Below are 125,889 nucleotides of genomic sequence, written 5' to 3'. Positions count from 1 at the left end.
CAGCTAACCCATATTGAATTTCATTCATTCATAAATGTGGACACTAATTATTGTTAATATTCCAATTCTCTAGGCCGTCCAATCCCAAACCTGAAGCCCCCTGTCCCCAGCAGGAAAGACCAGGAAAAGGTGTTTGCTTAAGGTACAACTTCCTATTGAGGAAATGTAAGACAACTCAATGTCATATTTAGATTTAGAGTTACTGACACGAATAGAAGCATATACAAGCAAATGTATTTTATAAAGCCCCTTATTCATCAGCAGTTGTCACAAAGTGCTTATACAGATACCCAGCCTAAAACCCCAAAGAGCAAGCAATGTAGACGTAGAAGCACAGTGGGTAGGAAAATTATGATTTAGACGATTTAGTCTAATTTTGTCAATTCAGATCTGAATATTTTATATCCTTTTTGACTGTACAATGATAGTAATTTTTCTCAAGCTAATCACTGAATGGTCTACTACAAGGATATGGTCAGGTTGACACTTCTAAGTAATAATAACACAACACACACCCACATCAGATTGCAAGGGCAAGTAAAATGAGCAGTTGAGAAAATGAAGTCTGCTGCGTGGGTTGCCAGATACAAACTTACTTCATTTGTTGTATTGTATTTATTATGGATCCCCATTAGCTGCTGCCAAGACAGCAGTTACTCTTCTTCGGGTCCAGCAAAATTAAGGCAGTTATACAACTTTAAAACATTACAACACATTAAGTGTGTGCCCTCAGGCCACTTCTCTACTACCACATATCTACAACACAAAATCCTTGTGTGGCCGTGTGTACAGTGCGCATGTTATCATTTGTATGCATGTGTCTCTTATGTTCCATAAGGTGTATTTTTATCTGTTTTTTTTACATCTAATTTTACTGCTTGCATGAGTAACTTGATGTGGAATAGAGTTCCTTATAGTCATGGCTCTATGTACTACTGTGCACCTCCCATAGTCTGTTCTGTTTAGGTAGTGTGTAGTAAAGGCTTTGTCATTTAAATTACACTGCTCAAAAAAATAAAGGGAACACTTAAACAACACAATGTAACTCCAAGTCAATCACACTTCTGTGAAATCAAACTGTCCACTTAGGAAGCAACACTGATTGACATCAAATTTCACATGCTGTTGTGCAAATGGAATAGACAAAAGGTGGAAATTATAGGCAATTAGCAAGACAACCCCAATAAAGGAGTGGTTCTGCAGGTGGTGACCACAGACCACTTCTCAGTTCCTATGCTTCCTGGCTGATGTTTTGGTCACTGAATGCTGGCGGTGCTTTAAGGACCGCTACCTCCGCCTTTGTGCAAGGAGAAGCACTGCCAGAGCCCTGCAAAATGACCTCCAGCAGGCCACAAATGTGCATGTGTCAGCATATGGTCTCACAAGGGGTCTGAGGATCTCATCTCTGTACCTAATGGCAGTCAGGCTACCTCTGGTGAGCACATGGAGGGCTGTGCGGCCCCACAAAGAAATGCCACCCCACACCATGACTGACCCACCGCCAAACCGGTCATGCTGGAGGATGTTGCAGGCAGCAGAACGTTCTCCACGGCGTCTCCAGACTCTGTCACGTCTGTCACATGTGCTCATGTGCTCAGTGTGAACCTGCTTTCATCTGTGAAGAGCACAGGGCGCCAGTGGCGAATTTGCCAATCTTGGTGTTCTCTGGCAAATGCCAAACGTCCTGCACGGTGTTGGGCTGTAAGCACAACCCCCACCTGTGGATGTCGGGCCCTCATACCACCCTCATGGAGTCTGTTTCTGACCGTTTGAGCAGACACATGCACATTTGTGGCCTGCTGGAGGTCATTATGCAGGGCTCTGGCAGTGCTCCTCCTTGCACAAAGGCGGAGGTAGCGGTCCTGCTGCTGGGTTGTTGCCCTCCTACGGCCTCCTCCACGTCTCCTGATGTACTGGCCTGTCTCCTGGTAGCGCCTCCATGCTCTGGACACTACGCTGACAGACACAGCAAACCTTCTTGCCACAGCTCGCATTGATGTGCCATCCTGGATGAGCTGCACTACCTGAGCCACTTGTGTGGGTTATAGACTCCGTCTCATGCTACCACTAGAGTGAAAGCACCGCCAGCATTCAAAAGTGACCAAAACATCAGCCAGGAAGCATAGGAACTGAGAAGTGGTCTGTGGTCACCACCTGCAGAACCACTCCTTTATTGGGGGTGTCTTGCTAATTGCCTATAATTTCCACCTTTTGTTTATTCCATTTGCACAACAGCATGTGAAATTTATTGTCAATCAGTGATTTCACAGAAGTGTGATTGACTTGGAGTTACATTGTGTTGTTTAAGTGTTCCCTTTATTTTTTTGAGCAGTGTATATTGTGCCCATTTTTCAGATCTGTCAACCTGCTTGATGGTTGACAGGTAACCGTCTTTCCACCAAGCTGTTCTAGGCCTGGAGTGGCACGCTGGAACTTCCAGAGGCTTGTAGACCTGAAGCAGTGTTATGTGGTCCAGGTAATTATCAAACACACGTATGCACACTCACTCAATCACTCACTTTGTTTTGTTGTATAATTATTTTAACTTAAGAAAATTGTTCCTTTGTCTTTTAGATCTTACACTCCTATTAGCTCAACTATAGTCTTCACAGCTGCAGTCGTCTGCCCCTGCATCTGCTACACCGGCCACGACATGTAATTATCACATGCATGTATACACACATGCACACCCTCCCTCACTTGGGGCTCTATTCAATCACGTCAGCTTTAGCCGACATCCACATAGCGGTTGTTTTGGAGGTGTCTTAGGTGGAACTGTATTTCTATATAACCTACACTTTCTTGTTCTGAACTTGTAGTGAGAGTAGGACGGGTGTAGTCTTGTGACAATGATCAATGTTACAATGATCAATGTTACACCTGACACCACCAAAACATCAGCTATGCGGGTGTCAGCTATCGCCGGTTAACGCTTGATCTGATTAAATTTAGGCATTACACTCATTCAGTCTATTTAGTTGTATGATTATTGTCAGTTAAGAAAATTGTGCCTCTCTCTCTCTTAGATCTGCCACCCCCAGCAGTTCAGCTGCAGTCACAGCAGTCATCTGCTGTGGTATTTAATTTACCGGCTGCACCAGTTCTTACTACACTGACCGTGAAGGGAGAAACTTTTGAGGATACCCAGATGGATACAGGTAATTCAGAATTATATTGCATATGCTCACCACACCAAAAGATGTACACACAGACATGTTGAGCTGTATACTTACTGTTACTTAGTGCATCTATCGTTCAGATCTGCCAATCATTCCAGCCTTAACCAGAAGACACTGGGCCTATCAAGACTGACAAAGCAGAGATGGGTGGCTGACAAGGAAAAATAAAACATGCACTCACACACATCCACAATGTAAATAAGTTGTAAAGACTTGTTTGTTTAATGATTGCACCATTTTATTTTAGGATTGGAGATATCTACTCCTTCATATCCATTCTCAATATCTACATAATTATTCTAAATATCTATGAAATCAAAGTGTGATTGATAATATTTTAAAAGACTATGGCTTATTGTGTACAGTTTGAGGAAATTCTGTGTGCTTTATTCTGAGTTGAAAAAACATGTCTCCCTCACACACACACATTAAACCCAATGTAAATAAATTGTAATAACTTGTTTATTTTATGTATGCTCCATTTTATTTGAGGTAAATATATACGATAAAGTATATTCACAGTTAAAGCAGTCTTTGGTTTATTGGATATTTCTCTGAATACAATTTGTGACCAGAAGGAAGTTGGCAGAACTGCAACCCTTGGACTGTGTGTAGGTTTTGTGATCTGGAGCTGAAAAATAGAGAGATGGGGAGAGATAGGGAGGGAGGGGTGGAAGAGTGCAGTTTAAAGGTTTATCATTAATAAATGACAATTCTTTAATGAATACATATTTTAAAAAATTACAGTTGAAGTCAGAAGTTTACCTTAGCCAAATACATTTAAACTCAGTTCAAATTCCCTGTCTTAGGTCACAAGGGATAACCACTTTATTTTAAGAATGTGAAACGTCAGAATAATAGTAGAGAGAATTATTTATTTCAGCTTTTATTTATTTAATCACAATCCCAGTGGGTCAGAAGTTTACATACACTCAAGTAGAATTTGGTAGCATTGCCTTTAAATTATTTAACTTGGGTCAAACATTTCAGGTAGCCTTCCACAAGCTTCCCACAATAAGTTGGGTGAATTTTGGCCCATTCCTCCTGACAGAGCTGGAGTAACTGAGTCAGTTTTGTAGGCCTCCTTGCTCACACACGCTTTTTCAGTTCTGCCCACACATTTTCTATAGGATTGAGGTCAGGGCTTTGTGATGACCACTCCAATACCTTGACATTGTTGTCCTTAAGCCATTAAGCCAACTTTGGAAGAATGCTTGGGGTCATTGTCCATTTGGAAGACCCAATTCCGACCAAGCTTTAACTTCCTGACTGATGTCTTGAGATGTTGCTTAAATATATCCACATCATTTTGCTACCTCATGGTGCATGAAGTGCACCAGTCCCTCCTGCAGCAAAGCACCCCCACAACATGATGCTGTCACCCCCGTGCTTCACGGATGGGATGGTGTTCTTCGGCTTGCAAGCTTCCCCCTTTTTCCTCCAAACATATTGATGGTCATTATGGCCAAACAGTTCTATTTTTGTTTCATCAGACCAGAGGACATTTCACCAAAAAGTACGATCTCTGTCCCCATGTGCAGTTGCAAACCGTAGTCTGTCTTTTTTTTGTGGCGGTTTTGGAGCAGTGGTTTCTTCCTTGCTGAGCGGCCTTTAAGGTTATGTCGATATAAGACTCGTTTTACTGTGGATATAGATACTTTTGTACCCGTTTCTTCCAGCATCTCCACACGGTCCTTTGCTCTTGTTCTGGGATTGATTTGCACTTTTCGCACCAAAGTACATTCATCTCCAGGAGACAGAACGTGTCTCCTACCTGAGCGGTATGACGGCTGCGTGGTCCCATGGTGTTTATACTTGCGGACTATTGTTTGTACAGATGAACGTGGTACTTTCTGTCGTTTGGAAATTGCTCCCAAGGTTGAACCAGGCTTGTGGAGGTCTACATTTTTTTTCTGAGGTCTTGGCTGATTTCTTTTGAATTTCTCATGTCAAGCAAAGAGGTACTGAGTTTGAAGGTAGGTCTTGAAATACATCCACAGGTACACTGACTCAAATTATGTCAATTAGCCTATCAGAAGCTTCTAAAGCCATGCCATAATTTTCTGGATTGTGACTTGTGTCACAAAGTAAATGTCCTAACCGACTTGCCAAAACTATAGTTTGACTCCAACCTAAGTGTATGTAAATTTCCGACTTCAACTGTACATAAGAGTGACTAATAGTTACTGTATTGTGATTGTTTAGTGTTTTATTTACTTAAACAACAAAAAAAACATGGAAGAGACAAGCACAAATGACTGTCGCTGCAAGAACAGACGCCAATTTACATGCTAACCTTTCCCTCCCTGCGGCGACATCGCCGGTTTACTAACCGCCGGTCCTGGCAACCCATCATTATGCACACCTGCACCTCATCATTAGGCTACTCTGCAAATGCACTTCCTCATTGTGCTGATGTGCTGTTTGTTGTGACTTGGCTACATGCCAAACGTTTAGTTTTTTACTTATAATAACTGTTTAATCAAAACTTGGCATTTAACACATTTACCAATATCTTAGTTTTTTGAACAAGGCAGTTAACCCACTGTTCCACGCGGGGGCCAGTCATGATTAGGCGTAACGGAAATTTTGGTGACCTTATTTGACCTTTTCTGCTGCTTTTGAGACACGGTTCGATCCCTCCTTGGTGCACTACTTGATTAACTTCTTTGGTATAGGCGGCAGCATTTTCACTTTTGGATGAATTTCGTGCCCATAGGGAACTGCCTCCTACTCTGTCCCACATGCTAATATATGCATATTATTATTACTATTGGATAGAAAACACTCTGAAGTTTCTAAAACTGTTTGAATGATGTCTGTGAGTATAACAGAACTCATATGGCAGGCAAAAACCTGAGAAAAAATCCAAACAGGAAGTGAAAAATCTGAGAGTGGTCGTTGTTAAAGTCATTGCCTATTCAATTCCCTGTAATATATGGATCTGTTTGCACTTCATACGCCTTCCACTAGATGTCAATAGTCAGTAGAACGTGGAATGAAGCTTATGCCGTGTTGTGGGACCGGATGGGAGGGGAATGAGTCAGTGGTCTGGCAGATTGCCAGTTCTTGGTCGTGCGCTTTCCTCATTATATCGTCTTGCGTTCCATTACTTATAGAGACTGAAAATAATTCTCCGGTTGGAACCTCATTGGATATAAATGATAACAACATCCTGAAGATTGATTCTCTACTTACTTTGACCAGTTTATTCGACCTGGAATATAACTTTTTGAAGTTTTCATCCAACGTTTGCCTGCATCTGCGCAAGAGTTTGGACACGTGCACTACACATGCTAGTAAAATTAGCTAATTAGGCATAAGTAATGGACATTATCGAACAAAACAACAATTTATTGTGGAACTAGGATTCCTGGCACTGCATTCTGATGAAGATGATCAAAGGTAAGGGAATATTTATGATGTAATTTCGTATTTCTGTTGACTCCAACATGGCGGAGAAATGTTGTTACTATCCGAGTGCCGTCTCAGATTATTGCATGGTGTGCTTTTTACGTAAAGTTTTTTTTTAAATCTGACACAGCGGTTGCATTAGGAACAAGTGTATCTTTAATTATATGTAAAACATGTATCTTTCATCAAAGTTTATGATGAGTATTTCTGTTATTTGACGTGGCTCTGTAATTACTCCGGATATTTTGGAGGCATTTCTGAACATGGCGCCAATGTAAACCGAGATTTGTGGATATAAATATGCACATTATCGAACAAAGCATAAATGTATTGTGTAACATGATGGCATATGAGTGTCATCTGATGAAGATGTTCAAAGGTTAGTGATTAATTTTATCTCTATTTCTGGTTTTTGTTAGTACTATCTTTTGCTGGGAAAATGGCTGTGTTTTTCTGTGGCTATGTACTGAGCTAACATAATTGTTTGGTGTGCTTTCCCCGTAAATCCTTTTTGAAATCAGACATGTTGGCTGGATTCACAACATGTGTAGCTTTAATTTGGTGTCTTTCATGTGTGATTTCATGAAAGATAGATTTTTATAGTAATATATTTGAATTTGGCGCGCTACATTTTTCCTGGATTTTGGCCAAGTGGGACGCTACCATCCCACCTATCCTAGAGAGGTTAAAGTGTTTTAAAAGTTGCAATCTACTTCAAAACCACCAAGGTTTTAGTGGTATTAAATTGGATAATTAATAGAGGCAAATAGCAGTTAGTTTTAAATCATTTTTTGGGGTGAAACGCACCAAACAAGCTGTTGACCTAACCCTCAATGGATACAGCGAGCCGCAACCGCGAATATCATACGCAATAGATGTCCTGTTTAATCTCCGACCCTTTGCTGCAAGTCTACAGTACACTGCATACCATACAATCAGTGTTCCCAAGGAAAGGCTTCTAAACGTGGAAGCGTGGCAGTAGAGGAGGAATTCGGAATCGGATTAAAAGACAGCCCTTCAGAACATCTATTATGCATGGAAATGTACAAAGCATAAGGAATAAGACTGATGAGCTACGGGCTTGTACCCTATACCTCTCAGAGAACCGACAATCCTGTTTGATCACTCAGACCTGGTTACGGAACAGGATCCCGACTCCGTTGTGGACTGCATGGCAGAATAGTTCAAATGGACCGAATCTCTAGTAAGAGAAATGGTGGTGGAGTTTGTGCATTCGTCAATGAGAAATGTTGCAATCATTCCCATATTACAACTGAGCATAAGGTCTGTAATAAAGACATTGCTTAACCTACAGCCATACAACCTGCCACGGGAAATATATCAGTTTTGATTATTTATTGTTTGCATAGCCCCCTCTGCTGACACCCAAATAGCTGCCGACATGATTCATGACCTTGTATCACAGCCTGAAACAGTCACCTGAAGCAGTAAAGCTGATCCTGGGAGACTAACATGTGCAATCTGAACACTTACCATCATATCACCAATATGTCCTACCCGAAATTAAGCCTCTCTCGACATCTATTATGTTAACATCCCAGGTGCATATTTTTCCAAGGCACTACCCAATCTTGGGGGTTCGGCTCAAAACATGGTTCAGCTCCTCCAAGTCTACAAAGCGTGTCTGCAGTGAGAGAAGGCTAAATAAGTGGAGATTAAAAGCTGGACTCCTGAAGTCCTCCAGGACTGTTTTGAGTCCACTGACTGGGAGGCCCTGATAGACAGCGCCAATGACCTGGAAGAGCCAGCGGATACTGTCTCTGAGTACATCCGTTTCTGTGAGGATCTCGTTATTCCCAAAAAGAAAGTTAATATCTTTCCCAATAATAACCCGTGGGTAACTCGGGAATTAAAAGAGCTCCTCGTCCAGAACAAAGGGTGTTTAAATCAGGTGGCAATAAAGAGGAAAGTTAAAATATTCAGAGGCAACTTAAAAGCAAAAGGAGTGCAAGGCAGCATACAAAGACAAATTAGAGAACCTTTAGAAGGACAAGGACAGTAGGAAAGCCTGGAAAGGGCTACAAACCATCACAGGCTACAAACCAAAGAGACATTATATGACTGTCAAAAATGACCTTGCTTTGCAAATTATTTGAACAGTTTCCATTGTAGGTTTGACATGTGTGATTTTATATCGCAGCAGAAATTGGTCTTGGACAGTATACCAGCTGTTGATATACACATTTCTGTGAATGACTGTCATGTTTATTATGAGGCGAAATCCTCCCAGATTGCAGTTCCTAGGGCTTCCACTAGATGTCAACAGTCTTTAGAAAGAGTTTCAAGCTTGTTTTTGGAAAAATTTGTTAGAATTTGTAGTTTTTCTAAGTGACTCCCATTTTGGCTGTAGTGTTTTCATGCGCGTGGATGAGAGTGCGTTCTTTGTTGTTTATCTCCGGTAAAGATAATAACGATTCTCCGTCTTAAATTTTATCATTTATTTACATATTAGGGTAACTGAGGTTTGATTATAAATGTTTTTTGACTTGTTTGGAGAAGTTTATTGGTAACGTTTGGGATTAATTTTTGTTTGCATTTTGAAAGAGGGAAACCGGTGGATTATTGAATGAAGCGCGCCAGCTAAACTGAGTTTTTGGGGACATAATGAAGGACTTAATCGAACAAAAGGACCATTTGTGATGTAGCTGGGACCTTTTGGAGTGCCAACAGAAGATGATCTTCAAAGGTAAGGCATTTATTATATCGCTTTTTTGGACTTTCGTGGCGCACCTACCTGGTTGAATGTTTTTTCATACTTTTGTATGCGGGGCGCTGTCCTCAGATAATCACATGGTGTGCTTTTGCCGTAAAGCCTTTTTGAAATCTGACACAGCGGCTGGATTAACAAGAAGTTAAGCTTTATTTTGATGTATGACACTTATTTCCATGAATGTTAAATATTTATATTTCTGTAATTTGAATTTTGTGCTCCGCAATTTCACCGGATGTTGTCAAGGTGGGTCGCTAGCGGAACACCTGCGCCAGTAAGGGTAAGAAAACAAAAGAGATGGAAATCGATTTCAAATTGAACAAAACTCCACTACCCCCTACGAAGATCAATGGGGAATCAGTCGATAGTGACCACATATCAGTACCTGGGAATCGAAATAGACAAACTGAAATTCAATGACTGTGCCTTTGCAATGGTAAAGTAGTTGCAATAGATACATGCTTTTAACGCAAACTGAACCATTTTAATGTTGACTGCTATATCTTACAAATGTTCTATAAAATCTGTCCTGCAGAGTGTGCTGTCCTTTGGTCTGATATGCGAGTTGAAAGGATTTGAAAGGATTTTACAGGACAGCACATTTTACAGGACAGCACTCATCCCCTTCACTCAAAATTCAGTCACAGGAGCAGCCGGACAAGGGGAAAGAGACTTCTTCAAAATAAAATTTAAACAGATAAGGGGACTCTTTGATTCCAACAGCCATTAGGCTGTTTAGTCTGTTTGTCCCGAGTATACAGCATATTGCACTTTCACTTTAAATGTGTAGCTATAGCACTTTGAATTAATTATTTTGTGTAGTTTGTGTTTTCATGAACTCTCTTTTTAAGCACATGACCAAATTAATTTCCCCCTGGTGGTAAAATAAAGTTTATCTGACTCTCTCTGAATCTCGGAGTAGACGTGACAATAGCCCCCAAATGACGCGACACTCCAGCTTCAGGATGACGACGGCCAGGAGGACAGCCCCAAGGTGGCCGCCTCTCTTCGCGTTCTTAGGAAACTATGCAGTATTTTGTTTTTTTATGTATTATTTCTTACACTGTTACCCCAGGAAATCTTAAGTCTTATTACATACAGCCGGGAGGAACTATTGGATATAAGAGCAACATCAACTTACCAACATTATGACCAGGAATACGACTTTCCCGAAGCAGATCCTCTGTTTGGTACCACCCAGGACAATGGATCGGATCCCAGCAGGCGACCCAAAACAACGGCGCCGCTGAAGGGGCAGACGGAGCGGTCTTCTGGTCAGGCGGCGTAGACAGGCACATCGCTCACCTCTCCCGAGTATACGACTTGCCAATGTCCAGTCTCTTGACAAGGTAGATGAAATCCGAGCAAGGGTTGCCTTCCAGAGAGACAGAGATGGCAACATTCTCTGCTTCACGGAAACATGGCTCACTCGGGATATGTTATCAGAGTCGGTATAGCCACCTGGTTTCTTCACGCATCGCACCGACAGAAACAAACATCTCTCTGGTAAAAATAAGGGCGGGGGTGTATGCCTTATGATTAACGAGTCGTGGTATGACCATAACAACATACAGGAACTCAAGTCCTTTTGTTCACCTGACCTAGAATTCCTTACAATCAAATGCCGACCGCATTATCTACCAAGATAATTCTGTTTGATTATAATCACAGTAGTGTATAGCAGACACCGACGGCCCTGAAAGAACTTCATTGGACTCTATGTAAACTGGAAACCACATATCCCGAGGCTGCATTTATTGTAGCTGGGGATTTTAACAAGGCTAATCTAAAAACAAGGCTCCCTAAATTTTATCAGCATATCGAATGAGCAACCCGGAATGGCAAAATCCTGGATCATTGCTACTCTAACTTCCGCGATGCATACAAAGCCCTCCCTCGCCCTCCTTTTGGCAAATCTGACCACGATTCCATATTGTTGCTCCCAGCCTATAGACAGAAACTAAAAAAGGAAACGCCCATGCTCAGGTCTGTTCAACGCTGGTCCGATCAATCTGATTCCACACTTCAAGATTGCTTCGATAGTATCGAACAACAACATTGATGTTACACTAATTCGGTAAGCCAGTTTATTAGCAAGTACATCGGTGATGTTGTACCCACGGCGACTATTAAAACCTTCCCCAACCAGAAAACGTGTATTGATGGCAGCATTCGCGCAAAACTGAAAGCACTAACCACTGCTTTTAATCAGGGCAAGGCGACCGGATACATGACTGAATTCACACAGTGTAGCTATTCCCTCCGCAAGGCAATCAAACAAGCTAAGCGTCAGTATAGAGACAAAGTAGAGTCGCAATTCAATGGCTCAGACACGAGAGGTATGTGGCAGGGTCTACAGTCAATCACGGACTACAAAAAGAAAACCAGCCCCATCGCGGACCCCGATGTCTTGCTTCCAGACAAACTAAACAACTTCTTTGCTCGCTTTGAGGACAATACAGTGCCACCGAAACTGCCCGCTACCAAAACCTGCCAAAACCTCCTTCACCGCAGCCAACGTGAGAAAAACATTTAAACGTGTTAACCCTCGCAAGGCTGCCGGTCCAGGGGCATCCCTAGCCACGTCCTCAGAGCAAGCGCAGACCAGCTGGCTGGTGAGTTTACGGACATATTCAATCAATCCCTATCCCAGTCTGCTGTTCCAACATGCTTCAAGAAGGCCACCACTAATCCTGTTTCCAAGAAAGCTAAGGTAACTGAGCTAAACGACTATCGCCCCGTAGCACTCACTTCCGTCATTATGCAGTGCTTTGAGAGACTAGTCAAGGATCATATCACCTCCACCCTACCTGGCACCCTAGGCCCACTCCAATTTGCTTACCGCCCCAAAAGGTCCACAGACGACGCAATCACACTGCCCTAACCCATCTGTCCAAGAGGAATAACTATGCAAGAATGCTGTTCATTGACTACAGCTCAGTATTTAACACCATATTACCCTCCAAACTCGTCATTAAGCTTGAGACCCTGGGTCTCGACCCCGCCCTGTGCAACTGGGTCCTGGACTTTGACGGGACGCCCCCAGGTGGTGAGGGTAGGAAACATCTCCTACCCCGCGATTCCTCAACACTGGGGCCCCACAAGGGTGCGTTCTTAGCGCTCTCCTGTACTCCCTGTTCACCCATGACTGTGTGGCCATGCACGCCTCCAACTCAATCATCAAGTTTGCATACGACACTACAGTGGTAGGGTTGATTACCAACAATGACGAGACGGCCTACAGGGAGGAGGTGAGGGCCCTCGGAGTGTGGTGTCAGGAAAATAATCTCACACTCAACATCAACAAAACAAAGGAGATGATCGTGGACTTCAGGAAACAGCAGAGGGAGCACCCCCCTATCCACATCAACGGGACAGTAGGGGAGAAGGTGTTAAATTAAGTTACTCGGCGTACACATCACGGACAAACTGAAAGGGTCCACCCACACAGACAGCGTGGTCAAGGCGAAACAGCGCCTCTTCAACCTCAGGAGGCTGAAGAAATTTGGCTTATCACCAAAAGCACTCAAACTTTTACAGACGCACAATCGAGAGCATCCTGTCGGGCTGTATCACCGCCTGTTACTGCAACTGCTCTGCCCACAACCGTAAGGCTCTCCAGAGGGTAGTCAAGTCTGCACAACGCATCACCGGGGGCAAACTACCTGCCCTCCAGGACACCTACCCCACCCGATGTCACAGGAAGGCCAAAAAGATAATCAAGGACAACAACCACACGAGCCACTGCCTGCTCACCACACTATCATCCAGAAGGCGAGGTCAGTACAGGTGCATCAAAGCTGGGACCGAGAGACTGAAAAAAAGATTCTATCTCAAGGCCATCAGACTGTTAAACAGCCATCACTAAACATTGAGTGGCTGCTGCCAACATACTGACTCAAATCTCTAGCCACTTAATAATTAAAAATTGGATGTAATAAATGTATCACTAGTCACTTTAAACAATGCCACTTTATATAATGTTTACATACCCTACATTACTCATCTCATATGTATATACTGTACTCTATACCATCTACTGCATCTTGCCTATGTTTTTCGGTCATCCATATGTTTATATGTACATATTCTTATTCATTCCTTTACACTTGTGTGTATAAGGTAGTTGTGAAATTGTTAGATTTCTTGTTAGATATTACTGCATGGTCGGAACTAGAAGCACAAGCATTTCGCTACACTCGCATTAACATCTGCTAACCAAATTTTATTGGTCACATACACATGATTTGACTTAATTTTATTTGAAATCTCGAATGATGTTGGGATCTAGAATGTCGACCATACCCCTCGCAGTCCACCAGGTAGTGGAGCCGACCCCCACGATGTCTGGAGTCCAGAGGGTTCTGACTGCATAGACGGGACCTCCCCCGATGTCCAGGGAAGGTGGAGGGGTGTCGTGGGGGACGGCATCAGCCAGGGGACCAGGAACCACCGGCCTGAGGAGGGAAACGTGAAAAGAGGGTGAGATCCGGTAGTTAGTGGGGCGCTGTAATCGGTACGTTACCTCATTTACCCTCCGGATCAATGAATGGCCCCACAAACCGGTGGCTCAGCTCCAGAACCACTCGTTCACCACAGGGGCTTCAGTCTGGCTCGGGGTCCACAGGGCCAGGGCTGGCTGGTAGCCCAGGATACACTGGAAGGGAGACAACCTGGTGATTGAGTGATGGAGTTCTGGGCATACTCCTCCCAGGGAAGAAACCGGGCCTACTTCCTCTGCCGGTCCTGACAGTGACTCCTTAGGAACCTCCACAGCTCCTTGTTGATCCTCTCCACCTGCCCGTTGGACTGAGGCCGGTAGCCAGATGTGAGGGACCAAGGTCAGAGACAATGTCCTACGGAAGGCCATAGTGCTGGAAGATGTACTCCAATAAACCAAGGCTATGGAGGAGTACATCCAGGAGGCTCTCCAACAGGAGCCCCAGCTGTCTGACGGCGTTGCTCAGCCGCGGGGAGGCGTGTTGCTCCTACCTCAATAAGTTCAGGCTCTGACTCAGATCGGTCAACGAAGGAGGGAGAGTTGCGATGGGTGTGCCAACGCTCCTAAAGGAGGATATGCAGACGGATGGCCATCGTGATGACTGCGTCCAATGAGAGGGTGTCGTCTTGGCATGCCAACTCCATCTAGACCTCTTAGCGCAATCCTCTTCTGAATAAGGTGCGGCGTTCCGACTCATTCTAGCCGCCAGATGCTGCCACTGTACGGAAGGTGAGGGCGTACTCCCCAGCGGTCTGGTCCTCCTGCTGTAGTTGGAGTAGGTGCTCACCCCCAATGGTTCAATAATTGAAATTACCATTATTCCCATGTCCCAGTGGCGATTTTAGCATGTAAATCTTGGTGGGGCAAGCCACTACACAACACTAACCAATACATTAATTGCACTATAACAGCGACAAGTGTTGCCCACAAACTGTTAGGGCCTACATAAAGCTGTCCCAACAGCAGATCTCTCTTTCCAGCACAATGGAGTGAATCCTTACCACCACTACACCTGGCTATCAGCAGAGCCTTGTCTGGCAGAAAAACAATTAATTCAGCCTCGTTTACTACCTTTTAAAAAAAACATAGCTGATATGGCTGACCATATCACCCTGCCATATTACAGAATTTATGCAGCAGCATATAAGACATTTTTGAACTCACCTTGTTTTGCGCGGCGGTCCTTCATTGGCAAATTTTGTCATCAAAGAAAAAGTTTACAATTCTGACTTCACAATTACAATGCTTGCGGATAGCCACGGTCACCTTCCAAACAACTCAAAGTTGAATTTGTGATTTTCAACTTGTGTAATGTTTATGTCCAATGAGCACCAATACGTTTTATCATTTATCTTCATTATTTCTCTTCATATGACAAGGATTAAAAAGGATTTGCCAGTACAATGTCTACTTGATTTATGATAACTGCGAGCTAAGATTTTGAAAGTAAGATGTTGACATGATCAGTCCAATCAAAGCTACTGTAGATAACATTTTATCGGTGGCCTATGACCTTGAGCCATCTTGGAAGGGCACATCTAATGTAATTCTATGGCAGCACCCTAAGGGCTCACATTCTTGATGTCTACCCTTACTGAAGATGGGTGGCGTAGTGTCCCCATGAGTGACAGAACACTGAGCCAATCATGATATTCTAAATTAACATAATCTAATAAAGGAATATAGAAACTGGCTCCAACATGTTGAAATGTTGCCTTCTGCTTAACTTTTTGGATAATGTATCAAAAGAAACAATGCAGAACTCTTATAAAAGGTTATATCTGGTCAAATTCCCAATCTGGCCCTCAACCATCACGGTCACCTAATAATCCCCAGTTTACAATTGGCTCATTCATCCCCCTCCTCTCCCCTGTAACTATTCCCCAGGTCGTTGCTGCAAATGAGAACGTGTTCTCAGTCAACTTACCTGGTAAAATAACGGTAAAATAAAAATAAAAAATATATATATATATCACTGCGCTATGAACAAACATAGCTGACCTATATGCAAGGTTCTCTAACGATTGCATAAATCCCTTTCATATGAAGGAATAATCATTTAGTATTGTGTGTTAATAATGTACTACTATTACGCATGCGTGTATGTTTCAGTCAGCCTCAGAGATGCACAACTCTGAAATGTTATCATTTCAGTTTTTAATTTCAACCGTTAGAAAGAGATTGCAATGGAGATTTATTTTATTTGAAGTAGAACTTTAACATACCCTGTCAGTGATTTACCATGCTTTTCCAGTGCAATTGTTCTGTTTGTTGCATGGTATTTTTCATGTTTCACATTCACCCTATGTGCCTGAAACAAAACCAAATAACCAATCAAGTACCTTTTGAGAATTCCACCTTCCATTTCACCACAGAGTTCTTAAAATATTTGCCTGAACTTGTATTCAATAGCTCAGGATGTAACAAAGTATGACAACTACTATGTCTGAGCAACAATGAAGCCGTAACAGTGTATAATTTCAATGTCTTTGTATTGCCGTCGGTCTGTTAAAAAGCATTCCCATGGCATTGATCTATCTATCGAGATTTGATTTGTAATAAATCAGTTTTTATGTCCTTCACTTATTGTCGTTGTGTTATTTATAGGGAATGAGAGGAATATCGGATGATCGGTTTTCTAAATAGTCAAAAGGACATTCATTATTGTGGTTTGCTATAACTGTACACAATATGGCCAGTAGGTGTTGCTATAACTACAACTTTGAAGAAACCTGCAGCTAGTTCTCTCCACCTCTCTCTCGCTCGTTCTCTTTACCCCCTCTCTCTTTACTCTCTCCCTCGCTTTCCCTTTGTTGATCTCCATCTCCCTCCCTGTCTAATCAGGTGGAGGGTCAGAGAGTGTGTGAGTGTGTTTCATTAGTGTGTGCCTCTATTTGGCTCCTGGGAGTGTGTGTAAGTGGTAGTCATGGATTTTGCGCTTTACCTCTCCACTCTCACCCACTGCTCAGGTAAGACATTTGATGTTGGTGTGGTTGTGTATTTCTGAAATAAATCAGGACTTGAATAGCAAAAAGACTAAAGAATTCTGTTACGAAGTATGGTGTTGAAGTTTGATATCTTGGTTACTCCTATATGGTAATAGTACTGTATGTCAATATCCCACACATCTGTACATCTAACTGTAGCTGATACTATCTAAATAAATATTTATGATCCTCATAATCTGGGAAAGCTGTGGTCTGCTAGTCGGTTTGTCTGCCTGCATGCTTGTCTGTCTGCTTGCTTGCCTATCTATCTAACGAGGATGGTGGCAAGAGTCTCGGGTGTGACCGGAAGAAAGAAGAGTTTTGGCTGTTCTTTCTTACAGGAGAGCATTATTAAAGCCACAATACTCCCTCAGTCATTACTGCACTCTGTGTGTATCCAAAATGGCACCCTATTCACTATAGGCCCATAGGGCTCTGGTCAAATGTAGTGCACTAATTAGGGAATAGAGTGCCATTTGGGACATAGTACAGTTAATAACTGTAATGACCAAGTCTAACGGTCCCATGATTATTCCTAGTGTTTGTGTAACCTCTGATTTGTCCTCAGTTTGTGTGTGTACACTTGTCTTTCTTCAACCTATTCATGCAGAGCATTGATTCTCATTCATGCTGTAATATCAATCATTACTTTGTGACTGGTTAAAATGTCCAAAGTAGCCATTTTTAGCTCAACATCAAATCATATCTCCATCAAAACTCCACTCCACCAAGCAGTCTTTTCAAACACCTCTTACATTAAAAGGGCATTATCATATCATTATATATAAAATGTTTTTGACTGCACTGGGCCTTCAACCTGATCCATCTCGGACATCCGGTTTTATTGTCCCTGAATAATATCATGAAGCTCCTATCCTATCAAATCACAATGTGAGGCACTTCTCACAGAATATTCAATCATATAGAGCTTGCAGATAGAACAGTCTATGACTTGGGTGGCTGGAGTCTGACACTTTTTTTAGTCCTTCCTCTGACACCGCCTAGTATATAGGTCCTGGATGGCTGGAAGCCATTTTGGTGTGCCCCTGTCTAGACGTAAATAAAAAAATATCTTTTTAAATGGTGTTGTCTGGTTTGCTTAATATAAGGAATTTGAAATTATTTATACGGTTGATACTTAAGTATAATTTATCAATTACATTTGATACTTAAGTATATTTAAAACGAAATACTTTGACTTACTCAAGTAGTATTTTACTGTGTGACTTTCACTTTTACTTTAGTCATTTTCTATTAAGGTATCTTCACTTTTACTCAAGTATAACAATTGGGTACTTTTCCCACCACTTTTCCCACCTCAGTGCTGCTGCACTGAGGGAGCTCACAGACAAAGATAGGTCCAATTCCAAAGCAACCTCTAGACACTTCTCAATTACCTGAAAGCATTAGACAGGGCGTACGCAATATGTTTATCTTCTGGGAAATATGTATCTTCTGGGCAATACTCTCGACTAGAGCAAACAATATATGGCGGCGTTCCAGCCAGGTCTTTTTTTTCTTCTTCCAATAACGACTGACTGAATGATGACAGTGGTTCTCCGACTGAGTGGAAGGTTAGCCCTCTATGTCAACACGCTATATGTATCTTCCATGAAGAGCCAGTGACAACATTTTGTAAATATGCAACATTTAATTAATCATCAACACATTAAGACAAAATGGTATGAACTGTCTGAAATGTATAGTTGTACAAATCACTACAATCGAGGATAATATATCTAAATGCACTAAAGCTTTGAACTCCCTTTTTTCTAAATCTTTCTAAAGTGGTAACCATGGCATCTACCGGTATTTCAAAGGCACTTTAGATGGCCTGCGCAACAAGGCAGTCCTACAGAATGGACCCATTGTTTTCTAAATTAGACACTGTTCTAGAAGGCAAACAATGGTTCTTAACCACTGGGGGACCGATCCTAATTTCTACTTTAATCAAATTATAACTTAGTCATACATGCATGGATGTGATGTCATCGGGAGACAAAGTGAAAATGAAATTTAGGATACACCCCAGAGATCCATTTGACTAATGTTGCTTGTAAAAGTTGATGCTGGGGTCAAAAATTAAAAGTAAGCGGTGAGGAGGAGAGGTCACTGGACCTGTTTCTTCAGCCAGGTCCTCATGTGCTCCACCTGTGCTGCCACGCTACTCTTGGCCGTGCCACCGGGGGCACTGTACTGCTCCACACTGCTACTGTAGTCCCACACTGCAGACACATCACTGGAAAACAGAGGGCTGGAAAGAAGAGCAAGGGGAGGGTGAAGTGGAAAAGATAAGGAGTGGGGGGGTCCAAAAGAGTGTTACTATGAAGAAGTGTGTGCATGCGTGCTTGCGCTTACCTGGCAGTCCGCAGATCCTCCACAGTGAGTTGGTTCAGGGGAATGCTCTTGGATTCAGCCAGAAACACAGCTTTACCTGAGATACCATGAGCATCTCTGAACGGCACCTGGCGAGAGAGAGCGAGAGAATTTAATACCACAATTGTGACACAGAAACAGTTTAACTTCAAACCATACAATCATTGTGATGAACACAATCCCTGGTTTGAGTGGATACTTAGTACTCACCCCCTTTCTAACGAGGTAGTAGGCCAGGTCAGTAGCCAGCATGTCAGGACTGAGGGCAGCTTCCATCACACTGGGATTGATCTGATACAGGAAACAGGTCAGAGAAATTGGTTGTAAAATGACTTAGAGGGAAGGATGTTGTAGGGCACTAAGGTGTAAGGGTTTAGGATATAGTAAGTAGGGCACAAGGGTGTAAAGGTGTACAGTGTTGGGCACTAGGGTGTAGCATCTAAGGTGAATGGGGTCAGGTGTTGCATCTATCTCACCTTTAGAGTGGACATGACACCTGTGGTGACCTGCAGCACAGCGTGTACCGTGTCATAGCAGTCAAACATGGCCTCCTTATCCTCCTAGATAGTGTCAGAGAGCGAGATAATTATCTCACACACACACACACACACACACACACACACACGTGTGACTGTACCTGCAGATCTTTGTTGTATGTGCTTGGCAGGCCCTTCAGGGTCATCAGAAAGCCTGCACACTGAAACACACAGGACAGGGCACAGGTTTACACTAGTGATGCACCAATATGACATTTTTGTCTGACACCGATATCCAATATTTTCCTTGCCAAAAAAACAAACAATACCGATAACCAATATTTAAATTGTGGCCTTTTAACTATTTAACTGTGCTAGAATGCTTAACACACACACGGACGCAGCGGTCTGCATCTCACTGCACGAGGTATCACTACAGTCCCTGGTACAAATCCAGGCTGTATCACATCCGGTCGTGATTGGGAGTCCCATAGGGCGGCGCACAATTGGCCCAGTGTCGTCTGGGTTTGGCCGGGGTAGGCCGTCATTGTAAATAAGAATTTGTTCTTAACTGACTTGCCTAGTTAAATAAAAGGTTACACACACTGACCAAAAAGTTATTTTGTTGGCATATACTTATGTCCCCATCACCAGTAAAACAATCAATCAAAACCTATTTCTTTCACTTATTTGCTGTGCTGTTTTGTTGTTCATTTGTTCAGTCGTTTCATTCTCAACCAGGATTTCTATGGAACGCTGTTCGGGTCTTTGCATGTCAAAAAAGATACAAATAACACTATTTGACGTGTCAAATAACACTGACCAATCAGGACCTGAATATGACTGCACGCCACATAATAATTAAAGGCGTTCATACGTTTTTTACATAGTTATTACACATTGATTACACTATCACTCGTATTTCATATGTCACAACGATTCATCGATACGTATGCTACGATGCTGGTAAAGTTGTCTCGCGCACCTACAGTGCTGGTCATTAAAAAAAAAGCTAGCTAGCTCATGGACGCAAACAATGTTCTTCCCCAAAAACATAGCAAAATCTGTTTCAGTAGCTATAATTAGCTAGCTAACTATATAGCTAGGTGTCATCTAAAATAACTAATTTATAACAGTTCTTATTTGATTAATGGTGGTCGGACCCATCTATGTGAAGCTAGACAATAAGGATTAGCCACAATAGTGGACTTTGCGGTTAGCCTTCAAAATAAAAGTATGTAATTGACAGTGACGCAAATGAACACAAATAGTAGCACTATGCCATAATTGAATAGATCATGCTAAATGAGGTTGGAATGTTATATAAAAAATATTTTTTTAAATAAACAAAAGACAATTTGTTAATTTTACAATTCTGTTGAAATCACACTGGATGTATTATACTTTAGAATTGCATTGGGGGCATACTTATTTCACTGGATTGTGGATCAATGACATGGGGTAACAGTCTACTCTGACTGATACCTGACTAACCCGGTCAGGTCGAGCCTCACTAGCCAGATGAAGCTAGCTGGCTGCTTATAACGTTAGCTTTGGGCAACAGGGTTAAGTATCTGGCTAGCTATTTATTTTCATGAAAGATATTCAATTTCAATAGGCGAACAACAAGTAGCTACCTAGTTAATACTTACTCACAAGGATTCCTAAATCATTGCTAAGAATAATGAAAATGACTGCAGTTCCTACTGGTCATTGTTTTCAGGCTGGTTGTATTGGTGCTAGCGACGTACCTAGCCAAAGCTAGCTAGCTATCCCAGAAGTTGCGGTCTAACAAATAATGCTTTATTACCAACGCGGTATTGTAAACACATCGTTCGTGGCCAATGTTTGCAGGCTTTTTTGTACAGCTTTGGCAGTGCTATTGATAGTAGTGGTGGCGCTTGTCTTGCACGTGGAAATTCAGAACACACAACATTCTATAACAGAAATGTGTTATTTGACGTTTCAAATACTGTTAATGTCAAATAGTGTTATCTTTTTTGACACGCAAAGACCCAAAAGGCATTCCATAGTATGTCGTGAAGCTAATAGCAGTAACGCTATTACTGTGTAATTCCGTTAGGGCAACATCTTAACAATAGCGCACTTGGTAACGTTAGTGTGTACCGGTGCTCGACCAGTCGCGAAAGCCAACATCACCCACGACAGAGAATGGCTGATTGGAATTCATTGCCCTTGACAATATCTTGGCGTTAATGGATTTCACCTTTGAGATGTCTCGCTGAAATGTTCTTACTCTTTCAAATGACTGCTCGATCCACACAGCAGACATTGTGGGCTAAGGTTAGGAATGCTGTGTTGAGGGTGCAGCGCAAAATTTTAAGTGGCGTCAGGACGTCATGTACCTACGTTATATAGGTATGCACGTCAGCTTTGACATCGGTATTTCACATTGGCGTAAACTAGACAGACATCGGGCCAATACCGATGTTGGCATTTTTAGCTAATATCGTCTGATTCTGATATGTTCACCGATATAGCGGGTATCCCTAGTTTACACACACTGATATAATACCATTAATATAATAAAGGATGCTTGCTTATTATAACATAACTAATGGTGTTCTAATGTGTTTCAGTTGGGGTCTTACTCTGCCAAAGACACGGCCAGCTTTACTCCTGATCAACTCCAGACTGTCAGCATTCTTCTTCTGAGGCATCAGACTGCTGCCTGTGCTACACACACAGAGAGAAAGATTGTTAGAATATAACAAAGGAAAAAAGGTGAACATTGTTTTGAGTTCAGTCATCATACACACACCTGTATGCGTCAGAGAGTGTGAGGAAGGAGAACTCCTTAGTGCTGTAGAGCATCAGGTCCTCTGCCATCTTACTGAGGTGCGTCAGACACAGAGATGCCCAGAACAAGAACTCAGCTGAGAGAGGGAGGGGAGGGTGGAGCCAGCGAGCTCGCAAACGAGAGAGACAAAGCATGAGCAGGGCAATGCAGTGACAGTCGGTTAATGCCAATATTTCTCAACTTCACATCTACATGTCTTCTCCGAATAGAAATAAAGCTAGTGTGGTTACCATACCAATAAAGTCCCTCTGGCCTGTGGCGTCCATGCTGTTGATGCTGATGTCCTCAAAAGCCAGCTCTACAGGGGCAAAGACAGAAGACACAATCAATCTAAAACACTGGCTGCGGTCCAAACACTTAAGACACAGCCTCGTCCACTTACCCTCGCCTTATGCCCTTGGGGGGATCCCCATCTTGGAGGGTTGTCCAAATGATTAGCCAAGCAAGGGAAGTTTGCAACGTAAGTCCCTCAGCCCTCGTTTTTAAGTCGGCTTTGCGAGTGTACAATTAGGTTCACTCCGGGCCTGAAACGCCCCATAATTCAATTCACGACGATTGTACAGCCGCTAAGAAAAGTCCGCGAAAACTTAAAAACAACATCAATGGAGAAGTCAACATACAAGTGTAAGTAAAAATGAATGCAAGTTAGTTAGAAATGTTGTCACTACGTAAAAAGTAAATGTGTTTTTGTTATTATATTTTGGAAATTGTAGAAATAAAATATTTTCCTTCTTCAAAAGTTCCAGCTCGGCAGGCTAACGTTAGTTAGCTAATTCATTTGCTAGCTATCATACAGTAGGCGTATATTAATAATGATATATTTAATATACGTAGACATGCACTCATAATTGACTGTAGCGCATATAAAGCACCCACAAGTTACCAGTGGCTGAAAACACAATCATCGCGGGATGAACGAGTGATGAATTTCCGCCCAAGGGTGGTCCATTTAAAACTCATTCCTTCCTCCCTCGCCCCTTGCCCTGCAAGTGTATACTCGTCAGACATCATGATACGTCATCAGAAGTGTCCAATTAATTTGAGGGCTGAGGGGATAGGGTGTGTCTTTTAAGTGTTTGGACCGCAGACACTGTCTTGGAACATGTGTATAATGAATTAACATATTGCCTTATAAGCACTTGTTATAACCATTCATAAGAGTTCACGGCTCCTTATATATGTTTGTAGGTTATGTATGTTTAAAGGAGCTGATTATCTATGCAGGTTGACTCACCTTGACGCAGCATTTCCCTGTCGATGTTGAATGGAGTTCCAGCTATTGCTCCACTGGGTAACAAGAGTAGACAAAGTATAACTATAACTCACAGATGACGTGTGTGTGTGTGTGCGCGCACACGCTCGTGTGTGTGTACCTTCCCAGGGGGAGCACGTTGACTCGTCTACTGATCTCCTGAAGCCGTTCCACGTCTCTGCTCAGGGCCACCGCATGACTGGGTAACAATCATAGAAATATGTTTAGACTAACAACATCCCCCGACCACCTCGATTCTGCCTTTTATTTGCAACATTTGAAAGCGTGTTTTTTTACATTGGATAAAAGTAGAGAAAATGGTATATCATATACTGCAGTTGAAGAACAATGGGAAAGTAATTCTGCTTTGAAAGTTGACATACTTGTAAATCCACTTTTGAGAAAATGGCACTTGAATGTTTTGGCACACCTACTGGAGAGCTCTCCTTTGTCTACACCTATTAACCATCGTTTACACCCTTCTAAGCCTTAGCCCCACCTATATCTTTAACAATTCACATGTGAGGCCATGTGCTAAACAGGGTGAGTAAGGTAGTAAACAACCCAAGATGTCCAGACTAAGTGGTGAATGTAGTAAAAATAGAATTGATCTAGTCCTTGGCATATATCCTAATCTGAATTTGGTGCAGGTCATGTTGTTCTTCACATTACCACCTCTGGTAAACAAACAATATATAAAATAAAATCAAAGTTAGTCACATGCACAGGATACAGAAGGTGTAAAAGGTACAGTGAAATGGTTACTTGCATATTCGCATAGTAGCAATAACAAAACTAAAAGGGTCCAGATACAGTGAGGGAAAAACGTATTTGATCCCCTGCTGATTTTGTATGTTTGCCCACTGACAAAGAAATGATCAGTCTATAATTTTAATGGTATGTTTATTTGAACTGTGAGAGACAGAATAACAAAGAAATCCAGAAAAACACATGTCAAACATTTTATAAATTGATTTGCATTTTAATGAGGGAAATAAGTATTTGACCCCCCTGCAAAACATGACTTAGTACTTGGTGGCAAAACCCTTGTTGGCAGTCAGAGGTCAGACGTTTCTTGTAGTTGGCCACCAGGTTTGCACACATCTCCGGAGGGATTTTGTCCCACTCCTCTTTGCAGATCTTCTCCAAGTCATTAAGGTTTCGAGGCTGACGTTTGGCAACTCGTACCTTCAGCTCCCTCCACAAATTTTCCATTGGATTAAGGTCTGGAGACTGGCTAGGGCACATCAGGACCTTAATGTGCTTCTTCTTGAGCAACTCCTTTGTTGCCTTGGCCGTGTGTTTTGGGTCATTGTCATGCTGGAATACCCATCCACGACCCATTTTCAATGCCCTGGCTGAGGGAAGGAGGTTCTCACCCAAGATTTGACGGTACATGGCCCCGTCCATCGTCCCTTTGATGCAGTGAAGTTGTCCTGTCCCCTTAGCAGAAAAATACCCCCAAAGCATAATGTTTCCACCTCCATGTTTGACGGTGGGTATGGTGTTCTTGGGGTCATAGGCAGCATTCCTCCTCCACCAAACATGTCGAGTTGAGTTGATGCCAAAGAGCTACATTTTAGTCTCATCTGACCACAACACTTTCACCCAGTTGTCCTCTGAATCATTCAGATGTTCATTGGAAAACTTCAGACGGGCATGTATATGTGCTTTCTTGAGCAGGGGGACCTTGCGGGCGCTGCAGGATTTCAGTCCTTCACGGCGTAGTGTGTTACCAATTGTTTTCTTGGTGACTATGGTCCCAGCTGCTTTGAGATCATTGACAAGATCCTCCAGTGTAGTTCTGGGCTGATTCCTCACCGTTCTCATGATCATTGCAACTCCACGAGGTGAGATCTTGCATGGAGCCCCAGGCCGAGGGAGATTGACTTTTTTTGTGTTTCTTCCATTTGCGAATAATCGCACCAACTGTTGTCACCTTCTCACCAAGCTGCTTGGCGATGGTCTTGTAGCCCATTCCAGCCTTGTGTAGGTCTACAATCTTGTCCCTGACATCCTTGGAGAGCTCTTTGGTCTTGGCCATGGTGGAGAGTTTGGAATCTGATTGATTGCTTCTGTGGACAGGTGTCTTTTATACAGGTAACAAGCTGAGATTAGGAGCACTCCCTTTAAGAGTGTGCTCCTAATCTCAGCTCGTTACCTGTATAAAAGACACCTGGGAGCTATCCAGCAGGGGATCAAATACTTTTTTCCCCTTTTGTCTAGCTATGTACACATGTTCATGAAATACAATAGATGGCAATAATCACCCCCAGACACACCTGGCTAACTTGATGGGTCATGTAATCATCTCGTGTTGTGGAGTCTTTTGTTTAGACATGTTTAGCTAGCTAGTTAAACAATTAGCCATAATCCCAACCCTTACCACTAGCAATACAAAAGGGATTGTCATGGCAAGCCACCATGCATGAAATGCGCTAGTATGAATATGCAGGTAGCTAAAGCTAATCAACTAGGTTCAACGTTAGGATAGCTAGCTTATATTAGGCCATAATATAACTAGCAAAGCAAATGGATTTCTCAGATATAAATAATATTACTACACAGATCCTACACGTAACGTTAGCTAGAGAGCCAGCAAGGTAACGTTCGCTAGCTGTACGCTTTAACTTGCAATTAAACGGACCAAAAACAATGTGAAATGTATAATATCTGAAAATGTAGCTAGACTCAGTAATATACATGGGTCGAACGCTTCACAGCAGACTGAAACCCGTTTAAGTAAGACGTCCTGTACCGTTTCCATTTTGTTTGTACAGCTTGTTTGGCCAGCAATATGTCAAGTCACTCCGGTTCACACTCACAGTGCGCGGAAAGTAGTCCATCACAACTTTTTCCTACTGATCTATAGTGCCTGCTAAATTCAAGGCAGCAATGTTGTTGAGAGCAGTAGCGACACTTTACACATACAGCTCATGTTATAGAGAGAAGCATGCTACATGTCAGATCAATCCGAACTCATCTCTCGGCATGTCCAGCCCATCCATTACCTCAGCCAATCATGGCTAGTGGGAAGGTTCCGGTCTTTTTACATGGCTAAACCAACTAGGCTCATAATTCAACAATTTTATTTGTAACTACAGACGGTATACACATTTGTTATTAAGGCAAATGGAAGTTCACATGTTCTAAAAGGCATTTCTGCCCAAATACCTTTCCTTTGAAGTAGTGACGTGCGACTAACGCCCAGCTTCCTGAAATGGGGTAACATACAGTGCCTTCGGAAAGTCTTCAGACCCCTTGACTTTTTCCACATTTTGTTACGTTACAGCCTTATTCTAAAATTGATGAAATGTAAAAAAAATCCTGAGCAATCTACACACAATGCCTCATAATGACAAAGCAAAATTTTAGAAATGTTTGCAAATGTAAAACAGAAATACCTTATTAACATAAGTATTAAGACCCTTTGCTATGAGACTCGAAATTGAGCTCAGGTTTATCCTGTCTCCATTGATCATCCTTGAGATGTTTCTACAACTTGATGGGAGTGCACATGTGGTAAATTCAATTGATTGGACATGATTTGGAAAGTCACACACACCTGTCTATATAAAGAGCAAAAACAGAGCCATGAGGTCGAAGGAATTGTGTTGAGGCACAGATCTGGGGAAGGGTCCCCAAAAAATTAGGATGTATTGAAAGTCCCCGAGAACACAGTGGCCTCTATCATTCTTAAATAGAAGACGTTTGGAAACACCAAAACTCTTCCTAAAGCTGTCCGCCCGACCAAACTGAGCAATTGGGGGAGAAGGGCCTTGGTCAGGGAGGTGACCAAGAACCTGATGGTTCCTCTGACAGAGCTCTAGAGTTCCTCTGTGGAGAAACTTCCAGAAGTACAACTATCTCTGAAGCACTCCACCAAATCAGGCCTTTATGGTAGTGACCAGACAGAAGCCACTCCTCAGTAAAAAGCACATGACAGCCCGCTTGGAGTTTGAAAATAGATTCTCTGGTCTGATGAAACCAAGATTGAACCCTTTGGCCTGAACGCCAAGCATCACGTCTGGAGGAAACCTGGCACCATCCCTACGGTGAAGCATGGTGGTGGCAGCATAATGCTGTGTGGATGTTCTTCAGCGGCAGGGACTGGGAGACGAGTCAGAATTGAGGCAAAGATGAACGGAGCAAAGTACAGAGATCTCAGACTAGGGTGAAGGTTCACCTTCCAACAGGTCATGGAGACTCATATCTCCCTCCCTAGCTTTAAGCACGAGCTGTCAGAGAAGCTCACAGATCACTGCACATAGTGGATGGGCTATTTACAGATTGGCTATGTCATCACCATATTGTTATTTATTTTGCTCCTTTGCACCCCAGTACCGCTACTTGCACACTCATCTTCTGCACATCTATCACCCCAATGTTTAATTTGCCATACTGTAATAATTTCGCCACCATGGCCTATTTATTGCCTCACCCCCCTTATCCTACCTCATTTGCACACACTGTATAAAGACTTGCTCTATTGTATTATTGACTGTATGTTTGTTTATTCCATGTGTAACTCTGTTGTTGTTTGTGTCGCACTGTTTTGGTTTATCTTGGCCAGGTCGCAGTTGTAAATGGGAACTTGTTCTCAACTAGCCTACCTGGTTAAATAAAGGTAAAATAAAAATAAATAAAAAACATCAACGCTAAGTACACAGACAAGACAATGCAGGAGTGGCTTCAGGACAAGTCTCTGAATGTCCGTGAGTGGCCCAGCCAGAGCCCGGACTTAAACCTGATCGAACATCTCTGGAGACACCTGAAAATAGCTGTGCAGCAATGCTCCCAATCCAACCTGACAGAGCTTGAGAGGATCTGTAGAGAAGAATGGGAGAAACTCCCCAAATACAGGTGTGCCAAGCTTGTAGCGTCATACCCAATAAGACTTGAGGCTGTAATTGCAGTAGCTTATGTGTCGGGGGGCTAGGGTCAGTCTGTTATATCTATAGTACTTCTCCTGTCTTATCCGGTGCCCTGTGTGAATTTAAGTATGCTCTCTCTAATTCTCTCTTTCTCTCTCTCGGAGGACCTGAGCCCTAGGACCATGCCTCAAGACTACCTGGCATGATGACTCCTTGCTGTCCCCAGTCCACCTGGCCGTGCCGCTGCTCTAGTTTCAACTGTTCTGCCTGCGGCTATGGAACCCTGACCTGTTCACTAGACGTGCTACCGGTCCCAGACCTGCTGTTTTCAACTCTCTAGAGACAGCAGGAGTGGTAGAGATACTCTGAATGATCGGCTATGAAAAGCCAAATGACATTTACTCCTGAGGTGCTGACCTGTTGCACCCTCGACATCCACTGTGATTATTATTATTTGACCATGCTGGTCATTTTTGAACATCTTGGCCATGTTCTGTTATAATCTCCACCCGGCACAGCCAGAAGAGGACTGGCCACCCCTCATAGCCTGGTTCCTCTAGGTTTCTTCCTAGGTTTTGGCCTTTCTAGGGAGTTTTTCCTAGCCACCGTGCTTCTACACCTGCATTGCTTGCTTCTACACCTGCATTGCTTGCTTCTACACCTGCATTGCTTGCTTCTACACCTGCATTGCTTGCTTCTACACCTGCATTGCTTGCTGTTTGGGGTTTTAGGCTGGGTTTCTGTACAGCACTTTGAGATATCAGCTGATGTAAGAAGGTCTATATAAATACATTTGCTGCCAAAGGTGCTTCAACAAAGTACTGAGTAAAGGGTCTGAATACCCATGTAAAATGTAATATTTCATTTTTTTTTTTTTTATATAAATAAGCAAAAAATTACAAAAAACAGTTTTTCACTTCATTATGTGTGTAGATTGATGAGGGGAATGTTTTTTTTTTTAGAATAAGGCTGTAACCTAACAAAATGTGGAAAAAGTCAAGGGCTCTGAATACTTTCCGAAGGCACTGTATGCTCTGTAGACTGAAACAACATTCACTTTATATTCCATCAATATTTGATTCCTCAATCCTGTTTTTAACTGTGACTCAGTAACAAGCAGAGGATTTAGGAACATTGTAAAGATATGCAGTGGTGCTTAACAGAAGGAGAGGCTATAGTACCTCAGAATCCAGTGGCTCCATCTGATTGGCTGAGCTCTCTGCATGTGTGTGTACCCAGGAAACAGGACGTCAATCTCTCTGCAGATCAAAAGACAATAGGTAAACATGATAGTGTGTGTGTGTGTGTGTGCGTGCATACATACAGGTAACTGCCAAAAATAAAGCAAACACCAACATTTTGTCTTAATAGGGCGTTGGTCCACCAAGAACCGGCAGAACAGCTTCAATGATCCTTGGCATAGATTCTACAAGTGTCTGCAACTCTATTTGTTGTATTTGACGCCATTCTTCCACAAGGAATTCCAATATTTGGTGTATTGCTGATGGTTGTGGAAAACGCCCCGCTCCAGAATCTCCCATAAGTGTTCAATTGGGTTGAGATCTGGTGACTGAAACGACCATGGCATATCGTGAAACATCAGTGAACAGGTTATCACTGAAGCTCCTGCCAAACATCCCCCAACAATCACCCCTCTTTCAAAATCACTGACATCACTTCTAGCCACGGTAGCCAAAATAGCGGGCAACTGGGTTTGCCTAGCATTTTTATACATGGCCCTAAATGTTAATAGTGTTGGTTGACGGTAATGTGTGTGACAAGTCAGTCAAAACAGCGTCCATATTGCTCTAGCCGGCAGCCTTGTGGGGATTCAGTATCCAACCCAGCTAACTGGGCAGCAAAGTAGCAAAGCTAGGCCCTCAGCCCCCTGACATGGGGGACCCACCGTTCCCTGACCCGGGGCGCCTGCCGTCTCCAGTTCTGGGAGGCCGCCTTCCTCCTGCACTGAAATACCCTCCGGCCCTCAGGAAATCACCGGACATCGTCTCTGGGGCCCAGCTGACCCCTTCCGTCAGATCCCTGAAGAGCCTCGCCCAGGGTCCCCACCTGCTCCATCATGAGAGCCATCGCCTCCAGCAGTGGTGCCAGATTCACCAACCCGAGCAGCAGCCAGTGAGCTGCCAAAGACAGTTGTGGCCGGCGTGCCACATACTTCCTTCAACTGTGGTCAGCCTCCGGCACCATACTCAGCTCCCAAGGATGGGCCCCAGCGACCTGGCACCAGCTGAGCTAGAGGACCCTCCGCCACCCCTGAGGCATTCCACACTGTCTCCGCACCCCCTAAGCCCTGCCTGACAGGACTAGGCACGCTAGCACTAAGCTCCCCCTTGAGACCTGTGGACCCCATTAGAGACTGTGCTTTGTCCTGTCAGGCAGGACAGGCAGGGCTTAGGAAGTGCAGAGACAGTCCTTGGCCACCCAATGGAATGCCACAAGGCCTTTTTGTGGATGTTAATATTTTCTCTTTCGAAATATTGGGGCAGCTGTACAAAAGGCCAACCTGCTCCCCTCCTCTCTACCCAACTTTCCCTCACAGTCCCATTAGGGTGATATCTCACCATCTCAGCTATCCATCACAGCCCTTTGGCTTCAGTCATTCAGCTTGCCAAAATTCACATCTGGACCCCTCCCACCCCAGGTCTGAGCATTTTTAGTCATCGAAAGAAGAAGACGCACATTTTGTATGGTGACTAAGTTGACTGTGTTTACTAGGAAGATTGTGCGTGTATCTATGAAAAACCACAAGTTGATTCCTAAATAACTGAAGAGTGTGTGTTAATACTGTGTGTTAGTGATGAAGATACATTAAAGTTCTGGACTAAGAAGCATCAGTATTGTTCTTGCACGGACAGCCTGTAGCAAGTCAGAATCTCAATGAATCAGCATTAAGTACATAGCGAGTGAGGGCTCAGAAGACAACCGCTCAGACAAGACCCAGCTAGCCGTTTTTTCACTAAGCATGATGGGATGTTAATTCCACACCTGTGTGGAAGCACCTGCTTTCAATATACTGTGTATCCCTCATTTACTGAAGTGTTTCCTTTATTTTGTCAGTTACCTGTACATAAAACTTACACTGCTGCTCTCTCCACCATGGTTGTGATGAGTTGGAGAGCGTTTCCCTTAAGAATGGAGATAGCATCCCTCAGCCACAACCTCATGTCTGTTACCACCTGATCAACCAATAGAAACACAGAACCATGTCTGAGACCCAATCATCAACCAATAAAACACAGCAGGATTGAACAATCTCAAAACTCCACTAGTTACTTCTCTTTCAAAAAACAGGCAAAGAACGTGTATTCACAGCAGATCATCATACCTACCTGGTCATTTCTGCTCCTACCAGTGTGTAACTTCCCAGCTGCCTCACCTATCAGCTCCTGATAAAACACACACACAGAGAAATATAATACATATATATACAGTGCTTTCGAAAAGTACTCAGACCCCTTCCTTTTTCCACGTTACGTTATTCCCTCAATCTACACATAATACCCTATAATGACAAAGTGAAAACCGCTTTTTAGAAATGTCTGCAAATGTATTAAAAATAGAACACAGAAAAACCTTACAGTATTCAGACCCTTTGCTATGAGACTCAATTTTGCGCTGGTGCGTCCTGTTTCCATTGATAATCCTTGAGATGATTCTATAACTTGGGAGTCTAGCCGTGGTAAATTAAATTGATATGACATGATTTGGAAAGGCACACAGCTGTCTGTATAAGGTCTCACAGTTGACAGTGCATGTCAGAACTATACTAAACCACAAAGTCGAAGGAATTGTTCGTAGAGCTCCGAGACAGGATTGTGTTGAGGCACAGATCTGGGGAAGGGTACCAACAAATTTGGAAGCATTGAAGGTCCCCAAGAACACAGTGGCCTCCAACATTCTTAAATGGAAGATGTTTGGAAACACCAAAACTCTTCCTAAAGCTGGCCGCCCGACCAAACTGAGCAATCGGGGGAGAAGGGCCTTGGTCAGGGAGGTGACCAAGAACCTGATGGTTCCTCTGACAGAGCTCTAGAGTTCCTCTGTGGAAATGGGAGAAACTTCCAGAAGGTCAACTATCTCTGCAGCACTCCACCAAATCAGGCCTTTATGGTAGTGACCAGACAGAAGCCACTCCTCAGTAAAAAGCACATGACAGCCCACTTGGAGTTTGAAAATAGATTCTCTGGTCTGATGAAACCAAAATTGAACAATGGCCTCAATGCCAAGATGCACATCTGGAGGAAATCAGGCACCATCCATTTTTCAGCGGCAGGGACAGGGAGACTAGTCAGAATCAAGGAAAGATGAACAGAGCAAAGTACAGATAGATCCTTGATGAAAACCTGCTCCAGAATGATCAGGACCCAACACTGGGGCAAAGGTTCACCTTCCAACAGGACATCAACCATAAGCACACAGCGAAGGCAACGCAGGAGTGGCTTCGGGACAAATCTCTGAATGTCCTTAAGTGGCCCAGCCAGAGCCCGGGCTTGAACCCGATCGAACATCTCTGGAGAGACCTGAAAATAGCTGTGCAGCTACGCTCCCCATCCAACTTGACAGAGCTTGAGAGGATCTGCAGAGAGGAATGGGAGAAACTCCCCAAGTACAGGTGTGCCAAACTTGTAGCATCATACCCAAGAAGACTCGAGGCTGTAATCGCTGCCAAAGGTGCTTCAAGAAAGTACTAAGTAAAGGGTCTGAATACTTATGTAAATGGGATATTTATGCATTTGCAAACATTTATAAAAACCTGTTTTTGCTTTGTCATTATGCGGTATTGTGTGTAGATTGATGAGGGAAAAAAACAATTTAATACATTTTAGAATAAGGCTGTAATGCAACAAAATGTGGGAAAAGTCAAAGGATCTGAATATTTTCCGAATGCACGTTAATTCTGACAATCACAGATCCGGAATTGAATATTGTTACAATCTTCAGCCAGCACTCAGAGTTGATGATTCAAGGTTAGCCCCCCCCACACACTTCACCTTTAGTCTGCGCTCATTGGCTGTGTGGATGTCCTCATCTCCAGGCTTGACCTCAAAAACACCTTTGGCCCATTCATCATGGATCTGAAACACACGCACGCACATCCGTACGTGAAGTTTGGTTCATCTTTTGACCCAGCGTGTGAGCTGGGTTTGAGTTACCTATGGACCCTTGGGGGTACACAAATTGTGGGCAATATACTTTTAAACTCATTGGGGTACCAATTTTACAATATTGAACACTTATGCAAGTGTCTAACAAGTAGCAACCAAGGCAACCCTGTTGTTCGATTATAATGAGTGAATGACTTCAACAAAACGGTTGTTTGGCATCTAAACTGTCACATGACTATTAAGCCATTGAAGAGGCGCAGTACTGGATGGCTGCCGCTTTGCAAGCTCTGACCCAACTTTGCTATTTTGTTGTTTATTTTTACGAAATATATCCGCTATTATTTCTTACAACAGACAAGAACTCGAACATCAGATCGGCAGTTTAGTTACCCCAATTCATTCTTCTACTCTGACTCATCTGCCCTGGGCTCTCGCTATAAATCCAAACCAATTTTCGGCCTACCCAAGATGAAATACCGGCGTTACAGAGGCAAGAGAGGGGGGAACCTTGTGAGATTAAGGTGATTCTACTGGCTAATGTAGTCACTTGACAAAAAGATGGATGACCAAATCGCAGATTTACTACCAACAGGACTCTTGGAACTGCATTATTCTTTGCTTTTCAGAAACATGGCCCACAGACAAGACACCCCCCATGGCTATCCAAATCGATGGATCCTCCATTCACTGGGCGGACAGGAAAGTGGAGTCGGGGAAATCGAGGGGGGGGGGTGGTTTGCCTCTATATAAAATGGTGTGCTAATTCCAGCGCAGTGGAATTCTACCTCCCGAGGGGTTTTCAGCTGTTATCATGACTGCTGTTATACATTCCACCTCACACAGAGCTATCGTAGACAACCCCGATGCTACTGCCGAAGACAGGAATACATACATGAAGTCCCGCTATGACCTCTGCAGAGTCATCAAACGAGCAAAAGGACACTATAGGAATAAGGTACACATGCTCCGATGCAACGTCACATTACGGATTACAAAGGAAGACCCAACCGTGATCTGCCCAAAGATGGCCCTCTATCAAACGAACTTAATGCATTTTATTCCTGCTTTGACAACAACATTGAGCTGGGTATGAGGGCCGTTACCAACCCAGAGGATTGGGTGATCTCGCCCTGCGAGGTCGACGCGAGAAGGGTCTTTAATCAGTTCAACACCCGCAAGGCCACGGGCACCGGCGGTATTCCAGGGCGCATTCTCAGAGCATGCGCAGAAAAGCTGGCAGGCATATTCATGGTAATTTTCAACCTCTCCTTGTCCCCCACGTTTTAAGATGACCACAAATCTTTCCTGTTCCTAAGAACTCTAAGGTTTAATGCTACAATGATTATCGCCCTATAGGCGGCCTGACTTCTGTAATCATGAAGTGCTTTGAAAGGCTGAATATGGCACACATGTCCACCATCCCAGCCACCTTAGACTTTCTCCAATTTGCATACCACCCCAACAGATCCATAGACGACGCAAACTCAATTACTCTCCACACTGCCCTCACCCACCTAGATAAGAGGAATACCTTTGTGAGAATGCTGTTCATTAACTACAGCGCTGCTTTCAACACCATTGTCCCTTCTAAGCTCGTCTCCAAACTTAGGACTCTGGAGCGGTGTTTGAATACTCATACTAGCCGCACTAAGCGTAATATTTGTGACGTAAATTGAGTATGTAGTAAGCTTATTGGTCATAGTATGGCTTTAGTTAGTATGCCAAAAGTTCCCGTATACAAGTAGTGGACACTATTTCCGTGCTTTTAGGGGCCATAATGAAATTCTTCTGAAAAATGGGCTCGGCCACACAATGTTTTCCGATTCGAAGGAAATGGCGGAAAAAATGCAGCCAAAGTCCGACGAGAGCGGAGACAAATTCATTACTTTAAATATGACAAATGTTTAGGAAATGTTGAGCTATGTAACAAAGTAATGACTTTGCAAATAAGTTACGTTACATGTTGTTGGCTGACAATTTGTTAGCTACGCTATCCTTACGAACCGCATAGCATTACAGCAAACTTGCGAGGCAATATATTAACTATAATCTAATGAATTACCCAAGGTTTATTGACTTGATTATTCATGTCATTCTAAGCTAAGTAGTATAGTCGTTGTGCGTTCTCAATGGACATTGTTAATTCTGGCTATCTACTCCGATTTCAGAGCACTCTCGTCTGAGTGTGCCAGAGCGCAGCATAACTGATGAATTTACGAACGCTCAACATCCATTGAATATATGGCCGGTGTCAGTAAAAGTCAGCAAAAAAAAGCGGAATTAAATTGTTGCCAGCAGCACAGTTTGTCACCGACGCTCTGGATAACATGAAAACAGCCTAACCAGCTCTGCTAGGGCGAGTAAAATGGTCCAAGTGAGGTGTTCTCTCATTTATGTATAGAAATAGCTAGCAAGCTAGTCAACATTAGCCAGTTAGCTTGGGTGCTTGACTGCCGTTGTGAGGAAATAGCGCTCTGATCAACCCTACTCCTCGGCCAGAGCGTCCAGTGACGCGCTTCGAGAGCGAAACACTGAATTTTCAAACGGACAATGTGACAATGCTCTGGACTTCCGAATGCCCAGAACGCACTCCAGATTGAATTTACGAACACACCCGAAATCGTAAAATGTAACAAAATAGTATTTTGTTATGCTAGTAAGAGGTTGCATAGCAACATCATTAAATTCCAGTAGACATGCGAAGCGCTAGTACACTCAACTGAAAGGATACCGTTCGTTTAAAAAGTATACTAAAATTAACTAATAGTATGTAGTATTTACTCATTAATAATGTAGTATACAGTAAGTTAGGTTAGTATGGGTATTCGAACACAGCTAGGGTCTGAACACCTCCCTCTGCAACTGGATCCTGGACTTCCTGACGGGCCAACCTCAGGTGGTGAGGGTAGGCAACGTCACCTCCGCCACACTGACCCTTAGGGGCCCCACAGGGGTGTGTGCTTAGTCCCCTTCTGCACTCCCTGTTCACCCACGACTATGTGGCAACGCACGACTCAAACAGCATTAATAAGTTTGCTGACGACAACGGTGGTAGGCCTGATGACCGGCGACAATGAGTCAGCATACAGGGAGGAGGTCAGTGACCTGGCAGTGTGGTGCCAGAGCAACAACCTCTCCCTCAACGTCAGCAAGACCAAGGCGCTGATCGTGGACTACAGGAAACAGAAGGGCGATCACAACCCCATCCACATTGACAGGCGGCAGTGGAGAAGTTAGACAGTTTCAAGTTCCTCAGTGTCCAAATCACTAAAGACTTAAAATGGTTTTTAAAAAACACGCACTATCGTGAAGAAGGCATAGGCCCACCAATCCTAAAAAGGTTCTACAGCTGTACCATTGAGAGCATATTGACTGGCTGCATCACTGACAATAGCACCGCCCTTGATCGCATTGGCGATAGAGGGTTGTGCGGACAGCCCAGTACATCACCGAGGACGAGCTCCCTGCCATCCAGGACCTCTATATCAGGCGGTGTGAAAAGAAGCCCCGGAAAATTGTGAGACTCCAACCACCCAAGCCACAGACTATTTTCTCTGCTGCCGCACAGCAAGAGGAACCGGTGCATCAAGTCTGACAACAGGCTCTTGAACAGCTTCTATCCCCAAACAATATGACTGATAAATAGCTAAGCAAAATAGCTACACGGACTATCTGAGTTAACCTTGTATCTTTATTGACCTTTTATTTGAAAATTTGCGCTATGAACACTCACAGGGCCCTACAAACTCACACACACTGTCACACTCACTCCATTTTCTCACTCACACATATTTTTTTATTTAACTAGGCAAGTCAGTTAATAACAAATTCTTATTTAAAATGATGACCTAGGAACAGTGGGTTAATTGCCTTGTTCAGGGGAAGAACGACAGATTTTTACCTTGTCAGCTCAGGGATTCAATCTAGCAACCTTTCTGTTACTAGTCCAAAGCTCTAACCACTAGGCTACCTGCCACCCCAATATGCACATACATTTTTACTGACTCTACACACACACACACTCACATACACGCTGCTGCTACTCTGTCTTATATCCTGTATAGGATATATAGCCTTGTCACCTTACCCCTATACATATCTACCTCCATCACTCCAGTATCCCTGCACATGTAAATATGGTATTGGAACAGACTTTTTAAATATTTCCTTTATATAGTATGCTTACTTCAAACATCAGAGTGAGGCAAGCGGTACTTACTTTATTGACTATTTACTATTCTATTGTTGTTTTTTTCAATGAATACATTGTTATTGATTATTGTATTGTTGGTTTTTGCGTTTGCAAGAAAGGCATTTCACTGTACTTATGCATGTGACATTAAAACGTGACGTGCACGTGTGAATGCAGAGAGGAATTCTGCACTAAGGCAGATTCAGCTGTCACCTATTAACTCCAAAAAACCAACATGGTGGGCTATGACACATTCACTCCCATTTTTTGTTGAGTTCGATAGTGTGATCAAAATTCAACAGTCCCCATAACCCAAAAAATAAGGCCATTCAATTGTAAAATGCAGTGGGTTAATGTGTGGATGCATTTTAAACTTTAGGGGATAATGTTGATTTGATGCAGCCAGTACAGTCTAGTAGTCTTCCACATTGTCTGCCTTCTTGACTTTGTGCAGTTGCCTGTGCCCAATAATGTTTGTACCATGTCTTGTGCTTCTACCATGTTGTGTTGCTGCCATGCGGTGTTGGTACCATGTTGTGTTGTCATGTGTTGCTGCCATGCTGTCTTAGGTCTCTCTTCATGTAATGCTGTGGTGTCTCTCGTCATGTCTCTCGTCATGTGTGTTTTGTCCTATACTTTTTTTAAACGAAGCCCCCCTCCTTTTGCCTTTTGGTAGGCCGTCATTGTGTTAACTGACTTGCCTAGTTAAAAAACATTTTTTTGAAATATACTGGTGCGTGTGTATTCACCTGGTCCATCCCATGTAGGATCTTGTCCTGCTCCTCTGCAGTGACCAGCTTTGCCTTCTCCAGGGCTTTGGCATACGCCTTGCTGCCACGGATGTCTGCGTCCCACATCCGCTTGTCGTAGGCGATGGATGCGTTGAATTTTTCCATGATCGGGTCGGTGTCACCCACGAATCGACCTCCCCATAGTTTAGTCCCCTGATCAAGACAGACAGGCAGACATGGGCAGGCAGACAGACAAACCAAAAAAGCCAGGACAGACAGAAAAACAGATATACAAATACACCGACAGCATAGGCAGTGTCATTTGTCTCCAAATTTACACAAAGCCGCTAACTAGCAAACAACATTGAAACCTGTCAGCTCTGCTTTTCGTTGAAGAAGAACCACTAGATCCAACAAGCTAGCATTAATTTAACCAAGAGAAGACCCATGTTGTCCAAGCTTCTGGACAGCTGATTTGACTGCACAGCGCAATGAAAACAATCCCTGGACATACACAAAGCCAAACGTGGACGAGTTTAGCTACATCAACAGTTTTAATAAAGAGACACATCGAAAAGTTGTCTTACATCTGCACTCGCCATTCTCTTCTCTCAAAGATACAGTAGCTGGCTGACTGTTCACTACCTAGCATCAGCAAAACGTCGACGACAGGAACAAGTGGTGTGATAAGAGTCAAAACGACCAGCAACATACAAGCACAGCTGGAGTCAGTCACAAATACTAGTATTTTGCCAGCAGCACAAACAATTACGTCACTTTCGTATGGTAATGTTGAAACCTTCAAAATAAAAGCCCGCATTTCACAACATTGCAATGTGGATAACTCATTCGAATGATATTGAATTTTAATCAATGGCCATTTTTAATGTGCAAGAAAATACATTAAGTAATCTGTGAAAACAAATAAAAACTGTGTTTTTAAAAACTTTTTTTCAGACCAATAATGAAGAAAAAAATACTATGTTGTAATTGCTATGTTGAGAATATTGGGCTATAGAGAGAAAACGTTTCTACCTGTCTCAGCTAAAGTGGGGTGGAAAACACTCATTAGGGTCCTTGCTAACCAAATATGTGTAGTTTTGAAGGGGGACTGTGTCGCACATACCCAGCAGCAGTTCGTTCTCCACCCCCTCCACAGTGAAAAGCCAGCAGTAGGCCGTGCAACACAGTCCCCCTCACCATATTTGGTTAGTAGAGACCCTACTGAGTATGTCCCACTACACTTTAGCTGAGACAGGTAGACAAGCTTTCTCTCTACAAGCCAATATGAATCCAATGTACAGTCTATTAGAGGTTTATTGCATTGGGGGCTATAGAGGGGAGGGAGAATAAAGTGCTGCTAGATATGTACAAGTTTATTTCAAGTTTATTTGATTTTATTTGATTTTATTTTGCAACACAGTCCACCTCAAAAAACAAACCATATTTGGTTAGTAGAAACCCTACTGGATTAAAGAGTCACCAGTACTCTGTATTAAACCTGTGGCCCAGCACAAGATACCAATTTAAGTTTTGCAGATTCCACTGAGTAATTCCAATAACATACACTGAGTGTACAAAACATTAAGAACACCTGCTCTTTCAATGACATAGACTGACCAGATGAATCCATGTGAAAGCTATTATCCCTTACTGATGCCACTTGTTAAATTCACCTCAATCAAATCAAATTGTATTTGTCACATGCGCCGAATATAACAGGTTATATATATAACACCTTACCGTGAAATGCTTACTTACAAGCCCTTAACCAACAATGCAGTTCAACAGAAGAAAATGACATAACAATAATGAAGCTATATACAGGGAGTACCGGTACAGAGTCAATGTGTGGGGGTACAGGTTAGTGGAGGTAATTTGTAAAGTGACTATGCATATATAATAAACAGTGAGTAGCAGCAGTGTAAAAACAAAGGGGGTGGGGGGGTCAATGTAGATAGTCCGGGTGGCCATTTGATTAATTGTTCAGCAGTCTTATGGCTTGGGGTTAGAAGCTGTTAAGGAGCCTTTCGGTCCTAGACTTGGCGCTATGACGGGTATGACGGGTGACTGGAGTCTTTTAACATTTTTTGGGCCTTCCTGCAGTGTTTAGGTTCTGGATGTCAGGAAGCATGGCCCCAGTGATGTACTGGGCCATACGCAGTACCCTCTGTAGCACCTTGCGGTCAGATGCCGGGCAGTTGCCATACCAGGCGGTGATGCAACCGGTCAGGATGTTCTCGATGGTGCAGCTGTAGAACTTTTTGAGAATCTGGGGATCCATGCCAAATCTTTTCAGTCTCCTGGGGGGGGTGTAGGTTTTGTCATGGCCTCTTCACAACTGTCTTGGTGTGCTTGGACCATGATAGTTAGTTGTTTAGTTTATAACTAAAAGCACACATAAAACTTGAAAAAGCCATACATACACATGAATAAAATCATCGAGGATAACACACAATGAAGTCTGGGACGTATTTCCATTGTGGTCCTCTTGAGACAAAATAGCTAGACAAGATCGAACACAGTATGGCAGTGAAATAATAAAACAAAAACAGAGAAGAAGAACATCTATCTCATCACTCCAGTTACATCATAGGGGTTATTCATATGGGCACAGAAGACATCAAACATATTTTTACTTTATTTTTAAAGCTGCCCAGAGAGGACATTGTTTTTATGGGCAGAGGCAACTCATTCCATTCTGAGGCTCCAGTATACAAGAAAGTACCTTTCCCAGCATTACTTATAAGCACACATCAGCAACACCTGATCTGGTGCTGTGATTGTGTGCATCCCTAACACGAGGAAAGTAATCACTTAGATATCTGGGCGCAGGACCATAAATACTCCTGTAAACCAAACCTAGTCTAATCTGGGACACCCTAGCCTCAACATGCAGCCAGTTTAGTTCCTGATGCTGACTACTAAAACCTCTGTTAGCTACCTGGGATGAATGGAGATAGGGGGTGAGGTGCTGACTAGGGAACTTGAAACTCTCGACCCTCTCCACTTCAGTCCCATCGATGTTAATGGGGGCCTGTTCGTGGGGGGGCTGTAGTGGAGCAGGTTGAAAGCCACCATTTTATTACGTTTGCAATCGCAACAAATAATCTGCTCAGACCCCAACCAAGGAGCATCAAAAGTCGTTCTATAAATTCTCAGACAACACAAAGATTCCTTGATGCCCTTCCAGACTCCTTCTGCCTACCCAAGGACGTCAGAGGACAAAAATCAGTTAACCACCTAACTGAGGAACTCAATTTAACCTTGTGCAATACCCTAGATGCAGTTGCACCCCTATAAACGAAAAACATTTGTCATAAGAAACTAGCTCCCTGGTATACAGAAAATACCCGAGCTCTGAAGCAAGCTTCCAGAAAATTGGAACGGAAATGGCACCACACCCAACTGGAAGTCTTCCGACTAGCTTGGAAAGACAGTACCGTGCAATATCGAAGAGCCCTCACTGCTGCTCGATCATCCTATTTTTACAACTTAATTGAGGAAAATAAGAACAATCCCAAATGTATTTTTGATACTGTCGCAAAGCTAACTAAAAAGCAGCATTCCCCAAGTGAGGATGGCTTTCACTTCAGCAGTAATAAATTCATGAACTTCTTTGAGGAAAAGATCATGATCATTAGAAAGCAAATTACGGACTCCTCTTTAAATCTGCGTATTCCTCCAAAGCTCAGCTGTCCTGAGTCTGCACAACAATGCCAGGACCTAGGATCAAGAGAGACACTTAAGTGTTTTAGTACTATATCTCTTGACACAATGATGAAAATAATCATGGCCTCTAAACCTTCAAGCTGCATACTGGACTCTATTCCAACTAAACTACTTAAAGAGCTGCTTCATGTGCTTGGCCCTCCTATGTTGAACATAATAAACGGCTCTCTATCCACCGGATGTGTACCAAACTCACTAAAAGTGGCAGTAATAAAGCCTCTCTTGAAAAAGCCAAACCTTGACCCAGAAAATATAAAAAACTATCGGCCTATATTGAATCTTCCATTCCTCTCAAAAATTTTAGGAAAAGCTGTTGCGCAGCAACTCACTGCCTTCCTGAAGACAAACAATGTATACGAAATGCTTCAGTCTGGTTTTAGACCCCATCATACCACTGAGACTGCACTTGTGAAGGTGGTAAATGACCTTTTAATGGCGTCAGACCGAGGCTCTGCATCTGTCCTCGTGCTACTAGACCTTAGTGCTGCCTTTGATACCATCGATCACCACATTATTTTGGAGAGATTGGAAACCCAAATTGGTCTACACGGACAAGTTCTGGCCTGGTTTAGATCTTATCTGTCGGAAAGATATCAGTTTGTCTCTGTGAATGGTTTGTCCTCTGACAAATCAACTGTACATTTCGGTGTTCCTCAAGGTTCTGTTTTAGGACCACTATTGTTTTCACTATATATTTTACCTCTTGGGGATGTCATTCGAAAACATAATGTTAACTTTCACTGCTATGCGAATGACACACAGCTGTACATTTCAATGAAACATGGTGAAGCCCCAAAATTGCCCTCGCTAGAAGCCTGTGTTTCAGACATAAGGAAGTGGATGGCTGAAAACGTTCTACTTTTAAACTCGGACAAAACAGAGATGCTTGTTCTAGGTCCCAAGAAACAAAGAGATCTTCTGTTGAATCTGACAATTAATCTTGATGGTTGTAAAGTCGTCTCAAATAAAACTGTGAAGGACCTCGGCGTTACTCTGGACCCTGATTTCTCTTTTGACGAACATATCAAGACTGTTTCAAGGACAGCTTTTTTCCATCTATGTAACAATGCAAAAATCAGACATTTTCTGTCCAAAACTGTGGCAGAAAAATGAATCCATGCTTTTGTTACTTCTAGGATAGACTACTGCAATGCTCTACTTTCCGGCTACCCGAATAAAGCACTAAACAAACTTCAGTTAGTGCTAAATACGGCTGCTAGAATCCTGACTAGAACCCACAAATTTGATCATATTACTCCAGTGCTAGCCTCCCTACACTGGCTTCCTGTTAAGGCAAGGGCTGATTTCAAGGTTTTACTGTTAACCTACAAAGCGTTACATGGGCTTGCTCCTACCTATCTTTCCGAGTTGGTCCTGCCGTACATACCTACACGTACGCTACGGTCACAAGACGCAGGCCTCCTAATTGTCCCTAGAATTTCTAAGCAAACAGCTGGAGGCAGGGCCTTCTCCTATAGATCTCCATTTTTATGGAATGGTCTGCCTACCCATGTGGGAGACGCAGACTCGGTCTCAACCTTTAAGTCTTTACTGAAGACTTATCTCTTCAGTGGGTCATATGAGTGAGTGTAGTCTGGCCCAGGAGTGTGAAGGTGAACGGAAAGGCTCTGGAGCAACGAACCGCCCTTGCTGTCTCTGCCTGGCCGGTTCCCCTCTCTCCACTGGGATTCTCTGCCTCTAACCCTATTACAGGGGCTGAGTCACTGGCTTACTGGTGCTCTTTCATGCCGTCCCTAGGAGGGGTGCGTCACTTGAGTGGGTTGAGTCACTGACGTGATCTTCCTGTCTGGGTTGGCACCCCCCCTTGGTTTGTGCCGTGGCGGAGATCTTTGTGGGCTATACTCGGCCTTGTCTCAGGATGGTAAGTTGGTGGTTGAAGATATCCCTCTAGTGGTGTGGGGGCTGTGCTTTGGCAAAGTGGGTGGGGTTATATCCTTCCTGTTTGTCCCTGTCCGGGGGTATCATCGGATGGGGCAACAGTGTCTCCTGACCCCTCCTGTCTCAGCCTCCAGTATTTATGCTGCAGTAGTTTATGTGTCGGGGGGCTAGGGTCAGTTTGTTATATCTGGAGTACTTCTCCTGTCTTATCCGGTGTCCTGTGTAAATTTAAGTATGCTCTCTCTAATTCTCTCTCTCTCTTTCTTTCTCTCTCTCGGAGGACCTGAGCCTTAGGACCATGCGTCAGGACTACCTGGCATGATGACTCCTTGCTGTCCTCAGTCCACCTGGCCGTACTGCTGCTCCAGTTTCAACTGTTCTGCCTGCGGCTATGGAACCCTGACCTGTTCACCGGACGTGCTACCTGTCCCAGACCTGCTGTTTTCAACTCTCTAGAGACCGCAGGAGCGGTAGATATACTCTTAATGATCAGCTATGAAAAACCAACTGACATTTACTCCTGAGGTGCTGACTTGCTGCACCCTCGACAACTACTGTTATTATTATTATTTGACCATGCTGGTCATTTATGAACATTTGAACATCTTGGCCATGTTCTGTTATAATCTCCACCCGGCACAGCCAGAAGAGGACTGGCCACCCCTCATAGCCTGGTTCCTCTATAAGTTTCTTCCTAGGTTTTGGCCTTTCTAGGGAGTTTTTCCTAGCCACCGTGCTTCTACACCTGCATTGCTTGCTGTTTGGGGTTTTAGGCTGGGTTTCTGTACAGCACTTTGAGATATCAGCTGATGTACGAAGGGCTATATAAATACATTTGCTTTGATTTGATTCTTGGCGTCCACATCACCAACAAACTAACATGGTCCAAGCACACCAAGACAGTTGTGAAGAGGGCACGACAAAACCTTCTCCCCCTCAGGAGACTGAAAATATTTGGCATGGGTCCTCAGATCCTAAAAAGGTTCTACAGCTGCACCATCGAGAGTATCCTGACTGGTTGTATCACTGCCTGGTATGGCAACTACTCAGCCTACGCTCGCGAGGCACTACAGAGGGTAGTGCATATGGGCCAGGACATCACTGTGGCCAAGCTTCCTGCCATCCAGGACCTCTATACCAGGCGGTGTCAGAGGAAGGCCCTAAAAATGTTCAAAGACTCCAGCCACCCTAGTCATAGACTGTTCTCTCTGCTACCGCACGGCAAGCGGTTCCGGAGCGCCAAGTCTAGGTCCAAGAGGCTTCTAACCAGCTTCTACCCCCAAGTCATAAGACTCCTGAACATCTAATCAAATGGCTACCCAGACTATTTGCATTATCCCCCCCCCCCCCTTTTACGCTGCTGCTACTCTCTGTTATTATCTATGCATAGTCACTTTAATAACTCTACCTACATGTACATATTAACTCAATTACCTTGACTAACCCGGTGCCCCCGCACATTGACTCTGTACCGGTACTCCCTGTATATAGGCTCGCTATTGTTATTTTCCTGCTGCTCTTTAATTATTTGTTACTTTTATTTCTTATTTTTTGTAGGTATTTTTCTTAAAACTGCATGGTTGGTTAAGGGCTTGTAAGTAGGCATTTCACTATACGGTGAATGTTGTATTCGGCGTATTCGGCGTATTCGGCGTTTTGATTAGATTTTTCCTATAGTCCATAATCTGCTCCTTTGTCTTGCTCACATTTAGGGAGAGGTTGTTGTCCTGGCACCACACTGCCAGGTCTCTGACCTCCTCCCCATACTGCCCTACCAAGCGAAAAGGCAGTAATTGCTCATAGCGTGGAACTGAGAAAAATGGCTTTTATTTACCTTAGTTTCACAGTAACTTTATGCAGTTACTGCTAACATGACCTCCATTTTCTCCAAAACACAATAGAATAGAGGCAGGATACTTGTCCACATGATTAAGCATGTATTTAATGTAGCAAAAATGACATTAACTCATTTTCGACCAAATGAGCAGTTACTGCCTTTTGATTGGTAGGGCAGCATAGGCTGTCTTGTCGTTGTCGGTGATCAGGAAGACACATCACTGCTGTGTCTTCAGAAAACGTAATAATGGTGTTGGAGTCGTGCTTGGCCACATAGTCGTGGGTGAACATGGAGTACAGGAGGGGACTAAGCATGCACCTCTGAGGGGCCCCAGTGTTGAGGATCAGCATGGCAGATGTGTTGTTTCCTACCCTTACCACCTGGGGGCAGCCCGTCAGGAAGTCCAGGATTCAGTTGCAGATCGAGGTGTTTAGTCCCATGGTCCTTAGCTTAGTGATGACCTTTGTGGGCACTATGGTTTTGAATACTGAGCTGTAGTCAATGAACAGCATTCTCACATAGGTGTTCCTTTTGTACAGGTGGGAAAGGGCAGTGCGATTGAGATTGCGTAATCTGTGGATCTGTTGGGGCAGTATCGAATTGAAGTAGGTCTGGGGTTTCCGGCATGATGGTGTTGATGCGAGCCATGACCAGCCTTTCAAAGTACTTCATGGCTACCGACGAAATGCTTTGAAGTGCAATCAGTGTAAATGAAGGGGAGGAGACAGGTTAAATACGGATTTGTAAACCTTGAGACAATTGAGTCATGGATTGTGTATGTGTGCCATTCATAGAATGAATGGGGAAGACAAAATATTTAAGTGCCTTTGAACGGGGTATGGTAGTAGGTGCCAGGCACACTGGTTTGTGTCAAAAACTACAAGGCTTCTGGGTTTTTCTGGGTTTTTCACTGCAGTTTCCCGTGTGTATCAAAAATGGTCCAACACCCAAAGGACATCCTGCCAACTTGACAGAACTGTGGGGGACTCGTGCAACTAGGAAGGTGTTCTTAATGTTTTGTGCACTCAGTGTACATTTCTATTTTATTAAAAGTGTATTGTTTTAAATATAGCCTGCACAATAACTCTCAGCGTTATAGTATTTGTGTAAAATGTGTGTAAACTTTTAATAATAAGAAGAATATGTCAAATTATCCATACATTTTTTCTGAGGTGGGTTCAATGCTGTGAAAAACAGTTATATTGCACTAGAGTCCTAAAACAAATATATTCCCCAAATTTAGCAATATATTCCCAAAGTGAAAACTAAAATCCGAGATCGTGCTGCCAGCATAATATCCTGCTGCTAGTAGAACGGTACTGTCACGAGTTATATAAACGTCTGTGGGCTAGGAACTCATTTTATCAACCAACATGTTTCCAAGCGGATTAATTTGGCAAGGGACCAAGCTAGAGTTGCCGGCAAAATGGAAGTGTAAGCATTTTCTGACAATTTATTTCATCGACATAGATTTATGTTAAAATGGTCTAACTGTTGTGCGTAGTTGTTTTCTTGTGAAATATCGAGCTAGCTTTTCCTGTACAGACTCAGCAGTGCACGCAACACACGGTGATTATAAAACAAAGATGATACCTAGGCCTACATCGTATTGCCTTGTGCCTGATCATGATTATGGAATCATGTATTTTTTTTTAGCTAAATAACCAGAGTAGGTACTATTAGCTAGCTATGTCTTATAAAGTTGTTTTCTTTCTGGCACAAACATGTTGTCCTCCGATTACCAGTATGCAGGTTGGCGTTCATTATCATGAGTCTGAGCGATTTCCCCTTAAGCCTTAGATAGGCCAGCAGCAAAGTTCAAATACGCTTCTTGGTCATAATTTAAAGTTGGGGTTAGGCATTCGGCTAAGCAGTGTGGTTAAGGTTAGGTTTGAAATCAGATTTTATGACTTTGTGGCTGTGCCAGTTAGTGACCAGTCTCCAGTTCTGCATCCAGAACATTTTTCATGATGAAAAACGCTAACCTGCTGGTTCAAGACTATTTGAAAAATACATTTAGACTTTAGTAAATCTCACAAATCAACAAAGATTACCACTATAAATCTGTAGTTTTGGTGGGTCACAGGGGGTCTTCCACATTTCCACTTGTTGAGTGAGTCAAGTATGTAGTACAATCTCATGGCATTACAACGTAAGATGTTAGTCCTTTTCCATTGTCTGTCTCATGTTTATCTTTCAGGAAGGATGCCAATGCTGCTATGCTCAGCAACTATGAGGTAATTTATATTATTTGGTTGCGGCCCATTGTATTTTACATTTTTTTGTGTCATTTTGATATGTCATATGTCACTATTTGCATCCCGTCCCTCCCTCCCTCCATATTTCTTTCTGTCTCACGCACTCCCTCCCCCCCACCGTACTTCTGTCTCACTCATCCCCCTGTCACTGTATTTGCATCCCATCTCTCCCTCTGGTAATCTCTCTTCCTTCCTTTCTCACTCACTCCCCCTCCATCTCCCTCTCAATCTTTCTCTCTCCTAGGTGTACCAGCTCCTGACAGATCTGAAGGAACAGAGAAAGGACAGTGGGAAGAACAAACACAGCGCTGGACAACAGAACCTCAACACCATCATGTACGAGGTTAGTAACACACACCGCAGAACCTCAACATTTTTATATATGAGGTTAGTACCACGATGGGTACACACTCACAAACACACTGTAGCCAGAGACCAGCAGAACTTAATGTACAGGGTTTGCAGCAGACGCACACATGTTGTCTCTCTTTCCAGACGCTGAAGTACCTGTCCAAGACTCCGTGCAGCAGGCAGAACCCAGAGACGGTCAAGAACTTCCTTACCACCATGGTGCCTCACAAACTCACCAAGTGAGTGGCAAAACACACACACTACCCACTCCTCCTGCCCCTGTGTAATCTCTGTCAAACACAAATGTAACTCTTACATGCCATTGAACATGACATGTCATTTGGAAACATATGACACACACACTGACAGTGATGTGTGTGTTTGTCCATAGGGCTGAGAAGCTGCAGCTACTGAACCACAGACCAGAGACTGCTGTAGAGATCCAACTGGTGAGACCACGCTTATCCTTCACTCTTTATTCTCTTACTCTCCTACCTTTCTCTTGCTCATCTCCTTCTATCCTACACTAGTGTTTGTTGTGGGTGAGATTAACTGTGTGTGTGTGTGTGTGTAGATGGTAGAGGAGAGTGAGGAGCGGTTGTCAGAGGAGCAGATTGAGGAGCTCATTCAGAAGGTCACAGACGTGCTCCCAGGCGACCCAGAACAAGAAGGCTCCGCCCCCGGCAATGAAGCAGAGATGGAAGAGGGCATTGACCAATAGCCATGAGTCCTGATGGAGCTTGTCTGTGACTGAGGGAGGGAGCCTGAGCTGAACAGGAGTTAAAACGGTATAGAGAACACTGGAAATCCACTTTCATGCTAATTTGGGTGGACTGGACATGGAAGTATGCAGAATGGAATACAGTCAGATATTACCATTGACAGTAACAAGACTGTTCCCATTCTTCTGTGCATTACTAACCTACCTGTCTGCTTGGTTCAACTTCAGCTCTTACTCCTTCTGTGTTTACAGCACTGTTTCTTAACTAGTGTGTTCTGGAATTCACTTGCACTTACAGAATATATTTTCCAGTTAGTGTTCTCCTGTGCTACATGCTTTCATATAGTTAGCAGATTACAACGGGCTAATGTGAAGCTCCATTAACCATTACAGGTTAGGTACTGTTTGCGGCGTATCACAGAATTTCCGATCAACCTTAACTTGGCGACACTTACTCAATTTCCGACATGGAAAACAACCAATGTCTTCCTAAAAACGTCAATGTCTAGTTGCATGGGCTTTGTTTGAATTTAGAAAATGCTCCGTTATTAAATAAATAGTTTGCTCCAAGAAGTAATCCAAAAATGTGTACGCCGCCATCTTGTCTATTTCAAGTCTTCTCACTCATTGATCGAGACAGGTGAGTGTCATCATGACATGCAGCACTTTGTGGTGGACACCTACCACCTCTTGATCAATGAGAGAAAATTTAAAATGGTCAAGATGGCGACGTACACCTTGTTGGATTACTTCATGGAACAGAACTTTTATTTAATTGAATAACCAATTTTCTAAATTAAATTATGAACTGATGGTTCGAGGCCTGAATGCTGATTGGTTGAAAGCCGTTGTATGAGACCATATACCATGGGTATGACAACGTTACATTTTTACTGTTCTAATTACGTTGGTAACCAGTTTATCATAGCAATAAGACACCTCAGGGGTTTATGGTATATGGGCTGTATCCAGGCACTCCGCCTTGCGCATAAGAACAGTCCTTAGCTGTGGTATATTGGCCATACACCACACCCCCTCATGCCTTATTGCTTAAACGAACCCCTGCAACTAGACATGGACGTTTATAAGACATTGATTGTCTTCCAAGTTGGGAATTTTAGACGTATCGACAGTCTGGGTAAGGTTGGTTGAAAATTCTCTGCTACACCAAACAGTACCTATCAGCCAGCTGGAACAGAGTAATAGTCTGACGAGGCAATATTTGTAATAACTAGCTTTCATAGTACAGTGAATGGAACATAGCTAGACAGAAGCACAAGCTTGGTGTGTTCAGAGAGAACAGTCAGGGAACACAGTTTTGACAGCACCCACCCTGTCCTCTACAGAGCACTGTTGCTTTCAGGTGCCATACAATGGGGTAGAAGGTAGACTTGTTTTGTATTTTGTTTGACATACAAGTATATTTACCCAATGTATGGTTTTCTTTGTAAATCCATATGCCTAATAAAATCAAAGGCATACCAGTGTGCGTTTTCCTTTGTGGATGAATGTTGGCGCGTTCGAGTGGTTCGCCTTTCAAAGTGTGTTGCATTATGGGGATAAATATTGTCTGACTTGCCGACTGCGTGAACAGACATGTCGGCTGCGTGAACTTTACAAGAACCATGTGATCAAAGCTCATGAAGACTCGACTGCAATCAACTTGCAGATGAAGACTCGACTGCAATCAAATTTTCTGCAACTTGCAGATGATGTTGTGGGAGGCACTATTTGTTGTAGGAGGCACTATTTGTCAATCAATCAATTTTGTTTTACCCACGCGAACGGGAACAAATATGTGACAAACAGGAAGCAACTTTGCCACGATTCAGATGTATATTGTGATGTACAAATTAATGTGATTTGAGGCTCTCTCCCCAATTGATAGTAAAATGAATACACTTAAGTGCTGTTATTGTAAAGTCTAGGAGCAACAATGGCTCAGCCGTGAAGTGGTAGGCCACACAAGCTCACAAAACGGGACTGTTGAAGCGCGTAGTGTGTTTAAAAAAACAAAAACCAACAGCTGACCTCGGTTGTATCCAAACTGCCTCTGGATGCAAAGTCAGCACAATAACTGTTTGTCGGGAGCTTCATGAAATGGGTTTCCATGGCCGAGCGTAAGATCGCCATGCCAAGTGTTGGTTAGAGTTGTCTAAAGCTCGCCGCCATTGAACTCTGGAGCAGTGGAAACACATTCTCTGGAGTGATGAATCACGCTTCATCATACGGCAGTCCGACGGACTTATCTGGGTTTGGCGGATGCCAGGAGATCGCAACCTGCCCCAATGCGTAGTGCCAACTAAAGTTTGGTGGAGGAAGAGTAATGGTCTGGGGGTGTTTTTCATGGTTTGGGCTAGGCCCATTAGATCCAGTGAAGGGAAATCTTAACGCTACAATATACAATGACATTATAGACAATTCTGTGCTTGCAACTTTGTGGCAACAGTTTGGGGAAGGCCCTTTTCTTTTTCAGCATGATGATGCCCCACGCACAAAGGGAGGTCCATACAGAAAAGTTTTATCGATCGGTGTGAAAGAAATTGACTGGACTGCACAGAGCCCTGACTTCAACCCCATCGAACACCTTCGGGATGAATTGGAACGCCAACTGCGAGGCAGGCCTAATCGCACAACATCAGAGCCCGACCTTATTACTGCTCTTGTGGCTGAATGGAAGCAAGTCCCCGCTGCAATGTTCCAACATCTAGTGGAAAGCCTTCCCAGAAGAGTGGAGGCAGTTATAGCTGCAAAGGGTGGACCAACTCCATATTAATGCCCATGATTTTGGAATGAGATGTTTGTCGTGCAGGTGTCCACAATTTTGGTCATGTAGTGTATGTAAAAACTGTATTTTTTTGGTCGCTTGGGCCCAGATCCTGACTCTGACAATTGTCCAGTCACATTTATTTACAGTATTATGCAGCGAAGTAACAGGGTCCTGAATCCTCCTGTGGTTGCATTAAAAAAATCTAAAATATATATACACTACCATTCCAAAGATCGTGGTCACTTAGAAAAGTCTTTGTTTTTGAAAGAAAAACACATTTTTTCCATTTAAAATAACATCAAATTGATCAGAAATACAGTGTAGACATTGTTAATGTTGTAAATTTCTTGTAGCTGGAAACGCCAGATTTTTCATGGAATATCTACAGAGGCCCATTATCCGCAACCATTACTCCTGTGTTCCAATGGCACTAGAAAACCCTTTTGCAATTGTTAGCACAGCTGAAAACAGTTGTGCTGATTTTAAAGAAGAAATAAAACTGGCCTTTAGAGTAGTTGAGTGTCTGGAGCATCAGCATTTGTGAGTTTGATTACAGGCTCAAAATGGCCAGAGCCTGTAATCCAACAATTAGCCTTTTTAAGAGTGTTCTGCCATTGCCAGCCATTGCCAGTCTGGGACCTGTTGGATCGGAGGGTGAGGGCTAGGGCCATTCCCCCCAGAAATGTCTGGGAACTTGCAGGTGCCTTGGTGGAAGAGTGGGGTATCATCTCACAGCAAGAACTGGCAAATCTGGTGCAGTCCATGAGGAGGAGATGCACTGCAGTAATTAATGTAGCTGGTGGCCACACCAGATACTGACTGTTACTTTTAAATTTTAACCCCCCCTTTGTTCAGGGACACATTATTCCATTTATGTTAGTCGCATGTCTGTGGAACTTGTTCAGTTTGTCTGTTGTTGAATCTTATGTTCATACAAATATTTACACATGTTAAGTTTGCTGAAAATAAGTTTAGTTATATTGACTACGTCCGTCCTAGCTCGCTCATTAATGTCTTAGTCGAAATTATGGCTTGCCTCTTATCCACTTGTCGTCCCATTATGCCATAGTTTGTACGTCTTAATTGTCAGTAGAAACTACATTTGTTTAAGCAAGTCAGCCATATCAGCTATATGTTTTTTAAAAGGGAGTAAATTCAGCGTCATTAACTGTTTGGCTGCCAGACAAGGCTCCTCTGATAGCCAGGTGTAGCAGTGGTAAGGATTCACTCCATGGTGTTGAAAAGAAAGCTCTGCTTTTGGGACAGCTGTATGTAGGCCCTAACAGTTTGTCACCGTTATAGTGCAAGTCATGTATTGTGTTGTCTAGTGCCTTTGCTGGCATGCAGTGGTGGAAAAAGGACCCAATTGTTATACTTGAGTAAAAGTAAAGATACCTTTTAATAGAAAATGACAAGTAAAAGTGAGTCACCCACTAAATACTAGTTGAGTAAAACTCAAAGTATTTGGCTTTAAATATACTTAAGTATGAAAAGTAAAAGTATAAATTGTTTCTTATTACTTTATATTAAGCCAACCAGATGGCACAATTCTCTTGTTTTTATTTATGGATAGCCAGGTGCACAAATCAAACATGTCTGTTTAGTGAGTCTGCCAGATCAGAGGCAGTAGGGATGACCAGGGATGTTATCTTGATACGTGTGTGAAATGGATAATTTCCCTGTGCTGCTAGGCATTGAAAATGTAACGAGTACTTTTGGGTGTCAGGGAGAATGTGAAGTAAAAAGTACATTTTCTTTGGGAATGTAGTAAAGTAAAAGTTGTCAAAAATATAAAAAGTAAAGTACAGATACTCAAACTACTTAAGTAGTACTTCAAAGTATTTTTACTTAAGTACTTTACACCACTGCTGGCATGCATCTAAAAAACAAAATTGGGATGTTTTGCCCCACCAAGATTTACATGCTAAAATCGCCACTGGCTCAAACACACAATGATGTTTTAAAAGGGGTTAGAAGCCCTAAATCAGGCCAGCATGACAGTGGGACTCAATGGGGTTAAAGGCAGTGTAGCACTTTTTCAATGCCAGAAACGCATATAAAAGTAACTTAGAGCACCCCAAAAAAACATTCCCAAATTACAAAATGAAATGAATTGTATGTTCTAAAAGCTGGGTTTGATATTTTCTCCAAATCAGCTCTAACTTCGGAAAACGGCCTCAGTCAGCGTCGTGTAATGAATGAAAAACGTTGTAAAAAGTGGGATACATTTTTAAGACAGGGGCGGGTGTCTACTCAATCTGCGGGCACATTTCATCCCTAAGAACATCCACGGCTATCAACAATGGAAGGAGTGCTTCAGCAAGAAGTTGATTCTCAAAGTGAATGCTGTCAAACAACAATCAGCAGAGACAGAGCGTTATATCAGGGCTTCAGTGAGCATGGATGTCAACCGTGAAGGCATCCGCATGCTTCCCAGCCGAAACAGTTCGGAAGAGTTGGTGCATATATTAGGACAACATTTTGTGATGTTTTTGTTAGTTTTGGACTTCGGTAAGGGTTGTTCGCGCACACAAAAATATTGAGGCAAACTGAAGTCTGTAGCGGAAGTCGGTGATTGGTCAACAGTAGGGCTTCGTCAGTCAAGTCTTGTCATTCAACGAGAGATGACTCGTTGTGTAATGTGATATTGTACCACCTAGCCCAAATGTCCGTTTGTATATTCGTTATATATACTTGTGTTCCCCATGTGCTTTTTGTATTGATTTGTTGGTGATAATTTCCGGTCACAACTTGCAGACATGTTTACGTGCTGCTGTGCGTTTTGTTGCTAACCTTACTTTGCTACCTGACAAAAACGGTTTTTACTTTTTAATTACCATTTATATTTTTGGTTTTTCCCTCGCTCGACTTTTTTTCATTCCCTTTTTCACTCCGGACGCTTTATCTGGACGTGGTTCGTCAGGACCTCCACCAGCCGAAGCTAAGTAGTAACATTAACATGGTGCCTTCTAATTGCAGTCGCTGTACTCATAATACACAGGAGAACGATCGCCTTACGGCGAGGATAGCTGTGTTACAGGCCCAGCTTCAGACGCAATCGTTAGGCAAGGGTCATTTCAGTGTAGGAAAGGATGAAACAGCGTCTGTACCACCAGTAAGTACATATAGTAGTATAAACCCCCTCGCACAGTCCCCGCAGCTGGACAACTTTATCATGGCTTCTGGAGGGAAATGCTGTAGGAATGCTCAACCGGTGTCGCTCATTCAGCCGACAGAAACTTTCAACCGGTTCTCCCCATTAAGCAGCGAGTCAGAGGCCGAGCCTTCTCCTGTCTCTACTAGAGGTCGACCGATTAATCGGAATGGGTGATTAATTAGGGCCGATTTCAAGTTTTCATAACAATCAGAAATCGGTAATTTTGGACGTATATTTAGCAGATGTTTACACCTTTATTTAACTAGGCAAGTCAGTTAAGAACACATACTTATTTTCAATGACGGCCTAAGAACGGTGGGTTAACTGCATTGTTCAAGGGCAGAACGACAGATTTTTACCTTGTCAGCTTGGTGATTCAATCTTGCAACCTTACGGTTAACTAGTCCAACGGTCTAACCACCTGCCTCACGAGGAGCCCGCCTGTTACGTGAATGCAGTAAGAAGCCAAGGTAAGTTGCTAGCTACCATTAAACTTATCTTATAAAAAACAATCAATCAATCATAATCACTAGTTATGGTTGATGATATTACACATGGTTGATGATATTACTAGTTTATCTAACGTGTCCTGCGTTGCATATAATCAATGAAGTGCGCATCCGCGAAAAAGGACTGTCGTTGCTCCAACGTGTACCTAACCATAAACATCAATGCCTTTCTTAAAATCAATACACAGAAGTATATATTTTTAAACCTGCATATTTAGCTAAAAGAAATCCAGGTTAGCAGGCAATATTAGCAGGTGAAATTGTGTCACTTGCGTTCATTGCACGCAGAGTCATGGTATATGCAACAGTTTGGGCCGCCTCGCTCAATGCGAACTAATTTGCCAGAATTTTGCGTAATTATGACATAACATTGAAGGTTGTGCAATGTAACAGGAATATTTAGACTGATGGATGCCACCCGTTAGATGAAAGAATAAATGTTTTGGTTTCGTGATGATGGTTTCCGGATTTGACCATGTTAATGACCTAAGGCTCGTATTTCTGTGTGTTATTATGTTATAATTAAGTCTATGATTTGATAGAGCAGTCTGACTGAGCGATGGTGGGCACCAGCAGGCTCGTAAGCATTCATCCAAACAACACTTTCGTGCGTTTTGCCAGCAGCTCTGCTGTTTATGAATTCAAGCCTATCAACTCCCGAGATTAGGCTGGTGTAACCGATGTGAAATGGCTAGCTAGTTAGCAGGGTGCGCGCTAATAACGTTTCAAACGTCATTCGCTCTGAGACTTGGAGTAGTTGTTCCCCTTGCTCTGCATGGTTAACACTGCTTCGAGAGTGGCTGTTGTCGATGTGTTCCTGGTTCGAGCCCAGGTAGGAGCGAGGAGAGGGACGGAAGCTATACTGTTACACTGGCAATACTAAAGTGCCTATAAGAACATCCAATAGTCAAAGGTATATGAAATACAAATGGTATAGAGAGAAATAGTCCTATAATTCCTATAATAACTACAACCTAAAACGTCTTACCTTCTTACCAGCTTTCATATGTTCTCATGTTCTGAGCAAGGAACTTAAACGTTAGCTTTCTTACATGGCACATATTGCACTTTTACTTTCTTCTCCAACACTTTGTTTTTGCATTATTTAAACCAAATTGAACATGTTTCATTATTTATTTGAGGCGAAATTGATTTTATTGTTGTATTATATTAAGTTAAAATAAGTGTTCATTCAGTATTGTTGTAATTGTCATTATTACAAATACATTTAAAAAATCGGCCGATTAATCGGTATCGGCTTTTTTGTCCTCCAATAATCGGTATCGGCATTGAAAAATCATAATCGGTCGACCTCTAGTCTCTACTCCGCTCAGAAAAATGTAAAACCCTAGTCATTGGCGACTCCATTACCCATAGTATTAGACTTAAAACGAATCATCCAGCGATCATACACTGTTTACCAGGGGGCAGGGCTACCGACGTTAAGGCTAATCTGAAGACTGAGGTAAAGACAGTTTTAAGTTGGATATTCGCGCTTTCAAACCTCAATAGCTTTCAAACCACTTGAGCCACAGACTCCAAATAAGTGTCATGATGTTGGAAAAATTGCGCACAATATTGCACAGGTATTATTTTCACGATTTGGACATTAATTCGCTTTCAAAAGCTAATAAACATGCGGAAATGTGAGCAGCATTTTGTATTCCAAGTTGAATTAGTTAGGGAGCGTAAACAAACTACAAACTTTTTACATTCAAGTTCCAATAGCTCCTTGGTCATGTGACCTACTGACCTCAAACAAGGTTCAGAATGTCTACTGACTACCCTTCTAAGTTGCACACCCTTTAGTTTGTCAATTTTCATCTCACATGGTTTTACATGATTTTTTCTAAATGTAGAATTTCAATAGCTCCTTGGTCATGACTATACCTTCATATCGCACACTCTGATGTTTGCCTACTTTTATCTCATGCTATTAGACATAAATCTGTAAGCTTTGCAAGACTTCATTTTACTTGGGTGTTAAATTATTTTATTTTTAAGTCAAATGTTCCATCCTCGCAATACCTATCTTTCACATGGACACTGAAAAGATCAGCAAATGGCTGTATGTGGAATGGATGAAGGACAGGAGAGGTATTCAAACAGAGGTGCTTAAAGGAAGGCGCACAGGTAGGCCTCATGAAAAACAGTGTTTCATATGCTCTTTTTAATCACAGTAATAGGCAGTGATTTGTCAGTCACAGTGAGCTTGATAATGTGAAAGAATCCTTTTCATAGCATCACTTTCATATACTGTACATTAAGACAAATCCTTCTACTTTGAGTATTAGAACGCAGTTTACATAACCTGATAATGACTTGATATTTGAGTGCATTCACAACAAGCCACATGCAGACAACTTACAAAATGCAATATTGCATTTGAGGGTTCCTTTTTCTGATGAAAATAGTTATTTGATGCATGGCCTACTATTTCTAACTGGGAAAATAAATTCCTACGTCTTTTGTGAGTAAAATCCTTTTTCCAAAATTGATTTAGGTACATTTTTGTGAAGAGGTATGAGGGTTGTGATATGGGTCATTTAATAGTAAAATCATTTAAGGGATCAATACATTTCTATATTGCTTCCCCAGTATCTGCATGAACCATCAGGCCAAGTGTTTTTGGTTGACAATGCTGGACAGAAAGAGAAGGAGGAATCGGAACACGCTGCATTCAAATTCAGGTCTTAGTTATTCCATTGTACTGGATCTAAAACATATTAGCATTTTACATACATTCATAAGTGTAATACTTTTTTATGACATACTGTGAAAAACTCTTGGCTGCTGGCTCTGTCACTTTCAGACATGCGCAGAGCAGACTTGAACCACAGGGGTTCTCTGTAAAGAGAGAGTAATCCAAAAGGCACAGACACACCCCTTGACTTTCAATTGGCACCGTTGACCTGTATGTATTCTCTCCTGATTGGCTCTGTGGTGCACAGTCTGGCCATCTAACTAAAGTGCCAGAGGTATGAGGAGAGACATCCTCCTTTGTATTTATGGTGACAAATATTTCCTAACACTTTGGATCTTATTCTTGGACAGTTAGAAGACACAATGCATCAATGCAAAAACATTTTTATTACTAATTACTGTCCATGAGTAACCTCAACCTTGTGGGTCTATGGGTGTTTGGGCCAATAAAGTGCCAACTCAATTCTACCACTGACTAGTCTCTCATGCCCCTATGAACGGGGACACAGGGCAATAGTTTTTAATCTAAACCAGCCCCTTTTTACTGGAGTACACTAACCCCTAATTGGGGCTCTTTTCTTGACACATAGTAGCAGTTTACCAGATAAGAAGTCAAGAAGATCAAAAAGTAGATTGTTGTAACATCCTGTGCTGGCCCCATTGTCATATCCATTCTGGATTCTGAGTGGTAAAATCATAGCTGAAAAATGCTTCTATGTATGTGTATACATTTTCCGCCAAGACAGAACTGCCAAAGGGGGTGGAGTTGCAATCTACTGCAGAGACAGCCTGCAGAGTTCTGTCACGCTATCCAGGTCTGTGCCCAAACAGTTTGAGCTTCTACTTTTAAAAATCCACCTTTCCAGAAATAAGTCTCTCACTGTTACCGGTTGTTACAGACCCCCCTCAGCCCCCAGCTGCGCCCTGGACACCATGTGTGAATTAATTGCCCCCCATTTATCTTCAGAGTTTGTACTGTTAGGTGAACTAAACTGGGATATGCTTAACACCCCGGCCGTCCTACAATCTAAGATAGATGCCCTCAATCTCACCCAAATTATCATGGAACCTACCAGGTACAACCCCAAATCCGTAAACTCAGGCACCCTCATAGATATCATCCTGACCAACCTGTCCTCTAAATACACCTCTGCTGTCTTCAACCAGGATCTCAGCGATCACTGCCTCATTGCCTGCATCCGTAATGGGTCCGCGGTCAAACGACCACCCCTCATCACAGTCAAACGCTCCCTAAAACACTTCAGCGAGCAGGCCTTTCTAATCGACCTGGCCCGGGTATCCTGGAAAGATATTGACCTCATTCCGTCAGTAGAGGATGCCTGGTTATTCTTTAAAAGTGCTTTCCTCAACATCTTAAATAAGCATGCCCCAATCAAAAAATGTAGAACCAGGAACAGATATAGCCCTTGGTTCACTCCAGACCTGACTGCCCTTGACCAGCACAAAAACATTCTGTGGCGTACTGCATTAGCATCGAATAGCCCCTGCGATATGCAACTTTTCAGGGAAGTTAGGAACCAATATACACAGGCAGTTAGGAAAGCAAAGGCCAGCTTTTTCAAACAGAAATTTGCATCCTCTAGCACAAACTCCAAAAAGTTCTGGGAAACTAAAGTCCATGGAGAATAAGAGAAGCTGCCCACTGCACTGAGGCTAGGAAACACTGTCACCACCGATAAATCTATGATTATCGAGAATTTCAATAAGTGTATTTCTATGGCTGGCCATGCTTTCCACCTGGATACCCCTACTCCGGTCAACAGCTCTGAACCCCCCACAGCAACTCGCCCAAGCCTCCCCCATTTCTCCTTCACCCAAATCCAGATAGCTGATGTTCTGAAAGAGCTGCAAAATCTGGACCCCTACAAATCAGCTGGGCTAGACAATCTGGACCCTCTCTTTCAAAAATTATCCGCCGCAATTGTTGCAACCCTTATTACTAGCCTGTTCAACCTCTCTTTCGTATCGTCTGAGATCCCCAAAGATTGGAAAGCTGCCTCGGTCATCCCCCTCTTCAAAGGGGGAGACATTCTAGACCCAAACTGTTACAGACCTATATCTATCCTACCCTGCCTTTCTAAGGTCTTCGAAAGCCAAGTCAACAAACAGATCACCGACCATTTCTAATCCCACCGTACCTTCTCCGCTATACAATCTGGTTTCTGAGCTGGTCATGGGTGCACCTCAGCCACACTCAAGGTCCAAAATGATATCATAATCGTCATCGACAAAAGACAGTACTGTGCAGCCATATCCATCGACCTGGCCAAGGCTTTCGACTCTGTCAATAACCGCAATTCTCGGGCCGACTCTTTTCTCTGTATACATCAATGTCGCTCTTGCGGCTGGTGATTCTATGATCCACATCTACGCAGACTACACCATTCTGTATACTTCTGGCCCTTCTTCGGACACTGTGTTTAACTAACCTCCAGACGAGCTTCAATGCCATACAACTCTCCTTCCATGACCTCCAACTGCTCTTAAATGCAAGTAAAACTAAATGCATGCTCTTCAACCGATCGCTGCCCCCATCTGCCCACCCGCCTAGCATCACTACTCTGGACGGTTCTGACTTAGAATATGTGGACAACTACAAATACCTAGGTGTCTGGTTAGACTGTAAACTCTCCTTCCAGACTCACATTAAGCATCTCCAATCCAAAATTAAATCTAGAATCGGCTTCCTATTTCGCAACAAAGCATCCTTCACTCATGCTGCCAAACATACCCTCGTAAAACTGACTATCCTACCGATCCTTGACTTTGGCGATGTCATTTATAAAATAGCCTCCAACTCTCTGCTCAGCAAATTGGATGTAGTCTATCACAGTGCCATCCGTTTCATCACCAAAGCCCCATATACTACCCACCACTGCGACCTGTTTGCTCTCGTTGGCTGGCCCTCGATTCATATTCGTCGCCAAACCCACTGGATCCAGGTCATCTATAAGTCCTTGCTAGGTAAAGCCCTACCTTATCTCAGCTCACTGGTCACCATAGCAGCACCCACCCATTGCACACGCTCCAGCAGGTATATTTCACTGGTCACCACCAAAGCCAATTCCTCCTTTGGCCGCCTTTCCTTCCAGTTCTCTGCTGCCAATGACTGGAACGAATTGCAAAAATCACTGAAGCTGGAGACTCATATCTCACTATCTTTAAGCATCAGCTATCAGAGCAGCTTACAGATCATTATCATATTTTTATTTATTTATATATATATTTTGTTTGCCTTCACCTCCCTTATCTCACCTCACTTGCTCACATTGTATATAGACTTATTTTTCACTGTATTATTGACTGTATGTTTGTTTTACTCCATGTGTAACTATGTGTTGTTGTATGTGTCGAACTGCTTTGCTTTATCTTGGCCAGGTCGCAATTGTAAATGAGAACGTGTTCTCAACTTGCCTACCTGGTTAAATAAAGGGGAAATAAATAAAAATCATTGCACCTGTACGTAGCCCATCTGTAAATAGCCCATTCAACTACCTCATCCCCATATTGTTATTTTTTTATTTAATTTTTTTAAATAGCTCCTTTGCACCACAATATCTCTACTTGCACATTCATCTTCTGCGCATCTCACTCCAGTGTGTATTTGCAAAATTGTAATTATTTCGACACTACGGCCTATTTATTGCCTTACCTCTCTAATCTTACTTCATTTACACACACTGTACATAGACTTTTGTATTGTGTTATTGACTGTACGTTTGTTTATTTCATGTGTGACTGTGTTGTTGTTTGTGTCACACTGCTTGGCTTTATCTTGGCCAGGTCGCAGTTGTAAATGAGAACTTGTTCTCAACTGGCTTACCTGGTTGAATAAAGGTGAAATAAAAAATAAATAAAATACTGTATGTGGGAATGTCTTATGTCCGTCCTACATGTAGTGTTGGTACATGGAATATTCCTCAACTGCATATATCATAAATTGCTATTGCAAATAGAAGTATTATGTTCAACAACTGACATTTTCAGATATTATTTTGACAACCACACTTTGGTGCTTACAATTCATTCTCTATTGTCATAGATTTGTAGGGCACTGTCACCTGTGATCTTTGTGATAGGACTTTCTTTAAGCACGTACTGATGAAACTGTCCCTTAATATTTTTTTCTTAAAGTCTACACTCTGATAGGGTTGGATCCTATATGCTACTTTTATTATTGTCCTGTAAATGGTTCAGTGCCTATAATTTAGGCTGTGTAGACTGGGGCATAAAGGAAATTACCTCTGCTAATAAATTACTACTAGATTATAGTGATAAAGAAAACAGTATACACATTTGGCTTGTGTATTCATTTGCCTATAACTAATCATAATTCCATTTATTTTTACATAAAAAAGAGAATACTTCAAAATGAGAAGATCCTGCCATGGAAAAGACGACTGGGCGGACATAAAGTGTAAAGGAGGGGAAATAACTCACCACATGCAGCAGGACACCTTCAGCTGTGGGGTCTTTGTAATGCAGGTTTGATAGTTATATTTTCAATAATGAATGGTTAGCTGTTATGTGACAATTAGGTAAAAAACAATTTTATTTTTTGGTGTAGATGGCCAAGGAAGTTGCACAGAACTTCCCCAACATCCCCTCAAAAAAATTGATATAGAACCTTCAAAAATACATGGAGCAACTGTGAAAATAAATGGCTGAGGATATACTAAAAATGTCTGGTATGTAATTACGTTTAATTCAAAGTAAATGTAAATTCTTTATTTTTATGTAGTTGTGTGGGACAGCCAAATGTTCAGTTCATGCCTATGATTTCAGAGTTCAACAAAGCCAACAACTGCTTCATGTGTGCCACTGATAAAGAACCTGGATGTGGCCCAAAGACTGACTGGGTTAGTAACTTTATTTAATATGTTTATAATCTTTTGACAACAGTGACGGCATGTAAGACAATTTATGATATAACAATGGATGGCTAATTCGTCATACTGCATTGATATTTGATTGTATTTATAACGTGTTACGCTTTGTTTTGTTTTGATTGAATGTTTTGCATGCCAACGGTGGTTCCATGTGCTGTAACTAGGAATGAAGACAAGAGTTCAACAGAGTAGAGAACACAAACTGGAGGTGCTGTCTTTGTTGTTGAAAATGTATGCTATACCAGATCCACACTGAAGAGGCTCTGAAATGTTCAAACACCAGGAATAAAGAGAAAGTTAACACTGTGAAATGCTTCATACTTATTTGAGGTTAAGTGTCTGACGTTGGAAAAGATTAAAGGTCTACAATTTCTGTTTAATTTGTCAATATTACATTTTTATTCATGGATTTACTGGCCACCATTACTGTGGTTACATGTTCAGTATATGTTTTGACCAGCAAACCCACTGCAGCCTACCTCACTAGCTCACTCTCCAGCCCTTCTTTGGACAATTAATAGCATGACTCTCGTACTTTGCCCTTTTCCTTTATGGTTGATATTAACGATGAAAGGAGATGCTATCTGTCTCTCTCCTATTGTGTACTGCTGTTAAAGACTGGAAAAATAAAATAAAAACGGAAAATAAGTACTTAGAACTACCAATTATTGTAGATAAATATTAAAGAAAAGGGTAAACACAACACTGGACTGAACCCCCTAATTGTCAAACTAATATTAATGTACAACAATATAGAAAATACAGAACTAGAGGTAATGCAATATGGGTGTATATCCACTGCATGCTTCTTAGGTGTGTAATTGACATGACCAAGGAGCTATTGCAAATTTGAAACTATGAAAAATTTACATTACACCGTGTGATTTTACAGTACACAAACAAGAGTGCAATATAGAAGGGTAGTCAGTGGACATTAGGTCACATGACAAAGGATCTATTGAAAATCTAAATTTTGAAAAATGTATGTAAAACCATGTGAGATGAAAATAGACAAACTAAAGGGTGTGCAATGTGTGTCTATGTCATCGGGTTAGCTACAACCAGTTTTGAACGTGTAAGGAGTAATGGTTAAAGAGCTATTGAAATTTGAAAAAATTGATTTGTCACTATGTTGACGGTCCCTAACTGCTGTTGGTGGACGTAAGGAAAACTACAGGCGAATATCCATTGAATATCCAACCTGAAACTGTCTTTACCTCGGTAATCTGAAGATGGTGCTGGCTAAAGCTAAAACTGGAGAGTGTAGAGAGTATAGGGATATTGTTATCCACGTTGGCACCAACGATGTTAGGATGAAACAGTCAGAGGTCACCAAGCGCAACATAGCTTCAGCATGTAAATCATTGTCTCTGGCCCCTTCCCAGTTAGTGGGAGTGATGAGCTCTACAGCAGAGTCTCACAACTCAATCGCTGGTTGAAAACTTTTTTCTGCCCCTCCCAAAAGATAGAATTTGTAGATAATTGGCCCTCTTTCTGGGACTCGCACACAAACAGGACCAAGCCTGGCCTGTTGAGGAGTGACGGACTCCATCCTTGCTGGAGGGGTGCTCTCATCTTATCTACGAACATAGACAGGGCTCTAACTCCCCTAGCTTCACAATGAGATAGGGTGCAGGCCAGGCAGCAGGTTGTTATCCAGCCTGCCAGGTTAGTGGAGTCTGCCACTAGCACAGTCAGTGTAGTCAGCTCAGATATCCCCATTGAGACCGTGTCTGTGCCTCGAACTAGGTTGGGCAAAACTAAACATGGCGGTGTTCGCCTTAGCAATCTCACTGGAATAAAGACGACCTCCATTCCTGCCATTATTGAAAGAGATCGTGATACCTCACATCTCAAAATAGGGCTACTTAATGTTAGATCCCTCACGTCAAAGGCAGTTATAGTAAATTAACTAATCACTGATCATAATCTTGATGTGATTGGCCTGACTGAAACCTGGCTTAAGCTTGATGAATTTACTGTGTTAAATGAGGCCTCACCTCCTGGTTACACTAGTGACCATATCCCGCAAAGGCGGAGGTGTTGCTAACATTTACGATAGCAAATGTCAATTTATAACAAAAAAAAACAATGTTTTCGTCTTTTGAGCTTCTAGTCATGAAATCTATGCAGCCTACTCAATCACTTTTTATAGCTACTGTTTACAGGCCTCCTGGGCCATATACAGCGTTCCTCACCGAGTTCCCTGAATTCCTATCGGACCTTGTAGTCATAGCAGATAATATTCAAATTTTTGGTGACTTTAATATTCACATGGAAAAGTCCACAGACCCACTCCAAAAGGCTTTCGGAGCCATCATTGACTCAGTGGGTTTTGTCCAACATGTCTCTGGACCTACTCACTGCCACAGTCATACTCTGGACCTAGTTTTGTCCCATGGAATAAATCTTGTGGATCTTAATGTTTTTCCTCATAACCCTGGACTATCGGACCACCATTTTATTACGTTTGCAATCGCAACAAATTATCTGCTCAGACCCCAACCAAGGAGCATCAAAAGTCATGCTATAAATTCTCGGACAACCCAAAGATTTCTAGATGCCCTTCCAGAATCCCCCCGCCTACCCAAGGACGTCAGAGTACAGAAATCAGTTAACCACCTAACCGAGGAACTCAATTTAACCTTGCGCAATACCCTAGATGCAGTCCACTCCTAAAAACCAAAAACATTTGTCATAAGAAACTAGCTCCCTGGTATACACGAAATACCCGAGCTCTGAAGCAAGCTTCCAGAAAATTGGAACGGAAATGGCGTCACACCAATCTGGAAGTCTTCCGACTAGCTTGGAAAGACAGTACCGTGCAGTATCGAAGAGCCCTCACTGCTGCTCGATCATCCTATTTTTCCAACTTAATTGAGGAAAATAAGAACAATCCCAAATGTATTTTTGATACTGTCGCAAAGCTAACTAAAAAGCAGCATTCCCCAAGAGAGGATGGCTTTCACTTCAGCAGTGATAAATTCATGAACTTCTTTGAGGAAAAGATCATGATCATTAGAAAGCAAATTACGGACTCCTCTTTAAATCTGCGTATTCCTCCAAAGCTCAGTTGTCCTGAGTCTGCACAATTCTGCCAGGACCTAGGATCAAGGGAGACACTCAAGTGTTTTAGTACTATATCTCTTGACACAATGATGAAAATAATCACGGTCTCTAAACCTTCAAGCTGCATACTGGACCCTATTCCAACTAAACTACTTAAAGAGCTGCTTCATGTGCTTGGCCCTCCTATGTTGAACATAATAAACAGCTATCTATCCACCGGATGTGTACCAAACTCACTAAAAGTGGCAGTAATAAAGCCTCTTTTGAAAAACCCAAACCTTGACCCAGAAAATATAAAAAATGATCCGCCTATATCGAATCTCCCATTCCTCTCAACATTTTTTGAAAAAGCTGTTGCGCAGCAACTCACTGCCTTCCTGAAGACAAACAATGTATACGAAATGCTTCAGCCTGGTTTTAGACCCCATCATAGCACTGAGACTGCACTTGTAAAGGTGGTAAATTACCTTTTAATGGCGTCAGACCGAAGCTCTGCATCTGTCCTCGTGCTCCTAGACCTTAGTGCTGCTTTTGACACCATCAATCATCACATTCTTTTGGAGACATTGGGAACTCTAATTAGTCTACACGGACAAGCTCTGCCCTGGTTTAGATCTTATCTGTCAGATAGATATCAGTTTGTCTCTGTGGATGGTTTGTCCTCTGACAAATCAACTGTACATTTTGGTGTTCCTCAAGGTTCCGTTTTAGGACCACTATTGTTTTCACTATATATTTTACCTCTTGGTGATGTCATTCAGAAACATAATGTTAACTTTCACTGCTATGCAGATGGCACACAGCTGTACATTTCGATGAAACATGGTGAAGCTTCAAAATTGCCCTCGCTGGAAGCCTGTGTTTCAGACATAAGGAAGTGGATGGCTGAATTTCTACTTTTAAACTCGGACAAAACAGAGATGCTTGTTCTAGGTCCTAATCTGACAATTAATCTTGATGGTTGTACAGTCGTCTCAAATAAAACTGTGAAGGACCTCGGCATTACTCTGGACCCTGATCTCTCTTTTGACGAACATATCAAGACTGTTTCAAGGACAGCTTTTTTTACATTTACGTAACATTGCAAAAATCAGAAACTTTCTGTCCAAAAATGATGCAGAAAAATTAATCCATGCTTTTGTCACTTCTAGGTTAGACTACTGCAATGCTCTACTTTCCGGCTACCCGGATAAAGCACTAAATAAACTTCAGTTAGTGCTAAACACGGCTGCTAGAATCTTGACCAAAACCAAAAAGTTGATCATATTACTCCAGTGCTAACCTCTCTACAATGGCTTCCTGTTAAGGCAAGGGCTGATTTCAAGGTTTCACTGCTAACCTACAAAGCATTACACAGGCTTGCTCTTGCCAATCTTTCCGATTTGGTCCTGCCGTACATACCTACACGTACGCTACGGTCACAAGACGCAGGCCTCCTAACTGTCCCTAGAATTTCTAAGCAAACAGCTGGAGGCATGGCTTTCTCTTATAGAGCTCCATTTTTATGGAATGGTCTGCCTACCCATGTGAGAGATGCAGACTCGGTCTCAACTTTTAAGTCTTTATTGAGGACTCATCTCTTCAGTAGGTCCTATGATTGAGTTTAGTCTGGCCGAGGCGTGTGAAGGTGAACGGAAAGGCACTTGGAGCAACGATCCGCCCTTGCTGTCTCTGCCTGGCCAGTTCCCCTCTCGCCACTGGGATTGTCTGCCTCTAACCCTATTACAGGGGCTGAGTCACTGGCTTACTGGTGCTCTTCCATGCCGTCCCTAGGAGGGGTGCGTCACTTGAGTGGGTTGAGTCACTGACGTGATCTTCCTGTCTGGGTTGGCGCCCCCCCCTTGGGTTGTGCCGTGGCGGACATCTTTGTGGGCTATACTCGGCCTTGTCTCAGGATGGTAAGTTGGTGGTTGAAGATATCCCTCTAGTGGTGTGGAGGCTGTGCTTTGGCAAAGTGGGTGGGGTTATATCCTGCCTGTTTGGCCCTGTCCGGGGGTATCGTCGGATGGGCCACAGTGTCTCCCGACCCCTCCTGTCTCAGCCTCCAGTATTTATGCTGCAGTAGTTTATGTGTCGGGGGGCTAGGGTCAGTCTGACATATCTGGAGTATTTATCCTGTCTTATCCGGTGTCCTGTGTGAATTTAAGTATGCTCTCTCTAATTATTTTCTTTCTTTCTCTCTCTCGGAGGACCTAGCCACCGTGCTTTTTCCTAGCCACCGTGCTTCTACACCTGCATTGCTTGCTGTTTGGGGTTTTAGGCTGGGTTTCTGTACAGCACTTTGAGATATCAGCTGATGTAAGAAGGGCTTTATAAATAAATTTGATTTGATTTGTTGTTAATAAAACAGGACTTGTTTTCATGCCAATTCTTTCATTGACATACTGCACCAAACGTCTTAGTTAGATGTAAAATTGCGCGATCTCTGCAAAAACAAAAAAATTAATGAAAGTGATCTAAGTGATCTAATTCGGACTATTTTGAGGAAGTGTATACTGGCTACGGTGTCTAAAAATAAACAGTACTATTGCCGCTTTTTTTCTAGTTTTTCAAGCGAAGGACTTTTTAAGGGAGTATTCGAGCGCACTCGTTCGGTTCACCTAGCCAATTTCGGCTAGCTGCCAGCCGAACTGAAGCATGCTGAGGCCTAAATGAAAGTCAGAGTTACCTCTATGCTAACGTTAGCTAGCTACAGCGCATTTAGCTCACATCTTCCATATAAATAACACTGATAAAACTAACCAAATGTTAGTTGTCATACAGCCTATGGGGAAGAGTAGTAGGTCGTGACGGAGGTTACTGTATAGAGTAAGTTGTTTGTGTTTGTGGAGGCTGCACTTTGTGATGATTCGGCCATTCTGTGCCTCTAGGTGAGTTTTCTATACAGCCTGCAGAGCGCAGGCTAAACAAAAATGTGACTCTTCGGCCATTGTCCAGGATCCGATGGCAGATCTGGGAACATTTTAGAGAAGCCCCGGTGTCTTGCTCTAGATTGCACAGTAGAATTAACTTGACTTTTAGCATGATATCTGAATTCAGGTAAGAATTAACACTGTGCACGCAGGCACACTTCAAACTACAAGACCGCTCATTTAAGTGAGCGTTTTACTCCAAACATGTACTACTCCCCTCACAGACTATAGGGCCATTGATGTCAAAATATTTACCCCTGATACTAACCTTGGTAGAGCATCCTACTGGAAGCCAAATAGCTCCTTATTAAATAGTGATATAGTTAAGTTTAAGGTTAAAGGTCTGCTCTCACACTTTTGGGAAAGAGCTTGTGAAGAAAAATCTTATTGCAAGGACTGGGAGCTCTTTAAATTTGAGGTGTCCAAACACCTTAGAAAATATGGTAGAAATCTTGTTAAAACGATAAGAGCTGAGGAGGAAAAGGTGATCATTAAGATAACTTCCCTTTCTCAGATGTCCCCAGCCAGCCTCTCAGGGGAGGAGAAGATGGAACTGATTGAGTTACAAAATAAATTGGATAATATATATAGATTAAATAAACTGGATAATATATATAGATTAAATAAACGGCATAATATATATAGATTAAATACAACTGGATAATATATATTGATTAAAAGCAGAAGGAGCCTTTATTAGATCAATGAAAAAATGGCTTGAGGGAGAACAGATTTCATCTTATTTCTTTAGACTTGAGAAATGTCACTCTACAAATAACACTATCCATAATTTAAACATTGATGGTGTTATTACAGATGACCCAAAAAATAATTGCTAACTTCTGTAGCAATTTTTTCAGGAAATTGTATAGCTCTATGTACTCTCAGGAAACAACAGATGATTTTTGCCTCACTGAATAATGTTCACTCTATCAGTGATACAGTATCTAAACAGTGTAATAAACCCATCATAGTTGCTGAGATTATCGAGTCTATCAAACATCCTAAAGAACAATAAATCCCCAGGTATTGATGGAATTACAGCAGAATTGTACACGTTATTTTCTGAACAAATAGCTCCCTTCCTATTTGGAAGTCTTTTGAGAGAGTATTAAAACAACGTTCTCCCTCCTACAATGAGTCCGGGGTTAATAACACTGATACCTAAGCCTAAAAAAGAAGTGATGCTCATCGATAACTGGCGTCCAATTTGTCTTCTTAATAATCATATTAGCCTTACTACTTGCAAAAATAATTAAAGAAGTCCTGGGTGCAATCATTGATGAAACACAGTCTGGCTATATGAGGAACAGACATATTTCTAACAATATCAGACTAGTATAAGACATACTTGACTACTCAGACCTAATAACCGAGGATAGCTTCATATTATTTTCAGATTTTTATAAAGCATTTGACACAGTGGAGCATCAGTTCCTCTTCCACTTCCTTGAGAAATTTGGCTTTGGGGATTTTTTTCTGTAAGGCTATACGAATGGTAACAACTCTATCAAACTGAAACATGGCACCTCACCTAGATTTGAGTTAAAGAGAGGAATTAGGCAAGGTTGTCTAATCTCACTTTATCTACTTTTTTACTAATCACCCAACTTCTTACAAATTATTTAAATAATAGTCCTGTACAAGGTATTTCCATGGCTGATAAAGAAATTATAAGCCAGCTGGCTGACAATACTACACTTTTTCTGAAAGACGCTAGTCAAATTCCCATATCGATCAATGTGATAGACCAGATGCTTTGGAAAAGGATTCTATGTCTTAACATTAATAAATGTGAACTCATGGCTGTCAAAGATTGTGTGGCACCCTCATATTATGGTATTCCAGTGAAAGAAGAACTTACATATTTAGGCATAACCATTACTAAGGATCAGAAGTCTAGATGCTTACTAAATTTTAACCCTCTTATTTAAAAAACCCAGATGAAGCTAAATCAATGGCTACAGAGGGACTTACCTTTAAAGGAAGAGTTCTAAAGGTATCTCTAGATTAACATATGCCCCTCTATCTTTATATCTTGACGGTAAAATAAGCAGAGATAGAACAGATGCTTTTCAACTTTCTGTGGAGAAACTGTACCCATTACATTAGGAAAACTGTTGTAATGAACACTTATGAGTATGGTGGGCTGAATTTTCTGGACTTTACTACCTTAATACTTTTAAGATCAATTGGATATAACAATTCCTAAGAAGACCCACTTCTTTGTGGAACTTTATTCCTCATCATGTCTTCTCTACTTTTGGTGGACTTAACTTCATTATGGTTTGCAATTATAATTTTGACAAAATTCCAGTGAAACTCTGCTTTTCATCTGCAGGTTTTCTTGCCATGGTCTTTAATTTATAAGCATAATGTTTCTCCACACAGGTATTATATATGGAATAATCGGGACATATTGTATAAAAACACTTCTTTGTTTTTAGAATATTAGTTCCGAAAAAATATCCTATTGGTGAGCCAACTTGTAAATGCAGAGGGTCTTTTACTTGATATTAAGGAATTATTATTACTTTACAAGGTCCCTGTAACACCTAAAGATTTTGCAATTGTTTTAGATGCCATTCCCTCAGGTGTTGCTTTATTATTCAGGAACGTGTCAAGACCTGACCCTCAGAACATACCTACAATTAACCTTCAGTAGGAAAGATTAGTTTTTCTTTTAATCCATTCAACAACAATAGAGCTATACTATATATATTCAGTCATTTCATTCTCAACCAGGATGTCTATGGAACACCGTTTGGGTCTTTGTGTCAAAAAAGATACACATCAAATAACACTATTTGATGTGTCAAATAAGCTTGTTGACCAATCAGGACCTGAATATGACTGCACGTCACATAATAATTTAACGCGTTCATAATTTAACGTAGTTATTACACATTGATTACACTCGTATTTCATATGTCACAACATTCATCGATACGTATGCTATGATGCTGGTAATGTTGTCTCGCGCATCTACAGTGCTGGTCATAAAAAAATCTAGTTAGCTCATGGATGCAAACAATGGTCTTCCCCAAAAACATAGCAAAACGACATCTGTTTCAGTAGCTATAGTTAGCTAGGTGTCATCATCTAAAATAACCCTCATTTATAGGACCGTTCTTAATTGAATAATGGTGGTCGGATCCATCTATGTGAAGCTAGCCACAATAAGGATTAGCCACAATAGTGGACTTTGCGGTTAGAATTCAAAATAAAAGTATGGCATAATTATACTATTTGTAATCTTTGCATCACTGTCAATGATGTACTTTTATTTTAAAGGCAAACTGCAAATTCCACTATTGTGCCTAATCCTTATTGTGGATAGCTTCACAACACATAACCTGGTCCGGTCGAGCCTCATTAGCCAGATGAAGCTAGCTGGCTGCTTATAACATTAGCTTTGGGCAACAGGGTTAAGTAGCTGGCTAGCTATTCATTTTCATTAAATGAAGTTCCTGACATATAGCACCACCCACTGGGAAAAATGGCATGAAAAGAGTGGCTGTTTTCCAGAGAATCAAAACGACTGACTGATCTAAACTCAGGAAAAAAGAAACGTCCTCTCACTGTCAACTGTGTTTATTTTCAGCAAACTTAACATGTGTAGGTATTTGTATGAACATAACAAGATTCAACAACTGAGACAAACTGAACAAGTTCCACAGACATGTAACTAACAGAAATTGAATAATGTGTCCCTGAACAAAGGGGGGGTTTAAATTCAAAAGTAACAGTCAGTATCTGGTGGCCACCAGCTGCATTAATTACTGCAGTGCATCTCCTCCTCATGGACTGCACCAGATTTGCCAGTTCTTGCTGTGAGATGTCACCCCACTCTTCCACCAAGGCACCTGCAAGTTCCCAGACATTTCTGAGGGGAATGGCCCTAGCCCTATCCCTCCGATCCAACAGGTCCCAGACGTGCTCAATGGGATTGAGATCCGGGCTCTTCGCTGGCCATGGCAAAACACTGACATTCCTGTCTTGCAGGAAATCACGCACAGAACGAGCAGTATGGCTGGTGGCATTGTCATGCTGGAGGGTCATTGTCAGGATGAGCCTGCAGGAAGGGTACCAGATGAGGGAGGAGGATGTCTTCCCTGTAACCCACAGCGTTGAGATTGCCTGCAATGACAACAAGCTCAGTCCGATGATGTTGTGACACACCGCCCCAGACCATGACGGATACACCTCCAAATCGGTTTAACGCTCATTCCTTCGACGATAAACGCGATTCCGACCATCACCCCTGGTGAGACAAAACCGCGACTCGTCAGTGAAGAGCACTTTTTGACAGTCCTGTATGGTCCAGCTACGGTTGGTTTGTGCCCATAGGCGACGTTGTTGCCGGTGATGTCTGGCGAGGACCTTCCTTACAACAGTCCTACAAGCCCTCAGTCCAGCCTCTCTCAGCCTATTGCGGACAGTCTGAGCACTGATGGAGGGATTGTGCGTTCCTGGTGTAACTCGGGCAGTTGTTGTTGCCATCCTGTACCTGTCCCGCAGGTGTGATTTTCGGATATACTGATCCTGTGCAGGTGTTGTTACACGTAGTCTGCCACTGCGAGGTCGATCAGCTGTCCGTCCTGTCTCCCTGTAGCTCTGTCTTAGGCGTCTCACAGTACAGACATTGCAAATTATTGCCCTGGCCACATCTGCAATCCTCATGCCTCCTTGCAGCATGCCTAAGGCACGTTCAAACAGATGAGCAGGGACCCTGGGCATCTTTCTTTCTGTGTTTTTCAGAGTCAGTAGAAAGGTCTATTTAGTGTCCTAAGTTTTCATAATTGTGACCTTAATTGCCTACCGTCTGTAAGCTGTTAGTGTCTTAACGACCGTTCCACAGGTGCATGTTCATTAATTGTTCATGGTTCATTGAACAAGCATGGGAAACAGTGTTTAAACCGATTTTTACGAATGATCTTTTAAAGACAGTGTCCTGAAAAAGGGGCGTTTGTTTTTTTGCTGAGTTTACATATCACCTTGCATCATAAATAATGACTCATTATTTTTAAATAACAGTCACAATTTACCAATTATACATTGCGGTTCTGATCCTCTCGAACCTTTCTATTTATTTTGTATTTTATTAAACAGTAACATGCAAAACACAAGAAAACAGAACAGCCAGAGGGATTCCACAAAGAAATTAGATATATTTTTAAAAATAAAATACAAATCCACATTATATCAATTAAAATACAGACATGTAGCGAATACATATTTTTTACATTTTGTTTTGTATACGTTTGAATGATTCTAAATAGTTTTCCATATCAGATTTTTTTAAATGAAGGGGCTTTTTCTTTTTTATTATTTGTGTATGAAAATGTTTCCAAATAAGAGATTTATGACCTACTCGCGTTCATTTGTGGAATCAGTGGAGTAAAATATGTCAAACTTAGATATTTCAATGGTTGCATGCATTTTGTTGCCAAGATATAGTTTTACATCAGCCCAGAACACTTCATTATGTAAACAATTACAGAATAAGTGTTCAATAGATTCAGTTTCTAGTTCACAAAATCTGCATTCACTGGTAACATCAGGAATATATTTAGAAATCAAGCTATTACACGGATAGAATCTATGGATAATCTTAAAGGAGATCTCCTTTACTTTATTGGTCACCATAAATGTGTGTGGAGTGAGCCAAGCACAGCGCCAGTTTACATCAAACAATGAATCCCAACAAAATATTACAGAGGGAATAAACTTCCTGTAGAAATGATCCCTTAATAAACTAATGTTGAGTATCTTATCTAGTAAACCTATGCCATTCACCTGGATATCGCTTACAATAGATGTTCCAAAATATGCATTATTCTGAAGTAAAGATTTTATCCCACTAGGTATAGCATTTATAACAGTCATATTCCTTGCATGAAACCTCAAAGTTGTATCTTTCCATAAATTCTCTCTGCGTAAATAGATTCCCACTAATACTAACTAATTGGCTGACAAGGACAATGTTTTCGAGAACCAGTTACGGTAAAATAACATCTTGTTTCTATGAAATACCGACCCATTAATCCATATAAAACATTTGAGGTGAAAAGTTGTGTTTATACAGCAAAGTCCAGCACATTAAAGCCTGCTTGTGAAAAGCTGCCAATTTCACAGGAAGTTTACCCACAATAGAGGGACAATGTATTAAAAAATGAAGGCCTCCGAGCTTCTGAAAAACAAAATGAAGTATAATATTCCAGAAACTATGAAGATTTTTTAAGTACCTTTTAACCCAGTTGACTTTTGATATCTGATTAAAAAGAGTGAAGTCTAAGACATTTAGACCGCCATCACAAATGCTGTTGGTGATACCATCTCTTTTCATCTTATGTGGCTTGTTTTTTTCCATAGGCTTTGTATAACTTCATATCTAAAAGGTACAGCAAGTGGATTTGGGAATGTCAATAGAAGAAAAAAGATAGCCCCTCAGCTTTGGATAAAAGCACACTTCCTTGAAGACTTAAATCCCTCCCTAACCACGATGATACTTTTTGGGGGACAGATTCAGTTACAGGATTCAAATTAAGATCATTCACAGCCTTAAGATTTTTGGTGATCTTTACACCGAGGTAGGTTACAGTATCTTTTTCAGAGATGTTACAATCTGCTGGATTGACAGCTACTTTCAGAACAAACATCTCACATTTGGAAAGACGTAACACCAAACCTGAGATTTTGGAGAACTGCTTCACAATATCCAATGCTAATCTAACTTTTGACACATTTGTCAAAAAAAGTGAGGTGTCATCTGCCGGTTGGGATATTTTGATCTCTCTGGCCTGGAATGAATATAATGCCTTCAAATTGACTTTGATAAACTAATGAGCATAAGATTTGAGATACTAACAAAAAGAAGTTGAGATTGGACAACCTTGTCGTATTCCTTTGTAAATGTTAAACCTTGAGGGTGTTCCATGACAGAGTTTGATACAGCTATTGCCACCATTATACAGAGTTCTAATAACAACACAAATTACCAAACTTAAAATGCTTAAGTCAAAGATAAAATTGTGACATAAGGTATCAAATGCTTTCTGAAAATCCAAAAATAAGATAACAGGGAAGTCATCCAATAGATCACAATACTCAACCAAGTCTATCACCAGTCTCAGATTATTAGATACAGTGGGGAGAACAAGTATTTGATACACTGCCGATTTTGCAGGTTTTCCTACTTACAAAGCATGTAGAGGTCTGTAATTTTTATCATAGGTACACTTCAACTATGAGAGACGGAATCTAAAACAAAAATCCAGAAAATCACATTGTATGATTTTTAAGTAATTAATTTGCATTTTTTTGCATGACATAAGTATTTGATACATCAGAAAAGCAGAACTTAATATTTGGTACAGAAACCTTTGTTTGCAATTACAGAGATCATACGTTTCCTGTAGTTCTTGACTAGGTTTGCACACACTGCAGCAGGGATTTTGGCCCACTCCTCCCTACAGATCTTCTCCAGATCCTTCAGGTTTCGGGGCTGTCGCTGGGCAATACGGACTTTCAGCTCCCTCCAAAGATTTTCTATTGGGTTCAGGTCTGGAGACTGGCTAGGCCACTCCAGGACCTTGAGATGCTTCTTACGGAGCCACTCCTTAGTTGCCATGGCTGTGTGCTTCGTGTCGTTGTCATGCTGGAAGACCCAGCCACGACCCATCTTCAATGCTCTTACTGAGGGAAGGAGGTTGTTGGCCAAGATCTCGCGATACATGGCCCCATCCATCCTCCCCTCAATACGGTGCAGTCGTCCTGTCCCCTTTGCAGAAAAGCATCCCCAAAGAATGATGTTTCCACCTCCATGCTTCACGGTTGGGATGGTGTTCTTGGGGTTGTACTCATACTTCTTCTTCCTCCAAACACGGCGAGTGGAGTTAGACCAAAAAGCTCTATTTTTGTCTCATCAGACCACATGACCTTCTCCCATTCCTCCTCTGGATCATCCAGATGGTCATTGGCAAACTTCAGACGGGCCTGGACATGCACTGGCTTAAGCAGGGGGACCTTGCGTGCGCTGCAGGATTTTAATCCATGACGGCGTAGTGTGTTACTAATGGTTTTCTTTGAGACTGTGGTCCCAGCTCTCTTCAGGTCATTGACCAGGTCCTGCCGTGTAGTTCTGGGCTGATCCCTCACCTTCCTCATGATCATTGATGCCCCACGAGGTGAAATCTTGCATGGAGACCCAGACCGAGGGTGATTGACCGTCATCTTGAACTTCTTCCATTTTCTAATAATTGCGCCAACAGTTGTTTCCTTCTCACCAAGCTGCTTGCCTATTGTCCTGTAGCCCATCCCAGCCTTGTGCAGGTCTACAATTTTATCCCTGATGTCCTTACACAGCTCTCTGGTCTTGGCCATTGTGGAGAGGTTGGAATCTGTTTGATTGAGTGTGTGGACAGGTGTCTTTTATACAGGTAACGAGTTCAAACAGGTGCAGTTAATACAGGTAATGAGTGGAGAACAGGAGGGCTTCTTAAAGAAAAACTAACAGGTCTGTGAGAGCCGGAATTCTTACTGGTTGGTAGGTGATCAAATACTTATGTCATGCAATAAAATGCAAATTAATTATTTAAAAATCATACAATGTGATTTTCTGGATTTTTGTTTTAGATTCCGTCTCTCACAGTTGAAGTGTACCTATGATAAAAATGACAGACCTCTACATGCTTTGTAAGTAGGAAAACCTGCAAAATCGGCAGTGTATCAAATACTTGTTCTCCCCACTGTATATGGTGCCCTTTCATAAACCCTGATTGTCATTCATCAATCAGATCATTCAAGCATGACTTTAACATTTTTGAAAAGATTGAGGCTATAATTTTGTAGTCCTTATTTAGGAGTGTTGATTTGGCGCCAATTATGAATATTTAAGAGATCCTTGTGTGGTTTAGGTATAAGAGTATAATAACCCCTTTCTTCAGAGAGGCAGGTAGTTCTCCCTTTATAGCCTGTAACGGCAGATTTCCTCCTCTTCGTCTGAAGAGGAGGTGTAGCAGGGATCGGACCAAGACGCAGCGTAGTTAGTGTTCATCATGTTTAATAACGACAAAACCGTGAACACTACAAAATACAAAATAACAAATGTGGCAAAACCGAAACAGTCCTATCTGGTGCATAGCCACAAAGACAGAAGACAACCACCCACAAAACCCAACACAAAACAGGCTACCTAAATATGGTTCCCAATCAGAGACAATGACTAACACCTGCCTCTGATTGAGAACCATATCAGGCCAAACATAGAAACGTGAAAACTAGACACACAACATAGAATGCCCACTCAGCTCACGTCCTGACCAACACTAAAACAAAGAAAACACAAAAGAACTATGGTCAGAACGTGACATAGCCTCATTAAAGGTTTCAAGTAAAAATTCTGCAATTTCTTCAGAGAAGGTTTTGTAAAATTCAGAGGTTAATCCATCACAACCTGGAGATTTGTTATTTTTTCATTGAGCAACCCCATATTGGATGTCCATAATGGATAAATCTTGACAAGACTGATTGAATTCTTCACTAACTGAGTTAACATTCTCTATAGAATCAAGGAGATCCTTAGTCACTCAAACTGTTATCTAAGGAGTAAACATTCTCATAAAACTTAGTGGTAAAGTCTGATAACAACTCTCTATCCTCAGTGGTCACCCCATTAATCTTAAATTTCTGAAGTGTGTTGAGTTCCCCTCTCCTATTTTCCAAATTAAAAAAATTATCTACTGTTCTTTTCACCTTTTTCAAGACATTGTTTTCTGGATCTTATGAAGGCTCCTCTAGCATTTTCCTTATAAAATGTATCTAGTTGATTCTGTAAAATCATTCAATTTAGCTCTCTCATTAAGATCAAGATGCTCAATCTCTGTGATATCTAGGGTTGGAAAAAGGGTTGGATATTTTCCGGTACATTTCTGGAAATTTTCCGTGGGAAGTTAAGCCCGGAAATGTTGCATAAATTGATCCCAAAAAATTGCTGATAACAGTGAACCTTTTTTTGGGATATACAAGGCAATTCTCAGTCTTGTGGCATATTTTGGTTAAACTATCCCCAATTCAATGGAATTGCAACCCTCTGCATGCACAGTGCATTCTTCTATCACATGTGCAGTGCACTCTTCCATCACATGTACAGCTGATTCTCAAGATCTTGCACACTAATGAGATGCTATTGAGCCCACACTACTACACTGTCTGAGCCAAGGACTTCATGCTTTCTGGTAGGTTTTGATTACAATACTGGGTGGGGTGAAAATATTTTATGACATACATGATTTTTTGTTAACTTGTAAATAGTAGCCTACAGCAAAGTGTGTTTAAATCATGTCTAACTTGTTAGCAATTTCTGCTAGTTCGTTTTTGCTACCATGTGGGTTTTAGCTTGCTTGAGCCTGCTAACTGAGGAGTGTTAATTCACCTGTTTCCATACATGTTTCATTTTAAAACATGTATCTTACAAAGGAGTTGTTTAATCTAACTGCTTAACTATTTATCTGTACATGGAATTGTATTTATTTATTTTTATACTCATTTTTCTAATCTTTACAGGAAAATACCACAGGCACTATCTGATGTGTGGAGACATTTCACTGCAGCTAATGTAGAAGGAAAAGCTGTGTACATTTGCAAATACTGTGCCAAATCATATGTGAAGAATGCAACAAAGATGCAGAATCATCTGGCCAAGTGCATAAAGTTCCATTAGTGCTCACAACAAGCAACCTCTGACAAAAGTCCATCTACTTCTATTTGAGGTGAAAATTATGAGTCAGACACCTCATCAATAGCAACAGCTCATGGTCCTCCTGGAATCAGAAGTTTTTCTTCACTCAATGGAGGAACAAAGTCAGATAAATGCTGATGAAAGTCTTGCTCGAGCTGTGTATGCAACTGGTTCACCTCTGATGCTCACAGGCAATGTGTATTAGAAGAGATTTCTGAATGTTCTTCGCCTAGCATACACCCCTCCAACCAGATATGCTTTATCTACTAATTTACTGGATGCAGATTTCAAGTGAAGGTCAAGCAAATCATAGAGAAAGCAGACTGTATTGCAATCATCTCTGATGGGTGGTCGAATGTTCGTGGCCAAGGAATAATGAACTACATCATCTCCACCCCGCAACCAGTATTCTACAAGTGCACAGACACAAGGGACAACAGACACACCGGCCTCTACATTGCAGATGAGCTGAAGACAGTCATCAATGACCTTGGACCACAGAAGGTATTTGCACTGGTGACAGACAATGATGCAAACATGAAGGCTGCTTGGTCTAATGTGGAGGAGTCCTACCCTCACATCACACCCATTGGCTGTGCTGCTCATGCATTTAATCTGCTCCTCAAGGATATCATGGCACTGAAAACAATGGATACACTACAAGAGAGCCAAGGAAATGGTTAGGTATGTAAAAGGTCATCAAGTTATAACAGCAATCTACCTCACCAAGCAAAGTGAGAAGAATAAGAGCACCACATCGAAGCTGCCCAGCAACACCCGTTGGGGTGGTGTTGTCATCATGTTTGACAGTCTCCTGGAGGGAAAAGAGTCTCTCCAAGAAATGGCCATATCACAGTCTACCGACATGGACTGCCCCACCAGGAGGATCCTCCTGGATGATGTATTTTGGAAGAGAGTGGTAAGCAGCCTGAAACTCCTGAAACCTATAGCAGTAGCCATTGCACAGATTGATGGAGACAATGCCATCCTGTCTGATGTTCAGACTCTGCTTGCAGATGTAATAGAAGAAATCCACACTGGCCTGCCTACTTCACTGTTGCTCCATGCAGAGGAAACTGCAGTTCTGAAATACATCAAAAAGCGTGAAGACTTCTGCCTGAAGCCCATACACGACGCAGCATACATGTTGGACCCCAAGTATGTTGGCAAGAGCATCCTGTCTGGTGCAGAGATCAACAAGGCCTATGGTGTCATCACTACTGTGTGTCGCCACCTTGGCCTGGATGAGGGCAAGGTTCTTGGCAGTCTGGCAAAGTACACTTCCAAGCAAGGGCTTTGGGATGGAGATGCAATATAGCAGTCGTGCCAACATATCTCATCAGCCACCTGGTGGAAGGGACTTTGTGGATCTGAGGCTCTTTCCCCTGTTGCCTCCATCATCCTCGAAATCCCACCAACATCAGCCACCTCAGAGCGCAACTGGTCCTTGTTTGGGAACACACACACCAAAACACGCAACAGGCTGACCAATACAAGGGTTTGAAAAATTGGTGGCCATCTGGACAAATTTGAGGCTTTTTGAGCCTGGCAACGAGCCATCCTCAACAAGGTTGGAAAGTGACAGTGAAGATGAGGCCTCAGAGTCTGATGTTCAAGAGGTGGACATTGAGGAGGTCCAGGGAGAAGACATGGAAGCCTGAGAGGAAGACAACCAAAGTTTTAGTTTCTAGACTATCATTTTACAGATGTATGTTGAAAACATTTTTGGGAGATGCGATGGTTCATTGGGGATCATTCAATATTCCCTTTCTTTTGTTGTTCAGTGAAATCATCCCATGTGAAGTCAACTCATTTAATAAAAATTACATTCGTAACTAGATCGTTTTTTTATATATTGGAAGGATTTAATAATTTGCAATTATGTCTACTTATGATAAGGTAAAAGGTTTATGTTTGTCTCCATATGATATGGTAAATATATCCAATGCAAAAAACATCTACATTAAAATGGTATTAATATTAATTTGCATATATTTCTGTTCATTCCCATATATTCCCATGAATTCCCATATATTCCTTGTTGATTCCCACCTCTGAATATTCCCAAAATGTGCATCCCTAGTGATATCCGCAATTGTCTAATAGAGTTCAGCTACCTCACATCTCCTTCCTTAAAGCAAGCCGTTTTCCATCAGTAATACAGGCTGAGCGGATTTTACATTTCAGCAGATCCCAATATTTGACCATATTCTGCATTAGATGTAGCTAAATTCCAGTAAACAAAAATGATATTCTTAATCACATTTTCTAAATCATCATGCAATAACATTGAGTTATTTAATTTGCAATAACCACCAGAGTATTTCTTATCATCATTACTGCACATTCTTAGTCAGCCATATGACTTTATGATCCGTCAGGACTGCAGGCAGTTTTGTACCTCTACAGTGTTGGGCTCAAGACTAAAGGTTATCACCCACAAATCAATTCTAGATTGTAGTGAACGATCTCTATTACTCCATGTGTATTGTTTCTCTCCAGGGGTTTTAACTCTCTATATGTCAATTAAGTCCTGGCTTTGGCAGAAATTCCCCAATTTGTTCACACCAATGTTAGGCCTATGGGGCACTCTATCAGTCTCTGTATAATAAACTATATTAAAATTCCCACCAACTATAATCTGACTGGATGGATATTTTCTCAGAAGACTTAAGAATTTCCTGAATTTCCTCTAGAAGTAAGTCATTTGGAGGACTAGAACAGTATCCATATACATTACACAACACAAATAATATCTCCATGTGGTTGATGACCGCTACTAGCCAATGTCCATTTGAGTAAAGAAAAATGTCCATTTAAAATTGCAACCCCAGTTGAATGATTAGTCCCTTGGGCCAAAAAAATGTCACTGCCCCACTGATTTTTTCCCAAAATTATATCTTTGCATGAATGTGTTTCTTGAACGAATACAAGATCTGTGTTGCAGTCCTTAAAACAACAAAAAAATTGCTTCTCTCTTCAACAGGTTTCGTATCCCCCTGGCATTGATTGACATAAACTTCAAGTCCATATATATAGAAAGAAACATCCTATGTAAACTCAACTCCACCCTCTCTATAAAAAGTTGCTTCATATATGTATTAACAAAGTCTTAACTTGTAAACCAAAACACCACAATTCAAAACTAGAACGCTCAGTTCGCTGTGGGGAAGGCGCTACCTTGTAAACGTACCGGCGGAACAAATCACCCCGGTAGTATTTATTTTCCATCCGCGAAGAAGGCTCTGATTCCCATGTAGTATCCACCCTTTCCTTGATTTTTTTGCCTGTTGGACGAGAGGCCACAACTTTGCTTTTGCTGCTGCTGTCAGGTCCTCACCGAATCTAAATTATCTATCTTTCAGAAAGGCGCTTTCCTTTGCTTTCTTTCCTTTCTTTCAAACTGCATCTCTCGTTGTGCGAAAAGCAAACTTGTTGATGATCGAGCGGCTGCCGATGGCATCTTGCTTCATCCCAATACGATGAGCGACATCCACAGCCATGTCCATACATCCATCGGGGAGGTCCGGTGCCACCTATGCGCTTCACATTCTCACCGTGGTCCCCGGGGACACCGTAAAGCCGTAGCCCCCACCTTCTCCGGTATCGCTCTGCTTTAGCTAAGCGCTCTTGCTTGTCAGAGATGGTCTACTCCTGTGCAGTGCATTTATCAGAAGAAGCAGTGTTTGCAAGTTTAAGCTATATACTATTTTATGCATGATTCAGAGAGGTCTAGAGGTCAACGATTTTTCGTGGATAATTTTCTCCAGACCATTGGCTCTTTCGTTTATCTTTGCAGAGACAGCATCGACTGTTGACCTGGAGAATTAAAAAAAGATATATAAAAAAATTAACAATGTTGACCTGGAGTTCGCGCAAAGACAATTATTTTTGTATTTTTGGGTGTGAGACTATTGACTGGATTTTCTAAATCAACCGAATGTCCAGATTCCTCAATTTCTTCTCATGAGGAATCAGGTGGCGGTTTTTCTCCGGTGTATGATCAAATTAGCGGTGTTCTCTATTGTGTTTACTATAAACCAAGTTGTTACATTTAAGTAAGTTTTTATTTTTGTAAAAAACTACTTTATATCGAAGGAGTGCCTTTGATTTGACAGCCTGCCCATGCGCAGTTCGGAGCTAGACTACCTTTAGACCTGATTATGTGTTTCTACGCATGAGCATAGCCAACGTCGCTGCGATATGACATCGCCGACAAGTGTGATCGGGATTTCTATGGAGAAGCCGTTTCAGACGATCTTCATATTGTACTGTGAAAGTGTCTATGTATTAAAGGGAATTTACAACTAACCCAAGATAGACCACAGCCTGTCGTTTCCAATGGGAACAAATGAGCCATAGTGGGCAGAACAAGCAAGGAAAGAGGGTTAGAGCCAATCGTGAGTTAGCGAGATCCTATTGGCGCGTTCTAGCAGATATTTGCATATTTCCGTTAGGGAGCGCCTACCCTGAAGTACGTGTGCAATAAAAAAAATCCATCTATTCTCCCACTGCCGTCCACTGGGCTTCCTCTCATCACCATATTTGGTAGTGAGTGGAAGCGGCAAACCGGATGCTTCACACTTATACATCCGTTTAAATATCTGTCTCATTATTCTAGCTGTGGTAGTGCCTTTATGGCAACTGTCCCGTACACCGTCAGTGGAGTCAAACGACAGCATCCGGTCTTTAGGAGGAATGGAAAGAGAGCATGTGATGTTACTTTTGGACGTTAACATCCATTAACAAGGGCAAACTCCATCTTAACTCCTCCTCCACGTTTACTCGATTGGTTGAACAGTGCAAAAGAGAACCTCCCTGATAGTTATTTTCTCTCGTCAGGACCAGAAAGAAATAAACACTGTTCAGGCGTTTCTTTTAAGAATGCTGAATTACTCTACTTAGGTTGTGTTGTACGACAGTAGATACGGCTGAACTTCAGACTGGTGACAAGACAACACCATAGTTAAACTCGTTTAAATTACACAATTTATCTTGTTTGAGCGGCTTGTGTTGAGAAGTTGAGTTTCCTCTATTTTGCACAATACAACGGACCTTTCTTTTTCAGAGACTCTCGGCAGTTAAGGTGAGTGATATTCACATTCGATTCCGTGAAGTTTTGTGTAAACAAAACTACTACCAATTGCACTTCCTGGGTATTCACAATTCACTGGAGGTAGTAATACTGTTGATTTAACCAGAGGTGTATTAATTAGGCCGATTCGGTTGCAAAACGTTTCTTAAAGGGAAGCAAACTGAACGAAACGGGGAGGGTCCTACTTGAATTTGTCCCTCGTTTTAGTTGCAAAATTGTCTCCCATTTTAATTACATAACGGAATGCAGCTGTTTGAGCTAATGATTACACCCCTGTTCACCGGAGGTGCTGTTTTTTTTGTGTGTTGATTGCTGGCCTAGCTAGCTTACATAACCCTAGTTGATTTTTGGAAATTAGCTTGTCAAAAAATGTTAAATACATTTTAAATGTACTTTGTCGATTGAATGTAGGCTTGGAATGTCGATTGAATGTAGGCTTGGAATGTATCATCTAATGGAAAGTATATTTAAACATAATTTCCCAACGTTGGTTTGTTGTAGTTCCTCAGCAAGTTCAGTTTCTCTTAGCCTGAAGACCCACCGTTGAATTGCAAATCATTATATGTCGGGCAGAAATTAGCGTTCAGATCAGGGAAGATTCCTCTCATGACCTCTACAAACCAGAATGTTGAATAAAATGATGCTTCACTGGTTGTCCATGTGGTTGGTCCTTTTGGAGGCAGGAATGTGAGACAAATATCCACATCAATCAGACATTCAGTATGCTAGTTTGTGTAAATATATCTTGTTTTTAATTTCAATACTAATGCAATTCACACGTGACAAACACTTGCACTATATGGCAGTGCCTAACAGACCAGCAAACCTCTTCCAACTGAGGGCTTTGGTGGACTAAATTCGACTATTGTTTACATATTGTGCATCACAAGCAATGCCTCAACAGATTGAAAATACAAGGGACAGAACCTACCAACACCGCAAAAAGTAGGGTAAACGCCTTCCTTTCTCCACCTCCTACTGCCAAAAGGACCAACAAAATATACAACCGGTACATGGGGCGGCAGGTAGCCTAGTGGTTAAGAGCGTTGGGCCAGTAATCAAAAGGTTGCTGGTTTGAATCGCCGAGCCGGCAAATGGAAAAATCTGCCGTTCTGCCCTTGAGAAAGTCAGTTAACCCCCAACAACAATCTCTCTGATTCAGAGGGCTTGGGTTAAATGTGGAAGACAAATTTCAGTTGGATGCATTCAAATAAAATGTTATTTCTCACATGTGCAGAATACAACTGGTGTGGACTTGACAGTGAAACGCTTACTTAGTTGTGCAACTGACTTGGTATTCCTTAAAGTAAATGTAATTGTAGTCAATATTCTGGCTTGTAGAGACTTGCATCTTTTTTTGTGACTTTCAGACTGATATTCATGGTGTAACCATGGTAACAGTCTGACACTCACCCCCCTTTCAACCTCCTCCTTTTCCGCAGCAACCAGTGATCCGGGTCACGGCACCAATGTAACAGTATAACTTTACGTCGTCCCCTCGCCCAGACACGGGCGCAAACCAGGGACCCTCTGCACACATCAACAACTGACACCCACGAAGCGTCGTTACCCATCGCTCCACAAAAGCCGCGGCCCTTGCAGAGCAAGGGGCAACACTACTTCTAGGTTTCAGAGCAAGTGACGTAACTGATTGAAACGCTATTAGCGCGTACCCACTAACTAGCTAGCCATTTCACATCCGTTACACTTGGATTTAATAACGGGTTGACACGCCTTTGACAGCAATAACCTCAACCAAATGTTTTCTGTAGTTGCGGATCAGACCTGCACAATGGTCAGGAGGAATTTTGGACCATTCCGCTTTACAAAACTGTTTCAGTTCAGCAATATTCTTGGGATGTCTGGTGTGAACTGCTCTCTTGATGTCATGCCACAGCATCTCAATCGGGTTGAAGTCAGGACTCTTACTGGGCCACTCCAGAAGGTGTATTTTCTTCTGTTGAAGCCATTCTGTTGTTGATTTACTTCTGTGTTTTGGGTCGTTGTCCTGTTGCATAACCCAACTTCTGTTGAGCTTCAATTGGCGGACAGATAGCCTATTCTCCTGCAAAATGTCTTGATAAACTTGGGATTAAATTTTTCCGTCGATGATAGCAAGCTGTCCATGCCCTGAGGCAGCAAAGCAGTCCCAAACCATGATGCTCCCTCCACCATACTTTACAGTTGGGATGAGGTTTTGATGTTGGTGTGCTGTGCCCTTTTTTCTCCACACATAGTGTTGTGTGTTCCTTCCAAACAACTCAACTGTAGTTTTATCTGTCCACAGAATATTTTGCCAGTAGCGCTGTGGAACATCCAGGTGCACTTTTGCAAACTTCAGACCGCAGTGGCTTCTTCTGTGGTGTCCTCCCATGGACACCATTCTTGTTTAGTGTTTTATGTATTGTGGACTCGTCAACAGAGATGTTAGCGTGTTCCAGAGATTTCTGTAAGTCTTTAGCTGACACTGATTCTTCTTAACCTCATTGAGCATTCTGCGCTGTGCTCTTGCAGTCTTCTTTGCAGGACGGCCACTCCTAGGGAGAGCAGCAACAGTGCTGAACTTTCTCCATTTATAGACCATTTGTCTTACTGCTGACTGATGAACATCAAGGCTTTTAGAGATACTCAACAATTCTTAATCTTATGTCTTCTGAGATCTCTTTTGTTCGAGGCATGGTTCACATCAGGCAATGCTTCTTGTGAATAGTAAACTAAATTTTTTTGAGTTTTTTTATAGGGCAAGGCAGCTCTAAGCAACATCTCCAATCTCGTCTCATTGATTGGACTCCAATTAGCTTTTGGAGGACTCATTAGCCTAGGGGTTCACATACTTTTTCTAATCTACACTGTGAATGTTTAAATTATGTATTCAATATAGGACAAGAAAAATACAATTTGTGTGTTATTAGTTTAAGCACACTGTTTGTCTATTGTTGTGACTTAGATGAAGATCAGATTAAATCTGATGACCAATTTATGCAGAAATCCAGGTAATTCCAAAAGGTTCACCTACTTTTTCTTGCCACTGTAGGTTAACATCCTGGAGCTCAGTGTCCGATAGAGAATCGTGGAATAATCCTACACACACACACACACACACGTTCTGAGCTATCACATACCTGGCAATCTCTAACACACACATTTATGGCAGTTCTGGACTGTTTTTTGACAGTGCATTCTCACATAGCCTTGCTAATCCCATCCCTATGGTCACACACTGTTGAAGTCCTGCATTCAAATAGGCCTTGCTATGTTTGTGGTTGAGGGCTCCTGACTGGTTGTACAGATCTAGCCAATCCGTCCATAGAACTCCAGCGGAGATTAACGTTGACTTGACTATTTAATTGTAATCCAATAATGGAAATAGTGGATTCGATTCGGCGCCCATGTTGGCTTTAAGACACGGTTACAACGCACACTATAGAACAAATTAAATGGCAACTGTCGCCTTATTGCGCACCTGATGCTGGCTATTTCATTGGAAATGAAAGGGGAAGCGCAGTGTCTGGACTAGACTGAATGAATTCAAAACCTTCTCATTCGTGGTCGTCACACTACTCATGCTGAAATAACAGCCTATATAATGTACATAATAATAATCATTTATTATTTACCAATTTCTGTCCAGTGTTCACATTCAACATCCTCATCTGTCAGAAATGTAACGAGTTGGCTAGCTAGTACTCCAATTCAGAAAGTGGGTGTTGCCTCCCTGTTTCAACCAGAGGCCCAGTCCTCCACATCCACTGAACAGACAGGAGAAGAGAGCCAATGAGACTGCTCTGTAGCCTACTCTTCATTCTGGGACAGATTACATTTTTGAGTCCCTAATGGCACCCTATTTCCTATATAGTGCACTATTAGACCAGAGTGTCATTCCATTTGATTTCAATAACTTTCGACAAGCCTGTTTGTAAGCTTTTAAATAATATCAAAATGGGGGGAATGCAAAATGGGCCAACTTTGAGCACCTCTATCTCCTAAATGTTTTGGCATTGTTAGGTTCTAAATGAACCTGTTAACACTCAAGGACGACTAGTAAAGCTTAAACCAAGTTTATTCACCTATTGGGTCATACAGCTGTATAAAACAAATACATGGTTCCACCGGTGGTAGTGTATACAGTTGAAGTCGGAAGTTTACATACACCTTAGCCAAGTACATTTAAACTCAGTTTTTCATAATTCCTGACATTTAATCCTAGTAGAAATTCCCTGTTTTAGGTCAGTAGGATCACCACTTTATTTTAAGAATGTGAAATGTCAGAATAATAGAGAGAATGATTTATTTCAGCTTTTATTTCTTTCATCACATTCCCAGTGGGTCAGAAGTTTACATACACTCAATTAGTATTTGATAGCATTGCCTTTTAAATTGTTTAACTTGGGTCAAACGTTTCATGTAGCCTTCCACAAGCTCCCACAATAAGTTGGGTGAATTTTGGCCCATTCCTCCTGACAGAGCTGGTGTAACTGAGTCAGGTTTGTAGGCCTCCTTGCTCGCACACGCTTTTTCAGTTCTGCCCACAAATTTGATATAGGTTTGAGGTCAGGGCTTTGTGATGGCCACTCCAATACATTGACGTTGTTGTCATTAAGCCATTTTGCCACAACTTTGGAAGTATGTTTGGGGTCATTGTCCATTTGGAAGACCCATTTGCGACAAAGCTTTAACTTCCTGACTGATGTCTTGAGCTGTTGCTTCAATAAATCCACATAATTTTCCTGCCTCATGATGCCTTCTATTTTGTGAAGTGCACCAGTCCCTCCTGCAGCAAAGCACCCCCACAACATGATACTGCCACCCCCGTGCTTCACGGTTAGGATGGTGTTCTTCGGCTTGCAAGCCTCCCCCTTTTTCTTCCAAACATATTGATGGTCAGAGGACTCTCCCGAGCACTTTGGGGAGTTGCAGCGATGAGAAAAGATTGTAAGCACGAAATTTGGGAGTAAAAAGGTGAAGAAAAAAAACAAGTGTGGATGTATTACTCCCTTCAGGGGATCTGACCTCAACCTCTCCTAATCCACAGATGTCCATCCGCTTCCCCTATAGCAATCCTGTGATCTCCTCCCGTCCACTCAACACATTCCAAAGCCATCTGTCTTTCTACGGAGACCCATTACCTCCTGACATAAAACCCAGTTTCTTTCACTCCTTATACACTATGCGTCTGATCTATCATTCTCTAATATCTCAATGTTCAAAGTTTACCCTGAATCCAACACTAGGAAGAAACCTGGAGAGGAACCATACTCTTGAGGGGTGGCCATTCCTCTTCTGGCTGTGCCGGGTGGCGATTTATAAGAGTACTTCGAGATGATCAAACATTGATAAATAAGGAGCAGCAGGGTCAAATAATAATCAGTGGTTGTAGAGGGTGCAACAGTTCAGCACCTCAGGAGTAAATGTCAGTTGGCTTTTCATAGCTGAGCATTGAGGTAGAGTGGGAGAGAGCATACTTAAGTTCACACAGGACACCAGATAAGACAGGAGAATTGCACCAGATAGGACAGACTGACCCTAGCCTCCCTGCACATAGACTATTGCAGAATAGATACTGGAAGCTGAAACGGGGGGGCGGGAACACTGTGGCCCCGTCCGACGTTACCCCCATGACAGGGCCATCCAGGCAGGATATAACCACATCCACTTTGCCAAATCACTGCCCCCACACCACTAGAGGGATATCAACAGAGAAGGATGGGAGAAACTCGCCAAATACAGGTGTGTCATGCTTGTAACGTCATATTCAACAAGAATCAGGGCTGTAACCGCTGCCAAAGGTACTTCAACAAAGTACTAAGTAAAGAGTCTGAATACTTATGTAAATGTGATATTTGTTTTTTTAATTCATTTGCCAAAATGTCTAAACCTGTTTTTTTGCTTTGTCATTATGGGGTGTTGTGTGTAGATTGACGGGGGAAAATCTATTGAATCCGTTTTAGAATAAGGCTGTAACGGAAAGGGGTCTGAATACTTTCCAAATGCACTGTAATTTTAATTAATTATAGGTCATATTTCATAGAAATCTTAACACAGGACAGTTACTTTGAAGTACTTCGCTAATACAGGCCACTTGTACAAAGCATTTGTACCTAGGCCTTTCAGAAGGGAATGAACAAAAATGTATAAATTAGGCTACACAGTCTTTGTAAATGTTTTAGGTACATTTTTGTTTTGGGTGCAAACTCTGCGTTAACACTGTGTAAACTCTTAGTAGCCTAAAACTAGCTAGCAGAGTAAATATAACTGTTGATTGTTGCAGCATGTGAGGATCGGCATTCGGCAGGCTTTTGATTCAGTTTTGTAGTGACTCATAGGATCTTAAACAAATTGCTTTGCATTGTAGTGTGGCTGAGCAAGCTGTCACTGTAGGAAAACATGGAACAGTAGCATTTAGTGGCTTTACATGAGTGTGACAATGAGGGATAGAGGAAAGAAAGAAACTGAGGTGAGAAGAAAGGGAGAGCATTGAGTTGATGGCATTTACGAGAAGGCAGCATAACCGTGTAGTTAGTGGCTCTCCAAATGCAGGATGTGGAATATGAATGTTGCAGAAATCCAACTGCACACTCTCTTCTGTGTCTCTTGGGCAGCTAGTTCAGTCATTCGTTGGGGAGTTCAATGACAGGACACATGCAGGAAGCTACAATTGTTCTGAAATTGTTCCAAAATGTAATGCGTAATAACATAGCGTGTTTTGTATGTGGTCACCAGAAGAAATAATATAAATGAAAAACAAAAATAAGCCTTTCCTAAGGGTATTGTTGACGTGTGTGTGTTGCAGGTCCAGTATGGTGGATCAAGGATATGTACAGGGCTGGCACCCAGCTGGAAAGGACCCCTCTCAGAGCCACCTGGGGGGGTCCTAGACCGGCAGCGACGACGGGTCTCTACGTTCCTCACTACGTTATTTTCTACCCAAAGGCCTCAGTCATTCTCCCTTGCCCCTCTCTCAACCCTCTAGGTCTCAACCCACAGATTTTATACCAAATCATACCCCAAGCTCCTACTCTTAACTCCAGTCCACAGCCCATAAACCTCCAGTCTAACTGACCATGAGGGGACAGAAGGTGAGCATGTTATTGGGCTGTGCTCTCCTCTGCTCCGCCTCTCTCCTCTACCTGGGCCTGAGTGGCATCGACTGCCCTCCCCCTGATCACGCCCACCGCCATACCTGGGCAGATGCCCACCTGGGCTCCACCAATCAGAGCCAAGCATCTCCCATTTACTATGGCGAGGACACACCCCTCATTTTCATTGGTGGGTTCCCTCGGAGCGGCACCACACTGATGCGGGCCATGCTGGATGCCCACAATGCAGTGCGTTGCGGGGAGGAGACACGGGTGATCCCGCGTCTCCTTGCCATGCGTGCCACCTGGAGTCGCTCGGCCAGAGAGCGGGTCAGACTGGACGAGGCCGGGGTCACTGACCAGGTGTTGGACTCAGCAGTGCGGGCGTTCTTACTGGAGGTTAGCCATGGTGTTTGTCTCTCCTGTTTGTCTTCTCACTTTACATCAGGTCATCCTGAAACATGGGAAGGGTTGCCTAGGCTGGGATGCTGCAGTGTAATTAAATTGTAACTGCACCATTTTCTATAGCTTTGCGTCTTGATTCATTGCTTGATTGATTGATTGATTTCTTCCACCAGGTAATAATAGGTCATGGGGAGCCAGCAGCCAGGCTCTGTAACAAGGATCCATTTGCTCTGAAGTCTCTGTCCTACCTGGCCCGTATTTTCCCCCAGGCCAAGTTTGTTCTCATGCTACGGGATGGAAGGGCTACCGTCCACTCCATGATCTCACGCAAGGTAGCAACTGCTGTTGTGTGGGGTGGGGGAGGGGGTTCCCTCTGCATGCTGTGGTCTGATGAGCTTCCATTCATGAGCTCTCCAGACACTTCACTCTCTTCTCTATATTTCTCTTTAACACAGACTCCTTCTCCCTCCTCTCTTCTTGCAGGTGACCATCTCTGGTTTTGACCTGACTAGTTACAGGGACTGTCTAACTAAGTGGAGCCATGCGATGGAGGGCATGTACTCCCAGTGCCAGGGGGCGCCTGAGGGCAGCTGTCTGCCTGTGCACTACGAGCAGCTGGTACTGCACCCAGAGGAAGAGATGAGGAAGCTGCTGAGCTTCCTGGGGTTGCCATGGGACCCGGCCGTGCTACACCACGAAGACCTCATTGGCAAGGCCGGTGGAGTGTCGCTGTCCAAGTGAGCGAAAGAGAGAGCGAGTTTGTCTTTATGTACATGCATGACAAGCACCCTCCTAAGAATCATTATTTCCTTTCCCCTTTAACCTTTGCTGTAGAAGATTATGGCTCACAGGTGTACTTAGTATTACTCCTTACACAGGATTCACACATTACACAGTCTGTCTTCACAACGCACACGTCTCTCTGTTACACACTGCCTCAATAAATACACATAGACACATACAGAAATTCCCTGCTCAATCTCACACACACACACACACATACCTCACCCGCTTGTCTCATCTTCTGGTGATTGCATACCAGACGTTTGATGCGTTATGGTATAGTTCGCAATAAAGAGATGCCTGAAGAATAGGTAGTTATCCTCCATTTCCGAATGATAGAATAAGTGGACACCGACAATGCTCATGAAGCGTACAGGGGTCAGTCACAGTCTGGTTTTTCCAGCTGTGCGGTGCAGTACAGACCTGGGTTAAAATACTATTTGACATTTTCAAATACTTTTAGTGTCTGCTCTTGTTTGCCTGGAGTGCCAAATGGACAGGGTTTTCTTTTCACCTTTTTGACTATTCTGCTCAAACAATCCCAGATAAAGTATTTTAAATGAGTTCAAATAGCATTTGAAGCCAGGTCTGGAGCTGTATGTATGTATGAGGGTTTAATGGAAGGTTTAGAAGAGAGATGAGACATAATGTGAAGCCAGCTGTGGTAGTCAGTGAGCTGCTTTATATAATACTTCTGTCTTATGCAATCATTACATCTTGTCATAACCATATGCACCTCTCAAAGCCAGGACAAAAATAGATGCGCGCACACACGCATTGGAATTAGTCTAGACCCTTGTAGGTTGGAGAGGTCAGGTGGAGAATCAAGTCTCACACAAACACACAGACACTAATGTTATATCTGTCTGATCTCCCCCTGTAGAGTGGAGCGGTCCACAGACCAGGTCGTGAACCCTGTAAACACAGACGCCCTGTCTAAGTGGGTGGGTCACATCCCCTCTGATGTGCTGCGTGAGATGGATGACATCGCCCCCATGCTCGCCCACCTCGGCTACGACCCCCTTGCAAACCCCCCAGACTACACTCGGCCAGACCCCATCATAGCCCCCAACAACTACACACTGGTGAGACCTGACTCACCAAATCAGAATTTACATCCTTTCATATTTGTATTCTTATGGACAGTATCATTTGTAAGAAGACGCATACAGATGGAAAGTCTGATAGGAAGGGCAACATGCATATCCTCGTGATGCTGGAAATAAAGAACCCCAATGCTCAGTGATCATAAATAAGTAATATACTCCTGCACCACAGGAGACTGGTGAGGGAAGGACTGCTCATAATGGTTGGAATGGATTAAGTGGAATGGTATCCAACACATGGAAACCATGTCTTTATGTTTGATACCAATCCATTAATTCCGTTCCAGCCATTACGATGAGCACGTCCTCCCCTATTAAGGAGCCACCTGTGTCATGCACATATTTTCATATCTGCATGTGCTCTTACTTAAAGACTGATGCTGATTTTCCTCTCCTCAGCTTCAGAGAACAGAAATCCTACATCCCAGTTAGGTGGAAAAGAAAGGAGGAGGAGGTATACACAAGGCACTTTGGACATTCTAGAACCCTCTCCAGTTCCACGCTACTTTCCCATTGGCTCTCAGCCCACCATCAACCCCACTGAAGAGGATTCTAAACTGCATCTGTGTTTTTGCTTAGGCCACTGTGACCGTTAGCCTATGTTGTGTTATTTCAGAATGAGGGCATCAAATATGGATCAGTTTATTGCGCCACAATTCTGTGGGACAGTGGATGCCACTGTGTGGGAACTCCGGTGCCTCTTCCCTTGACTCATTCTCAGGAAGTCCCCTGTCTGAAATTCTGCCTCCACTCCCTCCACAGAGCCCTCCATGTACCAATAGTGTTGCAGTGTAATGTGAATTTGTACCACAATTGTTGAACCTGGTACCATTTCTATGTTTCTTATTAACTTCCTGTCACTCATCCAAAATCTGTGAACATGTTTTTGGAAAGATCTGCGAGAGTGAGTGTGTATATATATATATATGTGTGTGTGTAAGTAGGCATACATTTATATTTTTCAAGATGTCATGTTTATTTTCTTAATAAATTATTTTGTTGGAGCATTCATTCAGTATTAGATTTTGTAGCTTGTTTTGTCAAAATAAATAAGGCAAATCACTGTATAGCAAGTATTTGTCTGTAAGCATTTATTTCAGGTTTCTTTGCTAAGGACTTACAGTACCCACCAAAATCAGCCTACGGTTTATCTTTAAGTGTTTTATGGTGGATATTTTTTTCCCGTACTGCCGGTAAAGCACTGTATGTTGTCAATGTGTATATAATGTTTTTTTTTAAGAAGCAGAATCTTATCACCGCTGAAACTCAATGCAGGGCACTACGATTAATGTACGCAAGTAACTCAACATAATAAAATCTAGCCAGGGAAAGCAAGCATAAAACAATTGAATTTACACAATTCAAAAATCTGTCATTCTCACCTACTCTACATCAACTCTTCTACTCATAATTGAGCCCAGTTTTTTACTTATTCTTTCAAAAAAAATGGAAAGTTTAGTTTGGACCCCCTCTGTCAGAGGGGGACCTTTCCAGCAGAGCGTCAGGTTAGTATGATGGATTCCAGGGGCTCACGAACAGGTGGCTGGGGCTCTACGTCCAGGGGCGAGATGGTCATGAAAAGGCTCCTCAAGGCTTTCTAGGTCCAGGAAGCAGAGCAGGCTCTCCAGTTCTGTACCAGCTGTGTTGGGGTGTGTGACGGTTTGGCCTCGTTTCGTTATGCCTGGGTTGGACTGTGGCAGATGGGTCCTTTGTCCAGGTCTTCTGTGGACTCAGAAGGGGACATTTCTTTGTCAAAGGTCCCTGCAGGTCATCAACTGTCGATTAGTGTCTGTTCTCGATCGCCTCAGCCTGGCCTTTCTGTCCACCACAGGAGGAACTCCCTAGGCTCAGCAATGTCCATCCCTGACTTAATAGTGGTCTGTCTTTCCTTTCCCTTTTTCAGGAACTCTTCTATCTCGGTTAGTTTCTTCTCAAAGTCCATGCCCATCTCCTGCATTGCTCACTCCTCTCTCAGTATCAGCTGCCCTCTAAACTCCTCAAACTGGGAACTGATCTTGGCTTTGAGTCGGCTGTTTCTCTCCCGTGTGCTCGCCGTGATGCCTTGCTCGCTCTCCAGGGAGTTGGAATGATAAACAGATCGGGGACCACGCTAGGAGTGTCTATTGAAATAATGAGAGGGGGGAAAAGTATTTATACAATATAGCACTATAGGAGTCATTATATGACATTAATTGTGGTAGTTTAGTAGTAGACACTCCATACTGTTCAAGAAAATTCATGCATTATAATATAACATTATGAAAAGAAGTCTTCGCACCTTTGAAGAAAATGCAGCCGTGCAACCTTAACAGACGCAAGTTTGTGGTGCATGGGCTAACCTTCCAGGCCAGAACAACCTTTATTCGTCAAAGCATACAGCCAAATACAATGATATGCTGTGGTCTATTGTGTTTACCAGGATCCTCAGTTGATGTTCATTGAAAACTTGGTCGTTGTTGTTGACCAAAAACTTAGCATGTTGATAGAACATTGATTTGCCTCTCAATTAGGAGTTCCAGAAATGGAGAGAGAGAGATAATGTATCTATATCAAAGTATTTTATCAGTGCTGAACTCAACAGCAATATAGACTCTATGCATCATCAAGAGATAATGGTAGGGGAAAACCGTTGACAGTGAACTCTGCTGTGGAGGTCACCTTCATTGTTGTAGGATAGTCGATCCCATTCTGCGTGTTCTGCCACTGCGAGGATGATCAGCTGTCCTTCCTGTCTCCCTGTAGCGCTGTTTTAGGCGTCTCACAGTACGGACATTGCAATTTATTGCCCTGGCCACATCTGCAGTCCTCATGCCTCCTTTTAGCATACCTAAGGCACATTCGCGCAGATGAGCAGGGACCCTGGGCATCTTTCTTTTGGTGTTTTTCAGAGTCAGTAGAAAGGCCTCTTTAGTATCCTACATTTTCATAACTGTGACCTTAATTGCCTACTGTCTGTAAGCTGTTAGTGTCTCTTAACGACCGTTCCACAGGTGCATGTTCATTAATTGTTTATGGTTCATTGAACAAGCATGGGAAACAGTGTTTAAACCCTTTACAATGAAGATCTGTGGATTTTTACGAATTATCTTTGAAAGACAGGGTCCTTAAAAAAGGGATGTTTCTTTTTTTGCTGAGTTTATATGTAACCTTCCGGTTCTAACTCCTTTCTGAGGCAATCAATCAGCAGTCATTGACATGATGGTACAGGAGCTCATGCAATTTTTTTTCTTTCTGAGACACAATAACATACACAGCAGTGTTCGTTGACTTATGGCCTCTCTCACACTCCTCCAACATAAAATAACTGGTCAAAAATGTTGAACCTTCTGGGTTTGGACGGGGTGCACATGTTGAAAAGAAGCTAGCTAGCAGTGTAACGAAAACTAACTCACTTTTGTACATCGCGCTGGTCCGTACAATTGACCTTATTTTAGCGCCCAAAAAATGTAATACTTCCAGATCAACTGTAATATCAATACCATTGTAAAGCACAATTTCTCCCCTTTCCAACAAAATCAATGACGAGTCCTTCATGATGCCCATCTCTGCATGATTCAAGAAGTCAATGAACTCCGTTGGGTCTTTTTAAAAATGGCGGGTGGGGAAGCGAAACCTATTGCGTGATAGTGAGGAGAGATGTCGTGTGGGGAAACTGCTTTTTTTCACTCGATCTGTCCAACTTATCACCTTATCGCCTCTAAAAATGTAAATATAACACTATAAAGAGTTTATATAATGGGTCATTACATACCTATTTGAAGGTTTGTGTCGAATTTGAATCGGGTTTTAGGCGGTGCTAAAGTGATCTTCAGAAGTAAACAGCGGCTTTTGAGAGTCATGATAGCTTGCGGTGATGACGCAAAAAATGACTAGGTATCCCCCTTTACCCTGTCTTGTTTTTAAACAGTGAGAGAAGTGCTACACCTGGTGGAGAGAGGCTGTAAGACAGAATTAGTTGCTTTATGCGTGCTGCTGTACGTTACGCCATGACACGTCACGATGTAACGTACAGTCAGAGGTGTCCGTTTTTTCCAACTTTTCTCCAATACTATAGAGCCATTACCATGTCAATCAATGCAATAATAGAAATGTAGTTCACACCCCAGATGTTGATGTCAACACCGTCGCTACATTAGTTTTCTTTGCAGCCTCGTTTGAATGTCGCGGTTCCGCACATTTGTATGGAATGTGTTAGGGTTGCGTCAATTCAATCTGGTATAAGGATAAGTATGACAATGAGTCACCAATTGTATGCTATGTATTTTTTATTAACTAAGTAATAAATGGCAAATGCAATTTTTGTATATACGGGTTCAATGTATCATCACGCAGGATAAAACAGGGAACTGACTTGTTCCTGACAAAGATATTATAATATACTCTGACAGAGGTAGTTCCTGCTTCCGAGCCGGCCTGTCACAGAGTAGAGACTGTGCGTGGTTTAGACTCACCCAGCCTATCGCCGGCGCTCAGGCTAGTCCTAGCCTTTTTGCGCTCTTTGGTGTCCCGGCGCTGTTGCTGTGTAGATTACGCTCCCTCACCCCAGAGGCTGAGGTCAGACAGCTCTGCAACATTGTCTGAGCTATTTGCACCTGTATACAAAAGCACACTGTTCTCGCTCAAGGCTAACCACAGCTTCCCAGTACTTATCTGGGGCTAACTGTTACTTCCAGCACACACACACAGACACCCAGGTGCCCAGGCCAACAGGTGCTAATATTCAATCACATATGATATAGTATTGGGTTATAGTGCATAACTCAGAACCTCACAAATGGTGTTAGCTTACGTTACATTGCTAACAGGACGAGAGCTAGCATAGCTAACAAGTTAGCATGAGAACTCTGTTAAAACAACCAAAATACACTTCACATTATGACAAACTATATGTCATTACATTGTACATTTGTTAATGTATTATTCATATGTGTAAACATACTGAATTGTAATTGGATGCATTTTACCGCCATATCATACTGTGCTATGATTGGTTAAGACCACCCAAATGATTAGTTCATGGTCAGTTTCATCCTGGTTGGCGAAACGTGAACATGCCAGTTATAGCTAGCTAATAAAGAGCTACGTTAAGAAATATCCTGTAGTACTGCATTTTATTATTTTGTACAAAGTGTGCAAAACAAGACAGTTAATACATATTCTGAGACAATTTGGACGTAATTATATCAAAAGAAAGTCTTTATCTGGGAAAGGAGTGGAGAAGCATTTCCTACCTAACGTTACTATTAATTCCATCAGCACGAAACAGTCTGAGGGAAAATGGTGCGCAAAAATAATACAACAGCTGGGGTGCAATACGGTCAACAAACCACATGATGTCAGTCAAGTACCCTTGAAACCTGTCAATAGGAATAATTGAAACTAAGACCTATTCAAACATTAACTCAATAACATGAATTCAATGCTAATGAAACTAATTCTGGAGAGCTAAACGAATAAAACAGGATAGTTCTTCTCTGTTACATATACAGACCATAAGTGTCTCCGTGTAGTTTTTTTTTGGAAAGGTGTGAGTGATACAATATCAGTACTTGTTGCATTTGCAACTCCTTCAGCCAGTGTATGGCTGTGGATACATACTGCATTGTTTGGAATATGGAATGTTGGCAGTAAAAAAACAATAATATATTACATTTAAACTTTATTTAACTAGGCAGGTCAGTTAAGAACAAATTCGACGCTGGGCCAAATTCGGCACTGATGCCTCAAGCACAGATGCAGTGCCTTAGAACGCTGAGCCACTCGAGAGCCCCATATATACAGTACCAGTCAAAAGTTGCAAGAAATTTCCAAGAAACTGAAGATCTTGTGCAACGCTATGTACTCCTCCCTTCACAGAACAGCGCAAACTGGCCCTAACCTGAATAGAAAGAGGAGTGGGAGGACACTCACAACTGAGCAAGAGGACAAGTATATTAGAGTGACTAGTTTGAGAAACAGATGCCTCACAAGTCCTCAACTGGCAGCTTCATTAAATAGTACCCGCAAAACACCAGTCTCAACGTCAACAGTGAAGAGGCGACTTCGGGCTGCTGGCCTTCTAGGCAGAGTTCCTCTGTCCAGTGTCTGTGTTCTTTTGCCAATCTTAATCTTTTCTTTTTATTGGTCAGTCTGAGATACGGCTTTTTCTTTGCAAATCTGCCTAGGCCAGCATCCCGGAGTGGCCTGTTGTGGATTGTTGTGCAGTAAGCAGGCTCAGGTGTATAACTGTGGCTTCCACCTTCAAAGAATAGGCAAGAGGGCCAACCATAGAGAATAGTAAGACACTTCATTATTTCTATTTATTTAACTACACTATATTGTTTCTCCTCGTGTGTCTGTTTATGTTTTTCTGCTGACAGTGTGGACACCATGTGAGGCTACAGAAACAGATTCCTGTTGAACACTGTCTATTTAAGTACCTTATTTTCTCAATAACAGTCTCCTTCACTTCATCCCTCTCCCCCTTCCCCCTAAATCCTCTTGGTTATATCAGCTGTATCAGCTGTGCCAGTGAACCCATCCCGCATCTGAACTGGCCAGGAAGTACCCGTGCTAAGGACTATCCAGCTCTGGTCTGACCAATCAGAATCCACACTTCAAGATTGTTTTGATCACACAAACTGGGATTTGTTCCGGGTAGCTTCCTAGAGTAATATTACTGATACGGTGACTGAGTTTTATCAGGAAGTGTATAGGAGATGTACCCACTGTGACTATTAAAACCTACCTTAACCATAAACCGTGGATAGATGGCATCATTCGCTCAAAACTGAAAGCGCGAACCACCCCATTTAACCATGGCAAGGTGACTCGGAATATGGCAGAATACAAACATTTTAGTTATTCCCTACGCAAGGCAATCAAACAGGCAAAACGTCAGTATAGAGACAAAGTGGAGTCGCAATTCAACGGCTCAGACACGAGACGTATGTGGCAGGGTCTACAGACAATCACGGATTACAAAAGGAAAACCAGCCACGTCGCGGACACCGACTTCTTGCTTCCAGACAAGCTAAACACCTTCTTCGCCCGCTTTGAGGATAACACAGTGCCACCGACACAGCCCGCTACCAAGGACTGTGGGCTCTCCTTCTCCGTGGCCGACGTGTGGATAAGACATTTAAGCGTGTTAACCCTCGCAAGGCTGCCGGCCCAGACTGCATCCCTAGCCACGTCCTCAGAGCATGCGCAGACCAGCTGGCTGCAGACCTGCCAACATGCACGCATTTTGCATACCAACAACACAATTCTCTTGTCCATGTACGCAGGTACAAGATCCAAGTTTTAATAAAAAAATCAATCTGAATAAATCTAACATCCCGATTCTCGAGCTGCAACACACAGACATGTACGAATTTGTGTCAACGGACATGGAGATTAATACGTAATTATTTGACGTAGCTACCCCGTGTCTGCCCCTCTTCCTGTTTGTTGTGATGCTGAGTTTGCCGACTATCAGCTGTATGTAAACACATGGACAAATCCCTTTTCGACTCCATGTGTTGTGGGAAGTGTCACGAGAATTTTCAATCCCAATGATAATAACTAACAATCAATAAGCTTTGACCAATCCCCGAGGTTTGTAAGACCCTGGGTTTAATAATAATTAGGCAAAGACTTATGCAAAAGGTTCGTACAGTTTTTTCACGAGCGCGCTCTGAAGTCCATAATACAAAGACATCCATTTTATAACTCACTCCCTATTTACGCACATACATACACACGAACAGTAGATATCCTACGTACATACATACACACAAACAGTAGGTGAGTTGTAACCACTGTTTATCACTACCAAGCCGACAGTTCCATTCCCCCGAGATTAGAGGAACCTTGAAAGGACTCCCAGTCCTATCATAAGTTTCTCAGAGTTCTAACCAGGTCGGGTCAAACACAGTTGAATTGTTCTCTGTATTTTCTTAGACACACACACACACACACACACATTTCTCTCCCTCATATGTCTCTACCAAACCTTATTGGACCTACGTTTAGTACTTTAATCATTCATTATACATGCTACATGAACTAATAATCACTAATAGTTACGTTTCAGGGTGGAATTCTTAAATCTTTACCTTTAAGCATATAATTCCCTTATCAGGAAGGTAAACACTAATTGTTTCAAGCTAACGTTAGCGAACATAAGATGGACATTCAGTTGGCTCTAAAGTGCCAGCAATTCACTCGCATTTGCATGTGAAAGAAATTAAATGCAAATACGAAAAATAACTGGTCGCATTTGTGCAAGTGTGAAATACATTTAATTCTGCATCCCATTAGTTGTAGTTTCCATGTAACATTACGAGGATCACGCAATCTGAAAGACTATAACTGTAATTATGATCCCTTATCCTGTGTCCTCAGATCAGTGCACATGAAGGAAAAAGATATTGAGATGAACAGGTTTTAGAGTATTTACATGATACATAGGAAGTGTAGTGTACTGTTTTTGAAATTATATTTCTGTATATATGAATTACAAATCAGCCTGTAACTAGTTCAATCATATTTTTAGTCTATTACAGTTACAATGTGTAACCATTGATGTCCCAGGAAGTGTATAATTGTAATACATACATGCAAACACAGCATCATTAAAAGACTGGAGTTTGATACTCCTGGTAAAATATGGGTTGTTTATGAATTCAAAGGACCAATAAAAAGGGATTAAAAAAATTTAGGCCGGTAGCAACCACCACAGGGTGTCCGTTCAGAACACGAGGAAGCAGTAGTTCCATTTCAAGGGTTTAATGAAGATCCACACACACATACAACACCTATCTCTCTTGTGGTTCTGTAAAGAAAAGAGGAGAACTTGGGCTATAGGACAGTATGGGAAAAAAATGCCTATTTGCATGTCAACAAACTAAACAGGCTATGTGGACCCAAACACGTGGTAGATGCACAAAGAAACAATAGAGCAATGTAGAAATATCTACACATTATAAAACATAAGCATGACCGATCTACAACCGAAAATAGCCTAGCACCACAGACAAATGCTAACAAATGCTAATCCCTAATATGTATGCTAAATAGTAATGCAATCCAGATGACAATGCTAATGATAACAATAGCGGGAGTAAGTGAGCTAGCTGGCTTGCAAGTTTAACAAAAAATGTTTATATTTAGAACAGACACTATTTAGCTCCAAACAACAAGACATTGGGATTTTGGCACTTACATTTAGCTGCACACACAATAAAACATGAGAAAGAAAAGCAATTATTTCTCGGGAGGTAGAATAAGCAGGAGAGAAAAAATGGTTGGTCATCAGAATGGAAACTTCCCGAGGCCCTGCCTGATCGGATATTATGCTAAGACCCAGGGTAAAAAGGCTGCTGATTGGATAATAAAATGATGATGTTTGGCGTGACTTTGTTTCAATAAGAAAACCAAAAGAAAGTTGGGGTCTTGGAAAGGAGATAAGCTGGCCATTTTTACAGCTGCCCCCAAATGTGTTGTACATATTTGCTTCAACTGACAAGCCAGCTAAGGGTCCGTAGCTTCTTGAGAAAGAGCGGTTAGCTGGATGAGCAACAGGCCTGACGTAGGTTCTGTCTTTGACTTGGATCTCTGCTGTCCTCACTTTCCCGTCTGCTCCAGGGATAACTGACTTGACAGTTCCAACTTGCCAGAGTGCCCTAGGAGACTGATCATCCACGATCATCACAACGGTCCCAACTACAAGGTCTTCCTTATCCTTGTGCCACTTATGGCGGCCTTGAAGTGCAGGTAAGCAGTGACAGAAATGGTGGGCTAGGACCTGGCTGTTTCCCCATCTTTTGCGACTGAGCAGTTCAGACTCTGGGTAGACCACCTGTGGTAGTTACTAGTCTGGCCGCCCCATGAGAAGAGAGTTAGGAGTGATTGGATCCGGATCCGCGATGTCCGACAACACATATCCCAATGGCTTGGAGTTCAAGATCCCTTCTATTTCTATTTGAACAGTCCTCAGCACCTCTTCAGAGATGGTCTGCGCGCAAAGGGTGGTTTGCAGGGCAGACTTGATGGATCTGATCTCCCTCTCCCAGCATGATCCAAAGTGTGGGTTGAAGGCAAAGCAAATCTTCTGACTGGCTAACTGTTCCTGGAGCTGTGGGTGGAATGTCATGAAGGCCTCCTGTAGCTCTTGCTCTCCTCCCTTGAAATGTGTTCCTCAATTGGACAAGATCTCAAGGGGCTTTCCTCTTTGAGAGATGAAGCGTCACAACACCATTAGGAACAAATCGGAATCCATGTTTGTTAGTAGGATCGGTGTCTCGCTAGAGGGACAACTTCCAGTGAAACTGGAAGGCGCGCAATTCAAATAAATAATCATAAATATTATGGATTTTAAACATTTAGGTACATATAAGTGTCTTATATCGGCTGAAAGCTTAAATTCTTGTTAATCTAACAGCACTGTCTGATTTACAGTAGCTATTACAGCGAAAACATGCCATGTGATTGTTTGAGGATGGCGCCCCACATCAAAATATTTTTACACCGGCACAGGTTTCATACATTCACATATAACGATTAAATATTCACTTGCTTTTTGAAAATCTTCCTCTGATTTGTCATCCAAAGGGTCCCAGCTATAACACGTTTTGTTAGATAAAATCTTTCTTTATATCCCAAAAAGTCAGTTTAGTTGGCGCCATCGATTTGAGTATACTTGCAGAGAAACGAATCTGAAAATCTACCCCCTAAACTTTGTTTCAACAAGTCAAAATATGTTTCATTTTACTCCTCAGATAATTTAAATTGTAATCAAACTGTAATATTTATTTCGGAAGAAGTATGTTCAATAGGAAACCGATTTTAGCAGGTGCGTAATGTCTTTATGGCGTGCGCAAACACGAATTACCAAGACTGTGTCCTTCCTTCTACTAAAACTGTTAGTTTACTTTGGGCATGTCATTCAGGCAGGAAGTGGAGAAAAACGGGGCCTAGCCCTAAGAAGCTTTAGTAGATCCAAGTGTACAGCCCGGGTGGTCATACACTGAAAGATGATGCCCTATCTCTTTTAATTTCTTCGGCCAATCTAGATGATATACAGTCCAAAGCAGTCCATGCCTGTAGAATAGAATGTTGGCTTGTGGCGCCACAGTCTGGCTGGAGGCAGGTCAGCCATCCTAGCCACATCTGGCTGGCCTCGCCACTTCCTGCATTCGGTGCAACCAAGCTGAAAATGGCGAAAAGCTGCCCTCCATCTCAGAAACCAGAACCTCTTGACGTAACTCAGCAAACACCCTCTCTGGGCCCGGGTGCCTCAACTGCTCATCATATTTCTTGATCAGCAACCTGATGAGCGGGTGACCTGGGTCCAGAACCACTGGGTGAAGAACGTCAGGACCCAGATGGTCACACCTCCGAAGGCGACCTCCAGAACGAATCAGTTCGGTGTCATTGTCATACTCCGGGCCAGCGTCACCAGACGGCTGCTCGGTGGGACTGGCTTGCCTGCCTCTAGTAGGGAGAGGTCTTCTGGGAAGCTTTCAGACTGAGCATGTCTGAGTACTTGGAGTTTTGCTTGAACTGGGCAACATCAGGGAGAGAAGACTTGGTGTCCGCAGACAGGAGTCCACAGAAGGTAGGCTACCGCAGCTCCTCTGCTTCGTCAGGATGTACTTGATCTGGTCTTCTCGGCCAGGATGACTGGGCCTGCCACAGGAATGGAGGACCTTGACTCCAACGGTTGTGTTCTGAAAGCTGCCGTGAGTGATATCGTCAGACGGATTTCTCTCCGTGTCCACGTAACGTCAGGACTGGGGGTCCGTGAGCTCCTGTATTTCTGTGACTCTTGTGCCTACAAATACTTTGTACCTACAGGAGTCTGACTGGAGCCAGGTTAAGACTGTTGTAGAATCCGACCAGTACGTGACCTCATGGATTTCCAGGGTGAGTTCTTTTCTGATGACCACTGCAAACTGGGCACCAGTGAGTGCAGAGCTTGAGTCTTGGCATCGACTGCTTTCGTTTCGGGGCCACTTTTGATCTTGCTGCAAGAATGCCACTTGGATCCGTCCATTGGTGTCTTCAATACGGAGGTATGCAACGGCACCGGACATATGTTCTGAGGCATCACTGAAGACGTGAACACTTCTTGTGCTGTTTGGGAGATCCATGTCGGAGCTGACGTAACACCTTGGCAGTGTGACCTGAGACAGCTGTGGAAGTTCGTTCTCCCAAATAAGCCACGCTTGAAGAAGATCTTCAGGTATGTCTGGGTCATCCCACCCTCTTTTCTTATTCCAGAGCCTCTGGAAAACAACCTTGGCACGTGTTATGTATGGGACGATGAACGCATGCTTCTGAAGGGCAAACGTGGCACAGCAGGGGTTACATGTCTTCCCAAAGGGAAGATGATCAGATTAGGTCTCGCCACAGTTTAGGTCTTGCCACAGAAACCGTAGAAGAGGCTGGTCTTCGGGTAGCAGGCGGACTTGATGGAACATCCCCTTTATGTCACTGCTGATGGCCACAGAGTGTTCCTGGAAACGGAGAAGGACTCCAAGCAGAGTAGCTCCCAAGGTAGGTCCGGGAAAGCTCTTGCCTCTGTAGTTGAAGAAACAGTTGAAGACGACTCTGTTTTTCCCATTGTGATGGACCATATGATGGGGGAATGTACCAACCTTAGTATTCTTCGACTGCTACTAGGTATACCTTCTTGACGTGGCCGGACTCCACCAACTTGTGAACCTCTGCATTGTACACTACTGCTTTCTCTGGATCCTTGGACAGATGCTTTTCTGTCCCTCCCAGATGAGCCAGTACTGCCTCCTTTGGAGCTTCCAAGGGAAGAAGGTTTTTCTTTCACAAAAGTGGAGTGGTGTACCTTTGAACCCTGTCCACTTCAACCCTGACTGTCTTCTCCTCTAGTATATGCATGGCTTCTACATCTTGTCTGGACCATGTGACGAGTCTATTACTCCTTATGCTAGCGTATTCAACTGTCAGAGCTTCTCTACATGGCTGAAGAGCTCTGCAGATGGAGAGATGAGGGATGGATGAAGGCACTGTGGTGGAGAAAGACTTTGCTGCAAGAACTTTGAAGGGCCTTGAAGGGTCCACCCGAGCTGAGTTTTGATGGTGGTAGTATTTGGATACCTGGGGTATCCAAATACATTGGCTCTGTTGTAGTGATTAGATAGGGATAATCTGATCCGATGAGCAGTACTGGCTGTGCCTGATCCAGAGGTTAAAGGGAAGGTGCCGATATCTTTTCTGAAGGGCTTCGACAGGGTAGGTATGCGGTGCAAGGCCCAACTCTTCAACTGTGAAGGCTCAGTGGATGTTAAAGGACCTGTTTGGTGAGTAACAGGGGCCACAGAGAAGCACACAGAAGCTCCATGGATGACTCAGATATCTTGACGCACAGTACGAAGTGCCAAGTCCTCAGGATTGCCTTGGATGCCTAGCTGCTCTGCTGTTTCATGCTCCAACCCGTCGTCTAACAGGGCGTACGTGTCAAATTACTTGTTGCCGCTCCACAAGATGACTCGACTCATCTTCAGCAACACCTTGCTGCTTCCGGAAGGTCGATCAATGTAGAGGGTCTCTGCAGTGGAGCTCACCAGGCAAATGCTCTCTGTTGGCGCCTTGGTGCTGGCGGTTTTCATAGCATTTGTGCTAGCGTTCTTTGCAGCAGTCGGGCTAGTGTTGACCTCGTTGAGAATGTCAAGATGCTTCTTCTCACACTTCTTGCACTTAGCCTTGAGAGTACACTGAGCTGCTTGGTGTTCACGTCCACACTTCCAACATCTTTCATTTGTCTTGATCCAGGATTCTTTCTGGTCTTTCAAAAGGAGCTGAAAGTTGGTGCATTGATTCATGTAATGCTTTGTGGTGTTGCAGAACGGACAATACTTATTTGGCTCCTCCCGTGACCTTTCCTCCGGAGACTGGTTCTGTGAAGAGACTTCGGCTTTGTCCTTTCTCTGCTCACCTCCGTGGAGGATGGTGGTAGTCTTGGGGAAGGACTTGTCTTTATGTTGGTCAAGGGCGTGAGCTACGGTGGTCCCTGCTTTGGTCGCTACTGAACTGCGTGCCATCTTCTTCCACTCTCACCTCGTACTCGAGCCACTCTGCCAGGTGAATGAGGGTTGGAATGGGTGTCTTGATGGGTTTCACACATCTCTTGAAGCTGGCTCTTAGGTCATGTGGTAACGTAACTGTCTGTCCATTACTCCCTAGCTGATACAACATGCCAACCAAGGCACGCACCCTCAGAGAGAATCTTCAGAATGCCTTGATGTCACCACTCTTGATGTTGCGGCCATCCATTAACCCTGCGATGCATTGGAGGGCAAGCTGGTGGGTTTGCCAATACAGTTCTGTGAGGGACTTCATGGTGTCACTGTATCGGTACCTGCTGTTGCGCGAGGAGCCTCTTCCAAGCCTCTTCCAACTTCAGGTGGTCCCCCAATATCTGAAACTTGAAGCACGCTGTTGCATCTACAGGCAGCACATTGTCGAGGGCCACCTTCAGCCCTGCAAACTCTTGTGGGTCTTAATTTATGAAGTTGGGGATGGTAGGAGTTGGTTCACGGTAGGCGCACTCCCGGCTAGGTGAAGAAGGAGTGCGGTAGCGGACAGGCGAGAGCTGACGATGACCGAGAGTGTAGGCCCGGCGGCGATGGTCAGGCGAGTAGTCGCAGCGGCGATGGTCAGGTGAGAGCTGACAACAACAGTCAGATGAGTAGTCGCGGCGGTGACGGTCAGGTGATTAGTCGTGGCGGCCATTCAGGTGTGGACTGACAATGGCAATCAGTTGAGGCTTTACGACGGTAATCAGGCGTAGGCTAACCTTAGAGGTCAGGTGAGTAGTCGAGGCAGCCACAGCAGTTGCAGTGGCGACGGTCAGTTGTGCGCTGACGGCGGCGATCAGGTGTAGGCTGACCGCAGCGGTTAGGTGAGGGTTGACTTTTGCGATCAGGAGTAGGCTGACCTCAGCAGTGATGCGAGGGCTGACGTTGGCGATCATGTGAAGTCAGCCCTCTAGGTGGCACTGTAGGGCTACAATGAAAAGACGACCGGTTTCGCTGGTGCGATGGCTGACGGCGGCGAGGGGTTGACTAGATGATGACAATGAGGATGACTGGTCTGAGAAGGAGAGCCCTCTCATCCCAAGGTTTTCAATGAGCTGCTCTATCTTATCATGCTGCCTTTGTGACTGCAGTTTATCATCTCTGGTTGTCACCAGCTGTGCCCGCTACAGCTGACTTTGAGGATGACAATCTCTAGTCGAGGTGTGCCTGCTGTTGGGGGCTCCATCCTCACTGTTGGGGACCCATTAAGGCGGATGAATTTAACTCTTCCGATTGCTCCGGTATCTCCCGTGTCAACTTCTCAGTTTCCTCTCCTATCAGCTTCAGGGGGGATGGGGGGGGGGGGGGGGGGGGGGCGAGTCAGACGGCGGGGAGAAACCACAACTTGTGAAGGATCTTCTCTGGTGACTGGCATCCTTGGACTCTGGCAGTTACTGCATCCGGCTTGTGAAGACCTGAGGTTCAAAGCTTGGTTCTGAACTAATATTTATACCAAACGTTTTAGGGTCCATACACAGATCAACTACATAGCTAGCTACAGATCCATAGGCATACAGGTATTTTATCCTCCACTACACAATTACCAAGAAAATATTTAGCTAGATACGTTACTTCAGTTGCAATGCATCAAAAATATTAGCAAGGCAAGTTTACAAAATTGTAGTTTAAATTTGCAGAAAATGCTTCAGCTAGCTAGATTCTTTACATCCACTGTTTCACAAAACGGCAGCCTGGTTTGCTGGTTTTCTCAGGAGTACCTAAAACATTAAACAACACAAATTATAATTTCATGCTCATGTCACCACACCTATAAAGCTAGCTAGCTGGCTAATGTTAGCTAGTCAGCTAGATTGCTAAATAGCAATTTTCAGAAATTAACTTCATGACAAAAGAATATGCACAGTATTTTTGTCAGCCATCTTTGTTAAAGAAAGTCTCCAATGTTGGGTCGCAAAGCGTCAAATTTGTCATAGGAACCACTCGATATGATTGGTCATCGCCCAGCGGTCGCTGCTGGTGATTTGCATGAAGTTGGGAAAGTGTGACCAATCCCTATTGGGCCTTCGCTCCCTCCCATCCTTCCTCTTCACCTCCCCCCCTCCTTCCCCCCCACGGGCTCATGTTGTGCACAGAACAAAACATCATGCATAACTCGTCTTGTGTTTGTAAAATTATTTGTGGGAAAAAGACACATGGATAGAATTACCCTGCATACATCGATATTCGATACAGTTTTTCAAAAAACAATAAATAAATTCAAACATAATAGCATTACATAATAAGCTTTTGACCTTTTTGACTGCTCTATTAAATGTATCTAATGTTGTTTCCTTTGCACCGTTTACACAAGCTATGGTTAGCTCTAGTGAAAGGACGTCAAGGAAGTTTTGTAGCCATCGAGTTATGCTAAGCTTCTGTGGAGGTTTCCATCTCACCAACTGTCACGCCCTGACCTTAGAGAGCCTTTTTATTTCTCTATTTGGTTAGGTCAGGGTGTGATTTGGGTGGGCATTCTATTATTTTTGTTTCTTTATTTTTGTCCGAGTGTGGTTCCCAATCAGAGGCAGCTGTCTATTGTTGTCTCTGATTGGGGATCATACTTAGGCAGCCCTTTTTCCCACCATTAGGTTGTGGGATCGTGTTTTCTGTTCAGTGTTTCTGCCTGACAGAACTGTGCGCTATCGTTTTCATGTTTGTTATTTTGTTTGAGTGTTTTTTGAAATAAAAGAATCATGAACACTTACCACGCTGCGCCTTGGTCCACTCTTCATACCACCACCGAGAGCCGTTACACCAACATTCTTTTTGCCGCGGAATTTATTACTCTCCAGAGAATCATACTCGTTTTGGGGAACTGTGAGAGTCAGTGAAGCGTCATCGTTCGACAATAGTATATTGGGAAAAAATAGGGAATGGCAGGACAACCTATACTCGACACAGACCTGGCAACCTGTGATCAGGAGATCTTCACACTGGGGCAGTCCTACATCATGTGCATGTAGGTTCCAATATTTCTTTGAGAACACAACAGACATATTCCCATTGGTTTACGGAGGGTTTCTAGTTGTTTTTTATATATAGATTGGATACAAAACCTCTACTTGTGTTCTGACTACCAGCAACTCAGCAGGTGGATGGAGTGGGAGTGGTTGACTCCATGGGTGTAATGAACACGATGGGAGACAGAGAGCTGGTTTCAGGCGCAGGGCACAGCAGGTGTTTATTGTAAAGGACCACAGGAGGAGGCAGGTAGCTGGGTCCAGCGGCAGGCAGAAGGTCATACACAGGGGGTCCAACAAGGCAACAGTACAGGCAGGGAAAAGGCTAGTAATGTCATCTGGGAGATCAGGCAATAGGTTGATAACAGGAAATAGGTTGATAACAGGAAATCCGATAGGCTAAGGTACAGGCAGGGAATAGGCAAAAGGCGTCGTTAGTGAGGCAGGCAAAAACTATCATACACGAGAGGATTAAATTACGGGAAAAAACAGAGCCCCGAATAGAAGTGTGTCACAAAACAAACAATACCTCACAATGATGGGGTGCAAAGAACTTAACTAAATAGTGTGTGATGACATACAGGTGTGTGAACAGGTGATCAGAATCCAGGTGATTGGGATGTGGAGAGTGAGCTGCGTTCAGGGGATCTATGTGTTTGAGAGTGTGAGCTGGAAAGTGGGCTGGAAAGTGAGCTGCATTCAGGGGATCTACATGTTTGAGAGTACCGATATTTACTGATATGACGGCTTGTTACACAATGGAAAGGGGGTGGGGAAAGATAAAGAGAGTGGACTTATCGTACATACATTTGGAAACTACACTCACCGTAAATATGAATATTTAGCACCCTAACACGCTCATTCAGATATGAAATGCAACATATGTTTACGCGTAAATGTCTTTCTCTGTCGTCTCTGTTGAAACCACTCGGTCCGTCTATGGGCAGTAGTTCGATACAAGTCTCTGGTTGTCCACCAGAGGTCACAATGTCCTTCTTAGTTGTAGGCTTCTTTTGTTCTGGAGTGTTCTTAGACTGGATATTTCAGGTGTACCACACAGTGGTGAGAGGGATCTGTTCTTCCCTCCCATCTTTGGTCAAATATACTAGACTACTTTACATACCAGCTGCAGACGGAATGTCAAATCAAAATCAAATCAAATCAAATGTATTTATATAGCCCTTCTTACATCAGCTGATATATCAAAGTGCTGTACAGAAACCCAGCCTAAAACCCAAAACAGCAAGCAATGAAGGTGTAGCACGGTGGCTAGGAAAAACTCCCTAAAAAGGCCAAAACCTAGAAAGAAACCTCGCCGGAGGCTCCGGACTGAGGACCGTCGCTGGAGGCTCCTTGCCCTGGATCTTCACTGCAGGCTCCGGGCCATGGATCATCACTGGAGGCTTCGTGGCATGGATTATCACTGGAGGCTTCGTGCCATGGATTATCACTGGAGGCTTCGTGGCATGGATTATCACTGGAGGCTTCGTGCCATGGATCATCACTACAGGCTCCGGGCCATGAATCATCACTGGAGGCTTTGTGCCATGTATCATCACTACAGGCTCCGGGCCATGGATCATCACTGGATGCTTCGTGCCATGGATCATCACTACAGGCTCCGGGCCATGGATCATCACTGGAGGCTTCGTGTCATGGATTATCACTGGAGGCTCCGGGCCATGGATTATCACTGGAGGCTTCGTGCCATGGTTCATCACTACAGGCTCCGGGCCATGGATTATCACTGGAGGCTTCGTGCCATGGATCATCACTAGAGGCTTCGTACGTGGAGCCGGAACAGGTCTCACCGGAGTGAGGAAACGTACTGGAGGCCTGGTTCGTGGAACCGGAACAGGTCTCACCGGACTGGGGAGATGCACTGGAAGCCTGGTGCGTGGAACAGGCACCAGATACACTGGGCCGTGGAGGCGCACTGGAGGTCTCGAGCATAGAGGTGGCACAACCCGTCCTGGCTGGATGCCCACTTCCGCCCGGCAAATGCGGGGCGCTGGCACAGAGCGCACCGGCCTGTGATTGCTCACTGGAGACACCGTGCGCATCACCGCATAACACGGTGCCTGACCAGTCACACGCTCCCCACGGTAAGCACGGGGAGTTGGCTCAGGTCTAAACCCTGAGACCTCCAATCTCCCCATGTGCCCCCCCAAAAATTGTTTTGCTTTGTTGGTATAACTCCTCGTAACGTCGCCGTTCCGCTTTCGCTGCCTCCATCTCCTCCTTCGGGCAGCGATACTCCCCGGCCCTTGTCCAGGGTCCAGGATTTCCTCCCAGGTCCAGTCCTCCTGACCACACTGCTTGGTCCGTTGGTGGTGGGATCTTCTGTAACGTCCGTCGTTAGAATGAGACCAAGGTGCAGCGTGGTAGGCGATCATTTTCTTTGAATTTAAATGTTCCACCAAAAACAATAAACAACTCAACGAACGAAAAGCTAGGAGTGCAAACACATGCAACACACAAAGACAAGATCCCACAACAGAAAGTGGGAAAAAGGTCTGCCCAAGTATGATCCTCAATCAGAGACAACGATAGACAGCTGCCTCTGATTGGGAACCATACTCGGCCAAAATAAAGAAATAGACAACATAGAATGCCCACCCCAAATCACACCCTGACCTAACCAAATAGAGAAATAAAACGGCTCTCTAAGGTCAGGGCGTGACAGCTGGCAATAGAAGTCATACTTAATCGTTATGTTCCTAGTCTATTTTGAAGTGTTATAGTTTGTACTGCTGACACGATTGCCTCTACACAAAAATTTCTACGTGACCGTTCTGTAACGTTGAGCCCTGCTGAACAGGTCCCGTATTTTTGGCAACAGCAACGTTCAACTGTTAATATACTCGGCTACAGAGACGAGTATAGAGGATTTCAGAGGTATCATGACCATATTCGTAATCACTTGAACTATCTATCATAGCGTTCACAAGGATCCACAGTGGTAGATAGCAGAGAAATAAAACATAATGTCATCGTGTTGGCCAAAGCTGCTGTTATATTTGGCATCACAGCACACCACCAGAGCACTTCTCAACAAGAGCACTTGTGTTTGTTCAATGCAGAATGGAGATGCAAAGCCACAACCAAGCAAGCAAGGCTAAGGCTGTACGATGGCTCAGTTATTACACAAGTAGGGGAGTGGGAACTACAAGCCAATCATGATGGGGAAACATATATGCTAAAGTTCCAAATGGTGAAACCTTGCAGCAGCCTCTCTTTACAGCAGGTGAAAACCTTGCAGCAGACTCTTCTTTCAGCATCTGAAAACCTTGCAGCAGACTCTTCTTTCAGCATCTGAAAACCTTGCACCAGCCTCTCTTTTCAGCAGGTGAAAACCTTGCACCAGCCTCTCCTTGCAGCAGGTGAAAACCTTGCAGCAGCCTCTCTTTTCAGCAGGTGAAAACCTTGCAGCAGCCTCTCTTTTCAGCAGGTGAAAACCTTGCAGCAGCCTCTCTTTTCAGCAGGTGAAAACCTTGCAGCAGTCTCTCCTTTCAGCAGGTGAAAACCTTGCAGCAACCTCTCTTTTCAGCAGGTGAAAACCTTGCCGCAGACTCTTCTTTCAGCATCTGAAAACCTTGCACCAGCCTCTCTTTTCAGCAGGTGAAAACCTTGCACCAGCCTCTCCTTGCAGCAGGTGAAAACCTTGCAGCAGCCTCTCTTTTCAGCAGGTGAAAACCTTGCAGCAGCCTCTCTTTTCAGCAGGTGAAAACCTTGCAGCAGACTCTTCTTTCAGCATCTGAAAACCTTGCACCAGCCTCTCTTTTCAGCAGGTGAAAACCTTGCACCAGCCTCTCTTTTCAGCAGGTGAAAACCTTGCCGCAGACTCTTCTTTCAGCATCTGAAAACCTTGCACCAGCCTCTCTTTTCAGCAGGTGAAAACCTTGCAGCAGCCTCTCTTTTCAGCAGGTGAAAACCTTGCAGCAGACTCTTCTTTCAGCATCTGAAAACCTTGCACCAGCCTCTCTTTTCAGCAGGTGAAAACCTTGCACCAGCCTCTCCTTGCAGCAGGTGAAAACCTTGCAGCAGCCTCTCTTTTCAGCAGGTGAAAACCTTGCAGCAGCCTCTCCTTTCAGCAGGTGAAAACCTTGCAGCAGCCTCTCTTTTCAGCAGGTGAAAACCTTGCAGCAGCCTCTCTTTTCAGTAGGTGAAAACCTTGCAGCAGCCTCTCTTTTCAGCAGGTGAAAACCTTGCAGCAGCCTCTCCTTTCAGCAGCTGAAAACCTTGCACCAGCCTCTCTTTTCAGCAGGTAAAAACCTTGCAGTGCCCTCTCTTTTCAGCAGGTGAAAACCTTGCAGCACCCTCTCTTTTCATCAAGTGAAAACCTTGCAGCAGCATGTCAGCACACCTCAGAACACCTCGGATGCAATACTGAAACAGTTTGAGTATGTTTTTGATGGGACGGGGTGTTGCCAGGTGTCAGATGAGTCTGTCAGTCTGTCAGTGGATAAGCAACATGGTTGTGGTGGAAAAGCCTGGCAAAATAAGAGTCTGCCTCGATCCAAGTGCCCTGAACAAAGCCTTATGTAGGCACATTACCAAATGCCTACCATTGAAGAGATACTGCCAAGCCTGGCAAAAGTGAAAATCTTTTCTATTAGGGATGAAAAAAATGGGTACTGGCAGGTACGTTTGGATGAAGAGAGTAGTTACCTCACCACATTTTGGACCCCCAATGGTAGATACTGGTAGACAAGGTTATCTTTTGGAGTGAAACCATCTGCAGAGGAATATCAGCGAAGGCAACATGATGCACTGGGACTATGTCACGTCCTGACCATAGAGAGCCTTTATTTCTATGGTGGAGTAGGTCAGGGCGTGACTGGGGGGTTAGTCTAGTTTATATTTTCTATGTGGGGTTCTAGGTTGTTTTTTCTATGTTGGGGTTTTGGTATGATTCCCAATTAGAGGCAGCTGGCTATCGTTGTCTCTAATTGGGGATCATACTTAAGTAGCATTTTTTCCACCTGTGGGTTATGGGATATTGTTTTGTTTTGAGTTAGTATTGTAGTCACGGTTCGTTGTTTGTTAGTTTATTGTTTATTGTTTTGTCTTTGGCTAAAGTTTCACTTCTTTATTAAACATGTGGAATTCTACGCACGCTGCGCATTGGTCTGTCTCTACGAACGATCGTGACAGACTACCAGGAACTGCCAGGAATAAGCGTCATAGCTGATGACGTCCTACAGCTGGGATACAATGGAAGAAGCAGTGCAGGACTCAGCTCATACAAAGAGATGAATCTAAGGCTGAATAGAGACAAAGTTAAGCTCAGGCTCAGGCTCAATCTCTTGACAGCTGAAGGCCTGAAGCCAGACCCCAAGAAGGTGGAGGCAGTACAGAAAATGCAGCCATCTACAGACGCTAAGGCAGTGCAGCGACTGCTTGTTTTGTAAATTACTTAGCCAAATTCTTACATCCTCTGTCTGACGTATCTGAGCCATTGCGTCAGCTGACCAATAAAGATGTACTGTGGGCATTGCTTCCTCAACATGGAGCAAATCAAGAAATTGGTAAGCAGCTAACCAATTTCTGAGGTACTACGACCTCTCTGAGGAAGTGACCCTACAATGTGATGCAAGTAACAAAGGCCTAGGGGCTGCACTCCTGCAGCAGGGGCAGCCCATTGCATTTGCTTCAAGGACATTGACACCCACGGAGAAAGGATATGCCCAAATTGAAAAGGACTGCCTAGCCATAGTGACCGTTTTGATCAATACCTTTATGGCGGGGACTTTATCTCGGTGCACACTGATCACAAAGCCGCTTGAGGTTATCTTCAAAAAACCTCTTCTGTCCGCCCCGAAGTGACTACAAAGGATGATGCTAAAGCTTCAGCGTTATCAGCTATAGGTAGTGTACAAGAAAGGAATAGAGCTTCACATTGCAGATTTTTTTGTCCAGGGCAGCACTAACAACAACTAGTTACCCACGATATTGGACAAATGAGACAGTATATCCTCTACAGGCTGAGGTTGAAGATGTGAACCATGCTACTGACCAAAACATCTCCCCGCAGACACGGGATGCTATTAAAGCTCATTCAGCAGAGGACACGACTTCTCGGGTGCTTCAGTCTTTTATCCTAAGAGGCTGGCCGGACACAAGAAAGAATACACCCATCTTGTTGAGGGACTACTGGTCATACAGAGACAAACTGACAATGCAGGAAGAGGTCGTCTACAAAGACGACATTGTGGTAGTGCCAGAAACTCTACACCCAATGATTCTCTCTCGTTTCCATGCAGGGCACTCAGGGGTCGAAGCCAGTCTCAGGAAAGCCAGAGACTCAGTATTCTGGACCAACATGACCCAAGAAATGAAACATTTTGTGGCTGTGTGCAGCATATGTAATGCTAATCTACCTAAGCAGCAAAAGGAAATGCTGCACCCATATGACGTACCAGCATGTCCTTGGTCTAAAGTGGGAATGGATCTGTTCACAGTAAAGAATGCTCCTTTTCTGATTATAGTGGACTACTATTCAGATTTTTGGGAAGTGGAGAAAGTGATTGACATAACAGTGCTTGCATGATCGACTGTTGTAAGCAGCAGTTTAGCAGATATGGCATACCTGACAGTGGTGTAGTTACGGATAATCGTCCCCAGTTCATGAGTCAAGACTTTGCTATGTTTTCAAAAGCCTGGGAGTTCCAACATGTGACCTCCTCAACCTATCACAGTCTGAGTAATGGTAAGGTGGATTCAGCAGTGACAATAGCAAAGACTCCCATCACAAAGGCTATGCAGGAAGGTGCAGATGTGTGGCAAGCGATTTTGGCATGGAGAAATACCCCCACAGAGGGCTTCGGCAGCAGTCCTGTCTTGACGCACTCGCTCTCTGTTGCCAACAACTCCCAAGCTCCTTGCACCAAAAGTCATTAGGGATGTTCAGGCACACAAGCATGCACGTCAGGACAAGTCAAAACATTACTATGACCAGCATGCAAAAAATCTGCCTGTAATAAAACAAGGGCAAGCTGTCAGAGTGCTCCTGTCACCTCAAGCCAGGGATGCCACATGGAGTCTTGTCACATGCATAAGGCACATCAGCGTAAGGTCATATGACGTGTTAATAAAGGGCCGAAAGTATCGAAGGAACCGGAGGGACATACGCGCAGTTCAGGAGAGAATAGGGCACAGGAGGGCCACATGGAAAGACTGTGAATATCCTCTGGATGGTGTGGGCAGGACACATAATGAGGAGACGGGGAAGACCCCATCAGGGCAGTTATCTCTGCCGACCGTGCCACCACAATTTCAGAAAGATGTGGCAGAGGAAGGAGAGGCCCTGAGGCTCCTAGAGGTGCCTAACATCCCAGAGATGCCAGGAGAGGTCCTGAGGCTCCCAGAGGTGCCCAACATCCCAGAGGTGCCTTAAGAGATGGACAATTAATTTTATTATTTAAAAAAAGTGTTGACAAATAGGTATTTTCACTGTGGTATTAAAAAGGTATGAAGAGCTCGTGCTAATTCTATATGAAAAAGAAGATGTTGAGGTAATGGGCATAATGCCAACCCAGAGATGGTGCTAGTTGGGCGCCTATCTAGGATAGATAAACAGGTGCATTATAAGTATCTGATTAGGATGTCATGATCTGTAACGTAATACGGTTATACCGTTGCACACACATATTAACAGCTAGTAAAGCTCGCAATTGCTTGTATTATTATTACAGTTAGACTAAATAAATAGTACATTTTACAGGTTTTGATCATAACAACAACTAAGTCTCTGACATAATAAAGAGGGAGAATGGTAAACATGCACTTCGAACAGACATGTCTGTTATCTTTGTGTTTTGGGTCACTGCTGTGTTCTTCTTGTACGGTTACGTCGCGTGACGTCACGTGACATTGATACTCCTTTGTAGGAAGGGTATTGTAGCTGTATTGTAGCTGTATCTGTCTGTAATTTGAATCACGTTTACGTTTGCTTATACAATAACCGTTTTTTATGAAATCATATATTTACAAAATCATCAGAGCAAGGAATAAGTTAGCCCTAAATATTTCTAAAACTAAAAGCATTGTATTTGGAACAAAACACTCACTAGACCCTAAACCTCAACTAAATCTTGTAATAAATCATGTGAAAATTGAGCAAGTTGAGATGACTAAACTGCTTGGAGTAACCCAGATTGTAAACGGTCATAGTCAAAACATATTGATGCAGTAGTAGCTAAGATGGGGAGAAGTCTGTCTATAATAAAGCGATGCTCGTTATCAACAAGGCAGGTCCTACAGGCCCTAGTTTTAAAAAAGGACTTAGGAAAATTACAATTGGCTCAGAACAGGGCAGCACTGCTGGCCCTTGGATGTACACAGAGGGCTAATATTAATAATATGCAAATCAATCTCTCCTGGCTGAAAATGGAGGAGAAACTGACTTCATCACTACTTTTATTTATGAGAGGTATTGACATGTTGAATGCACTGAGCTGTCTGTCTAAACTACTGGCACACAGCTCGGACACCCATGCATACCCCACAAGACATGCCACAAGAGGTCTCTTCACAGTCCCCAAGTCCAGAACAGACTATGTGAGGCACACAGTACTACATAGAGCCATGACTACATGGAACTCTATTCCACATCAAGTAACTGACACAAGCAGTAAAATTAGATTTAAAAAACAGATTTAAAAAAAATACTTATGGAACAGCGGGGACTGTGGAACAGCGGGGACTGTGAAGCAACACAAACATTGGCACAGACACACGCACGCACGCACACATGCACGCACACGATAACATACGCACTATACATACACATGGATTTAGTACTGTAGACATGTGGTAGTGGTGGATTAGGGGCCTGAGGGCACACAATGTGTCGTAAAATATGTGAATGTATTGTATGTTTTTAAAATTGTATAAACTGCCTTAATTTTGCTGGACCCCAGGAAGAGTGCTAATGGGGATCCATAATAAATACAAAAATACAAATATATGCAAAAATAATGACACATTTTCTTCCGTAAACCAGATAAGTTGTGAAGTACAATATGCAGACATTTTGTAGTTTATTTTTCTAACCCTAATCGGATTTTTATCAATATATTCGCCAATATCATTATAATATTGCACAAATATGTCTGAATCATCCCAAATATATTTGTCTGAGCTACAAAGAAACAAAAAACTATAATTGTAGGATTCCATGTATAGAGCTTCATGGCAGAAAACAAGTGTATGTATGTAAATGTTTATACATACTGTTTTATATTGATTTTGGAGCCTTGAGATACTCAAAAATATACTATTTAAACATTATACACCTTTTATATGTAAATGTGAAATTTCCGTTTTTATTTTTAAATAATTCTAAAAAGCTGTTTCTGCTTTGTCATTATGGGCCATTGTGTTCAGATTGATGAACAGATTGATCAGAAAAAACTATTTTAAAAAGTCAAGGGGTCTGAATACTTTCCAAAAGCACTGTATATCAATCAGCATTGTGCCTATCTTACTAGGCTATAGTTTGTGAACTGTATACTGTAAAATTCTATATTTCTTTAGACCATGAATATATTCATTTACATCAATGAAGTTTGGTAAAACAACTATCAAATCATATGCTTCTGTAAATAGGCATACGCTATTGTACTTCATCAGCCAGTAAGCTTCAATAGGACACATGGAAAGAGACCCTATGTCCTACCATTTGAAATTATGGTGTAGGGTACAATGCACTGCTAAAATATATGGGTTGGGCAACAGTACATTTCCCTGGATGGGTTCAGAAGGTGAGGGGTCAGGGGTCAACGCCGGGGGACCAGGCTGCTCCTGAGAGAGGTGGAGGCGGCCTTCTCTCTCCTGCGGGAGAGAGAGAAACCGAGAGAAAGAGGCAGGGGTGGTGTATGATTTCAGAAAGCATAGCAGTCGTCATCTGAGCTCTCAGCAATAGGACTTCTATTTTCATCTGAGTTCTCATCTACATCAGAGTCATCAAAAATAACCCCTTCTCCCAGAATCAGATTGTGGTAGGTATTCCTGGTGTTGACTTGGTCTTGTGTCAGTTCACTCAATCTTCTCTTCAGGTGACAGAGAAGGCCATTCCTCCCTCCCTCTGACAACTCCACTGCATTGCCTAAAAGTGACATGTAAAGCAGTAAATTATTTACAGTTCCATTACACAAAATAGTGTGGACGGTATTTGTAAAGCCAGACCAAAAGGTTCAGTCCAAAGATAGTATAAACCTCAACTTCCTCTGAACTTGCAGCTGCTGGGACAGTGCCTCCAGAGTTCCTGTGGCTCTTTGTAGGCTCCCCAAGTGGCTCTTCATCTCCTGCACCAGGATCCTCTCTTCCTCCTGCAGTCTGTTCACCAACACCTGTCTGTCCAAGATTGCCTTTTTGATGGCAAAATGGATGTTGCCTGTGAAATGTAAACTCACAGAGGTATATAACAGAACAATAGCAATGATTGCAGCCTACGCTGAATGTAATTTTTTTTATCACAACAGATACCTTCTGCAATCATATACTTACTGGTGGCAAGTCTCTCCTATGGCCACACAAAGTTGTCAGTATTGATCAGCTCATCCACTGTGGGGAGCCTAAACTCTGCCTGCTGCTTGTGAAGTTGAACAATGGCAGCTGTCAAGGCTGCCTTGTCCTCAATAATTTCTTTCAGAATCTGATGCCTCCTCTTGTTGCTGTTTGAATAAAAGGGGTGATTAGACGGACTGTAGATTCAGATATATTCCATTACTATAAGTTACAGAGCTACTATAGAGGCACAAACAAAGAGAGTACAAAGCAATCAACTCATTTGTTGTCATGCAGGTATAACATTATACAAGGCACGCAGAGTTGTGGCTCACAAGGTACTGTTAATGAACATGTAATTTCTCAGTTTAATGAAATGTTTTACATCAGATCAATTAATAGCATAGGTCATGCCTACATTTGATCATCAACATGTTCTGATGTGTATGACTAATGCATTTTCTTTTACAAATGAGTTTTACTGCTTGATTAATAATGTGTTTGAGGTCATATTGTTGTTGGGCCTTACCTGTCAACGGTAGAGGTAGTGTTTCCTCTGTTTCACACTGAGGTAAAGACCTGTCTGCCCTGTCTGACTATCCTGTCTAATGGTAGAGGTAGTGTTTCCTCTGTTTCACACTGAGGTAAAGACCTGTCTGCCCTGTCTGACTATCCTGTCTAATGGTTAGAGGTAGTGTTTCCTCTGTTTCACACTGAGGTAAAGCCCTGTCTGCCCTGTCTGACTATCCTGTCTAATGGTAGAGGTAGTCTCTCCTCTGTTTCACACGGAGGTAAAGCCCTGTCTGCCCTGTCTGACTATCCTGTCTAATGGTAGAGGTAGTGTTTCCTCTGTTTCACACTGAGGTAAAGCCCCTCAATCTTCTTCTGGATAAGGCGGGCCAGCTGCTGTGGAACTAGGACAATGAGGGATGTGGAACTCAACTCAAGATAAGTCAATATTTGAAGAGAGAAGACACTGCTGGGAGGGGGGCCATAGGGGTCCACCCTGAAGACTATCTGACTACAGTCCTATCCCATATTCACACACTTCCACGCCCATGAGGGTCCTAGATTTAGGCAGGGCCATGACAATACCAGTTAGAGGAACAGACTGAGTTTCTGCCTAACAACAGAGAAGGAGTGTTTATCTAAGACATGCAAGGCGCTGACTCCGCCTATTCGGAAGGTATAAATATATGCTTGTGTTGAATAAACTTGATTTGAGCTTTTTCTGGTTGTCCGTTTGAGTTTTTACTCTAATTCTTGAGAACCTAACATAACTTCAGGCCACTGTTGCACCTCAGCAACCCACTCATGAAGCACAGCGTTGCTGATGTCCAGCTCTGCCTGTTTTTCTTCAAGGAAACTGGTCTCCCCCTTCAGTCTTTTGACATTCTGAAAAAAATACAATTCAATTAAGGAATGACATAGGTGAAGGTTCTAATTTTTCAAGTGAATCACACTAAAAGATTTGACTTTAATGTATACAGTCATCCTGATGTTTTCCTACATCAAGATGACTAATAAAATACTAAAAAGCTGAGCCAGGATTGCAGACAGAAGATCAGACTTGTAGAAATAGAGAAACAAGAATGAGAAAGCAGATACAGGTAAAAAAAAAAATAATAATAATGAAACCCCGTCCCCCCAAAAATACCTTCATAAATCTCTTTGCCAACTTGCGATCCACGTTGGCGAACTTCCTCTTATTCCAGACCATTGTCAGGAGTGGGATAATGTCTGTCCGTACTGTTGGAAAAACATCTTCGGTCAGCATTTCTAATAAATTACTACTGTGTGCCTAACCAATCAACATAAAGACTGCAATTACAGTCATGTGTAAGATATAAAAACAACAACAATAAAATCATTAACATAGCATAACATAACATCATCATAAGTTAAGGCCAAAAAGTAAATGTCCTTCACTGTCAGCTTCTCCCTTCAGCAGTAACATGTGTCCAAGAACATGTCCTGCTATGGTGCAATTTATTTGGTTTCCATTCATCAATGTTTGAGTTTTTACCGGGGTGGGGTAGTTAGGCCCATGCCTAACCCCCAACATGGAGGATCATGGATTGCTTTGTCTGCCTCCTACCCTTCGACCTGACCGGCTTGGCTGCACCCCCTCCAGCTTTGCGCTCAAGGTCATTGGAGAACGCAAGCCTCTCCATCGTGGCATGGTGACAGTCCAGGAGAGGGGCAATTAGGTTTATCTTTGTCACGCCCTGACCTTAGAGAGCTTTTTATGTCTCCATTTTGGTTTGGTCAGGGTGTGATTTGGGTATTCCTTTTTTATTTTTTTTGTTTTGGCCGGGTATGGTTCTCAATCAGGGACAGCTGTCTATCATTGTCTCTGGGAACCATACTTAGGTAGCTTTTCCCCACCTATGCTTTGTGGGTAGTTGTTTTCTGTTTAGTGTTTTGCACCAGACAGGACTGTTTCGGTTTCGGTTATTCACTTTGTTATTTTTGTTTAGTGTTCACTTTAAATAAAAAGTCATGAACACTTACCACGCTGCGCTTTGGTCCGATTCCTCTTCATCCGACGACGACACATGTTACAATCTTATTAACTACTAAGTGTGCTGGAGCTCAAATATAAGGACCACTTTATAGTTAAACATTATTAAGGGATTTATGTTGCAATCCTAAACCTTCTTCAGCCTCGGACATGTACGTTGTCGTGACAGCAGCTCTGAATATAAAGCTTGACTATAATGTAATGCCATATGACACTGTCGTAGAAGCCTTTCTCAACACTCAATAGAGTCAGACTGCAAGATGACATCACAAAATGATACATCAAACAAAACCACCAGGGGGTGGCAAGTAGCCTAGAGGTTAGAGAGCTGGGTTGCTGGTTCAAATCCCGGACATCTGACTGTGTTTCTCCAACCTCTGTGTGTGTGTGTCTGTGTGTGTCTCGGAGGGGTTTGGGATAAAGCAAAAAGACAAATCACTATCCCATAATTTTTCTTAATGGAAAATGACCTAGTTAACAATGAATGTTCTTAAAAGATGACCAACTGCAATATAACATCACAAAAATATGCTTCATAACAAAAAGATCAGCATGCACTTCAAAAAAGGTATAATTATACCCTGAACAAAAGATCAACACATAAGAAGGTGGTACAAACCCTGAGGCCTCCCGGAAGCGGTATTCCACTGATTGCATGCATCTCCTGTGAGCAGGCGGGACAATGGAGGAGATCGCTTCCACAAAGCTTGTCTATTTCAAACCACCTGTACGTCTACTCGAGGAATGCCTTCTGGAATGTCGCCACATATCTTTCCACTCTAATAACATGCAAAACATACAGAGGTATAAGTAAGGGGCAATTTTTTATATTAGGGGCAAATATGAATCACAAATGTATTCAATCGTTTGATGAGCATATACACACTTATCCTGCCAAAGTGCTTTTTTCTTCCATCAAACATTCCCACAAAGGCTTGACGGGAGCATCCTGGGGCCAACACCTTCATGTCTTCAAAGAACTTGTGGTCTGACCACTGTCTGACCACTGACCACTCGTCTGACCACTGTGAAGGTGGTCAGACGAGTCACGGTGGCTGCCCAGTAGCCATTCTTTGAAACTTTGTCCAGCCCCACTGTCCAATGTCTCAGACACCCGGATCAGT

The 125,889-nt window shown here is 42.8% G+C and overlaps 3 protein-coding genes and 1 long non-coding RNA gene across 5 annotated transcripts; 3 read left to right on the top strand and 1 right to left on the bottom strand.

Moving 5' to 3' along the window:
- Positions 1-18,443: 18,443 nt before the first annotated feature.
- On the bottom strand, positions 18,444-39,432 carry asl (argininosuccinate lyase). The gene is made up of 16 exons (XM_071337473.1): positions 39,245-39,432; positions 38,676-38,870; positions 33,621-33,704; positions 31,959-32,015; positions 31,708-31,805; positions 29,793-29,870; positions 23,859-23,936; positions 23,720-23,772; positions 22,721-22,783; positions 22,447-22,561; positions 22,277-22,361; positions 19,826-19,885; positions 19,665-19,748; positions 19,399-19,479; positions 19,171-19,277; positions 18,444-19,066 (listed from the first exon to the last, which is right to left on the bottom strand). The coding sequence occupies exons 1-16, from the start codon at positions 39,257-39,259 to the stop codon at positions 18,922-18,924; spliced, it is 1,398 nt and encodes a 465-aa protein (XP_071193574.1). The 5' UTR covers positions 39,260-39,432; the 3' UTR covers positions 18,444-18,921.
- An 8,020-nt stretch (positions 39,433-47,452) lies between these two features.
- crcp (calcitonin gene-related peptide-receptor component protein) lies at positions 47,453-50,939 on the top strand. Of its 2 annotated transcripts, none has more exons than XM_071337471.1 (6): positions 47,453-47,559; positions 48,326-48,362; positions 48,628-48,726; positions 48,879-48,973; positions 49,126-49,183; positions 49,309-50,939. In XM_071337471.1, the coding sequence occupies exons 1-6, from the start codon at positions 47,552-47,554 to the stop codon at positions 49,453-49,455; spliced, it is 444 nt and encodes a 147-aa protein (XP_071193572.1). In that variant the 5' UTR covers positions 47,453-47,551; the 3' UTR covers positions 49,456-50,939. The 2 variants fall into 2 exon arrangements, with proteins under 2 accessions (XP_071193572.1, XP_071193573.1); XM_071337472.1 differs by having other exon boundaries at positions 47,549-47,694.
- Positions 50,940-61,797: 10,858 nt separating this feature from the next.
- On the top strand, positions 61,798-63,806 carry LOC139536828 (uncharacterized). The gene is made up of 4 exons (XR_011667404.1): positions 61,798-63,100; positions 63,183-63,303; positions 63,401-63,474; positions 63,669-63,806. It is a non-coding gene; the product is annotated as an uncharacterized lncRNA (long non-coding RNA).
- A 21,236-nt stretch (positions 63,807-85,042) lies between these two features.
- tpst1l (tyrosylprotein sulfotransferase 1, like) lies at positions 85,043-95,758 on the top strand. The gene is made up of 6 exons (XM_071337470.1): positions 85,043-85,312; positions 92,112-92,796; positions 92,976-93,134; positions 93,286-93,539; positions 94,469-94,670; positions 95,091-95,758. Exons 2-6 carry the CDS (start codon positions 92,383-92,385, stop codon positions 95,121-95,123), a joined length of 1,062 nt encoding a protein of 353 aa, XP_071193571.1. The 5' UTR covers positions 85,043-85,312; positions 92,112-92,382; the 3' UTR covers positions 95,124-95,758.
- Positions 95,759-125,889: the final 30,131 nt, after the last annotated feature.

The sequence above is a fragment of the Salvelinus alpinus genome, chromosome 13, assembly GCF_045679555.1.
Source record: "Salvelinus alpinus chromosome 13, SLU_Salpinus.1, whole genome shotgun sequence".
NCBI classification, from domain to species: domain Eukaryota; kingdom Metazoa; phylum Chordata; class Actinopteri; order Salmoniformes; family Salmonidae; genus Salvelinus; species Salvelinus alpinus.
Note: the sequence above shows the minus strand (reverse complement) of the source record. Positions and strands in the feature narration are given on the sequence as shown.

What these genes read in the sequence shown, in the direction of transcription:
- crcp (XM_071337471.1), top strand. An exon ending in GTGCCTCACAAACTCACCAA is followed by an intron (nt 48,974 to 49,125) that starts GTGAGTGGCAAA and finishes GTTTGTCCATAG; the next exon opens with GGCTGAGAAGCTGCAGCTAC. An exon ending in CTGCTGTAGAGATCCAACTG is followed by an intron (nt 49,184 to 49,308) that starts GTGAGACCACGC and finishes GTGTGTGTGTAG; the next exon opens with ATGGTAGAGGAGAGTGAGGA.
- asl (XM_071337473.1), bottom strand. An exon ending in TGGAGCCACTGGATTCTGAG is followed by an intron (nt 23,937 to 29,792) that starts GTACTATAGCCT and finishes ATTGTTACCCAG; the next exon opens with TCATGCGGTGGCCCTGAGCA. An exon ending in ACACTCTCTGACGCATACAG is followed by an intron (nt 22,362 to 22,446) that starts GTGTGTGTATGA and finishes CTGTGTGTGTAG; the next exon opens with CACAGGCAGCAGTCTGATGC.
- tpst1l (XM_071337470.1), top strand. Translation starts at nt 92,383, where the DNA reads ATGAGGGGACAGAAGGTGAGCATGTTATTGGGCTGTGCTCTCCTCTGC. An exon ending in ACTCCATGATCTCACGCAAG is followed by an intron (nt 93,135 to 93,285) that starts GTAGCAACTGCT and finishes CTCTTCTTGCAG; the next exon opens with GTGACCATCTCTGGTTTTGA. An exon ending in CCCCCAACAACTACACACTG is followed by an intron (nt 94,671 to 95,090) that starts GTGAGACCTGAC and finishes TCCTCTCCTCAG; the next exon opens with CTTCAGAGAACAGAAATCCT.